General features: G+C 49.9%; 1 protein-coding gene and 3 pseudogenes across 2 annotated transcripts; 3 read left to right on the top strand and 1 right to left on the bottom strand.

Annotated features, from left to right (window-relative positions):
- Positions 1-47,687: 47,687 nt before the first annotated feature.
- On the bottom strand, positions 47,688-59,743 carry LOC144255941 (Fanconi anemia group A protein-like; annotated as a pseudogene). The gene is made up of 6 exons (XR_013344004.1): positions 59,665-59,743; positions 59,346-59,456; positions 59,054-59,147; positions 57,017-57,150; positions 56,802-56,897; positions 47,688-47,807 (listed from the first exon to the last, which is right to left on the bottom strand). The product of XR_013344004.1 is annotated as a Fanconi anemia group A protein-like (transcript).
- Positions 59,744-78,698: 18,955 nt separating this feature from the next.
- Positions 78,699-101,789, top strand: LOC144255959 (protein spire homolog 2-like; annotated as a pseudogene).
- Positions 101,790-114,817: 13,028 nt separating this feature from the next.
- LOC144256108 (ribosome quality control complex subunit TCF25-like) lies at positions 114,818-134,547 on the top strand (annotated as a pseudogene).
- A 5,060-nt stretch (positions 134,548-139,607) lies between these two features.
- On the top strand, positions 139,608-140,551 carry LOC144255981 (melanocyte-stimulating hormone receptor-like). The gene is given in 2 exon segments (XM_077801151.1): positions 139,608-140,358; positions 140,361-140,551. Coding segments are annotated over 2 exon segments (942 nt in total).
- The last annotated feature ends 2,857 nt before the right edge of the window (positions 140,552-143,408 follow it).

The raw sequence follows: 143,408 nt of genomic DNA, 5'->3' as shown, positions 1-143,408 counted from the left end.
CCTCTGGGCACAGATCAGCTCCCAGGAGCAGACCATGGCCACTCACAGAGTGGTCATCAGAATGTGCAGGTGTGGCTGAGTCTGTAGACAGGGCAGAGAGCTCCGTGGGTCTTTGCTTGTCTTGGATAGATGCTACAGCATAATCCCACAGGGCACAGCAGCTTCTTCTGCCACCAACTGTGGCACAAGCTAAATTGCTGCAAATCAGATTTGAAATTTATTTGAAAATGACTTCCACTATTTTCATGGTGAATCATCAACCAGCCACTCTATAACTTGTAAAACTTCATTTTTGGATGAATGTTTCATTACAATAATTTCCTTAAACTGTCCACTTGGTCAACAAGGGTGGGTGTTGACTCTTCTCTCAATCGACCTTTGCACAGGGGAATAAAACACTAGGTAGATATGAATAGATATGAAGAGCAAAAACCGAGTCTACACTGATGTTTGTGCAGTGACAACAGCAAAAGCACCGCTCTGGTGTGGGTGTTCTGCCCACAGAGCCCATTTCTAAATGACTCAAGTGAACCAGGAGGAAGCTCAAGCTGGTCACTGAGCCTGGCCTTGCCTCCTAAGGTCACTGGAGCTGTTAAGTGACCTAGGTGGAGTTCTACAGCACACCATGCAGTTCCTTCTCAACACAGCCCAGGAAGTGGACATGCTCCACCTGTTTTGGGCAACCATTGCTGAGCATGGGGAGGACTTTGTGTCACTTGCAGAAAACGTCACCTTGCCTCCCTGAGGGTGGGTGACCTCAGGCACAGGCAGGAAGCTAAGGAGCTGCTGAGCACTAGAGTTTGGGATGCAAGGCCCAGGATCAAACCCAAAGGTGGTGAGCAGGACCCTGACAGCAGGTGAACTGGGTCAGGGCAGTGGACACAGACCTCCTAAAGGATCAAAAGTAGGCATGGGAAATTCTTACTGCCCTCTGCTTCCCTCATATCCCATGAAAATGTGAACTGGCTGGAACTCTAACCCAGGAAAACACTGGGCTAGGAGAGGGCAGCCAGGGGTGTCTCAGAAGCTGTAGCCATCCCATCTCAGGTGCTTGTCACCGGGAACCTCATCTTGCATTCTCGGGTGGCAGGTCCTTCTGAGCATTCTTTTTTTTTTATTTATATGGACAACTTTGTAGGGTGCATCTGATCAGAATGCATTACAATTCTTATTGCACATATAGAGCACAATTTTTCATATCTCTGGTTGTATACAAAGTATGTTCACACCAATTCATGTCTTCATAACTGTACTTTGGATAATAATGTCCATCACATTCCACCATCATTTCTAACCCCATGCCCCCTCCCTTCCCCTCCCACCCCTCTGCCCTATCAAGAGTTCATCTATTCCTCCCAGGTTCCCCATCCCTATCCCACTATGAATCAGCCTCCTTATATCAAAGAAAACATTCAGCATTTGTTTTTTTTGGGGATTGGCCAACTGCACTTAGCATTATCTTCTCTAACTCCATCCATTTACCTGCAAATGCCATGATTTTATTCTCTTTTATTGCTGAGTAATATTCCATTGTGTATATATGCCACAATTTCTTTATCCGTTCATCCACTGAAGGGCATCTAGGTTGGCTCCACAGTTTAGCTGTTGTGAATTGTGCTGCTATAAACACTGATGTGGCTGTGTCCCTGTAGTATGCTGTTTTTAAGTCCTTTGGGTGTAGACCAAGGAGTGGGATAGCTGGGTCAAATGGTGGCTCCCTTCCCAGTTTTCCAAGGAATCTCCACACTGATTTACATATGGCTGCACCAATTTGTCCTTCTGTGCATTCTTTATCTTCCAGCCTGAGTTGCTCCCTTTCCTCTCTGTAGACCTGATTTCTTCCATCTGGATTCTCCTGGTTCATCCATTTGGGGAGCTTGGACAACTTTCTAGGGCGCATATAGATCATCAGGAAGAACTTGTTAAACATGAAAAGTCTGGGGGCCCCTCCCCCAGAGATGAGGCTGGAAGAGGGATGAAATGTGCAGGTAATGAGCACCCAGGATTCTAACCAAGTGCCCTGGGCTGCCTCCAAGCCCCCAAGACCCTCCTACTGCTGGACTCAGACAACTGCTGGCCTCTCTGACACTGAAGGGGGACTTGGCAGGACTTGTTGGAGGACACTGAGTGGCCCTCCTGCCCTCCCTCCCCTTCTTGCTCCTCCTCCAATGACTTCAATCTGACTGTCTGGAGCCACTGGACCACTGAGGCCAGAGACTTTCTCCTCCAACCTTCTCTTCCCCGGGTGGAGCCAAGACCCAGACCAGCGAGTGAGAGCCTGACCCCAAATCTCCATTTAAAGGAATGGAAGGTATGTGATTTGGTGGCCCAAGTGACTTCAGAGAGTTAACTGCTCTGACCCAAACAGGAACTGTGTGTTTTGTAATTAAAAAGAAAAAAAATGCCTTAAGTATTTGCTTCCTGCACGTAATTCAAGTGTGACATTGTTAGCACTGATATCCTGTACTCGAGAAGGAAAGGCAGATTAGAATAAGAAAGCCAGGGGCTGGGGATGTGGCTCAAGCGGTAGCGCGCTCGCCTGGCATGCGTGCGGCCCGGGTTCGATCCTCAGCACCACGTACCAACAAAGATGTTGTGTCCGCCGAGAACTAAAAAATAAATATTAAAAATTCTCTCTCTCTCTCTCTCTCTCTCTCTCTCTCTCTCTCTCTCTCTCTCTCCTCTCACTCTCTTAAAAAAAAAAAAAAAAAAAAAAAAGAAAGCCAGCACTGACCGTCCAGCACATGGGCAAGGAGATCAGAGAGGGACTCACAGGCATACACATGTGAAAGGGGGGTTAGAGAAACAGAGCACTTCACGTTCATAGGCCCGGGCGGCTGATATCGTTCAATTCCGATAAGTGTGGTGAGAAAGTACCTAGACCTACTGTTAAGTCAAAAGCAAAGTGCAGACCCAGACGGATGGATGATAGACAGATGTTAGATGACAGATGACAGATTCATGTGCACACAGAGTCAGCATTTGTGTAAAAAAGTACACCAACTCACAGGTGTCCATAGGTGATGACCTGTCCTCAGAAGGCAGAAATGATGATGCCCTGGGGTTCCTAACTCTGCCCCTGCCCTAGCACAGCACCTGGCCCACAGTGGTACTGAGCTTTGATGACCGTTCCCAGGCAGGAAGAGATGCTGCACTTAGAGCTGACCTGTCTCCCCACACCACCAATATCTGCAGAAAGGGCTTCAGCCTACACAGCCCTCGGTGCCAGTTAGGCAAGTGCTGGCCGCTGGGCAGAGGGGGCCACAGGGCAGCCCACAGCTTGGTGGCAGAACAGCCTCTGTGAGGCTGCGAGGTACCTCCCTGGGAAGCGGGATGCTCCCAGCAAGCCCTGCTCTCCCTGAATGGCGCCTCTGGACACCACACCCCTGGATGGCCACAGATGTCCTCCCCTCCTTTCTGTCTCCATCTCCTTCCCTGGTCATTTACTCCCACACACCTCCTCCCCAGGGCATGCCCCAGGGCCCCCGGGACCTCTCCTCCATCCCTCTTGCATTCCGCCCTGGTCTCCCCTGGAGAGTTCTTCCTTCCCGTTCCCCAGCCTCACCTACCGCAGTTCCCCAGGCTCCCGCTGTGCCATGCCTAGGAAGGGTTTGCTTGTGCCACTTATAGAAAATACACCGAGACTCGGCAAGCTTAGGTAACTTGACTGAGGTCACGCAGCTCTTAATGAGCAAAGCCAGTAATTTGATCCAAATTTAGGTGACTTCAAACATGAAATTCTGACTTGTGCTTCTGGCTGGGCTCGAGTGACAGCGACCTGGTTTTATCCATCTGCCTGAAACAACCACCACAAGGAAGAGACGAAGCAAGTGTGCAGGACCCTGGATGTCGGGTACCGCAGGAGAGCGCCCCTCTGCTAGCCCTGAGGGCATATGCAGGCCGGCTCAGGTGGGTGGCTGAGGACTCAGGTGGGAGTCTGGGGTCACAAGCATCCAGGTCAAAGGGCAGGCTATCAGGAAGGAGAAGGTGCACAGGAAGAGAATCCCAGGGATCCGCTGTGGTCAGAATGCTGATGGAAGGAACCATCTGAAGGGAACTATGCTGAGTTGTGCGGTATTTCCATCAATCTGACAAACTTATAATCCATGGAGCACTGGGCTGAGCTCTTGGGAAGTCTTTGCCTTGGTAGTGAGGAACACTTGGCCCTGCGCTGAATACTACCCTGGACCCACTTAACAAATCATAAAAGTGAGAGCCAGAAAGACTGAACTGCTTCCAAATAACCATGTCTGGGTGTAAAGCTCAAGGTTTATTATAGTGCAAAATTCTCTATCACCAACAAGATGTCACTCACCACGCCTGGCATCACATCAAAGACGGCTGGTCAGGCAAAGAGGCAAGAAGACATGACACAGGCTGGGGACTGCCAGGAGGAAGGGCCAGCGCAAAGCTGGAGCGACGCAGGCTGCAGCAGGTGGAGAGGCCTTGGAAACCCTCTAGGGGCTGGGGGAGGCGTGGCAGAGGCCAGCTGCCTCTGGTTCCGTCCAGGAGAGATTTACCTCCTGTGTTAGTCAGCATGTGACACTGTGACCAGTGACCGAAATACCTGACCAGGACAGCTGAGAGGAGGAAAGGGTTACTGTAGGGGCTCAGTCCATGGCTAGCCAGCTCCGTGGCTCTGCCCCAGGTGAGGTGGCCCACCATAGCAGAAGGCCGTAGCAGGGGAGAGCGGCCCAGCTCCTGGGGGTCAGGAGACAGAGAGAGGGAAGCCAGGGAGGGGCCCAGTGACAGCCTCCCCAGCCACAGCCCACCTGCCTTCAGTTACCACCAGTCAGTCCACTGACACTCCAACAGGCTGATCAGTGAAGGCTCGGGCAGGCCAGTCATTTCTCCTTCCGCATTAACGGGGGAGCTGCTGGGACACCTCCCTCCAAACACCCAGGGAGGGTCTCAGAGGGGGCGGGGCTCAGCCCCATTTCCCATGGGACACTCGGGAGGCCAGCGCCAGTTCCTTTGTTCACATTGCTGTGTGACCCAGAGGCTTTCGGGGGTCAGAGGATCTGACTAGCTAGCGCCCGGAAGCCCGGGAGAAACAGCCATCCAGAGCCCCCCCATGATCAGTCTAGAGGGGAAAACCGAGCAAAACCCAAACCAGAAATGCAAGGGAATATCTCACTAGAAATACAGGTGTGTATGACCTGTAGGGTAGAAGCAGAATCAATACCTAGCCCATCACCGTAAGCATTGTACATGTGGAAACATATAAAATGATTACTTGTAATTTATTTTGACCCCATGCTTGTTTGGAAGAGTCAGGTATCTTGGTGAAAATATTTGCCCAGTAGCCCCTTTTGGGCCACTGGAAATATACTGAACAAATTATATGCTGACCTTGGATGTATCACCCAATCTTATTACCTTGATTATCTTGAAGAAAAAAATGACCCTCTTCCAACTTGTAGCCCACTAGGGCCCTCAGGCCTTTCTTCTTCCCATGTCTGCTGGCCTAAAAGGGAGTGATTACCCCTTTGTTCAATAGACTATTTTCCTCCCCATTTCTAGAACACAATATTGCCTCCTATTCAAACTTTCACAAACAGCTCTATCCAATTATCCTCTGAAAAAGGTAATGAGCATACTGAAAGTTCATCTAAATTGTTGATGAAGATATTAGATGGCTAGAATTAAGTTTTGTGGGACAGTCCTCAACATTAAACCCCTTTGAAGATGACCTCAGATCACCTGGGTATGATCTGAGCTAGTCTACCCAATAATTCCAAACCAGTGAGTTGTGGACCTTCAAGAGGAGGGCCAGGAAGTTATTTCTAGTTTTCTGTGTATCTACCACTATTTGTAGATTTTTGTAAAAATGTCTCATTCACATGGGTTTTTCTACATTAAAAATTGGTCTCGAGGCTGCTAAAAGCAATAAATCACTACTCAACCTAAAATTGTTACTAAATTCATATTACATTTTGGTGATCATGAATTTTCTCAATCAATAGATAGCCTATAGAGTACATTTGTTATTTTGTAAAGATCCTTTAGCAACCATGTATAGGCCCAAAGTTGCTCCTTACTATAGTTCATAATGTCCGCAAACTTGGAACTACCTGAGTATAGGTTAGTTAAGTCATTGCTGCATATAATACAATGGTATACCCTGCAAGGGTTAAATTTTTTTTTTCTGAAGCTGGCTTTGAACTCCTCCTGCCTCAGCTTCCTGAGCCACTGGGATTATAGGTGTGTGCCACTGTATTCTGCTTGTATTTTGTTTTTACAAAAAATTTGAAAATATCTAGGTGGTGAACTGTTGTTTTGCTTTCTTCTTTAATTTTAGTTGATTTTTTCAATGTTAGAATATGATATTTTAAAGTTGGAGTTTCTACATATAAAAATATTGAGTAAAATCTTCCTAGATTGGCTATTATGAAAACTCAATGAAATTCCAACCTTCATTGCACATCTACTTTCTGTTCTTGATGACCTATCACCTGTCACAGAATCCTGCAAGGTCTCTCTTCCCTCTGGCCTGCTTCCTGGGGACTCCTACAGCGGATGGACCCCTACACACACTGCTCCTCTGTGGAATTCAGCCCTCCGTGGTTCCAAGGCTGGGGGAGTGCATCTGAGCTCTCAGGTGGTGGAGCTGGCCGGGCAGCGTGACCCTTTCAATGGCAGTATTTTCAGCTCTGTGTTGTTTTGGTCATGCTATTTGATTTTAAAAAAATTGTAGAAAATAGAACATTGGTGCTTTCTACTTATTGGATTATTATGATTATTATTATGATCATTCACATAAACTTTTCCATCTCTGTTTCTTCCAATAAAACCACAATAAAGAATTTAAAAGGTATAAAACAATAAAAGGGAAAGAAAATGGAAGCCAAGAGGACTCCAGTTGTTGACCCACTTTGGAAGAGGCACCGTGAATGGGTGCATGGTTTCTGACTTAGCGGGAAAGAATTCCTTAAAGGAACATCGCGTGGTTCATAAACAGAACTGAGATCAAGAGGAAAGGAGAGGTGGATCTGAAGTCTCGAATGCGGGAGGGTGGAGTATCCGGTGACAGGGGCAGCGAGACCGAGTCCTCCTTTGCCTGTGTGGCTCTGGGATGCCTCCTCGCCCCACCACGGAGGGCACTGCTGCCTGAGGTGGCAGCAGAGAACTCTGGGTTCAGAAACCTGCCATGCTAAATGTCGGGGAGGCTCGATACTGAGCCCCGGTTAACTGGAGGTCAGTGACAGAGGGTCAGGACCCCCTCCTCGAGATTCAGTTCCAGATGCTGCCAGGTAGGGGCGGGCCGGGCTGTCTGCACTCCCCGAGAGATGGGAAGAGTCCCCACTGGAGAAATCGGCCTCCGACATGTGGGGCTGCCCGATACACAGCAGCTTCCTATCATCAGTTCATCAACCCTGCCTGCCATGCACAGAAAACTTCCCCTGAGTTTCATGCCGCATTCAAATATGAACGACTGAAAGATATTGGAGAATATCCTCTGACTTTAAAAGCAAAAAGTAGAAATTTCAAGAAAAAGGATTTAGAAGAAAAATGATGCAAGAAGAAGTAAATCTCAAGAAGGTATCAGTCATATTTTTAAAGAGACAGAAAGATACTGCACCTGTCAAGTAAGAATACAATGTTATGGGAAACGAACGTGTAGAAAATGAGAAAGTGCTTAATAATAAAACAACTGACACGCAGCATCCAAAGCTGAAAGTCGAGCTGGAAAGTGGGAAGATCAGTTTGAGGAAATATCTCTCAAAGAGAATAAAATTACAAACAAATAAAAACTAGAAAAAACAAAGATAAAAAAATTAATCTCTAGGTACAAAAAATATCAGAAACAAAAAGAAGAAACAGTGGAGAGGAAATTCTCAGAGAAATAATAAAAGAGCACTTCCCAACTGCAGGGAGAAAGACCTGGAGGTCTAGGGCAGATTCAAGGGGTCACACATGGGCCTCTCAGGTCCAGGACTAGAAGCTCAAGGGCACCGACCGGGGCAAAGACTGCCAGATTCTGAGGGGTCTTGGTTTCCAAGCAGGTTCTGCAGACCCAGCAACCTGATTAGGTTAAAAAGCAGGATCCAGACTGATACGATCTCAAAATGAAAACAAGCAAACACAAAACCACTTCCTGTGCACTTTTCCTGTTGCTTGTGGTGCTGGAGGTTCAACTCAGGACCTCCTGCAGCCAGCCAAGAGCTGGACCACTGAGCTACAACTCCGCGCTAAGCTCACCTCTTTAACTAACAGAGTGCCATGCCTCAGTAAGCCACACCCAGCTGAGAGGAGAGGCTATATATCTATATCCTGAATCTGACCAAGAGGAAGTGTCTTCCCAGAGGTTTTTGAGGAGGAGGAAGAAGAAGAGACACATGGCTATCTGGGACTATGACAGAGATTATTGGTGGTTCCCACTATGTATTTACTCCTTCTTCCCGGAAGAGAACTCAGAATTTTAGCTAATACATGTTCTGAGGTGGAGGGAGGGTCAAAAAAGAAAAAAATATTTTAAGAACTTTATAATAAAGGCATATATCTAGGGCTGGGGTTCTGACTCAGTGGTAAAGCGCTTGCCTAGCATGTGTAAGGCACTGGGTTCGATTCTCAGCACCACATATAAATAAATAAAATAAAGGTTCATTGACAACTAAAAAATATTTTTTTTAAAAAAAGACATATATGGGCTGGGGTTGTGGCTCAAGCGGTAGCGCGCTCGCCTGGCATGCGTGCGGCCCGGGTTCGATCCTCAGCACCACATACCAACAAAGATGTTGTGTCCGCCGAGAACTAAATAAAATAAATATTAAAAATTCTCTCTCTCTCCTCTCTCCTCTCTCACTCTCTCTTTGAAAATAAATAAATAAATAAATAAATAAATAAATAAATAAATAAATAAAAAAAGACATATATCTAATTTCACTTCTCCAGCCTTTTGGGAAAAAAGCTATTCAACAGTCACAGAAGTGATACATGTACAGAAATAAGCACTGAAGGAACCCAGTCTACAGTTTTGAAAATTCTTCCCGCCATCTTCTTGACCCATGAAAATGTCCTGTATGATACAAAAAGCACCACCCATTTTTATAAACATTCAGAAGCAGTAATAATTCCACGTGCAGCAAATTCTGCTACCCAGCATTGTATCTATGCACTGCTGTGACAGTGGCCTTTGACTCTATCCAATGAACATGTCTGAGATCAGCCGACAGACGGGAGGCACATAAAAGCAAGTGTAGAAGCAACAGCTTCCGACACACTCCAGCCATGCGCTGTCGTCTCCTCTAGTGCGACTGAACACAGCACCAGTGTTGTCTTCTTGGCACAGGACTATTTCATTTATTTCTCTCATGGTCCTGTAGTGGACAATTCCAGGTCCTTTGGGTGCCCGGGGGACCTCCTCAGATAGTTGCTCCTAACACAGTTGCAGGCCCCCAGGAACCTCTTACCAGCTCACTGACTTCACAGGCGTCTGTGAGTAACTTTCCCTGGGGGCGTCAGGAAGGACCCCACATGGACAGTGGGTGAAGGACAGCTATAAGAGCTAAGGCCAGTAACAACTACTTAGCATCTGCCCTGCGGCAAGCAGAGGGACTAAAAGCTAAGAATCAAAGCCATTTCACTCTCCATACTCTGCAGAGACCAGACAAGAAGAAAAACAGATTCCCAAATGCCCTGGGCAAAGCTAAAGTACTTTCCTCTTTTGTAAAGATGAAAACTCATAGTCCCTCGGAAAGTTCCATTTTAGTACTGAAAAGCTCAACTATGCAGCTTCATGTCCATCACACACTCTTACAAACCCATGTTGTTGGGGCAGAATTTTTTTTATTGGTTCTTTTTAGTTATACATGACAGTAGGATCCATTTTGACATAATTATGCAATCATGGAACACATCTAATTCAGGCCCCGGGAAGGGGTACTGGGCAGAATGTTTTTTTAAAGTTCAATACCGAAAAGAACTTACTGAGAGCTGTATTCACGTGGCTGTGTTCACATCTTTTCCTAAAACACAGTGTGGACAGCAGGTAAAGAAGCTCGACCTCCATAGTTTTCTTTCTGAACTTCATCTCCCAAAATCTTTTGCTTAGCAATATGCATGCTTTTTTATTTAGAAACCTAATTGTCACGGGCGGCCCCCCTCTGGAGAGAATGGCCTTCACTGAGCAGCAGAGGATTCTCCCAGGGTGTGTTCATCCGAGGGAACACAGGGAACACGGTTCTTCCTTCTGCAGTGGGGAGTGGCATGTGGGCACAGAGGGGGACCAGGGACACGGAATACATAGTTCTATGATAACACAAATTAACTCAGCCAACAAGAACTTCACAGGGCTCACACCGCCCTGCCTGCTGCACCCACCCACCAATCCTCCTACATCCTTTCCACACAGAAAAAACGGCACTTCTGCTGGCATGCCATTACATTCCAGAAATCACTGTTCAGAACAAAGGTGAAAATATTTCCCTATGTTGATACATATCTGTCTAACCATGCAGGCCCCCGGTGAAGGCCCAGAAACTGTGAACCCAGTTGTTCTGGGAAACTTACAGTCCTTGAATTTTGGTCGTGCACTGGGGGAAGATATTTTTCTTATTCCCTCCCTACAGCCCAACTATTAAACTAAAATAGTGTTAATTAATACTGGCCAGTGGGGAGTTTTTTAAAAAGTCCTTTTAGCTGATTTCCATGTTTTAATCTTGAATCAAAGTCCACAGGACAGAAGAAATAAAAAGAAAACCTTGCAATAAAGTAAACTTCAAACATCCAAGTGGGATTACGGAGTGCTTGAAAAATGCACTGGATGAGAACAGACCAGAACCATTTTCAAAATACAAAGCTCCAATTTATTTCGATTTAACCCAGCTTAGGTGTCACTCAAATTTGCTATCCTAATGCTCCTGAAAAAATCCTAAATTAAATGTTCGACACTGATTATAACTGCACAGAAGTTAATGGTAACCTGAGTAATAACGCCACCTATTAAATGCTTTGTTTTTTAATAATGTTCTTTTCTCCAAGGACATTCTGAAAGTCTTGATTAAAGGAAGCAAGACACAAGGCACAGATCACAACCTCCCCCACCCTCCCCCTCCTCCATAAAACACAGAACTCTGATCCAGCAATTTTATTAAACTCCTATTCCTACATTTAGCTCTCCTCAGACAGGAACATCTACCTTGCTAACAGGTTTGTTCAAATGTCTCATGTGCAACCACACACCCCGCTCCTTTGCTGGGGTCACAGAAAACAATCAACACAAGAGGCTTCCCCGGAGCGGGTGCCAGGGCGCCCGGGCAGGACTTACCCATCCAGGAGATTCATGGTGGTGGGGGTCACTTCAGCAAACAGAATTATTTTTCCAAGCTGCTTGGTCTGCAGATTTTGTCGACAGATCCCTAAGTTAAAATGCTCTGATGAGAAGACCTCTGCCTCAGTGATCACAGGTAGTGAAGAGGGGGTGATTCCTATTTCATATGTGTAAGATGAAACAAATTTGAGGGACAGCTTGCTGTATTTTATTACTCCTTCAGAATCAACATGTCTCCCAAGCCACTGCATAATCAGATCCCGGATTTCCTGTGTCATTAAAAAAAAAAAAAGGAATGAAAATGTTGTAATTTTGTATTTCATAAGATGATGGAGTTTTTCCTAAAAATGCCATTTGGGTAATATAAGTACTTCCTGATTCATGACCAATAAGAACTAGGTTAACATATTCTGTACATCTAAACTACTATACCATATGATAAAAATATACATTAAGTGCTGTGTTTGAATTTTCATCCCCCAGAATTCATATATTGGAAATTTAATACCCAAATTCATATATTAATGGCATTTGGATGTGAGACCTTTGGGAGGTGACTGGGTCATGGGAGCTCTGCCCTCATGAATGGATTAATCCATTAATAGGTGAGTTATTGAGGGAGAGGGTTAGTTACCACAGGAGTGGGTTTGTTATAAAAGCAGTATAGCCACCTTTTGCAAGTCCCCTCACCATGTGAAGCCCTGCACTGCCTCTAACTGCAGAGTACTCCCACCAGTGCAAAGGCCCCTAGATGTGGCCCCTCAAAAAGACTTCCCAGCCTCCAGAACTGTAAGAAATTAATTTCTTTTCCTTATAAATTACTCAGTCTTGGGTATTCAGTTATAGCAACAGAAAATAGACTAAGATACTAAGTATGATTATATTATAAAAATAAATTTCAGAAACCAGGATCCAAGGAAATAAGGACAACATACTTCCCAACCTGTTACACTTCAGAAGTCACTTTCACACCTAGCATTCACAAGTAACTCGCTAGTCTTCTGTGCATCTATAAAATATGTGTATCTTTTGCCCCACAGGAAATTCATTATCCTGTTTGGAAGCAAACAAACAAACCCCTAGGTACAGGAAGTCACAGAATGCAAAGCACTAAGACATGAGACCACCAATCTCAGGCCCTGGAGGACCACTGCTTCCTCTTGTGAACCAGCGGAGCACTGGCCACCAACAGGTAAGAAACAAATTTCCACACAGAGAAAATAAGGGGACCAGGTGCAAATCCAAAGAGAGGGAGGAAGCCAGAACTCAGAAAAGACACCATCTAACCCAGACACAGGGCTCTCTATTCTATGTCCAAAATCATAATGGAGCTTGGAGGAGGCTCCCCCACTTTACTCCAAACCTCAGAGGTCATCAGGAACTGGGGCTTCAGGGGAGTCTTCATCCTTAGAGGCTTGCATGAAACAGATGCAGGCTTTTATGGCATCCTCTCGCAAATACCAGGTATTTTAAAAGGAAAAAAAAGCAACCTTCCCATTAACATCAAGAGTGTGCCCCAGGGCTGGGGATGTGGCTCAAGCGGTAGCACGCTCGTCTGAATTGCGTGCGGCCCGGGTTCGATCCTCAGCACCACATACAAACAACGATGTTGTGTCCGCCAATAACTAAAAAATAAATATTAAAAAATTCTCTCTCTCTCTCTCTCCCTCTATCACTCTCTCTTTAAAAAAAAAAAAAGAGTGTGCCCCAAATTCCACATGGTCATCGAGAAGCAGCTTCGAAGATAAAATTTAATTTAAACAAATTCAACTGATGTTCCCCCCTTCGGTGCTGGGATCAAATCCAGGATCACCAGCCCCCATTAATCAATGTTTAAAACTTATTTCCTATTTGCCAAAAATACAGAAGAGAGAGGGAACCGCAGAAATGATTTCAAAAGGAAGCAATCAGAAGAAACCCAGGAAGTGAGATAGTACAGGTCAGCTGGCTGGACTCCTCAACAATATCAGGAGGGAAAGGCCGTGTGGTGCAGAAGCACAGGGGGTGTCCCATCTAGATCAGAAGGGACAGGAAAGACAGGAGGAAATGCAAGGAGTGGTTCCTGATGGATTCTGGTTCCAATCAACTAGCTGGAAAAGGCTCCGTGAGACGATCTGGGGTCCTGAATATGGACAGAATTCACTCCTGTCCGTTTAACAGGTGTGATAAGGATACTACTGTGGCAAAAGAAGAAAACCCTTCATTTTTTTTTTAAATGTGTGTATGTCATAATATCAATGATTGACTGCCAAACAGAAGAAGCCAGTGAGGCCAGTGTGAGTCACTGCTGAGCACAGGTGAAGGGCACTTGGCGTACCTGTCTCACCATTTCTCCCTCTCTCCGTGTTTGAGGATGGGCATAACTAAAAGGAGCTCTCAGAGTGGTGACATGAACACGAGCTACTGGCTTAGTGAGCTTTTCATCACTGTGATCAAAATACCTGACCAGGACATCTTAGAGAGGAAAAATTTATTTTGGCTCCCAGTTTCCAAGGTTCCATCCAGGACTGGTCAGCTCCCTCACTCTGGGATGGAGGTGAAGCAGAAAATCAAGGCAGAAGGGCAGCGGAGGACAGCTGCTCCACTCATGGCTCCCAGAAAGCAGTGAAACAGGCAAAGCCCAAGGACAAAGAATAAACCCAAAGGCACGCCACGGGGGACCTTCTTCCAGCAGCCACACCCCACCTGCCTATGGTTCCTTCCACCCAGTACAGGAGTCCTTTCAGATTGTTAAGCCAGCAAGTGGGTTCATCAGGTTATAGCTTTCACAATCTGAGGACTTCACCTCTGTTCATTCCTGCATCAGCTCCCACATGGCTTTGGGGGGCACCTCATATCCAAACCATAACAGCTACTGGAAAAACAGTGGGTCCAGCTAAAACATATTAGCAACCTATTCATTCTCTCCATAGGAGGAAGCAATAGCATCAGCCAAGAGATAAGAAGAGGAAGTAGGGGTTGGGGGTCCGAGCAGGGAGAAAACAATGTAGTGGGGGTACATGGCAGCAGCTGGAAGCACAGGGCCATCAAAGGCCAGAGCAGCTGGAAACACAGGGCAATCGAAGGCCAGGGAGCCTCGCACCAGGGGCTTCTTTTTTTTTTTTTTTTAGAACTTTTTAGTATTTATTTTTTTAGTTTTCGGCAGACACAACATCTTTGTTTGTATGTGGTGCTGAGGATCGAACCCGGGCAGCACACATGCCAGGCGAGCAAGCTACTGCTTGAGCCACATCCCCAGCCCACACCGGGGGCTTCTGTCCCGCCTCACGCAGCCACACAGTCAGAGGGTGAGGCACAAAGGCAGAGCCAAGGGTGTAGGTGAAACAGCTACTGGAGACGGGGCTCTGCTACAAGGAGAATCCACAGCAGAAGCAGCACGAACCATAAAAGGGAAAAAATGATACTCTAGACCTCCAAGGAGAGTAAGATCAGTGATACTGTGCTCCCCAGAGATAGCGTCAAGGGGCTGGGGGCAGCTCCTCTGTACACTCCAACCCCAGCCCAGGCCTTGCCCAGCATGTGCAGGCCCTGGGTTCCGCTCTAGCACCATAGCAGAGAAAAAAAGAAGACATAAAATCAAGAAAAACAAAAAGACATGCAACTAACTAGGGAAAATTATTTGCAATATATATGTCAGGAAAAGGACTTGCAGTCAGAATATTAAAACGAACTCTCCACATTTATCAAGCAGTACACAGAAATGGTACGTTCTCTTAAATGTGAATCATATCTAAATAGAGGTTTTTTTAAAAAAGCAAACCGCAAAAAAGACTGTGCAACACCAAAAATAATAACCCCCATGAGATGACATTCACTGAGGTCCAGAACATGAACATGTACCTCCAGAGACAGTGCACAAAAGTACCTCCATGGGGGTGTAAACACTGTTCTGCCTGCGGCTAAGATGGGGCACACACGGCTCGCTGCCCCGTCACACTGCCCCGTCACACTGCCCCATCACTCCAGAGCTGTTCCAGCCATTGTGGTCTTATCCGCTCAGTTACTCACCTAAGTCACATTACATTCACAATATTTATTATAGAATCTGTTGTGTGTTGGAGCTCCTTTGCCAAGAAACAAAGAATAACCAACCTTAACCAATAAAGGCTTTCTATCTCAGACACATTTGGCCCCTTGTAAATAATTAGATTAATCCTGCTTCCGTCATAACATTGTAAGTTGCTAGGAAACCAGAAGCGATAAATCAGAAAATGAATCGTCATAGACACAGCACGTAAGCCTTTTATGGGTGTCTCATTCTTAAACACTTTCAAGGAAACAGGAGAAAATACATGTCTACTCTCATGGAATGTGAGTACGTGAAATGATCCAACTCTTTTTTTTTTAATCTATTCAAAAAACTGTCATTTTTAAGATTCATTAATTTATTTTTGCAGTGCTGGGGATCAAACGCAGGGCCTCACATACAGCGACACACATGCTGTACCACTGAGCCACACCTCCAGTCCCAACAAGGTTTACTGAGCACTCAGATACCAAGCGATGCAGTGTACGCTGATGATATTGACCCCTGCTGGGCAAGGCGGTGCACACCTGTAATCCAGCTATTCTGGAGGCTGAGCCAAGAGGGTCAAAAGTTTGAGGCCAGCCCGGGCAAGTCAGCCAAGCCCCATCTCCAAAAGAACTGGGTGTAGCTCAGAGGTAAAGTGCTTACTTAGCATGTGTAAGGCCCTGGGTTTGATCCCTGGTTCTACCAGAAGAAGGAAAAAAAAGGAGGTGACCCTGCCCTGAAAAAAATCCTAATCTAATGAAAAGGCAAACATGAAATGTCCAGGTCCTATAAAGTCCACTGATTGTTCAAGTGTTGCAGAATAACATCTTCCTGAGGAAGCTACATTTTAATAGCAGCCTCCTTAAACCAAGTGTCCTGAAGACATTGAGGAATGCAGCACTAATGGGGGACAGCTGACAAAGAGGGGCAGCAAGGGCCCAGACCAGACGCCCTTGATGTGCAAACCTTTGTCACCCAGTGTCTCAGTCAACCTCTCCTCTCTAAGGAACCTTCTCTCCCCTCTCACATTGCCAAAGCCAACATCATAACAAATGGAGAAAAACTAAAAGCACTTCCTGTAAAATCAGGAACAAGGCAAAGCCGTCCACCCTCCTCACTCCTATTAAATAAAGTCCTCAAAAAATTAGCCGGAATAACCAGGTGAGAAAAGGAAACCAAAGGAGAACAAACAGGAAAAGTCGAACTCTCTGTTCTATGATATGATCCTATACCCCGATACCAAATCCTCCCCAGAAGACTTCCAGAGTTTACAAGTGAGCTTAGCGAAGTAGCAGGATACAAGATCCGAACCCATAAGTAAACAGTGTCCTACATGCCAACAGTGATTCAGAGGAGGAGGGAATCAGGAAAGCCACCCCATTCACAATAGCCTCAGATCAATCACATACCTGGGAACTAACCTGACCAAGGAGGAAAAGAGCTCTGTAATGAAAATTATAGAACACTGAAGAAGGAAATTGAAGAAGACCAGACTTGGATGATGGAAAAACATCCCATTTTACGCTGATGATATTGACCCGCCTTGCCCAGCAGGGGTCAGTATCATCAGCATACACTGCATCGCTTGGTATCTGGTGCTCAGTAACCTTTGTTGGGACTGGAGGTGTCCCTCAGTGGTACAGCACATGTGTCGCTGTATGTGAGGCCCTGCGTTTGATCCCCAGCACTGCAAAAATAAATTAATAAATCAGAAGCAATATTGTCAAAATGGCCATACTAAAAAAAAGCAATGTACAGATTCATTGCAATCCCCTTCAAAATACCAATGCCATTCTTCACAAAATTAGGGGAAAAATTTTTTAATTTATCTGGAAGAATAAAAAGCAATACTAAGCAAGAAAAGCAAAGCAGTAATTCAGTAATTCAGCAATCCCAGTAATTCAGGAGGCTGAGGCAGGAGATGGCAAGTTCAAAGCCAGCCTCAGCAACTTAGCAAGGCCCTAAGCAACTTAGTGAGAACCTGTCTCAAAATAAAAAGTAAATAAATAAAAAGGGCTGGGGATGTGGCTCAGTGGTTAAACTCCCCTGGGTTCAATCCCTAGAAATAAAAAAATAAATAGCACAGAGGCAAATCCACATACCTACAGCCATTTGCTATTTGACAGGTGCCAAAAATATATCTTAAAGAAAAGGCAGCCTTTTTATGGTATTGGGAAAACTGGTTCGTTATATGTAAAAAAATGAAATTAGACCCCCCATCTCACCCTTCACAAAACTCAAATCAAAATAGACTTAGGAAATAGACCAGAAACCTCACAACTGCTAGAAGGAAAGGTGGGTCAACACTCCATCATAGTTGCTGGCACTGACTTCCTTAACAAGACCCTCAAAGTGTCAAAAAAAAAAGCAAGAATAAAAAAACAGGATGCCACCAAACTAAGAAGCTTCTGCAAAGCAAAGGAAACAAGAATGTGAAGAAAGCCTCCAATGGGAGATCTTGGCCAGCTACTCTTCCAGTAGGGGACTGGATATGTATCCAGAAGACACAAAGAAGTCAGAAACTAAATACCACAAAAATAAATAACCCAATCAATAAGTGAGCAAAGAAACTCAAAGAAACTTCTCAAAAGAAGAAACACAAATGGCCAACAAATACATTTTTAAAATGTTCAACATCTCTAGCAGTCAGGGAAATGCAAATTGAGACTATACTAAGGGGGCAGGAGCTGTGGCTCAGTAGTAGAGCACTTGCTTAGCATGTGTGAAGCACTGGGTTCGATTCTCAGCACTGCATAGGAATAAAATAAGGGTCAAAATATGAGGATAACTTTCAAAAAACTACACTAAGATTCCGTCTCACTCCAATGAGAATGGCAATGGTCAAGAATACAGAAAACAATAAATGCTGGAGAGGTTGCAGGGGAAAAGATACGCTGGCAGCTTATTGATGGGACTGCAGACTAGTACAGGCACTCTGGAAAGCAGAATGGAAAGTCCTCAAAAAACTAGGGATGGAACCATCATACGACCCAGCTGTCACACTCCTGGGTATTTTCTAAGAAATCTAAAATCAGCATACTACAGAGACACAGTCACATCAATGTTTATAGCAGCACAATTCACAGTAGCTAAATTATGGAATCAACCCAGTTGCCTGTCAGTAGATGAAAGGATTAAGAAATTGTGGTGTATATACATACAATGGAGTTCTACACAGCCATTAAAAAGGAATGAAATTACGGCATTTGATAGTAAACGAAGGAAATGGAAGCTATCGTGCTAAGTGAAAAAAGCCAACCTCAGAAACTCAAAGGCCATATGTTTTCTCTCCTATGTAGAAGCCAGAGTAAAATAACAGAAAAGGGGAGAGGATAGGATATCATAAAAAATCAATCAAATAAAAATTAATAGATAAGTGAAAGGAAGTCAAGTAGAGTAGAGGAAGGAGAACAGGAGAGGGGAGGGAGAGCAGGAAGAAGAGAGGAAAAGGGGAGGATCATGAACCAAAATTGATTCCAGGCATGTATGAGTTTGTTGGGAAGAAGCCAACTACTATGTAAAACTGTAAAGCTCTAATTTTAAAAATCAGGAAAAATAATGAGGGAAAACAACTAATTGAAAGTCAAGGAAAAGCCACACAGATAGAAACACTGGCATGAGATGACAGGGCCACTTGGATTCTGCCCCTTACATGTTCCCACTCATCTACACAGTGTACACATGTAATGTGACATTCATACATGCATTCTGCACGGCCTAATTGTTCAATGTTTCACTACGGAGGCCAGACACAGGGGGCACACTTGTCATCCCAGCAGCTCAAGAGGCTGAGGCAGGAGGATCACAAGTTCAAACCCAGCCTTGGCAACTTAGTAAGGCCCTAAGCAATTCAGCAAGACCCTGTCTCTAAATAAAAAGAAAATTTTAAAGGGCTGTCAGTCTGGTTAAATGGTTAAACGCCCCTGGCTTCAATCCTTGGTGCCCCAGAAAGAAAATATTTTAAATTACACTATTTGAAGAAATTAACAATTTGGTATAAAAATAAAATTGTTATAATTAAAAAAAAATGGATGGTACATGGGCTGGGGTTGTAACAGTAGTAGAGCACTTAACTCACATACGTGAGGCCCCAGGTTCCATCCTCAGTACCACAGTGCCGCAGTCTGGCTGGGCACAATTCAGGAGCCACTTGTCAAAAGAAATGAACTTTATTTTTAGAACACACACACCGTACCACACAGCTCTTCAGGAATTCCCTCAGAGCCCAACTGCCACCATCGGCTTCCCATAAGCCTCTCAACCTCCCCCACTCCTCCTACTCTTGAGGCCGATTGGCTGGGTGGTGTGGGCAGAGCCAAAAAAAGTCCCCGAATGAGCAGCTTCGTGGTCTGAAAGGGCAGGGAAACAGCCCAGTGAGCATCACCGCAGAGGAGCCAATCAGCTGGCAGCTGGAAGTTTGCTGGGGCCCCTTCGGCTGTGGCTCTCACCACCACAGAAAGATAAATTTAAAAAAATAAAGACATTGTGTCCATCTACAACTAAAAAATTTTTTTTTTTTTTAAAAGTGGATGGTACATGGGGCTGGGGTTTTGGCTCAGTGGTAGAGCGCTCACCTAGCATGTGCGATGGGTTCGATCCTCAGCACCACATAAAAATAAGTAAATAAAGGTATTGTGTCCAACAACAACTAAAAAAAATACATATTTAAATGAATAAACAAAAGTGGATGGTACAAGTAAGACACTGTACAACTCATTTTTTGGTAAAGGATGACAAAGTTTATGAATAGCAGAGATCCCAAAAGGTGGTATGTTAAAAACTGTTACTCAACTTATCTTTGAGGAAACACAAAACCTCAACATTTCCTCCCCAGCCACTTCCTTCTTTTAAAAGTGTTATAAAGCACTCATCCCATCTTCCTAACATGGTTCTTTTTTTTAAGAGAGAGTGAGAGAGGAGAGAGAGGAGAGAGAGAGAGAGAGAGAGAGAGAGAGAGAGAGAGAGAGAGAGAGAGAGAGAGAGAATTTTTAATATTTATTTTTTAGTTCTTGGCGGACACAACATCTTTGTTGGTATGTGGTGCTGAGGATCCAACCCGGGCCGCACGCATGCCAGGCGAGCGCGCTACCGCTTGAGCCACATCCCCAGCCCACCTAACATGGTTCTTAAAAAGAAGGTTTGATCTTAACGTGGATCTTTCTTCATCACATGCCTCAGATCTTCAAAAAAAGTTGACCTTTAAATTCAATTTCTTCTACTTTTACCCTGCAACTAGATCTATGCTTGTAAGAAGATAAACTGGGTTTTCCTTTATTCAACAAGACTTTAGTGAGACCCTGCCCTGAGGAACCCCTGACCTAACAGGAGGCAGGCAAGCTCATGCGTGGTCACAGGATCCCGATGTGTCCTCGTGCCACAGGAGCCTGGTGAACTGGGAGAAGGGAGAGGAAGAACTTCCCAGGAACAGGAAAGCAGGTTTTGTTTTGCCCCTTCCTAGAATCCAGCACATCCCAAATTCAGGAAACAAAAGGCGTTTCTATGGAAACCCCAGAAAAAGACAGAGAGGTAACCTGACCATGGTGAAGAGAGCGGGGCCCAGGAGGCAGGGCAGTGTGGGAAGTCCTACTGCCTGGCACTGTGCACCAAAGCTCCCTTCTGCCCTGCCCACCGCCCAATCAGGGAGCACGACAGAAATGAATGGAGAGGGAAGAGCAGAGGGTACAAGGAAAGGCGGTGTCAGGAGGGGTGCCACACCAGCAGCTCAGAGTGTAGGCTGCAGACTCCCTCCTGCTGACCTGCAGGGACTCCATGTAAACGGGCAGCTGGAGTCAACAGCAAGTTCTGTTGGTTTTCTAGACTAGTCAACGTGAAGAAACAACCCAGCTCTTACCAGTGTATCTTACACACAAAATATTCGCAGGCACTGTCACACTCAGGGATGAAGGCACACAGCACAGGTGACTTCATCATCAGAAGATGGCGCTGTGGATACAGCAGTCCTGCTCTGGGTCCTGGCCTCGCTGAAGGCAGGGGTGCTCACTGGGCAGCTCTCAGGTGGACTGTGATTCCCAGCACCAGGATCCAGCCAAACAGGTTTCAGGCAGGGCATGGGATAAAGGCCACAGGTGCACCTCCTGGCCTGACTGCCCCAAGCCAAGTGCTCCTGTCCCAGCCACACCAGCCCCTCTGTGGTCTGCTGCCCTTGCCTGGCTGGCCAGACTCCTGGTTGGATGGTGGCTTCCCAGCCTGGGTTCCCAAGGCTGGGCTCCTACTCCTCAAGTGCTCATCTGTTGACCCCAAGCACCATCATGCCACAGTGGATGGGCCCAGAGGGGTTTCTGACCTCAGTGACACTGTGCTGAAATCTGTCCCCTCACAGACTTCAGGGCAACCATCGACAAGAGACACCAGGAGCCAAGATGAACCTGGAGATGTGGTTTGTTTGGTCCACCCATTTTGAACCAGGGCTAACATTTAGAATGGGGCTATTTCACACCGCCTCTTCTGCCTCTTCTGAAGACACAGCAACTCTTCCCACATGGCAGTCACTGGCTGGGGCCAAGTGGGACACACTCTCCAACTGGACCTGCATGTCCCCCAACTGGCCAGCTGCACTGTCTGCCCTTCCTCCTTCCTCCACAGGTATCTGGTGGAGGCCACTCATCTGGCCCCGATCCAGCAAATTCTCCCCTGGGGCCCTTGATGACACTTTTCTAGTTAGGTACATGCTAGTTCATCAGAGTGAGTCTAGCAACACGAACCCTCGAAACAGAAAGGGCCTATAATTTTTTCTTAAAAACTTAAACAGAGAATTAACATATGACCCAGCAGTTATGCTCCACCCAGTCACCCAAAAGAGCTCAAGCAGGGACTCAGATACTGTATGCCACTGCTCAGAGAAGCAACGTCCACCAGCCAAGGAGGAAATGAACTGTGTCCATCAACAGATGACTGGATAAACAAGATGTAAAGGGGGCGGGGCAGGCATTAGATATAATATTTAATTTAATATTATCCAGCTTAAAAAAAGAATGAAGTTTTGATACATATTACAACATGGACGCACCCTGAAAATATTATGCTACGTAACATAAGTCAGTCACCAAAAGACAAATAACTGATTCCACTCCTATGAAATACCTAGAATAGACAAATTCATAGAGGCAGAAAGCAGAACAGAAGTTATCAAGAACTGGAAGTTGGAAGAGAAATAGGGAGTAATTGATTAATGGAGAGTTTCTATTTGGGGTGATAAAAAAAAGTTTGGGAAACAGTACAGGTGGCTGAACAACACTGTGAATGGGATTCTCACCACTGAATTGTACCCCTAGAGATGGCTGACGTGGCAGTTTTACTTTACAGATACTTGATCAGGAGAGAGAAAGGGGGAGGAGGCCTCGATTTCTTTATTCCCAAGAGGCTCCCTGATCTCTGTGAGGTCACCTGCCACTCCTGGGCCAGCCGGCACCTTAGCCACTCAGGGACTTCTCAGAACAAAAGTCTCTTCCAGAATGACTTTCCACCCGGACGGAGAAGCGACCAGCAGCCTCTCTTGCCAACAGTATGAATGCCACACCTGTTGCACACTCGCTCCCTGCCCAGCACTGTGCTGGGCGCCCTGGACCTGGGTCCCCACTCCTCCCGAAGCCACACCGCTGCATTACTGGCACCACCCACAGGTGACGAATGGAGCCTCAGGCAGCATTAACGTCATGCCCAAACCACACAGGCAGTTAAGTCATAGAGCTGGAATTTGAACCCGTGAAATAAAATCTGCCGGTCCCTAAATCCTTGGCCTAATTCTTCTCCCACAAGCCTCAGCCAGGAGACCCACGGGACCCAACACAAAGCAACATAGGAAATGCTTATCTACTGCCACCAAAATACTGATGGCATCACAAAGAAACATACACTCACATGGTCTGCAAGCATGAGGCAGTGATAAACATGGGCAGGGCTTGGAGCTGGGCAGTGGGGTGGAGGGAGCTGGGCAGTGGGGTGGAGGGAATTTGAAGCTTGGATCCACCACCCACTAACTGCAGCTACTTAGACAAAGATCCAAGAGGACATTTTCACATTTTACCATGTGAGTGAGTTATGGCTGACCTCCCCACAATCCGGTTTTGGCAGAAGAGATGGCACTTTGAGAAGAGTTCAACAAAGGACTGCCTGCAGAGAAGCAAAGCACGAGGGGCGGAGAGGCACCAGGGCCAGCAGCGGACAGAGCCACTAACAGGAGCTGCTATCCAGGAGGAGGAGAGGTAGGGACACGGCTCTGGACTCTGTCCATCAGTCCAGCCAGCACATCCCAGTGATGGAATCAACCAGAACTAAGAGGAAGGGCACCCAGAGAAGAGCCAACAGCACAGAGAGCAGGGTGGACTGTGTGGCCAACACCCTCCAAGAGGGAACACCACATTGTTCAGGGCTGGCCGTGTGGATCCCTGGTTAATCACTTAACCCTCCCACTGGCCGGCCCCGGGGTGCTGTATGAGCTTCCGCACATCCAGATCTTTCCCCGGTGCCTAGACCAAATCTACCATGGCAATTCTGCGGCTCTGAAGGATCTCCCACGGAGGGTCCCACTATCCGAATCCTAGGAGTTGCTCAACGGCTGAACCAGGCCTGGTCATTTCCAGATCCCACCAATGCCTGGTCCATGTAGGCATTCAATAAATGTCTGCTAAGCCATCTTCCTTTTATCACGTAAAGTGATAGCTCAGGCTCGGTGGCTGAAAGGCCCTGGATTTACTGCATTTTTCTGTTATGTGCCAACTAGTGAAGACCACAAAGGGCTTGAGGGGAACAGTAAAGGGGGGAATGAATAAGTCGTTTCTAACGAGGCCGTTTTACAGGCCTCACACCTCCTCTGGGCCAAGTGGGCTCATGTCAGAGGCGAGATCTCTTCTGCAACTGTGGAGACCAAAGAGGAAGCCACAGAGGGCACAGAGACAACGGGCTGCTTTTCGAGGCTCCACCGTGCTACTAGGACAGGAGGTGCACACTTCCACCCAGGGCTCGGTGGGGGCACCACATCCGCAGAAGTCTCCAGGGCCCTCATTAAGCCTGCCTACGCCAGCCATTTGTCTGAGTCCAACACAAACCAGCTTCTGACAGAGCAGGGAGAGTGGGGGTGCAGAGCCAAGAACACTGCACCCAGGGTGCTGGTGGGAAATGCCTGCCCACTGGCCGAGAGTGGACCAGCCTGGCAACATGTACTTGAAAGTGACTGTGAGCACTTCCTGCCACGGTCTGAGTGTGTCCCCTACAAGTTCACAGGCTGGGATCTCAATTCCTCTGTGCAGCAGTGCTGCCCGATGGGACCTCGTGGGAGACCTCGTGGGAGACCTCGTGGGAGACCTTTGTGCAGGGCTCAAAGCCTCTCTCCAGGGATGAGTCTCGATCACTCTGTGAGTCTGCATTAGCTACCATAAGGGCAGCTGTCATAAAGCAAGCCCACTCTTGTGCTCCAGCTCTTCTACCATCACCTGCTTGCTCTTCTGCTTTCCACCATGAGCTGAGGCAGCACGGCCCCCCCACTACCCTCACTGGTGATGCTACTGCCCAGTCCTGAACTTCCCAGCCTCCGGCTGAACTTCCTGGTTCTGACTTTAAGTCACATTTTCCTTTATAAATTGACTGTCTTCCAGGTGCAGTGGTCCAGTGGGTCTATAATCCCAGAGAGAGGGTGAGGCAGGAAAACCACAAGAAAATCACAAGTTCAAGGCCAGCCTCTGCAACCAAGCAAGGCCCTAAGCAACTTAGTGAGAACCTGTCTCAAAATAATAATATGGTGGGGATGTAGCACAATGGGGAAGTACCCCTGTGTTCAATCCCCAGTACCAAAAAAATTAAAAACAAACAAAAAAGTTATCCAGTCTACCAGGTGAAATGATGCACACCCGGAATCCCAGAGACGCTGAAGGCAAAGGCAGGAAGGTTGAAAGTTCAAGGCCAGCCTCAGCAACTTAGTGAGACCCTGTCTCAAAATAAAAAAATAAAAAGGGCTGAGGATGTATCTCAGTTGGTAAAGCCCCCCACCCCGCCATGTTCAACACCTAGTATGAAAACATGAAAATTTAAAAATAAATAAATTATCTGGTCTCAGGAATTTTGTTCGAGCAATAAAAAACTAAGACACCTCATCTCTTCTCAAACCTGACTGTGTCCCAGACCCTGCTACTACTGTCTGCTGTGTGCCTGTCACTGGTCGACTGGGCTGGATTCCTCTGGAGCACTGCTTGTGAGATAGGGCATGGGACCAGGCCAACAGCGCCACCACCAGCCAGCAGTGAGACCTGCAAGGCATTGCGGACCTCATCATCGTCATCTTTTTTTTTTTTTTTTTTCTGGGGAGGGGTGGGATACTGGGGATTGAACCCAGGGGTGTATAGCCTCTGAGCCAATCTCTAACCCTTTTTATATTTTATTCTGAGACATGTTCTCATTAAATTGCTTAGGACCTTGTTAAATTGCTGAGGCTGGCTTCTAAGTTGTAATCCTCCTGCCTCAGCCTCCCAAGTTACTGGGATTACAGACACGTGCTACCATACCCAAACAGTTTCTTCATTTTTAAAAAGAGAAAACTAGAACACCCCTTTCTATCAAAATTGAGCTTCAAGTCTTGTCTCCATTGTTTGATTCTCCACTAAAATGTTAATTTTGTTTCCAGGATTCCAGTATTAAAATATATGTCACCTAAAAGGAGAGAAGTAGCTAGGAAAGAGTGGCCAGGAGAAGGGCGAGCCCGTCCTCCTCCAGGCTGTCTTAGCAGAGGTTCGTTTCTTCAGCTGGCTGTCCCTGTCACACTCTGGAAAATTCAGAGAATCCAGGGAACAACCCATGCAGGGCCTGGAGGGGAGAGCAGGAGTCCAACATGAGCAAACAGCGGGCAGCTCTACACGCAAGAACCTCTTCAGTTTTAAGAGGACGTGGTCCGAGACACCAGGCACTCTGGACAGGAAGGGGCAGCTTGCTGACGGTCAGTACCGGACATAAAGATGACTGGACGCATCTTTAGTAACAGGTAACATGCTCCCAGCTTCTTCCTGGCTCCATCTTGCCGGTTTTCCCCAACACATCTGTAGCCAACTCTGGCGAACTCTCCCACACAGCTGCTGCAAACGCTCTGCTCCATCTGAATACAGGGTGACAGAGCGACTGGGCCAGGCAGCCATCCCAGGCAGGGCGGGCTTTCCCTCCAGGCCTGTCCAGAGGTGGGTCAGTTGTGGGCTTGGAAGCCAAGAGGGTGTCCCATAATACGTTAGCAGGACACCCCGAAGTGCTTTGTGAGTCTCACACACGCATTTGCTGAACACTCGCAATAAGCAACAACCTGGAAACGGCACACAAAGATCAACAGCACACGGTCCTAGTCTTCAAAGGTCTCGAATTACAGTTAGTGCAACAGATATCTGCAAATAATATAACAGCATTTGCACAGTATTTAAATAATTTTTGACCACAAGTCATAATATCTAGTTTACTAAATTTAAAGAAAAAATATATATGTTACATGGTCTTTGGAATTTTCCTAGACAGGGGACAGAATCCGTGTTGGGGGCATAAAAGAGCAAACCTTCATCCTCAGAGCATCTGGTCATAAGTATTTTTACTGTTCTATGATTTAAGACTTTTAAAATATCTACTGTTGTAAGAACTTCACACACATAGACTTTATCTGTGCTGATTCACCTGAGGATGGACATGCCCCTCCTGAGGTCGAGTCACAGGAAACCCTTACACACCAAGGGCCTCCGATTTCCTTCACAGCTTCAAAACAAACCCACCCAGGCAAAAGGAAGCTGCTGGTACCCTTCCCACTAGGCACCCAGGAAGAAAAACATCAAGGCGTCCAGCCCTCGTAAATAACTCCTGGTAAGTTCTGTGCTTTTACTTGAAAGCAGTAATGTATGCATCCATCTTTTAAAACAAAACATAAAAACCATCTCTATCAGAAAAATATGGCAAAATATTACCCAGTAGCAAATCCCAGTGAAGGCTATGGGGGGTTTGCATACTATCCCTTTACCTTTTTCTGTTTCTTAATTTTTTTTAATAAAAAACTGGAACAAAAATGAAGGGACTGACTTCAGAACCTGAAGACCTCAGCCAGCTCCAAAGTGGGTTGCTGACTCTGGAATCATCAAAGGAGCAGTCTTTGTGAAAAAACCAGGACAGCAAAGCAGGACACCTTGGGGAGGTTCACGTTCAAGCTGGACTCGAGGAGCCCTTGTGCTGTCTGTGCTGGGGCAGGGCTGCTGAGGCCACACGGGGACAAGATCCCTTCCCCAAAACCACAGAATTCCATCTGCACGGAGCCGTCCCTCTGGAGCCCGGGGCCTGAAATGGTCCAAACGTAAGACGTACTTTTCCAAGTACAAAAACCAGTGCGTCTCATGGAGCTTTTCGGTCTACGTGGGATCAGTGTGTTAATAACAGCTTACTGGCACTGAATGAGAAACACACAGGTCTTAATCTTCAGTCTTGAATTCTGGCCAGGTTCTACGTAATAGCTGGCTGCAAGGACTGGGCCCTAAGTGGGCTCGGTGACTGCAGGCTGTATAGTGAGACCTGAGTTCTGAAACCAGGGTTGGTAGCTTAACAAAATTTACTGGTTGTAGAGAAAGTAAACTTGCCTCCAGGGAGGTGAGCTCAGCCTCGCCACTCTGACAGCAGCCCCTGGTGGCCAGTTCCGTAAAAAGTGTTGGCTCTGATGCCAAAGACTTCGACCTTCCCTTCTTAATGAAGGTCGCTGGAGCAAGCAGGCCATTCTAGGAAACAGCTGGGGGTCAGGAGGGAATCACAAAACCCCAAACTAAGGTGTGCCTTTGGCCATGTAAGTTACCACGTCATTAGATGACCTGCCTCTTACACTCAAAGTAAAAATGATGTCCTCGCCTCCAGAAGTGGAAAAGGGGCAGTGGGCAGAGTGCTTGGCGTGTGTGTGAGACCCTGGGTTCCCACCCCAGCACCACCCCCACCACACACACACACACACACACACACACACACACACACACACACTCTCTCTCTAGGGAAGAAAGAGAAGAGGATCTATTATAAAGGCTCAAGCCACAGGCAGATATCACTTGGACTGTACTGTTATTCTTAATTGTGTAGAAAACCTTAAATATTTCAGGAGTGCAGAGTCCTGTATAAAATAAAGCAGCCTCTGATGCTTACCTACACAGCACCAAACAGTAGGCTAATTTCTACATGCTGAACGCTGGGAATTCTTACTGGAATATAAGGAAACGCTCCTTATGGCCGAAACTTCTAGAAAATATTGCTGCCATTTAGAGAATAAAAGAACACTCAGGATTGTGAGGCCTGATTTCTAGTGGCCCAGATTCACACCATCTCTCCCGATATAAATAGAAGAATGATCACAGGCTGACAGCTGGCTTCAAAGGCAGGCAGCACAAGAAGTGGAAGCCGTCAGCTTCATGCCTACTGACTTCTTGGTAAGGTGCACTCCGTCCTCAGCCACGAGAGAACAATCTGGAAACAATCTGCTGGGCAGCTGCTCTCATCAACAAACTGTTTATTGTAAGAAAGTGGCTGGGTCAAAGGCTAAACGTCAACCTGAACCGAAAGCATATGAGCAAAAATCAATACCGTCCCTCTAAGTAAACCCTGACTTAGCATGCAGAAAAGGAAGGGTGAGAACCTCCTGCCTAGCTCTGAAAGGCCTGAAACAAAGTCCACGCACTTTAGCCTGCAGGGCTGTTCTGCAGGTTACCACAACTGCTGCTGTTTTCAGAATGGCCTTATGAAAAGGGGCTAAATATTGCATTCAAAGAGATGTAGAAATCAGCTTCCCAGATCCCTTCCCCCTAAAAGTCACAATGGCTCATCTTAGTTTCTTCCTCCTCTGTGTGTTTTACAAAGGGCCCAACACGTACACGAGATGTGCAGGCAGTGCACCCCGTCTTCACATAGGCCACCTGGAAACAGAAAGTCCAACTAGATCTGATCATGGGAAGGAACTGCTTTACCTGAGGGGTGACAGGTCTTGTGATCAAGAAAGAAGATAAAATATTAATAAGTTTTTACCTTTTAGAGACACATACTTAAATTTTCACAGATGAGAAATACAATATCTGGGATTTGGTTCAAAACAGTTCAGCAGAAGGAGCGGCAGGAATGAAGGCAATAAGACTGGCCAAATGTCGGTAATGGCGGAGGGGACTGAGGGGGACACGGGAGCTCACCGGGATCCTCCACTAACTTCTGTATATCTGAAATTTTCTGCAAAATGTTTTCTTTTGCTTATCTTCACAGTTCAACAACTACTTCAAAAGAAAAAAAAAGCTTTCCGTAAATATGAGAATTAACCAACCAACACAAATGTACTAACTGGCCACAAGTACACATGCAGACACACAATGCAGTTGTCACCAGGCATGACCGCGTTCTGAGCCATGTCTGAGACAGGGCTGGTATATTCTAACAAAAAACTGGAGAAGCAGAAAGGGACGGTCCATGGCTTCCTGCTGGGCCTGCGGTCCATCCTGCCAGACTCCGACACAGACACGGTGCCCTAAGGTTCCCCAGGACAGCAACCAGCAAGGGCTGGAATGGAGAGAGGGGCAGAGCACTCACCTGGCAGGACGAGGCAGGTGGATCCCGCTCCACACACATTACATAAAGCAACATTTAAATTACTTTGTGGCAAATATAAAGTTGCATCAAAGACAGTATCTTATGGTTTAACTGCACTATGGAGCAAGAGAATATGTGAGCTGACAGGGAAACCCAAGGGCCACATGGAGAGCGAGATTTTAAACAGACAATACAGCACACACACACTTGGAAAATGCAGCTTCTGTAAATGTGTGGCTCCTACACGCTGCAATCATGATTCTCAAACTGAAAGTAAAGTTAATCCGAGAAAGAGCCTGAAGTAAATAAAAGCAAGCAGAAAGCGAAATACTCTTTCATTGTACTCAACTGTGAAGCTGCACCTATCGACAATTCTAAGTTGTTCCAGTATAAAAATGAATATGGCAATCATCACAAATTCTTAGTAAAGGATACACTGATGTGAACCTTGTAAAAAGTCTTTTTAAAGTTTTTTTTAGTCTAATTGCTTTATCAAATTGTTTTGTAGTCTGACAGCTTTGCCAAGACCAGCGCGAACACCTCGAAGCCTGGAAAGGATCAGAAAGGCTGTCTTGTCCTCCTGCCTCCTGACAAAACTGTTTTGCAATGAGAATTTGGTGACCGGCCTTTAAAAGGCCATGTCCTCTGACGAGCTCATTTAGCCAATCTGAGATACCACACCCAACCCAACATCACGGAAGGAAAATACACCCAAATGGGAGAATTTGAAATTACAGACTTTTGACTTCCATTGCATTTTTATGGACCAAAAAGCTGCAGAAAAACAAACCGTCAGTGTATCAGGGACACCAGTGGAAAGTGATACTGCCGGGTAATAACCTGGGCATTCCAAAGAGCCAGGGTCTGGATGGGCCCGACTCTCCAAAAATGCTTGATGATTCTTTTAAAAGATAAACATCTTTATTAACAGAGATTTAAAATAAGAAGGGGTAATGGATTTAAACACTACACCATGTACATGTTTATCAAAGCATCATATTGTACCCCACAAATGTGTTTGATTTTTATATTTTTATGTTTCAGCTTTTAAAAATGGGAAGGGAAACTAATGAATGCCATCACTCAACTGCTCTCCAATAACAGCTGTGTGTAGGATTCACTTTTGTTCAAAGAGAAGAAAATCACTTGCCAGATGCTTTTCTAAGGCTCAGAAAAGCATATCCTTGCATGCAGAAGGCAAATTGGCTTTAAAGCACAAGTTTCTGCAGCTCAGTCCTCGGGAAAGACTGTGGTCTGTGACCCCAACAGTCAGAGGACGCAGGTGTCCTTGCGGACTGCTAACGGATAATGCCTTCCCACCTCCGCTCGGTCAGAATCTGAATTTCAGTCTTGAAGCAAAACCGTCCAGGGCTAAAGCAAGCCCTCTCTTCACCCTTAGCCTGAATCATGTAGCCACACACCTTCCACTGTGAATCTCCCCTCAGCAGAAATGTCCAGACGTTCCAGCCCATGCCTTGGCATCCCCAGGATCAACAGGGAAAAGACTGCAACCACAAGGTCAGGTTCTAGTTCAGTAATCTTATTTTCTCCTGCAGCTTTAATTAAAGTGGACATATGGGGCTAAATACATATTTATTTACATAAATGTGAGTTTAAATAAATGTACATATGTGTGTATTTCTACACATCCATCCACTAACATACATGCTTAAAATTGAGAAAGATGAAACACCATTAAGAAGAATCAAATAAAACAAATATTCTAAAGGCTAAGTTGTACTTATTTAAAATCATGTTCCTCAGTTGATGAAACGGAATTTAGGGCTGGGGTTATGGCTCAGGGGTAGAGCACTTGCCTAGCATGTGAGGGAGGAATTGGGTTCGATCCTTAGCACCACATAAAAAAATAGAATAAACTTAAAAAAAAAAACAAGATTTGGAGTTTAAACTGTACAACTTTTTATGAGGAATACTGTATCCCACTAAGAACTGAAATTATGATCAACTCCAACATTTCTCCTTTCTAAAATAAATCTATTTTAATTTGCAAAAATTGTATCTATTCATTGTGTGCAACATGTTTTGATAAATGTATTTGCTGACTCCAGCATTTCTTCCACAGATATTTTTACAACAAAGACCAAAAACATTTTAAGAAACAAAAATGCTCATGCCCCAAGTAACAGGAGTTCATGGACTGGTGCTAAAACTGGTGCTAGACACTGCGTGCAGCCCAGCTCAGCCCTATAGTGCCTGGAAAGACACGCGCACCTGCTCACAGGTGGCCGTGGGGCCAAGGCAGCAAACTGACCATGGAGAAGACAGCTGAGAAGAAATGAGCACTCTTCTATCTGCAGGAGAAAGAGCCCAATGGACAGATGGACAGATAGACAAACTAACCTTGGCTGTGTGTCCTGCTTTCCTAAAGAAGCCAGAGAAATGTACTTGCATGCCCTAGTGTCCCCGCTGAGCTGCGCCCAGGACAGAGGTGCTCCAGCACCCTGAGATGGAGAGGCTGCCTCCACCATCCCACTCAGGCAGGAGAAAGGCCGGATTCAACACCGTTCCACCCACAAATTGCCTGTCAGGTCTGAACCCCTCAAAAACCTGCCAGCGCTTTCCCAGACGGTCAGCACCATACTTAGAGGAACATTCTCAAACTATTAGCATGACTGAAAACTCCAATTCACATCCCAAGAGCTGAAGGAGAACATTTATCAAACAGCACTCAGGTCTCAGACCCCAGCATTCCTGAACTGACACGCAGGCTCTGCAGTTGGGGACAGCCTCCTCCAAGGGCCGTTCCGATGCCACGCATGGGACACTGCGCACCCTCCCCCTCTAACCCAACCTTGCTTCTGCACCTGATCACAGGACCTTTGACCGTGCCCTCTAACCTGGTGCCAGTGTGGGCTTGTTCCCTGGGATGTGTTTTTTAGACCTGGGAGACAAAAATCTGCTGTTAAGAATGTTCCAAGATTTCCTAAAGACAGCTTCAATCGACTTCCTGGGTGGTAGGGCCATAATCCATACCCTCTCACACATGGCAGCTATTGGGAGCTGGTGGAGAAGACAAAAAGCATTTGGTCTTGGAGAATTTTTTATTCCGAAAGAGCCTGTTTCCCATCCACGAATTTGTGACTGTATAAATGGTGGATATAAATAGTCTGAGGAAAGAAAGCCCCCCTTCCTAGACACGGTGCCACCCCGAGAAGGTAACGACTAGGCAGCATGTCCCTCCAGCCCAGAGCCCACCTTCCCTTCCCAGACCCCACAGCAAAATCACAACCCAGAGAAAGCCAAACCACCCCAGAATTCAGGAAAAGTGGAAAACAACCAAGTGTGTTTCTCTGTCGCCCCAATTTGCGCTCTCGATTTTACCCTGGAGTAAGGACTCCGCAGGAGGCTAGAGACATGCCAGTGGAAACTAGATCCCAGCAAAGAGGTCACACAGGAGCTGGAAAGCCTTCTCACAAAAGCAGACTTCTGAGAATGAACTAAGGGGAACATGCCACCTACGATTTCTTCTGCCTTTTGACAGCAAGTGGCATCAGGCCTTTTGCCCCAGGCACTACGTGTGACAACAGGAAGCCTGTCAAAAGGAACAGAAAATGTCCAGTTTCAGTGAAGAGCAAAGGAAGAAAGGAGAGAGGTACATGAAAGACCCTTAAAAACACTCCTGGCTATAAAAGCTCTAGAATGTTTGCCTTAATCCTCCAGCCGCCTCGGGTGCAGTACAGTAAAACAGCTGGCCACCCCCGGCCACCCCGAAGCCACGGCTGCAGCGATTCAGGCTGCACCTGGGATTCTGGCTTTTCTCTCCTATTTATGTCTCCAAAAAAGGAGCATATCAGCTGCACTGCAGAGCAGTGCTGGCCGCCTCTGTGCCGGCCAGGTTCAGAACGAGGGCTAAAGGCAGCAGAGGCAGGATTCCAGGCCAAATGCTACAAGTCAAAGTTGCAGGAAAAGTTTTTGGTTCTTCATTTGAAAGGGGAATTCTAATTAATTCATTAGAAAACTACACCACGCTCTTCTGTGTTGAAACCCAGTCTCTGGGCTGAGGGTGAAGCTCAGTGGCAGAGCTTTTGCCTGACATAGGCAAGGACCTGGGCTCGATCCCCAGCACGGCCAAATATTAAACAAATAAACAAAACCTCGACTCCTAAGGCTGAGGAGCTCTGCTCAGCCTCACCCACCCATCAGGGTTACTGATACTGAGCCCGGGTGCCTGTGTAGCTCCAGAGCGTGCTGCGAAGATCAGAAATATGCTCTCACAGAAGCCCCCACGGCAAGGGGCTTACACTCGATAGGCACTCAAATGTTTGCTGAATAAAGTGGTCTATTAGAAGGGGAGGGGTGAGGACTGCGTGATGTGACTTAGTCTGAGCTTCTTCCCAAAGACACCATTAGCAAAGTCATTGCCACTTCACTACAGATGAGTAGATCAAAACACATGTTGGACACCTAAGCCCTGACAATAAAAGATAATTTTTTTAAAGGAACTCTTTGGGTAGAAGGGGCTATAGTAGGAGTTTTTCAAGTTTTTTTATATTGATAAATATCAAAATATTCTTGTCAACAATACCTGTTTTTTAAAGGGAGTGAGTTTCAGAGTAAATAATTTGGGGTTGAGTTAAAATGAAACTCATTTTTGTTCCTAAGCATGTGTTATCCCTTCCACAATCCCACATCACCAAAACAACACACATACACACCACGGTGATTTTGCCCAGTTACTTCAATAACAAACTCAGCTGTCACTTCTTGTTACGGTTACATCTTGATCCCAAGGGTGAAGTAACAGGACACCTTCACAGGACCCCTGCCGGCTTCCATTTCTCAGGTCACCTATGTTCCTAGCCACCATGAATGCCCAAAAGAAATTCCAAGAGTTTCCATTTTAGGGGGAAAAAATCTGTGCTCCCCAGTTGCTGAGCAGGAAGCTCAGGGAGCTCTGCAAACGGCCCCGAGCCACAGTCGCCGCTGCCCACATTCTCCCCACCCTCTGCTGCATCCTCCAGCCTCAATGGGAGAGGGAAAGGGACTGGCCAGTGATGCTGCTGGAGTGGAGGGGGGGGTCTGGCTCTGTCCCCATGCAAGGGTTCAGGGTCCCACAGGTCCCCGTCACTTGGCCTTGCCACAGGAACCCCTCTGGCTGGGTAGAACGACCTCTTCCCCTTTGTCCTGACTCCGGCAGAGATTAACTGGAAATGGAACCAGAGACCAGAAACAAGACAGCTAGATTCTAAAATGGGGAAGAATTGTATTATCTATAAAATCAAATTTTATACAAAATAAATCTATTAAAATCATCCTATGACACATCAAAGAATTGTGGGTTTTTTCTACAAAATCAGTGTTTCCCATAAACACGACCACGCTTCCTCACAGCAAAGTCCCCACCCGCATGGAGGCCGCCACGCAAGGTCACTTCACAACACCCACATCAACAACACAGCCTCAGTCTCCCAATCCTGCAGAAAGAAAGCCGCGGGCAGCATGTCACGTCCCGAGAGCCCTCCCAAGAAACGGGACAGCCAAGCAGGGCTAGCACTGAAACTGGGAGCTAACACCAGAAGCACCTTCCCTGAGGCACCGCACGCCAACTAGAGAGCTCCTGATCAGTCACACCACTTACCAGAGTTGAGTGATTTACTAGCAAAACTGAGCTTTTAAATAACTAAACAGATGCCAAATATCCACTAAGTATCAATATCTACGCAAGACACTTGACCTTTTAACATTCAAGTTTTATCCATATATGGGGCATCTCCCAGGTTCAATGACATACACTAATTTGTTTTTTTAGTTTTTAATAACTGGTTTGCTCATTATAAAAAGTAACATCCACCCATTGTACTAATTTGGAAAACAGAAAGTTTTAAAAGACTATTAAAATCACTCACAAGCCCACCATCAGAATTTACTCCACACATATATACATGGACACACACACACACACACACACACACACACACATACACACACACACATAGACAGGGAAATACAGAGACAGACAGATAGACATGAGTGTACTACATTTCCTTCCAGTCTTGATTCTGTGGACAGAGGTGTGGGCTTCATGGTTTAACATACTAGAACTCTGCTGAAGCCCAGATTTTGACCCTGTCCCTGGGAGGCTGAATTACAAATTACAAGAGGGGTTCTGGTCAGAGGGAAAGCCCAGCTGGCCACCCAGAGGCGCACCCGGCAAAGCCTTGCCTGCGCTACATGGTGGGATGTTCCAGTAGGAGTCTCACACTTGCTGTAGGGTCTGGGTGTCGTAGAGCCTCAGAACACACCCCTATCACGTGGGTCAATGTCCGCCAGGTGGGCTTCTCCTGTGTGGAACTCTCCCATTCTTCTCCATTGAATCACAGTAACATAGAAGCACACAGGGGCTTCATAGATCTTCTGTGCCACTCACTATCAAGAGCAGGGTTAGGGCACCAAACTGTATCAACTCGCTGGGGATCAGTAAAACTATTCAAGTAACTCATGCATGCATTTTGTTTTCATATTCTTTACTATAATAGGACCTAGTATACGGTAAATGCTAACTCAGAGTCATTATGAGCTATGACACTAAAATAATTTCTACAGGCCTAAAAGAAAGTGCCACTAAAATAATGCAAAACTTCTAAATTATACTAGGTGACATTGATAAAGAGAAAAAAAAAAACAAATTTCTCAAGAACTACTTTGTGGTTCTAGGGGCCCATATGCAGGCAGCCTAGCTCAGCAGCGACACCTTGTGGTGGAAGCTTGGCTTACAGCATCAGAGTATTTTCCAGAAAGCAGGAAATAAAACCCTGAGACATCCAAGTTCTAGGACAGGTGATTCCAGCAGTTGGCAGTGCCAAGGTCCTTTTATGTAACGTAATCCCACAGGCGTCAATGTGATCTATTAAGGCCACAGGAAAGAAAGCTAAAGAACAACCCACTTGTATTCCCAACTCTTGGGTCTGTGTCTGTAAATATGAATCCAGCAGCACCATGACTAGGTACTCAGATGTGTCTGTCTCAGCCTCAGTGACATCAGGACAACCACAGCAAGAGCAACCATCTGGCCACCTCCAGAAAGGCCATCTCAGTTTATCTATTTTCAAATTCATTGGAAAATAATAATATTAAACTTCTGACAATGTCCTTCTTAGTAGATTCAAGGTCTTTTAAGAGGAGTTGATAAATATTAAGGAATGGATATAGTCTCGGGGCTTAGTTCAAGGGAAGAGCACTTGCCTAGCATGCATGAGGCCCTGGGTTCAATCCCAGTACAGCAAAAATAAAAATATGTACAAGTGTGTGCAGACATGCGTACACACACACACACACACACACACACACACACACACACACACAAGGAGTATAGCCAGAAATGAGCAAATAGAAAAAAAGCAGTCCAACTGCTACATCGATTGCAGCACAATTCACAATAGCAAGACTGTGGAACCAACCTAGATGCCCTTCAATAGATGAATGGATCAAAAATATGTGGCATTTATACACAATGGAGTATTACTCTGCATTAAAAAATGACAAAAATCATAGAATTTGGAGGGAAATGGATGGCATTAGAGCAGATTATGCTAAGTGAAGCCAGCCAATCCCTAAAAAACAAATGCCAAATATCTTCTTTGATATAAGGAGAGTAACTAAGAACAGAGTAGGGACGAAGAGCATGAGAAGAAGATTAACATTAAACAGGGATGAGAGGTGGGAGGGAAAGTGAGAGAGAAGGGAAATTGCATGGAAATGGAAGGAGACCCTCAGGGTTATACAAAATTACATACAAGAGGAAGTGAGGGGAAAGGGGAAAATAATACAAGGGGGAGAAATGAATTACAGTAGAGGGGGTAGGGAGAGAAGAGGGGAGGGGAGGGGAGGGGGGATAGTAGAGGATAGGAAAGGCAGCAGAATACAACAGACACTAGTATGGCAATATGTAAATCAATGGAAATGTAACTGATGTGATTCTGCAATCTGTATACGGGGTAAAAATGGGAGTTTATAACCCATTTGAATCAAAGTGTGAAATATGATATGTCAAGAACTATGTAATGTTTTGAACAACCAACAATAAAAAAAAATTTTAAAAAAGCAGTCCACAGCAGAGACACCCAAGAAGACCAAACAGGACCCAACATTTCTGAGGCTGGTATGTAAGGTGGGGCTGGTAGGGAGCATTTGTGTGTCCACAGAGCAAACGCTTGCTTTAACCAGCCTCGCCTAGTTTATGAAGGGTGAATCAATATTCCCCCAATTGATCAATAATAGGGGAAAATTTTCTCCCACACCTGCTGCCCCAGACAGTTTAAATAACTGGAAGGACAAAAATATGTTTTAAGGTAAGTAGACGCATAACACAAAGTTTTAGCTTGGGTATTTCCGTTATGCCCACCCTAAAGAATATACCAGAATGGGCTGAGGTTGTGGCTCAAAGATAGAGCACTCGCCTAGCATGCGTGGGGCACTGGGTTTAATCCTCAGCACCACATAAAAATAAAATAAAGGTATTGTGTCCACCTACAACTTAAAAAAAAAAAAAAAGAATATACCAAAAAAGATCAGTGTTCCAAAAGTCTGCTCACAGGCCACTCTTTCCTCTCTGTTCTCAGTCCAAGAGTGCCAAGGTCCCAGTCCCGAGTCCACCATGGTCAGAGATCCCAGGAAAGGTGAGGGAGCACTACCAAGGGCCAGTCTGGTCCACATGGGGGGAGCCCCATAGCAGACAGGCACTCCCTCCCAGTCCAGTCCAGCTCAGGAAAGGAGAGAGAAGCTCCAGACCATGACGTCACACTCCCCCAGGACCCACAGTCCTCACCCACAGGGCCCCGCCCCTCCTACAAGGGGCTTGTCTACAGGACCTGAAATGCTGCAGATGGCTTTATTGTGGTGTTTCTGTACCACAGAGTGGTGCTTTTCCTTCTAGTATCTGAATGCATGAAACAGATGAAAGACGGGGAATTCTGAGTTCCTGAGATGAAGGTACAAACAAAAGCCCCATCATAACTCCCCAGGCATGCATCAGGAGCAGGGCAAGCTGTCAAGAGCTGGGTGAGGAAAACACAGCAAGAGCATGTTTCTTAAAAAAGAAACAATCCCTTGCTGCATTTTAAAAAATATTATTTTAGTTGTCAATGGACCCTTATTTATTTATATGCAGTACTGAGAACTGAACCCAGGGCCTCACATATACAGACAAGCGCTCCTCACTGAGCCACAACCCCAGCCCTCATTGCTGTACTATTAATTTTTAAAATTAAACACATTACCTTTGGTTTTTCTAGACTAGGTGCCAGGCACTGGTCAAGCACATTCTAAACTTTAACTCATTCAACCTCCCAAAAACCTATAATAATCATTGTTACACTGTTATTTAAATAATAATTCTTTGTATCATAATGTATATTATATATAATCATATAGTACATAATTATATTTTATTAAAATAAATTGTTATTATTATATTTTATTATTAGCTTATTTAATAAGCTGTTATTTAATAATAATTCACACAGAACTTCCACAGATATTATTTCACTCTGTCCTCAGGGAATCCTGCGAGGCAGCTCTCGGGTTTGACATCTGTCTTCTCCAAGGAGCAGATGGCATCCCTCTGTAAATTCAGCTTGCCAAGGACCTGAGCGGTCAGGAAGACAGTGCCCTCTCTAGCCCCTCTGTTGGGGCGAAGGATATGTTTTGTTCTTCTCAAGGGAGGGCAGGTAAACCCGGTGTGTACGTCACCTGGGCAGCAAGGTATTTTCTGAAGCTACATGGTCACATCACTAAACTCAGATCCCCCTGTTAAGGGGAGACAATGGAGAGACACCCCCAAGATAATCAGATTGTCACTAGGAATAAGAAACTGACAGGCAGGGCCACGTGAGGGGATTAGCAGGAACACACACCTATAGAATTTGGCGGCCTACCCGAAACCCGGTTTCAACAACAGGGAGCAAATGCAGACCCGAGGCCAGAGAATCCCCAAACACATCCCCAGCTCAGGGCATTTTCCTTCTAGACACAAGTGACAGGGATGGAGATCCAGAGCACTTCTGCCACAAGATGGCAGACGTCTGCACAACACAGGGAAGCTGGGACTTCCTCATCTAAAGATACGCTGAGGAAGGCCCAGAACAAAATAACTCGTTTTGATCCCAAACAATTATGGTTCCCAAATGTAGCCATCCCTTGGGATCCATGGGGGACTGGGTCCAGCACTGCCTTCCAATGCACACTGAGGTCCACAGGTGCCCAGGTCCCTCATAGCAAAGGACAGAGTATTTGCATTTAACCTACGCACATCCTCTGAATCCCCTAAATGAACTCCAGATGACCTGCACACCTCCCACAAGGTGAGTGCTGTGTGAGTAGTATCACACTGTGTTGTCTAGGGAGTGAGGACAGGAGAGAAGCCTGCACGTGCTCAGTAGAGACAATTAATTTCTCCACTGTTTTTTGAAGTTGGCTGGCTACACCCTCGGATGTAGAGCCCACAGACGTGGAAGGGCACTGTTCACTCTCAACACACACAACAGGGATCCTCCCCCTAAAAAGGGTCATAACTTGCAGACCTGACACCTCCTGAATTCCAGTCTTCTCCACCTCCCTTACCTACGCACACCAAAACAAGTCAGAGACACCCGCACATCAGTAAGAGGGTTTCTAAACTCAAAGTCAACACAGAAATGGAAAATCATGATAAAAATCAACACCAAAGCCAATGGGAACAGCCACACAGCGGAGTATGAGGTGCTCACCTCCAAAGCCAACAGCAGGTACAGGGGCGTTAAGGCAGGAGCTTCTCCCAGGTCACAGCTGACACCCAGGGCTGAGAGGATCTCCTGGAGGATTTCGTATCTTCTCATGTTGCTGGATTTCAGCGGGTCGAAGTCTTCTTGGGTCTGCACCATGAAGGAGCTGGGAGGTAGTTCTAAGTGCACCTGGACAAAAAGACAACACTTGTTAAATCAAGGCACTTACAGTCTCAGAGAGCTTCTTCAACGGGTTTTCTAAAAGTGTGAATCCCTCTCCTCACCAACAGCAATATAAACTTTGGACCTGAATATCTGAAAAGTAATGGCAATAAAAACAAAAATATTCAAAAGGACCCTTTCATTGTTGTTGTTGGTGGTGGTGGTGTTACTAGGGACTGAACCCAGGGGTGCTCCACCACTGAGCTACTTCCCCAGGCATCTTCAATTTTTATTTTGGTGGCCATCCTGGGGGTTAACATCCTGAGTTGCCCAGGCTGGCCATGAACTTGTGATCCTCCTGCCTCAGCCTCCTGAGTTGCTGAGATCACAGGTGTGTGCTACCACACCGGGCCCTGGAGGGCCTCCTGCACTTGTTGCTACCAGGCTGAGACGTTGGGTAGAGTCAACCCTAAGGGGTCATCAAACTCTTTACAGGTTGATTTTTATCACCAGCTGTGTGACCTTGGGCAAGTCACTTTAAGTTGGTTGTAAGCCTAAGTCACCTGCAGTATCCTTGTGCTGAGAGCCTAAATGAGGTGCTACTGAGCTCACACAGGGAGGCAGAGGACCAAGCTGAGAACGTCCACCCTGTCCGTCAGTCCAAACTGGGAAGCAACTCCTGGAGGACAGCATGGGGAGCATCTGCAGGAACTGAAACACAGGGGACCTCCCCCACTGCCCTCCTCGACCTGGTGCAATTCTAAGACTCAGAGCCTCACGTGCTTACCAAGACCTGCTGCTCAAAGAAAATCAAATCAGCTCTACCACCAGCCACCGTCTCGCACACTGGAACTTCCAGCTCCCCTGAGATCAGATTTTAGTTGTGTTTTAAAGCCTAGAGCTTCCAGGATACCAGCAAAGTGACCAGAACTAGTTTGCTTTACTTGGTTTTTGTCCACTGTATGGAGACCTTCTGACCTGAAGATTAGGAAAATAAAAAGCAAGGTGCCAGCCTTTGGGTACCTGCACAACTCTCGATTCCCACCTAAGCTCTGACCAAGCCAAAGACTCTGTCCCAATATATTGTCTACAATGGTCCAGATGCTAACATCGAGGCCACACCTAAAAGGTTTGGGAACACTGTCCAACATGGTCCCCACGCTCCAGTTAGGCATCAGTGGCTGGGGCTTCCCCACAGACTGAGCAGGCCTGTCAGTGGGCAGCAGGGTCCCACCTGTCCTCCAGACAGCCCCGGGCAGGGAGGAGGCAGAAAGCGGGAGCATGGGTGGGATCTGTGTACTGCTATCTCCTTGCCCCAAGATGGGCCTCTGCTCTCAAATGGACACAGCCAGGCTGGTGGACAAGCCACACCACAGTGGACACACTTCCTTCAAGTGAGCAGGTGGCCATCCTGGGGGTTAACATGCCAGGAGTTAAAATGAAGGAGAAATAAAACAAGCACAGTTCTGTTCCCGCCAGAGCTCAAAACAAAACACAAAAAAAAGGAACTGAAAACCAAGGGAAGAAATTGGGACCAGAAAAGACTAAGAGATATTAACAAGCCCAACCAACCCATCAACCAGTAAATATTTACCATGGGCCAGCTCCTGTGCAAGGATTTGAAGGATAAAGAGAAACAAGTAAAGAGAATTAAGATCCAATATGACAAGCAGAGTGTTGTAGATTCACAACTGAGGGACTGTGAGTCAAATCTCAGCCCACAGGTGATCAGGGAAGGCTTCCAAGAAGAACCTAACAACTAGTGTAAGAATTGGAGGACAAAACCATTAATTTAATCAGGTGCAGAAGAGGAAATTTATCACATTTACAGGTTTAAAGCTATTCCAGACACACAGCAACATGTATAGAGGCACGGGAAATAGAAATCAGAATTTGTTTCCTGAACTGGGAAGAACTCAGACAGAAGCTGTGGGAATACATAAAAGATGGGCTTGGACACTGAGATTGGTAACTGCTTAGATGAAAGAGGAAAAGTAGATCAAGGAATCAGCAATTCCTTGAGGCATGATAATGCATTTCCCAGATACAGGATGTAAAGGAGAAGGAAAATGAGTTTGATAGTGAAGATAAGTAGGCAAGATATCAATATAGCTGGAAGGGGGAAACTGTTCTGGAGTAACAGCAGTAGCTATTGTCAGCCTTAGGGAGACCTGGGTGTAACCTGACTGATTAGCAGAATGGAATTGCACTCTTGAATTGGCATCTTCCCAAAATTAAGCCTAACTTCCATTGTGTATATATATATTTATCTGATCACTATCAGAAGCTGGAGTGACTCGTAATGATATCACTGACCATGTGAAATGCCCAAATATGCCTGAGAATGTCAGCCCCAAATGTACTTAGGAGTTTACTCAAAACTGAATTGGGAAATGGTCTTCCCCAAGAACACTGCTTCTAGTCATAGCAAATCCTACTTCATAGGAGAGATTGGCAGGAAAACATTGACAAAGTCCTAAAACTAAAAGTCAGTCTCCAGGACCCAATTAAAATATAGATTTTTATATAGACCTTCAGCAGTAGGAAAAAATGAATAAGAGCTACCAGTACTTTTAATCAGAACTTAAAATTACAAATATGTTTTTATTAATTGAAACTCACATGTAAAATTGCCTACCAAAGCAAACACAGGATAAAATAACTAACTCATTTGTTCTCATCTGTCCTCTCAGATCCAACAGTCTATAAAAACCCTCAGGGGTAGAAACTCTGGCTTATTTGCTAATCTTGCCCCAGTTTGTAGCATGTAGTATACAGAAGTGCTCAATAAATGTTAAATAAGAAATATATGTTTCTATATAAATTGGGAAGAAATAAAAATCTAAAAGAATATTTAGGAGTCTTGGAGAATCCCAGGCTGAGTCAGTTAAATGCTGTTAATATTGAAGTCAAGATCCTAGGGTAGGTATTAAGTATAAGTTTAGTTACCTCACATATCTGACTACATAACCTAGGAATCCAAAAAATGTGTGGTGAGATGTTTGTGGAAGAAGGGATTAAAAGTGAAGATTTCTTTCTTTTAATAATGTCTTGCTATGTAGAAAAATGAGAAATTATACCCCAATGATTCAAATGTTTGAATTGCCAAGATCATTGTAATGTCATGTGTAGCTAATTAAAAAAAAATAAATTGAAAAAAAAAGGGCTGGGGCTGGGGCTCAGCGGTAGTGCACTTGGCTAGCAAGTCTGAGGCACTAGGTTCGATCCTCAGTACCACATATAAATAAATAAACAAAGGTCTATCAACAACTTAAATTATATATATAAACTAAAGTAGAGAGCTGGGGTTGTGGCTCAGAGGTAAAACGCTCGTGTAGCATGCATGAGGCGGCACTGGGTTCGATCCTCAGCTCCACATAAAGTAAAATAAAGACCTTGTGTCCACCTATAAGTAAAAAATAAATTAAAAAAAAATGAAAGTCGAGTACTACAATGCTCAAGTGTGAGCTCAGAATTTTATATCTACCTAAATTATCATTCCAGTACAAAGGACACAGTTTTAAAAATGCAAACAAACAAAAACCAAAAAGTCTAATGAACCATACAAACCCCAAGCCCCAAGACTATAAACATCCCTCTCCAGAAATTTGCTGGATAGTGAAGTACAACTATGGAGAAATGACCGGAAAAACAATGTCAAATAACCAATTTGAGGATTAACTCCATTTAATTGTAAGAATAATTGTTCACAGTAGAGGATTAATATATAATGGCTAATACAGAGTGAAATTACACATAAACAACAACAACAAAAGGGTCTACCATCCAAATCCAAGACAGGATGCAGGCAAACTTCAGGCACAGAGGGTGAGAGGAGAGTCCAGCACAAATGAAGGGGACAGCCTGGGTGACCAGACATGGGTAGCAAGGGCTCAGCTGGAAGGCACCTTGGGCAGATCACCTGTACCACAGCAGCATCCAACAGGCTTGGGCTTCAGGCTCATCCGGAGGAGGACCCCATAGCGGGAGGCCAGGAGTGTTTAATGTTGGGGAGTCCTCCTGGGGTAGTAGCCGGAGAAGCAGAGAATGTTACTTTTCATTTGTTACTTCTTGGTATTACTTGAATTTTCTTAGCAATACATTGTATTCTTCCTTCTCTTTCTTCTTCAGTACTGGGATGAAACTTGGGGTCTCCTGCATGCTAGCTTTACCACCAAGCCACACCCCAGCCCTTATTTTTTTATTTACAAAACTACTTTAAAAATTTTTGAGAGATGTGAAACATGGTCAGACTAACCTTTTTTAATGTACCTTTTTTAAAAGAACAAAATTTTCACATTTCCCTGTTTATTATTAAAGAAGGGAATTTCTGCCCTTTTACCCCTTACTTCAAGTGATGGGGCTTCTGCTCCTTTCCCGAAGATGATAATTTGGGTTCTAGGGTAACTGTCTGGAACAATACTTTGTGATGAAACAAAAAAAGGGCCCTTTTTTTTTGGCTGACATCATTCCTGGCATGTGAGTCAAACTGTTAAGTGTGAATAAGAACATCATCAAGGGGAGGAGAGGGGAGGTGGCATCGGAGGCATCAGAGGGTGCGGTGGACACAGCAGACTTGCCAGAGCACAGCTGGTGTGGCCTTGAAGTTATGTAGAGGCAAATTCCACCTGCACATCAATAACCAGGGTCAGGACAGTTTGATGAAGTACAGATTCTAATTAAGAGCCAGAGGACCACAGCCTCACCACCTTCTCAGCCCAAGTTCAAACTTGAGTAAGGATTGCAGCGAAGGTGGCTGGAGACTGCTCCCTCACACTGTGCACAGGCATGGACTCCAGTCAGGCAGTTACCAAGGAGAAAACTGGTAGAGACTACCCAAGGATGTCAATCAACTGGTGGTTTACATCCTCCAGTAAATAAAGTAAAAAGTCTTGTTCTGTGCTCTGTATTATTGCCTTGAATCTGGAAATTAATCCAACCTATAAATTCTGACGTGAAGCCAAATAAAATGGGTTGGAATGAAAAAAAAAAAAAACTTTAACAGTTCTAGTTGGTTCTGGCTGGTCATTATATCCTAGAACCAGAGCTTTTTTTTTTTTTTTTTTTTTTGGTAGCACAAATGGAACCCAGGACACTCTACTGCTGAGCTAAACCCCAGTCCTTTTTTGAGATAGGGTCTCAATAAATTGTGAGGGTCTCACCAAGCTGTGGAGGCTGGCCTTGAAACTTCCAATCCTCTTGCCTCAGCCTGCCAGTCACTGGGATTAGAGGTGGACACCACCAGGTCATACTGAACCTGTACTTTTCAAAGTGACCACTAGGCCAGAGGCCTAAGCAGGCATCTATTTGAATAGTCACTTTGGGATCTTGGAGTGCAGCAAGGGACTGGCTATCCTCACTTCAAACAGACCAGCTCTGGTTCATCAGTATGAGCTGTTTTGATGTGCATTATGTTCATAAAAATTGACATTAGAATTATTTGTAAGATTTCATTTTATGTTTCATTATTTCAATTTTTTTCTGCTCAACCTTTACCCTAAATAATATTCATTTTCTTGAGCTATTTAGGGAGAAACATTCATTTGTAATTTATAGGATGAAAATATATTTTCAATGGCCTTGAGAAAGAAGCCATTTCTCTTGAACCTGGAATTTTTTTCTGCATATAAGAGAATAAACAGTCTCCTCACTGCAGACAATAAGAAAGCAAGGCAGTCTCCCCAGAGTTGCTCACCATGAAAATGTGTCCAGAAAACCTTATGTGCATGGGAACCAGATGGCACCTGGAATGAGGACTCTTCCTTCCACACAAGTGTTTACAACAAACCATTGTTAACATCTTTGTATGAAAACATGACAGGACATACTAATGAGAAGCTTTTACTTGATGTTTTATTTGTAGAAAAGTTTCAGTTTTGCCATATTTATATTTTAAAATGCAAATATGAGAAGAAATGAGATTCTCCAAAATGTGGCCTGGGAACAGCTGATCTAGAAAGCTCTGGAGAGAAGGATCTGCATCCACAGGCCTGGCAGGCACTGCACTCTGTGTAGTGAAGGCTCTGAGCATTCTGCTACAACTGAAAGGACCCCAGGTATACCCCCACCAGAGAGAAGAGGGCCAGGCACAGTCATCCACCACCACCAGCAGCAGAATCCCGACCTGGTCTGTGGCAGGTCCAGGCACTGACTGACCTCCCTAAGCCCTGGAAACCCAAACAGGGCAAAGTTGATTTGAGCTTGGCCTGCTGCTGTCAGCTGCTGATTTGTTGATGTTCCTCTCAAACAGCCTTGCCTCATGCACTCACTGGGAAGGGAAGCAGGTGACCCCATAGCTGCTGGCTACCATGGCAGTCTGCTTTCTGAACAGAGGCTGATGCCTACAAAAGTAACTAAGGGAAATGGGGGCTACAGCATGTCTAGGAAAAGAGGTGCATGCAGATAAAACAACTACCCGAGGAAAAGCAGGAAGAGGTGAAGAGCTACAAACCCTTCAGGTGTAGCTGAAATGAAAATGGAGAGGAAATGGAAACCCAGCTTCTCTGTCCAACTTTTGGGAACCTTCCTTGCTAAGAGGTCAGCCATTGAGTTTGGGGAGAAAACTTCAGAGACGGGAGCTGAGGTGTGACATTGAGTGATGGGTGTCAGAGGGACTACCTCAGCCTAGTAGGATTCATAATGGGAAGGGAGAAGGCAGCATTTTTTGGTGGGGGAAGGAGGGCAGCGGGAAAGTACAACAGCTATGAACTTGCTCAAATAGGCTGGTCACTGGGGCCACCTACAAGGAAAATCAGTGTTCACTGGAGTGGAAGATGAACATGGGCAGACCAACTGGGCCACCAAGTGGGGAAGGAGCTTGTGAGGGGGGAGAACAGGACAAAAGAGGTGCCATCTCCCCAAACCTGCTGAACTGAGTGTCCAGCCTGTGAGTGGCCCAGTAGGGCCATCAGCACTGGAGAGAGACAGCGTGGGGTGGAAGATGAGGACAGAAGGATTCAGGCCACAGGGAGGGCCCGACTGGTGACACAGCAGAATCCAGGAGGACAGGGCAGAAAGAGAGCAGCCCACCAGGTCAGGAGCTTGTGGCATGCTGAGACTTGTCCAGCCGCTGTGCCTGGAAGCAGAAACACCCTGTTGTGGTGGAGCCGGCTCAGGCCAGCATGAGATCTGCTGCAATTAATGGAGAACTACAGGGACAGTTTTATTGCATCCCAGTTTCCAAGCAGGCTAGGATAATTCTGCAAATCCCCCTCATGCATTATATAAGGGTTAGATTATGATTTAGGAGACAAGCCTTTTCAGGAATATTAGTTTATCAGTGAAAAGAGACCCACTTATAATTCATTTACTGAGAACTCAGTAGGACAAATAAAATAATTAGGCTTTTTTTAAAAATAGCACTTCAGCTTTGCAATTGTTCTTCATAATAATGAGCTGTTATGTACAGAGTTTCCACTCTTTATTTTTTTAAATAAGAAATTACATGCAAGCCAAGTAAGACAAAATGCAGATCTAGAGGTTTCTGTGGTTATAGTAATCGGCCCACAGTACATAAATCCCCTGTCACTGGAACCTGGCTGCACTAGGAATAAATCTCTTATTTATGCATTTCACAACCATAATATTTAACAGTGTCATTTTCATGAGTACATGTGCCAGATTTAAGAATGTAAAACATTCTGAATTTATAAAAACAAATGAATTATATTTACATTACAGAAAGATTTACTGCAGGGTTCTTGTAACCAATAAGCTCCTCTAGTGCACTGAAGATGTAATTTCTAATGCATCTTAGTCAAACTTTTTGATCAAGAACATATTACTATACCATGCAAAGTATATAGAAACACTGAAATCACACTCAGCTTTGGGGGTGAAAAATGCTACAATATTTGTGTTCACTGACCCTCCTTCCTCCAAGTCCACAGTGGACGAGTCTCTGACAATATGCAAATTGTCTAACAAGTACTTACTATGCCATCTGTGGGGTACACGAATGTGATTAAGGCATGGCACCCAAGAACAGTTCTTGTAGGTCGAACTGTCTCTGTGAGGCATGAGAAATGGAATAATATAACCACCCACCAACTGAGCCACCATTATGAGTCAGAATCCATGACTCTTGAAACATTAATTGAATCTTTCAACCTTTGAGTAGGTGCCATTTCCATCCCATAGATAAGAATGAAGATCCAGAGAAGGCACATGAGTCCTGGACTTGGAAATAAGAAGACACAGTTCAAATGTCTGCTCTTACCAGGGCCCAGGGCATGTCACTGAACACTCCTGGCTTCTATCTTCCCAACACATAGTAGGGCATCAGCACCTCCACAGAGCAATGGGAAGGATTAAAGCACTCAATGCAAGGTCTCATAAGACAGTATTAGTTCAGTAACTTTTGCTAGAGATATGAAATTAGGGAATTTTTATCATATTCCTGACTGTCTCATCCCAAACATGGTGCTTTGGAAAGAGGTTAAGTTTTAGACTCAGTGGGAAGGACCTGAAGCAAAAAGGTGGCATGACAATAATGTTGGAAGTCTGAGGAAGGGTCTGTGTTCACCTTGGGCCCAAAGAGCTGGGAGGAAGACCCTGGGGAATCCAACTTTGGGAAACTATTATTTTCTATTCCTGAATGAGAAAACAAATTTATAAGATTTCTGAAATCTCTCCTCCCATGTTTATTTTAATCATTCCCTTAAAAATGACTATTCTAGAGCAAATACAAGTAATGTGGGGCTCAATAGTTGCTTTGGGGCTAAGTCAAAATAGGAATAAGTCTTACCAACATCTGTGGAGAACTGACACCTAGAATATTATTTATAATTACAAAGCAAACCCATAATGCACCTATAAGAAGAGTTCCCCCTCTCTGATTAATGCATTGGAAAAAAATATTAGTCTTAGAAATTTTGTTCAAATGTTTTAACTTCAAATCATCATTTAACAGTTTTTCAGCACTGAGACTGCCAGGCCTAGTAATACAAATATTAAAATATATATGTATTTTAATTGGGTAGACTCCGAACAGACAGCAGAAGGCAATCAGTGCAATCGTGAAGGTATACACCATGGATGTTTGTAACTACTGGTTACAGTGAATTATGGTAAACAGTCCCATATTACTGTCTTTCCCTGGCCATTAGACTTGACATTCCTATTCTCCATCAAAATCTCATTTTCTTATTAGACCTACAGTTTCCATAATTCTCTCATAAGACTTTCTCAGGGCTGGGGTTGTGGCTCAGGGTTAGGGTTTAGGGTTTAGGGTTTAGGGTTAGGATTAGGGTTACTCAGAGCATTAAGCTGCACCCTCAGGTCTCAGGGCCCAAGTTCCTGTAGAGGACAGAGCCATGAATCCATCAGGGCCCAGGGAGCTGCCCCAGAGTGCACAGGGGCCAAGGTGCTGGGCCCACCTTTCAGTACAGGGCTGTGAGTGAGAACCTGGGTCAGGGTGTGGCTGAGGAACCTCTTCAGCGCATCCGCAGAAACCCCACCACACGGGAGAGCCTGGAACACACCAAGCCTGAGCACAGCAGAGGGAGACTCTCAGGAGGGAAGGCTGCCCCTTCAGGCCCAGTCCTCGCACCGTGGGTCTCGCAGGCATTCCTTTCTTTATCCTTAAAAGCGCTTTCTTGGTCAGGCCATGAAGCTGCAGGGGTTTTTGTTTTTTCTTTCTTCTTTTGATACAAGGAATAGAAACCAGGGGTGCTCTACCACTGACTACACCCCCCCAGTCCTTTTTATTTTTCATTTTATGACAGGATCTAAGTTGCCCAGGTTGGTCTTGAACTTGCATCCTCCTGCCTCAACCTCCCGAGTCCCTACAATCACAGGTATGGCCACTGCACCTGGCCAGCTCTAGGCTTTGAGTGGGATCCAAGGAAAATGGTCTTATCAAGACAGAAATGAAGCAGTGAGGAGCTGAGAGTGCAGAGGCAGGCTGGAGGCGAGAAGCAGATAAGGAGGATGGGCCATAACTGAGCAGAAATGGGCAGCCAGGAGGCCTCAGCCACCAGGAGCAGACCAGGGCATAGCACCCGGCATGTGCAGTGGCTGTGGCAGCTGTGCTCTTGTTAGAGCCAATGACTCCAAGAGAGCAGGGAAGGAGCATGGGGCAGATGTCCCTAGGCTGGGGTCCGCCTGCCACTGTACAAGACTCCCCAACATGGGTAAGGCACCCACAGCCATGGCAACGAGGGGGCAAGAACCAAGGGGCCAGCAGTTAAGTCCCACCCCTGCCAGCCTTCTCCACAGAGCACACTGCAGCCGGGCCAGCGGGAGCCTGGCCATTCCCATGAGAGAATGTCTGAACTTAAAGTACTACAGCCAAACACAGACATGAGGAGAAACAGCACAGCAAGCCACCCGACTCAGGAAGCTTGTCTCAGAGATCTGGCCCAACAGGCCGTCTGGGCCTGACCTGCCAGCCTAGCTCAGTGGGGAGCCTACCTGAGGTGCACAGACAGGGCCTCATTACAGGGTCACAGAGAGTGTCCTCACAAGAAGCCAGACCTGCTGGCCCTCAAACTCCAGCTTAGACCCAGAACTGTGAGAAAATGTCTGCTAAGCCACACAGTCCACTATATTTTGCTCTGGTAACTTGGGCAGACTAACACACACACATACGCACACACACATATACACACACACAAATAACGTGGTGCACTCCTAATTTTGTACCCAAAAGGACTTAACATCAGCATATTATAGCAACATGGCCTCATCAATGTTCATAGCAACTCAATTCACAATGGCTAAGCTATGTCATCAACCTAGGTGCCCTTTATGAATGCATAAAGAAAATGTGGCACATATACACAATAGAATTACTCAGCCATAAAGAATGAGATTATGGCATTTGCCAGGAAATGGATGGAATGTATCATGTTAAGTGAAATAAGCCAAACCCAAAAATTAAAGGCAGAATGTTCTCTCTGATATGCAAATGCTGACTCACAATGGGGGTGGTGGAGGGGGTGGAGGTTCACTGGATTGGACAGGAGAGTGAGGGGAAGGGAAGGGGATGGGAAAGACAGTAGGATGAATTGAACATAACCTCCCAGTGTTCTTATGTGAGTACACATAGTATGTCAAAGTACACTCTACCATCACATGTAACTCAATAACAAAATGGTGTTTTAACCACTGCAACAGAAACACTGAGTCATTCAGCACATCAAGCCCCTTGTAAGAGATAAAAATCAAGAGGAAAACAATTAAAAGACTGAGAAGAGGGCTAGGGATGTGGCTCAAGCGGTAGCATGCTCGCCTGGCATGCGTGTGGCCCGGGGTTCGATCCTCAGCACCACATACAAACAAAGATGTTGTGTCCACCAAAAACTAAACAATAAATATTTAAAAATTCTCTCTCTCTCTCTCTCTCTCTCTCTCTCTCTCTCTACCTATCTCTCTCTCTCTCTCTCTCTCTCTAAAAAAAAAAAAGACTGAGAAGACCTGGAAATATGGGGCCTCTACCTGGCCTCTTGGGATTCCACCCTCAAGGCCCTGACCCACTGTGCACTGAAGCACATCCTGACCCCCACCTCCCATGCTCAACTCTGTGAGTCTACGGAGCCCTGAAAAGAGAAGGCCACCCTGACCAAGCCTGACAACGGCAGATCTGAGCAGGACCCAGAGAGCAGTGCGGGGCTGGCCACACGGGAGGACCAACAGCAGCAGCATGTTCTGGGAAGCTCTGTGGTAGGGTCTGAGGGCAAAGAGAGGAGGAAGCCATGGGGCTCAGCTCACATCAGGAGGCCCCATTTCCTGAGGGACTCCAGAAGCAGGTGGGTTTCCTACTGGCTCTCAGAAGATGAAGGAGAGAGTCGTGCCCTGGACCAGGGGTTGCTACCCTAGAAGGGTTTCAATACCATGGGAAGGCCTCCACTCAAAGGCTTCTGCCCCTGGCCTCCCTATGAGCATGGACCCTTCCCCAAATTGCCCACATACCAGCAGCTCACCACCCTATGATCGGAGGACTCCTCCTGAAGGCCGGCAGCCAAAGTGTCAAGTGCCACGGACAACACAGGACAGAAGCAGCACTCAGCAGGCACTAACAGTCTGTCAGCACCCACCCTCAAGTGCTCTGGGACAAGGGGTCAATTTCTGACTCTCAGGCCTCTGCAGGCCCTTAAATCCCATGGCACTAGGTCCAGCCAGCCAGTTACCTACCCTCAGGACACCGTGGCCTGCCAGCTTTTTGTTTTCTTTTGTGGTTCTGGGGATGGAATCCAGGGCCTGGCACAAGCTAGAAGTGCTCTGCCACTGAACTGGGTCCCCAGCTCCTCACAACAAGCAGGCTGCTGATGCTGCAGTGAGCTGCACCACTGTGCAGCCCTGGAGCTGACTGTGCAGCCACACTGAACGGGGCTCTGCAGCACCACGCCGGCCAGCTACTGCCAGGACAAGGCCGGAAAGCTGGGACGGCTCCTGAGCAGCCACGTGTTCCCAGCTGCAGGGGCCACTGACTTACATGAGAGCATGCTCTGCAGCACCTCAGCAGCCACCTGTCAGAACAGAGCACAGGGCTGTCACTCGGCAGTGTCTGGGCAGTCATGCACTCGCACTAGACACACCTGTCACCTCTACAAAGAAGAGCACCTAAAAAATTCCTTCACAAACCTAGAAATCCCCCAATGCTGCCCACCATGACACCCAGGCATGTCCCCGCAAGGTCTAGGCCGGGACCCACAGCCCCCGCTCTGGCTGCACCCCCTCCCTTCCTGTGCTGCCAGGATAGACCTGTGCTGCTGTGAAGACCCCTGCCCTGGAGACCTCTGGAAACTCAGGACACCCTCAGTGGTCACTTCGCAGAAAATGATTTCCTTACGCAAAACTTATAAGTGTGGACACAGAACAAATGGCAGCCACTAGCCCAGGAGTTCCAAAAGGAGCCAAGACCTGGTGGGGCCTGCTCCTCAGGCCCCAGCCCACTGCTGCTAGGAGGCTGAGTCGGGCAGCTCCCTGCTCTGCTGTCCCTCCTACCTGGGACATTGTTCCAGTCTCCTCCACTCTTCTCAGATCCGAGTTTTCCTGAAATCCCTGTGAAACCCACAGCTCCACAAAATCTGGAAAACCACAAACCAAAGTATTTACACACATATGGTCTCCAAGCAGCTGTGACTCACACAGATCCCTAGGGCCACCCAGCCCCATTCCTATCAACATACACGCACTTGCCAAGCCAGACTTACCCTCACTCTATTTTGGAAGTACTTAGCATACATCAAATTTATATTAAGGGCTTTTTCTCTTAATGCAAAGAAGTAGATCTCAAGGGATGGCTCATGGATGGTCCCCCCACAGCAAATACAGGACATGCAGCTCATCCCACCAGGAAGGAGCTTTTTGCAAGGGAGGATTCCAGGCAATGCAGGCAACCAAGGCTCACAGAGCAGACAGAGCTGGCCACTAATGGAAAATGCAGCCTCTGCCAACCCCCTCCAACTGCTGAGGCTAAAAGCAAATTCAGGACACCACAAACTTGCTGGGCCCCATGCTCACAGGCATGGCGAATGCTCAGCTTCCCACTGGCCGAGGGAACTTTTTTTTAATATTTACTTTTTACTTTCAGATGGACATTATATCTTTATTTTATTTTTATGTGGTGCTGAGGATCAAACCCACGGCCTCATGCATGTCAGGCACTCTACCACTGAGCCACAACCCCAGCGCCCCCAAGGTACTTTTCTCAGGAACTATGAACATACCAGAGAGCACAGCCCTAGCGATGTCCAGGTATGGGCAGGAGGTGTCTATCTGCTGGCACAGGAGGCACAGGTTCCTGAGGAGCCACGCCACCACGGCCCGCATGTCAGGATGGCTGGGGATACAGCGCACAGTGGATCTGGGTCTGCCTGACCCCATGGCTGCCTCCCCTTACTTGGCAATTTTCTGCAACCCTCACTCCACTGTGAAGCCTAGTCTTTCTGCTCCAAAAGTCCAGGGACCAGCTACAGGGTTCTGCCTGGCTGCAAATGACCCAGAATCAATTTCAAATGGTTCACTTATCTGCACTGAACACTGTAGGCATCAGGGATGGGACACATACGGGATATGTGCAGCTCCTTTGCACATACTCTCTGTATGTCTTTGTTTCCTACTTCACTGGTTTCTGCTATAACCCTTATTACTTTCTCCCTCCATCTGGCTTAACTTGCTCTTCTCTTTCTAGTCTCTGAGGTTAAGCCTAGATTGATAACATTCTTTTTTGAAATATAGGTTTTTATAAATATGGATTGCCCTCTAAACATTTCCTTAGCTGTGTTCCACAGATTCTGGAAGACTATTTTCATTTCCACTCATCTCAAGGTATATTAGGTGCACACTAAACTTCATGTAGTGAAGTTTACTACCCTTGTATAGCTTCTGGCTCTGTCACGTTTAGGCTTCCCACTTCAAAATCACGAAAGTCCTCCCAGGGCTGGCTTTTATGTATTGACATTTTCCTCTTTAATTCATCTAGAGGTTTTGTTTAGTTTTGCATACAGAACCCAGGAACTCACAGGTTCCAGGCAGCTCGAGGACACTGAGCCACCCCATAGCCCGGGCTTTTTTTGAAATAAGAAAAAGATATGACCTTTTTTAATCAGTGTGAGCCACTGTCACACCACCATTTGGTTTCAGGTGGTGTGGAAAAAAATCACACATGATTTCAATAACAACTAATGTTCTCGTTAAACAATGAGGCAATTGCTTCTCCAGGTGCTTTTGGAAGTAAATAATTCATACTAAACAGCAATGTCAAAGCAACACAGATTCACTAGTGCACTACCTTTCCAGCGGCTCTTGTAGGCTCATGACACTTTGCACATGAAGACACCATACAGCTTCAAGCAAGAGAGAGTTCTGAGGAAAATGAGTGCTATGAGTCTGTGCCTGTGTCCCAGCCTAGGCCGACTTCATGCCCACTGAAACATGGCCAGAGGCCTCACTTTGGGCTCACGTTCCTACCCCCCTTCAGGCTCTTCTGCTGTCCTGGGGCTTCTCTCCATTCCCACAGTCTAACCTGCTGCCTGTCAGGCTCTCGCAAGCCACCCCAACCTGGCTCCATGCAGCCAACACAGCAACCCAGTGGTTAAATGCCCCTGGGTTCTAATCCCTAGTACTCCAACTCTTCTGTAGATGCCTTTACTGGCTCCTCATCGCTTTGGGGACAAAGTCAAACTCTTATGCATGGAATAGGCCTTTCCTCATGAGCCTCCCCCAGGGAAGCCCCCCTGGACTGGCCAGGCATTCACACCATTCCACTGGACCCTGCTCAGACCATGCTGATCTTGTCCCCCACCACCTGCTATCCCCTCCCCTCCCCCAAACTCCAGGCAACTTTCAGCTGCCAAGAAGCCTTTCCTCACACCTTCTCTGCACAATTGTGAAGATGACACAATGCAATTTTCATGTGCATGTCATTGCCTTGTCCTAAATTAGATGCAATGAGCACAGGGATCATAAGCAGGATAAAAGGATGGAAGTTACCACTTTGGCCGTTTCTTTCCTTTTATACACTTGCTCAGGCAGTTAGCACAAAATGGTAACTGAGCACTTTCAAATCTTCAAAAAAAAATCTGTAAACTGCCAGGTGCAGTGGTACACACCTGTAATCCTAGCGGTTAGGGAGGCTGAGGCAGCAGGGTCTGAAGCTTGAGGCCAGGCTCAGCAACTTAGCAAGACCCTGTCTCAAGATAAAAAATAAAAAGGACCATGGATGTGACTCAGTAGTTAAATGTTCCTAGGTTCTAATCCCTGGTACCAAAAACCAAAACGAAAAATATCTGTAAACCTACAGAGTTTGAATTATTCAAAAAAATACTTTTAGTATATTTAAATACTCTACTACTACACTGAAAAAGACTTCATGATAATATACCCAAGAAGGCAGACCACCCTGTTTCTGGGATGCACTCTATTCTAATAAAGATTGCCAACAATGGGCAGACACTGGCAAAAGGACTGAGGCTCTTCCTTCCCAGCACAGGAGCATCTGATGAACTTTTATTTCATTATCATTAAACAACATATTCAACTGAATCCCCAAGAAAACCCAGGGTTCTGGCTCCAACCAAATCAACAGAGCACTGCTGGACAAGACCAGAGTTGAGGTTGTTACCTGTGCTTTCCATACTTCTTGGCAGAAGGAGAGGCGGGAGAACATGCTGTGTGCCAGAAGATACTGAGCAATCTCAAGCAAGGAAGACAGTTTCTTCTGAAAGGACAATAGATCTTTTTTGAAGACAGGCAGACAACCTAAACTACAGCAGTGTGCTATTTCCACACAAACTCATGAGCAACAACATGTGACATTTAGGGGAACTGGCATCTCACTCTTTGCTCGGTGCTGAGCAGCACGGGATGGCTAGGCTCCTCACAAACCATCTTCATACTGCAGGCAACTTTCCTTGCTGACAGTTTCCCCACAGGAACCCCCACCTTCAAGGCCTGATCCTGAAAAGCAGAGCCTTAAAGACAAAACAAAAAACAAAACTTTTCCTGAAAACATCAGCAATTTGAGTTAAAATATCTTTTTAAGCCACAGCACACAGAAAACTGTCTTCAAAAGGGGGGAAAATGAAAAGGGAAAAACATGATACACAAAATAAGACACTTTCATGGACCAAGCAGCTCTACTACAATGAGAGGTAATTTCTGAACCCAGAGCTGTGCACACGCACAGGCAAGCAGGATGAGCAGATATGCTGACAGCTACACAAAGAGCTCTATCTCCACCGTTCAGCCAGCACCACCGAATGAGAACCCCAGCAGGCTCTTTCAACTACTCTTCTCCTTTCTCTTCTTTTATTCCCCGTGCTGGGGATGGAACCCATGGCCGCCCATGCTAGGTAAGTGCCCAGCCACTAAGCGTTCATGGGTGCGGCAGTTTGTCTTCCTGATTACTTCAGCATCCAGATGACCTGTAGGATGGAAGCATCCCACCGCCTTTATAGGTAGGGGCTTCCCAATGCTCTGCCACACACACCTGGTGGAAGAAAGGGCCACAGGTGGAGTCAGTCTGCAGGGCTAACAGAAGGAACCCCAATGCTGACTCTCAGGCAGCCACCAGGCTACTCCTGAGCAACCAGTCTCTAGTCTACCTTCCTTGAAGTGAGAAACTCTGTGCACCCTGGAAATAGGTAACACCTACAAGCAGTCACTTCCTTAGCTTCAAAAACTAATTTATGAGAAGAAATAGAAAGTTCTAGTACATGATCATTATCTTCAAGATTCTGAAAGCACATATATATGAAGTGAGCAAATGCGATGGTTTTAGAAGCTTCAGTAGAGTATTAGAAATCAACTATTTGTTGCCAGGGAAAATTTATTTTTATTTAAAATGCATTTATCTTATTTACTTATTTAATTTTTAAAGCATGGTAGCCATCTCTTCAGCAAAAAAACAAATTTAGGGGCTGGGGTTGTGGCTCAGCGGTAGACCACTTGCCTAGCACGTGCGAGGCCCAGGGTTCGATCCTCAGCACCACATAAAAATAAATAAATAAAATAAAGATACTGTGTACACTAAAAAATAAATATTAAAAAAAAAAAGAAAAGAAAAAGAAATTTAAAAACTAATGGATGGGAGCTGGGGTTATGGCTCAACGGTAGAGTGCTCGCCTCGCACGTGCAAGGCCCTGGATTTGATCCTCAGCACCAGATAAATAAATAAATACATAAATAAATAAATAAAAATAAAGTTATAAAAAACAACAACTACTACTACTAATGGGTGGAGGGTCCATACTTCTGTGATTAAGGATAAACAGCACAAGATCTCATGCCTCATCCAAAGTCCTTACAAGAATGTACAACCATGCCTGGCCTCTGGACTTGTGACTCATCATCTGTGAGATTCAAAACCAGTTATGGCAGTGAAAATCAGGATCATTTCCCAATGGCACACAGCATCAGAGATTCTGCCAGACCTATTATCTACGGTTACCTTTATACTTCTTAAAAACAAATTAGTGATTCAGTTAATTCCACTATTTGCAAAAATAGCTGTCACGTAAAAAACTATGAAGGACAAGAAGAAATCTAACACATTTTTTATTATCTCCTCCAGAGCCTTCCCTATCTCACTATCCCAAATTGGGAGGAAAGTGGCCACCTAGAAACACACTTACCTTCCTCCTTCCTCCCTGACACACACCTAGAAACACACTGCCTTCCTGCCTGCTCCCGGCACAGCAACCTCTGCTTGTGCACCTCTGTGGATGAGCAGCACACACTGCGGTCTTTCATAAATCAGCTTGGTTCCTACCCAAGTCAGTCAGTTTCTAAACACAGCAGCAAAACAAGCCCACACCAAATCATAAAATAACAAATCCTCTAACTCCATGAATTAAGAATCCAAGTGTAACTCACCTATGAAGGAACAAGAACCATCCGTGGAGGCCTTGTCACTGTCACAATCAATCAATCTGTCGAGGCACAATTTTTCACAGAGTGGATCTTCCACCTAGAATCAAAGCAGGGCGTGCACCACTGTCAAAACCCAGAGGCTCCTACCGGGCCGGCCTGAAACTTTTAAAGTGGAACTGACTGACCGCAGCCTGGGGAGAGTCGTTAACCCACTCCTCAACTGCGCTCTCCACCGAGACGCCCTGCTCTCCTCCCCAGGCAGCCGGGAGCCAAGGCCACACCGACTTCCTCTCACCTCAAGCAGAAGGTCACTCAGGCTCTGGTGGCGTCTCAGGAGTTGCACCGCCGAGTTCTTCAGTTTCTGTCCCCTTTCCGGATTATATTTTTTGCCTCTTGACTCTTCCCACTAAGGAAAAGGAGAAAATCAGTTGCCAGAAGTCGACCCAGCGAGCTCCTGCCCCGGGCCCAGGGGACGCGAGGCATACCGCCCGCGGGGTGGCCGGTGGCCCAGCGGGCGGAGGGCCGGGCCGCCGGGACCCTTCAGGCCTGAGCCGCCCCGCAGTGGGGAAGCGCCCAGGGAAGGGGCGCGGGCCGGCGGAGGTCCGCCCACCTACCCAGCAGCTCCGCCCAGGACCTCCGGCGGCGCAGCGGATCGGAACCCGCGGCTGCTCCCGGAGGCGGCGAGCCCGCCATGGTGAGCGCCAGGACGTCGAGGCGCTTGCTCTCCGAGCCCGCGCGGCCTTCTCATTGGCTGCGGCCGGTTCGCGTGTTTCGGGGCTGAAGTCCCCAGGCCACACCCCACGAAGGCGGAAACCTGGGGCCGCGGCCATCTTGGCAGTGGTATCAGAAAAAAGGCGCTGGCGGCCATCTAGGTGGTGGCAGGAGCGTCCAGCGCTCACGCCACGAAAGAAAAGTTACCCGGGGTTGGAAGCTGGAAGGGGCAATGGGCGGTGCGGATTGACAGTGGCATCCTGCCAGGAAACAGCGATGTCCCTAATGCGTCTTTCCTGACGAAAAGGACCCAGAGCTGATCTGGAAAGGACGGGCGCTACAAACCCAGAGCAAGAGATGCTGAAAACCTCCGGGCCCTCCACTGCAGGGCGGGCCAGCTCCTGCAACACCAGGTTCTGCATTTCTCTTACCCGGGGTTGCTGTGCCGAGTTCTCATTTCTGGAAAAACTGGCCCAAGGGGCTTTTGTGCCATGGCGTGACTCTCCTAACTCGAACTTTAGGGGAGCAGAATAGAGCTCATAATGTCACCTAGGGAAAAAGGGCCCCATCGCTTATGCCAAAACTAACAATCATAGTCTTTTCCTATAATAGTGGCCCAGGCAACCTGAAGTGTGTATCCATCCTTTGTCTGTAAGGGAGAGTTACAGAATACACCAACTGCGCTTTCTGCATGCTAGAAAAAGATTAGCCAACTATCTCCATAGTGTGGTGGGGACAGATGAGACAAGACCTGAAGACAGCAGGAAAAAGCTTTATTTGGCTGTAGGCAAGTTAAGAGGGCAAAGCTTTTGCTGTAATCCATCTGAAAGAACACTTGCAGTCTTCCACAGTCCAAAGAGCACACAACACACCTGAATCTTGTGCAAGAGATTCACCGTTGGTGACCTGGGGCAAACTGGCAAACCTGTCCCTTGGTGGAGAGCAGCCGTTGGCCAAAGAGATGGGGAACTATCTCTAAATCCTTGGGGTGGGACAGTCCAAGTTAACTGGGTAGAGGTGTGAGTGTCTGGGTCTGTCCAGGTGAAGAGGAAAATGTCCTGGGATTGGCATCTTTTAAGTCCAAAATGGAAAGCTGCTTAGGAGTTGGGCCAGAAGCGGGTAGGGTTGGGCCAGAAGCGGGGTAGGGTTGGTCACAAGCTGTTTAGGAGCTTAAGCTGGGGTGGGGTTGATTGTTTAGCAGACACATGTTCTTATGGGAAGTTAAGTATCGTTGCTTCATAATCGAAACTTTGAAGCCTTTAGATAAAAATGCTCCCAACCTAAAATGGTGAATCTGATGCCAATATTGATATGATGCCAATATTCCTCCCTTTTTGTTTTTTAGATACCAGGGGTGGGGCTGATGGTCTTTCTTCTGTAGTTTCTTCCTGCTGCTTAGGGGTGAAGACATTCATTCCTGTAAAGGGAATCAGGGAGGGTTTTAGGTGGGGGCAGAGTCTCTGGGAGAGAGGAGTTGATCAGGACTCATAGGTCTCCGTCTTGGGCATCAGGGGCTGTTAGTCCTTGTAGTAGCCTCCTCTCTCCAAGAAGAGTCTTCTTTAGGAATCAGTGGGGAGCTTTGGAGGGTTGAAAGTTGAGGTTTTGGAGATGCACAAAGTCAGAGGTCCTCTGGGGGTTGCCTTATAGTGAGACTGATCTGTAAAGAGGGGCTGCAAAGGAGGAGGTCATCTACATGTTGAATAAGTTTACATTGGGGGAGTGAGAGGGAAGACAGATCCCTAGAAAGAGCTTGGCCAAATAGATGGGAACTATCTCTAAATCCTTGGGGTGGGACAGTCCAAGTTAATTGGGTAGAGGTGTGAGTGTCTGAGTCTGTCCAGGTGAAAAGGAAAATGTTCTGGAATTGGGGTGTAAGGGAATGGAGAAGAAGGCATCCAAAACCGAAAAATGAGTGATGTGTGAGGGAATAGTGGAGAGGCGGGATGTGGGCTGGGAACTCCTGGGTGAATTGGGTGAAAAACCAGCCTCTACCTCAGAGAAAAGCCTGTCCAAGGAAAGGGACATGACCTTTGTCCTTGGAAAGACCCACAAAGCACTCCTAGGCACATTCCCACCCTGCTGAGTGGTTTATCTACAAATGAGATCTGCTGCGCCAGGTGTCCCTGACTCAGTCAGGCTAGGTGGGGACCCATAGCAACCCCCTAGCAGCCACCCATCAGCATGAGACATGGAAATACATGGGATGCCAGATGACCCTCCCAGTAGTTTATGGTGTTGGGAAACCATGTGTAATTCAGCATGAACACCCCTCTTGGAATAAACCAATCAGTTCAAATGAATACCCCTTTTGTAGTAACCAATCACCCCTACCCAATCTGTTCCTACCAGTGAATGTGCTAATCATGTTTTAGAGTTGTGATTTGATTTTCCCCATGGTGTGTGATGATTTGCTAAGAGATGCTATGACGTATGTGGGGATCCCTGCCTTCTCCAAAGAATGTATAAAACTGCTGCAAACCCTGGGCTCGGGGCCTCTCAGCATCACCAGTTGCTGTGTGTGCACGCGGAGGACGGAGCTAGCTCACCATCAACACCTCTTTGCTGGTGTTGATTGGTGGTCTTTTGGGAGTCCCGAATATGAGCATAACAGGGGATTACGGCTGTATTGTGAAGCAAGATCCTGTATGAGTCTGCAGTGTCTGGTTTCCTGACTGCTAGGTTGGGTGTGTTGAACTTAGGGTCTGTGGCACAGAGGCCTTTCTGGAGAAGATCAAAGGTTTGAGACCCCTGAGGCTCTGGAGAGAAAGTGAGTATTGGGGTCCTACTGCGAAATAGGTGGGGTCCTTGAGATGTATTATCAAGGGAGAGTGGCAGATGGCTGTGGAGGGCTTTTGGAAGTCCCAGATAGAGGGATGAATCTCTAATGCAGACACGGGGTAAGAGGGATCCATGGAATTTGTCTGGACTACTAGCAGGGGGCGTACTGGAGGCGAGCTGAGACTCAGGAGTGAAGGTAATGGAAGCCCAAACTTTGGCTAGGAGATCCCTGCCTAAGAGGAACTGGGCAGTGGGAATCAGGAAGGAGTGGGAGAGGGCAATGCCCTGGAGCATGCAGAGAAGCCAAGGTCTTTGTAGGGGGTGGTCAACCGTCCTCTGTCGAGTTCCTCATGACAAAAACACTCAGGGTCATTCCAGGTGAACTGGGCTGCACAAAATAACCACACAAGAGACAGAGATGCCTTTTTTTTGGGGGGGGGGGGTCTTTGACAACTCCTCTGACCTTAAGAGTCTGCAGAAAAGAGAGAGGAGCACATGCTGACCCTTTTATTGAGGAGAAGCCATTCAAATGAGGCCAGGGATCAGATTTCAGGGGGCTGAGTCTAGCTTGTAATGTCTGCTGCCAGCAGGTTGATTGACATCTAGGAAGGCCACTCCCAAAGGCAGAGCAAGAGAAGTGGGCACACAGCACACAAAAGGCATTTCCATGAAACCTTCCATCCCAAACAGGGCAAAGGGGTAATAGCACAACAGAACAGGTGAGCATAGTTGATCCATGGGGCTGTAGGAAGGCACACCTAGCATGAAGACACATTCTGCTACTTCGAGGATTGGGGCAGCATCTAGGGCCACTATGAAAATGACCAGATCACTACAAAAGTGACCGACAGAGCCTCTACCAATCACGGGAAGAAAATGCTAGTCATTCAGCGTGACAATAGAAGAACAAGAAAGAGAAGTATGTCACACTGCATGACTAAACACTCAGGATCACTCCAAGTGAACTGGGTGGCCGAAATAATCACACAGAGACAGAGAAATATCTTTTTATTTGGGTCTTGTGATGGTTCCTCTGAACTTAGGGTCTGTGGAAAAAGAGTGAGGAGGAGGACATGCTGAATACTTTTATTGGGAAGAAGCCATTTAAATGAGGCAAGGGATAGGATTACAAAGGATTAGGAGAGTATAGCTCCACACCTCTGGGTGCTGCCTACTCCTAGGGCCATGCCTTGTTATCCGACCAAGGGAAGAGTCACAAGTCAGGGCTCTACCGTGCCAGACTACAGGGTTTTTTCAGATCCCCATGGTGCATCAGGACTTAAAGGGGTGTGCATTTGGAGTGGCTCCCCACATAAGTAGGTCCCCAAAACTCCTTTAGGACTTATGTGGCTCCAGTGTCCAAAAGGAAAGAGACGGGACTACCTGCCCCCACCATGGTTACCCTGGGCTCCTGAGAAGTGGTGGTTGGATGAGGGGACCTGGGCCTCCTCAGTCATCCATTGCCAGACCTAGAAGATCCACTGGAAAGATATCAGAGCCGGGTGGCCTTGCACCTCTTGGTGCAAGTGGCCTTCCTGATGGCATTTGGAACATGCCCCAGGAGGCTTTCGGAGATCCGGACATACTCTGACCCCATGACCCATTTGACCACATTTGAAGGAGGGGTCAGGGGGTCCCCCTGGCTGCCTTTTAGGGAGTGGAGATGCCAAAGTGCCAGTGGTTGGGGCAGGTTGAAAGGCCTTGGCCAGCATCTGGTATTTCTTCTCATCTCTCCCATTATAGACCTTAAAAGCCACTTCCAGAAGCTCTGCTTGAGGAGTTAGGGGTGCCCTCTCTAGGTGTTTGAGTTTAGCCTTCATGTCGGGAAAGCTCTGGGAGAAGAAATGGGTCATTAGTAGTTGTCTCCTGTCTGGGGTTTCAGGGTTGGGTAGGTGAACTGTAAAAGGGCCTTTGTAATGCAGACCAAGAATACTGAGGGGTATTCATTTTTGTCCTGAATAACCTCTTGGAGTTCCTCATAGCTTTATGGGCTGATTTTCTTAGTCCTGCCATGAGGCAGGTAATGAATTGGTTCCTACCAGTGATCCCTCCAGCCAAATCATAGTCCCAGTTGGAGTCACGATCAGGGACTACCTCAGTGCCAATTGGGTGAGACGGGGAGGTTTGGTGGACTTTCCCGGCATAGTTTCTGGCCTGCTCCCTAATGTGCCTGTGTTCTTCAGGGAGGACAATGTCGGATGGGATCCTGGGAACATCCTGGAAAGGAAAGCATGTGACTGGGTTAGGTCTTGGAATTCCTAAATGTACCCTGAAGGCTGAGAGGTGAAGGACCCTAGCCTTCTTTTGACTTGGGAGAGTTCACTAAGGGAGAATGGACGGGTACCTGAACAACTCCCTGTGACCCTGCTACTTCACAGAGGGGAAGCAGAGGAGTGAGCTGGGTAGAGGGGTCCGTGCCAGAGCCAGGGCAAGTAAAGGGTGACTGAAAGTAGGTGAGGGAGGCCGGGAGGGGTCGGAGAAGGTGGAGGGTGGTAGGGAGGGGCTCGTCAGCGGGGTCAAAGTCTGGGGTTTCGGAAGGGTCCTGAGGTTGGGGGGGGGTATCCAGAGTCAGCCGAACCTGGGCTGGAGAACAAGAGGAGCAGAGGGGGATTTCTTTTCATCTCCCAAGCCCTCACAAAAGATAAAAGATCCCTCAAAATGTTGGGCTCTAGAGTGCCTTAAGTGACCATTTGGAACCATTGTCTAAGGTCTAGAGGCCCAATCTGGTTGCAGAGTGAATTAGTTTTCACACCTTTAAGTCAGGGGTAAAGCGGAGTGAGTTTAAATTTGCTAAAAGGCAACCCAAGAGGTGTCCAAGGGGATGGCAGAGGAGGCTGCGCCCATGGCAAGAGAGAGTTGGTAGGGAGCAGTGCAGGCATCCCTCTGTGTCTTCTCACACTGAATGAGGAAGAGCTGACCACTCTTGGAGTCCTCACTGCCTCAGGGATGCAGCTGGGGCTAAGGCCCACGAGGTTCTCAGCACCAGGTCTTTGAGCCAAAGGAGGAACTTGTTGGTAAAGATGGCGCCCAGAGTGCTTCTCTTCCGGGAGCTCAGGTCCATGACGCACTGAAGGCGCGTGAACCATCACTTCCAATCCCTATGAATGGCGCTGCGAAGTTTGAATGGTGCACCTCCAATCCCTGAAGTGGTGTGAACTCTCAGCCAATGAAGAAGTAACAGCCCACTCGCCCTGCTCCTCCTCATCCTGCATTAAGCCCATAAATATCAACACCCTGTTCGTGTTCGCTCTCTTACTCTTACAGTCTTACTCTCCCTCTCTCTCTTACTCTCCCCTCTCTCTCCCCCCTCCCCTCTCCTACCTCTCCCCTCTCTTCCCTCTCCCCTCTCCTCCCCCTCCCTTTCTCTCTCTCTCTCTCTCTCTCTCTCTCTCTCTCTCTCTCTCTCTCTCTCTCCTCCCTCTCTCTCTCCTTCCTCCTCTTCGGAGACTGACTGCTATGGTCCTGCTAATAAAATCTCAGACAGGTAAATGGTTGTTTTGGCTTGTTGAGCTTTTCCATCATCCTTTACAGAGCTGAGACCCAGAGAGAGATCTTTTGCTGGGCGTGGGGGGGGGGCCTTCTCGGCCCATAGACTCAATCAATGGTTGGGGGTGCCTGTGAATGGGAACCCTAGGAGTGCTGGACGTTCAACGGTCACTTCCTGAACTGGCAGGTCATTTGAGTTGATCAAAGGCAGGGGAACTTATCTGAATTAGCCGGTACTTAGTGAGATGGAAGGTGAGTTCAAGGTGAGGATGGTCTAGGATGGAGTATAGGATCCCAGAGCAGCTCAGATCCCCAAAGAGAGATCAAGGTCAATGGAAGAGCCTAATCTGAGTCACTGGCATCAGTGAAAGGACACTTGCAGAGTCCACGCAAAGTCCAAAAACCACGCCACGCCCCGAATCTCATGCAAGAGACTTATTGTCAGTAACATGAGGTAACTGACCAGGCTGTCCCCCCGTGGAGAGCAGCAGCTGTCCACACTCACAGAGCAGCTTTCTAGTGCCCCTGAACCCCACGTTCCGGCAGTTCCAGAACTTGATACCCAGCGTGTCAGGGGAGGGGCTCAGAAGCTCTCACTCTGAAGAAGTTCACACAAAAGCAGCTTCCTTTTTTTCCTTTCACTGTTCTGGGCAGGTTAGCCCTTAAGGACAGCACCTGAGAAGTGGAGAGCTGCTTCTCCCCTTTGCTCTCGGCCAGCTGTTACCAGGGAGCCCAGTTGGTAACCTCTTCTCTTTGAAATGTAAACACCTCTGTGGAGCTCAGCGCAGGGGAGGTCTTATGAAAGGATCTGTCTTTCCTCTCAGACTTTGCATTTACAATCACACTTCTACAAAGTATTATCTACATCGTTACTACACTAGAGAGTCCATAATGTTGATGAAAAACTAGCAAAGGGGTGTTCAGCACTGGAGTGCAAATCTCTTTCAGGTCTAAGACCAAACAAGTCAGAGCAACAGGAAACAGGAGGCTTAACCACTCTGAACTCCTTCGTAGAGGTTCTTTTGCTGATAGTCCGAAGATCGATTATGGCGAAGATTTCTGGAGAAGCTTAATTGTGGGGAGCCACATTGAGGTACCACGCCTTCCAGTCCTGATGCAACACGGGGATCTGAAAGACCACTGTAGTCTGACACGGAGTGCCAGGACTTGTGACTCAGTCCCCCACCCCACCCCACCCAGATAGCAAAGCCAGTCTTCTGATAGGCACACCCTGGGGTAGAGCTACGCTCACCTGTTCCTTTGTAATCCCACCCCTTTGCTCTGTTTGGGATAGAATGTTCCATGGAAGCTCCCTTTGTGTGTCCCCTTCTCTTACTCTGCCTTTGGGTGTGGCCTTCCTAGATGTCAGTCAACCTGACAGCAGACATCACATGCTAGACTCAGCCCCTGAAACCTGACCCCTGGCCTCATTTGATGGCTTCTCTCCGGTAAAAAATGTTCAGCATCTGCTCCTTTCTTCTTTCCCATGGACCACGAAGGTCAGAGGAGCCATCACCGGACCCAAAGAAAAAGGTATCTCTGTCTCTGGTTATTTCATGCAGCCCAGTCCCCCTTCAGTGACCCTGGGTGTTTTAGTCATGAGGAACGTGACAATCAAGATTTTCTGTGGAGGCGGGGATGCCACTACAATAGCACAGAAAAAGCTGGACCTGGCCAGCTTCAGCAGCAAGAGCAGCCATGTTTGAAAGCAATGAAAGAGAATACAAAAAGAAATGGTGGCCACACCTGTAATCACAGCCTCTTGGGAGTCTGAGGCAGGAGGAGCACAAGTTCAAAGTCAACCTCAGCAAAAAGCAAGGCACGAAGCAACTTATCGAGACCCCATCTGTCTCTAAATAAAATACAAATCAGGGCTGGGATGTGGCTTAGTTTCAGGTGATCCTGAGTTCAATCTCCAGCACCAAATAAAAGAAATGAAGACAGACTCGGCAGATCAGCAGTGCTTTATTAACAACTGAGGGGCCCATTTTCAAGGGGAAAATGGCAGCGGGCTTCATCAAGGTTTTATAGGTTTAGCACGGTGAGGTCATGGGAGGAAATTTGGAGGTGGCCTCATTTGGGGGGGCAGGAGGGTGGGTAGGGAACAGCTGTAGATAAGGGAAGCTCCTTGGGGCCACTGGACAGCGGGGAGGGGTTGCATGTGCCGTGGGTGGGGCCAGGTTCCTTCCGTGCTCTCCCCATTTTCCCTTCCTGCCTTCCCTCTGGGCTGCAATAACAAATCTCCACCTGCACTGGGGACATCGTGGGTACCACCACATATGTCTCCACGCTCAGCACCGGGTGGGCCTGGACAGTGATGGGTGGGGAGCGGGAGATGGGTGGAGACAGTCGTGGATAAGGGAAGTTCCCTGAGGCCTACTGTCCAGGTCCTTCATTCCAGGCTCTGAAAGGGGTATAAAGAGCATTGACCTGCACTCACTTTTAGGCTGATTACAGCCTCCTGTCCTCTCCTGCTGTGACAGTTAACGTCACCAGGATGACCAAAAGAGACCATTAAAGGAGCTAAAAGAGCAGCCCACAAATTCTTAGAAACTTCACCTCTCCCTGGAAACCACGTGACCCTTCGCCCCTCCCTCAGCTGCCCTCCACTACTCTGCTGACCTGTGTGTGCCCTTCTCAGCCTTGATGGAGAATGGAGAATCCAAGGAGCGGATCTGAGGGTCATGCGTCCCATGTCGCCTATTCTTTGGCCTAGAATAAAACCTCTTGGTTGCTTGACCAATGCTTGGTTTTGTTAATTGGTCCTGAGATTCTAAGAGGGAAAAAGGACAGCAGGTGGTGAGGGAAGTGGAGGCAGGTAAGAGAAGGCAGGGGTGGGGAGAGTCTGTGGGGAAACCTGTTGTAGCTGCCACTCACCCCCACTGGGGCACACAGTGCCCCCCCCACAAACACACCATGGGCACACTTCAGACATGCACACACACCCCATGTGAATGGGCAGACATGGTGCATGTGTGCACACACAGCATTTCAGCTAAATTCTATAACTTTCTTCCTTCTCAGCAACACTATTCATTAATAGTAGGAAAGAGGATGCGGTGGGGGGGGGGGAAGGGGACTGTCAGCCACCCAGTAACATGAAATCGATAGGTGGGTTCCCAGAATTGAGCCATCTGAGAGGCAGAGGTGTGGACAGTGTCTACAAGAGCAAGCCCTCAGGACAGGCTTGAGCCATCGCTGCCTTGCTCTGCTAAAGCTCGCCCAGGAGGAAGCCAGCACACAGAGCCACAGCTCAGAGTGCAGCAGCCGGGAGGAGGAGCCAGAGCCGGACAGGACCTGCCAGGAGGCGGCACTGCCAGGCAGAGGGCTGAAGCACAGCTTGCACCTCAAAAAGAACACTGGAAAGCCTGACCCCGAAGAGTCCCAGGGCAACAGAAGAGAACATTCAATAAAACCCAGCACTGTGGCCAGGCACCGTGTGTTGTGGGTTCAGTGGGGATGAAGGTCTCTGCTGCCCATCATCTCAAGTGCCACAGGAAACCCAGGTGACAGGAAAGTCTGGCCTCAGACACTGCCTGGTTAGGACACTACCCACTCAACACAAGTCCACACCTCTATAACCTTTTTCTGCTTTGTGTTCATCATCTCAGAATGAGAAGTGAAAACTTTTCCATTTTTTTAAATAACTTTATTTTATTTACTTATTTATTTATATGTGGTGCTGAGGATTGAACCCAGTGCCTACCTCCTGTTAGGCGAGTGCTCTACCGCTGAGCCACAACCCTCTTTTCTTCCATTTTGAAAATGACTTTTCCTCCATTATGGAAGAGTTGTTGTATATTGTATCTACAATCCCAGAGAATCCAGAGGCTAAGGCAGGAAGGCGCAGGTTCCAGCCCAGACTGGGCAACTTAGCAAAATAAAAAATAAAAAGGGCTGGGATACAGCTTAGTAGTAAAGTGTCAATATGTGTTTATTGACAAATTAATCTAAAGGTACACAAAATATTAATCCACTCAAAATCACAAAAGAAGCTAGGCACAGTGGCACATGTCTATGATCCCAGTGACTCTGGAGGCTGAGGCAGGAGATCACAAGCTTGGGGCCAGCCTCATCAACGTAGTGAGACCCTGTCTCTGAATAAAACAAATAAAACTAAAAAGGTCTGGGGATGTGGCCCAGTGGTAAAGCACCTCTGAGTTCAATCCCTAATGTAGGAACGGTGGAGGAAAAGCTCCATAAACTCAAGGAGCCAAAACAACTGTTTACCTGTCGGAGATTTTATTGGTGGGACTGTAGCAGGCAGTCACAGAAGAGAATAGGGGGAGGGGGAGGGGAGGGGGAGGGAGGGAGGAGAGCAAGAGAGTAAGAGAGTGAACAGGGTGTTGATATTTATGGGCTCAACATAGGATGAGGAGGAGCAGGGCCAGTGGGCTGTTACTTCTTCATTGGCTGAGAGATGGAGCCACTTCAGGGATTGGAGGTGCGCCATTCAAAGTTTGCACCATTTACAGGGATTGGAGGAGATGGTTCTTCCCGCCATTCAGTGCATCATGGACCTCAGCTCCCAGAAGAGAAGTGCCATCTTTACCAGCATTAATAACAAAAAATAAAATAAAATAAAATCACAATAGAGACTAATGTTTCATTGTGTGTCTCTCTTTCAGACTTTCTTTCTTTTTTCTTTCTTTCTTTCTTTCTTTCTTTCTTTCTTTCTTTCTTTCTTTCTTTCTTTCTTTCTTCTACTGGGAATTGAACTGAGGCACTTTGCCACTGAGCCACATCCCCAGACCTTTTTTATTTTTTGAGACAGGGTCTTGCTAAGTTGATTAGGGCCTCATTAAGTTGCTGAGGCTGGCCTTGAACTTTTGATCCTCCTGCCTCAGCTTCCTGAGCTGTTGGGATTACAGAAAGCACTCAGCCCAGGCTTTCTTTTTTACAAATACTTTTTTCTTTTCCTTCCTTCCTTCCTTCCTTCCTTCCTTCCTTCCTTCCTTCCTTCCTTCCTTCCTTCTTTCTTTCTACAGTCTTGCTAGGTTGCCCAGCCAGGGTCCAGCTTGCAGTCCTCCTGATTTAGCCTCTGAGTCTCTGGGATTACAGGGGTGCACCACCATCCCTAGCACAATTAGTTTTAATTGCAGCTTTATAATCTGCACTTTCACCAGGCCATGGACCCAGCTCCTCAGGAGGCTGAGGCAGGAGAATTACTTGAGTCCAGGAGTTTGAGATCCTGCCTCAAATAAATAACCTGTGTGTTCTCCCCACAAGCACTCATGCATGTAGATGCAGCCTTTCCTTCAGTTCACTCTGATGGCTCCTGGCCTATGCAGCATCCCCAGTTGTCTAGCAACCCTACTGCTGAGCGTCATTCCCTCATCTTCTTTTAGCAAGACAACCTTAGAGTGCACGCATTCCTGGAGGTCTGAAGGCTCTTCTCAGCAGGGGATGTGTTCCAAGTATCACATGCCTGGGTCAAGACCATGCACACCCTCCTGGCCTTGACTGCTTGGCCATGCGCCTCTACCTCTGTGGAAGTTCAGGGGCCTACCCTCCGGTGCTTGCAGCAGGATCCTGTCTCCTGCCAGGAGTGGTGGTGGCCATGACCGTCATCCCAGCTACTCATGAGGGAGAGGCAGGAGGACCACTAGTCTGAGGCCAGCCTGGACAGTTTGAGACCCTGCCTCTAAGGTTTTTTTAAAGAGGCTTAGAGCTTGTGCAGGAGGGCTCAGTCCCCAGTCCCAAAAAAAACCCTAAAACAACAACAACAACAACCAGCCAAGTCTAGTGACAATGTCCAAATAAGGGCCAGAATAAAAGGTGACACAGAGAAGAAGCAGTGAGAGGTGAAGACAGTCCCAGGCACAGAGCACCCCAGATCCCCCGAGGAGCTGGCTCTGCAGACACTGGCCTCGGCCCCCAGAACTGCAGAAAGATGCGACACTGCTGCTTGTCTGTGCTGGGAGCCCCAGGAACCCACATAACCCCCACTGTTTCTGCACACTTGTTGTGTTAGCGTGGTATGAAGGGGAGAATGCACCCGGTGTCACGATAGGAACCTTGACAGTGGGCACCTAGGACCTCTGAGCAACTGAGCAGCACTTTGGAGGTCCACTGCCGCCCGTACAGTCTGTGTACTCCCGTGCAAAGGGCAGAGAGTGTGAGTACTTCAGCTCCGAGGCTCACAGTCTCCATCACAGCCTCTCAGCTCCAGCACAGCAGCATGACAGCAACCACAGATGACAGGTCACAGCTGGAGAGGCCTTTGTGACCATCACACTTTATTTACCAAAACAGAGTGGGCCGGTGTGGCCTGTGGGCATGGCCTCCAGAGAGATCCCTGTATTGAGAATGAGGAAAGCTGGCCTCGCCTGTGAACTCACAGGTAGCCAAAAGGTCAATCTACACCTCATTTCTCATCTGAGAAGAAAGATCATGGTGCCTGTTCTACCTCCCTGGTGGGATTCTGTGAGGATGAATGAAGTGAGAGCAGCAGAGTGCTCACCAGGCGGTCAAGGGCTGCGCACACGCACCCGGGCAGGAGAGGCACTCCCTCGGCTCCAGTAGGCACGCCCCTCCCTGGCATCCCATCCACACATCCCCTGGGCCCTTCCCAGCACCAGCATGTTCCAGGCCTGAGGATGCTGCCGCAATAAAAGCAAAACAGGCCACAGCTCTGCCCTCCTGAAGTGACCAGGCCCCTGGGAGCAGACACACAAGTAGGAAGTGGTTGCTGAGGACAGGCGGCCAGTGCCATGGGGGACTGAGAACTGCAGGTGCTGAGAGCTGTGGTGGAGGGCAGGGGCCACCTGGGCTCCCAGGCGCCCTGCATTGCTCTAGGCTCGCATGTCAACCACAGGCTGAGGGCGACCAGCAGGAGCAGGGGACAACCAGGGTCTGCCAATTCTCAGAAGCTGTTTGTTTTGGAGGTTGATCTTACTAGATGAGTCTGGGAGTTTTTTCTTTTGCCATTTTTATTTTATTTTACATTGGGACAGGGTCTCACTAAGTTTTCCAGGCTGGCCTTGAACTTGAGATCCACCTGCCTCAACCCCCAGAGTTGCCAGGATCCCAAGCTGAAAGTTTTGATCCTGAGCTGCAGGGAGGGTGGAGATGGCAGGAATGGAGGGAGAAGACCCTCCACCCCCATCCGAAGTGTGTCCACTGTTCCACCTTCATCTTGGCTCTTCCCTGGACCCTCGAAGTGGCAACAGTTCGTCTTCTTCTCTGGCTCTTCCCTCTGCTCAGCCCAGAAACCCTGCAGCCCTGGCTCCCACAGCCCTTCCTCCCAGCTGTCCTGGGTTTCCTTCCAGAAACCAAGCACAGCCTGGCTCTACCTGGCCTCCCTTGGGATTCACAGCTTTTATCATTATCCCAAAATAAACCTACAGCACAAAACCCCAGCTTCTCACATTTCAGCTTTTCTTCTCAGACCCCTGAACTCTGGCCCAGCCTGGCTTCAGGGAGCATGACAATGAATGCATTCAGGGCCTCTGAGTCCTGGCAAAAGCTCGGCTGCTCACTGCATGGTGTGCACAGAATCCCTGGGCTGGTGCACAACGTCTTTGCTCTGGAATTGTCTCTGCCTGGCTCACTCTGACATTTGTGCCCAGGCACTTCGGGTGTTCTTGCTACACCAGGAGTCTTACACTCCTGAATTCAGTGCCCCAGAACTGTCTCTACTTGTAGCCACAGAACACCTGGGGACCCAGTCCCCACATCACCTTTTGGCCTCCAGCCTCTACATCTGCGAAGATGCTCACAGGAAAATCCCCAGAGCTTTCCAACCTGTGCCGGCACAGTGGTCAGCTAATAGCCCTCCCCTGGCAATGCCCCACAGGGGCCGAGATTGACAGTTTCCTTGGAGAAGACGTGTAGTATCTTCTCGAAGCTCTGCGTAGAGCATGCAAAAAGGCAACCAACGGGGCGCTCGAAGCTCGTGTCCAGCACTGGGCCTGCTTCCCCACGGTGGCCCCCCCAGGAACAGAGGTAGGCCTTTCACAGGTCTTTCTCCAGGCTTTCCGGGGTACCTGGTGCTGTGAACAGTGTGAGCAGAACAGCTCACACCAAAGGTGACTATTTTGGGAGTGTATTTGCAAATAAGAAACTCAGCAAAGTGATGATCCAGTTCCAAGCACTAAGGGATTCTAGTGTGTCCCCAGGCAGAGTCATGGATACCATCCTATTTTCTAATTTACTGGAAATGAAATAAGCTATAACTGACCCTATAAATACAGGAATAGATTTCCAAGTTGGGTCAATGATTGACCTACACCAATTTTTATTATGCTCTCAGTTAACCTTTTTTTTTTTTTGTACTGGGGCTTGAGCAGGGAGCTTTACTACTGAGCTACATACCAACTCTTTAACTCTTTCTATTTTTATTTTTTAAATTTTTTTCCCTTAGTTGCCGATAGATCTTTATTTTATTTATTTATATGTGGTGCTGAGAATTGAACCCAGTGGCTCACACATGCCAGGCAAGTGGGTTACCACTGAGCCACAGTCCCAGCCCCACACACCAACTCTTTTTAGTTTTGATTTTGAGACAAAGTCTCACAAGTTGCCCAGGCTGGCCTTGCTTGCAACCCTCTTGCTTCAGTCACTGGGGGTGCTAGGATTCCATCTATGTGCCAGTGCACCCAGCTCAGTCCTGTCTTTTTTTAAAATATATTTTTAGTTGTAGAAAGACACAACGTGGGCTGGGGATGTGGCTCAAGCGTTAGCGCGCTCACTTGGCATGCGTGCAGCCCGGGTTCGATCCTCAGCACCACATACAAAACAAAGATGCTGCATCCGCCGATAACTAAAAAATAAATATTAAAATTCTCTCTTTCGGAAAAAAAAGGCACAACGCTTCATTTTACTTATTTATTTATTTTTATGTGGTGCTGAGGATCGAACCCAGTGCCTAGGCAAGCACTCTCCCACTGAGCCCCAGCCCCAGTCTCTCTCTCTCTCTCTCTCTCTCTCTCTCTCTCTCTCTCTCTCTCTCTCTCTCTCTGTCTCTCTCAGTACTGGGGAGTGAATTCAGGGGCACTTAGGGCCTTGCTAATTTGTTGAGGCTGGCTTTGAACTCGCGATCCTCCTGCTTCAGCCTCCTGAGCTGCCGGGATTACAGGCATGTGCCATGTGCCCATCCCCAATCTCTATTTAATAGCTGGAAATAAACTGATTTATTTCTAAAATCCAGATGGCAAGTAAAAGTTATGGAAGACTGATATTTCTTTGATTCTGAGATCCTGTGTTTCTTTCTTGATGGGCAAAAATGAATATTTTAGGTCTAGTGCTTCTCCCAGCTGGAGAAAATGGCTAACTTTGGCTTCAGAGACTAACTGTGGAACTCATCAAGGTATCGAGAGCTCACCACAGGACATAACAGTTGCATCTAGTTGTTGGAGCCATGGGCCAATTACTCTGGTTTTGAGTAGATTTACTCTTCAGTTCTGATCATCGGCTTAAAAGTCACTCTCAGAGCTGAGCATGGTGGCCACTCAGGAGGCTAAGGAAGGAGGATCACAAGTTTAAGACAAACCTGGGCACTTTATCAAGACCCCATCTCAAAATAAAAAAACAAAAATAGGGATGTAGCTCAGGGGTAGAGCCCTTGCCTAGCATGCACAAGAACTTGGGTTCAATCCTCAGTACCACAAAGAAAAAAAGTCACTCTCAGCCTCCCACTCTACAAGATTGAAATATTTCTTGTTGCAAACCCACAATTAAGAAGTCAGAAGACAGGCAGGATGTGGTAGCACACGTCTGTAATCCCAGCAGCTCAGGAGGCAGAGGCAGGAGGATCACTAGTTGAAAGCCAGCCTCAGCAATTTAGCCAGGCACTAAGCAACTCAGGGAGACTCTGTCTCAAATAAAATACAAAACAGGGATGGGGATGCGGTCAGTGGTTGAGTGCCCCTGAGTTCAATCCCCCGTGAAAGAAAGAAAGGAAGGAAGGAAGGAAGGAAGGAAGGAAGGAAGGAAGGAAAGAAGGAAGGGAAAGAAAGAAAGAAAGAGAAAGGAAGGAAGGAAGGAAGGAACGAACGAACGAACTTGTTCATCTATAACAACAAGACAAAAAAAAAGAGGAAGAAGTCAGAAGATGTGCTGGGCTGTGGCTCAGTGGTGGAGTGCTTGCCTAACATGTGTGATGCATTGAGTTCAAACTTCAGCACCACATATAAATAAATAAAGGTAGCGGGCTCGGTGGCACACACCTGTAATTACAGTGGCTCGCGAGGCTGAGGCAGGAGGATCATGTGTTCAAAGCCAGCCTCAGCAAAAGCCAGGTGCTAAACAAGTCAGTGAGACTCTGTCTCTAAATACAAAATGGGGCTGGGGGTATGGCTCAGTGGTCAAGTGCTCCTGAGTTCAATTCCTGGAGAAAGAAAGAAAAAAGAAAAGAAAAAAGAGGAGAGAGAGAGAGACAGAGAGAGAGAGAGAGAGAGAGAGAGAGAGAGAGAGAGAGAGAGAGACACGGAGGGGAAGGAAGAAAAAAAGGTGCTCTGTTTATTTACAACTAAAAAAAAAGTCAGAAGACTTCTCACCTTGGGCCAATTTCTGGGTCTCATCTGGTCCTTTTGGGGGATGTGTCAGTAGCGTCTCCAGCACTGGCCAACACTTCTGCTACCTCATTTGGTCATGCACAGGGGGATAAACTTTTAGATAAGTAACAAATTCTCAGGACATAAGTAAGAAGAACCCAAGTCACACTTTTTTCCTTAGTTCTGAATCTTGTTGGCTGATATCTGAGGAAGCGCACAGGCGTCCCTGAAGCCGTGATGGAAGCTGAGTGAGAAAGGGTCACAGGACTCTTAAAAGTAGGTGGCCTCCAGGCCCCTGAGGAAGCCAGGCGTGAGTCTTACCAGGCCCTGGCCAAGTGAGGAAGCTGATGGAGGCTCCTGCTCATCCAACGAAACCCTGAAGTCTGTGGTCAGCTAGGGACATTCAAACCTCCAAGAACAAGGGCAGGTGTCCCTCTTTCCCACTAGGGAAATTACCATCTCCATCCTCTCCCATGACTGTGGCTGCACCTCCAGGGATGTTCCTGCCACCAGGAAGATGGGGAGCAGCACAGCCACAGTGCAGCCACATCCAGCTTCCACTGAGGTGGGGTAAGAGGTGAGGCCATCCCCAGTCTTGATTCCCGTGGAGCCACCTGACATGGTGTGGGCATTCTCTTCTACACAAGACGCTTCACAGAAGCTAGGTGGCCTACCCTTCAGAAGCAACCCTTGAAATTCCTTCCTTTCATGGGTGCAGGATTGGGGAAGCTGAGCCTGAGCCCCAGGCTGGGCCATCTTTCTCTCCATTCTCTCATCTCCACTTTCCTTCTACAAAGTACCTGTGCTCCTGCATCTCATGTCTCATAAGCTTGGGGAACAGGGAAAGATGTGAAAGTCACCCCACAATTGATTATAAAAACTCTAGTCATACTTACATGTGGCAGGCTGGGGAGGTGGCTCAGTGGTAAAGCACTTGCCTAGCCTGCATGAAGCCCTGGGTTCAATCCCCAGAACTACATAAAAAATAAATAAAACAGGGCTGGGGCTCAGTGGTAGCGCACTTGCCAGGCATGTGTGAGGTATTGGGTTCAATTCTCAGAACAGCGTGTAAATAAACAAAATAAATATCTATCAACAACTAAAAATAAATAAATAAATAAACCAAACAAAAGGATTTTAAAAATATGACTCACATGTAACAAAATCCTTTCTGCTTTGAGATTAAAAGAACAGAAGGGATGATCCGACAGTGGGACCCCAGGTGAAAACCTACCTCCATAAGTTCCCTTCAAACTAGGTGAGATGGCCTCGTCGCTGAGGTTTTTAAACCCAGCGGCCCAGGATTCACCCCAGCCCTGGTCAGATCTCCAGTCCCGGGAACCTGGGTTTTGTGCTTCCTGGTGATTTCCCACTTGCATTTCCTGGCCGACTACCACTGAGAGGTTTCTGGATCAACCCCAACAAAGCAAGTCCCTGGCTGGCACACCACCTGACTTGTGGGTAGGGGACCTGAAACAGAGTGAGTGGGTGCTGTTATCTCTGGCCAACCCCGTGTCTTCATGTGTCTACTGTCTCAGGGACCGTGGAGAGATGGAAGCAGACACACCTTCCCTCCTAGAAAGGATCATCTATTAAGTGTTTCATGCAGGAAGCCTGGGTCACCTTCACCCTGACCCACCCCAGCAGTCTCCTGGGGTCACCTTGCTTCAGGCCCTCCAAAGAGTTCACAGCGGTATGACTCACTTCTCAGTGTGGGAGCCCCGCCCCCCATCACTGCAGTGTGTCCACAGCGGAGGCCAGTCTAGAGGAGCCCAGCCTACAGTGAGCCCAGAGCGGGCTGGGGCGTGGACCCGTTGAGCACGGGGTTGGGGAGAGTGGGGTGTCTTCCAAAACGTCTCCATTAGGAATGAGTCTCTTGGCCTGGGCCTGGGTCGCCTGGGTCAGCGCCCCACCCTCAGTCCTGCCCTGGCCCCAGTTCCCTGAGCCCCTCCCTCTCCCACACGGCCCGCTGGGCTCAAGTTCCCCTTCTGGTCCCCCACTCTGGCCTCCCTCCCACAGTTGTGCAGCGCCCGCGGTCCTCCCTCCCCAGCGCGCGGGTCCACCTGCGGCGGCCGGTGGGGGCGGGGCCGCCGGAATGACGCGGCACGCGGACGGCGCGGACCCTCCCCGCGCTCGGCGGTGCCGGGCGGCGGTGATGGAAACCCGGCGCTCGCGCGGGCGGCGATGATGGGCTGCTATGGCCCAGGCTGGAGGCTGCGGCGGCGCGGCGGCCCGGAGCCCGCGGGGGGCGGCGGCGCGGCGGGCGCCCTGGGAGCTGTCCCTTGAGGAGGTGCTGAAGGTATATGAGCAGCCCATCAACGAGGAGCAGGCTTGGGCGGTGTGCTTCCAGGCCTGCCGCGGGCCACGGGGCGCGCCCGGCGGCCGGCGCTGCATCCGCGACACCACGGACATCCTGCCGCACCCGGACGGCTCGGTTGGCGCGCGGCAGGAGCCGGGTGAGCGCGGCGGGCGGCCGGGGTGTGGCCCGCGGTGGCTCACGGGGTGGGTCCCTGGTGAAAGGGACCGCGACCTCCTTGGCGCCCACGGCGCTGTCCTGCTGCTGGACCCGAGTCCTCCTTCCTGACTGGCTGCTGGACCTGGAGGCCCACTGCCCTCTGGATCCGGAACCTTCGCTGGGCCCGGCACTGCCCTCCTGGCCTTTCCAGACCTGGGGACCCCTCATCGTCCCCTTCTAGTCCTCCTGTCTCTCCTGACATCAAGGCCAGCTGCTCTGCGGTGGGGCATGCTTTCCTCGGCTGAGAAGGGGCTTTGGCCAGATTGCTAGTACCTGGGGTGAAGTCGGGAAGCAGGCATTATGCCATTCTTGTTCCCTGCTCTCCCCTGGGCCACTCCTCCTGGCTTTGGGTTCTGCAGCCCTCAGTATATGGCTCATGCAGGGCTTTGTGGGTACAAAGAGTCCTTGCTGCTCTCTAGTGACACGGAGAGGACACAGAATGTCCCCAGGCTAGCTATTTCATGGAGGGTGGTGGAGGGGCTTGCCTCCTGGGAATCTGTGCAGAATACACACCAGTTTCCTGGGTTTAATTGAGAGGGAGCAAGGAGAGTGTAAAATCTGCTTTTTTTTTTTTTTTTTATCCAAAAGACCCAACAACTTAGCCCCTGAAATATGTTTGAGGTCTATTGAAAGTGGTGCGTTTACCTGGTTATGTACTTTCCCCTTTAAATTGTTTTCCTCCCTGGAGAATGGAAGGTTTGTATATGGCGCATAGGATATTACCCCAAAGCTGAAACCCTTTTGTGAGCACAAAGGCAGGCTGTGTGCACTGGTTGAAGCCTGGCCTCCCTCCAGTCCTCAGCTATGGCCTTGCACTTGCTCTGGAGCAGGCTTCTGTGGAAGACGGGGCAGGAGCAGGGCAAAACCCAGCAGAAGCAGCAGACAGTGGCTGCCTTTTACAGTGGGGAGGGGCCTGCTGTGTCTCCCCAGGAGCCTGCAGCTTTCTCCCTCAGCTTCCTCTTCCTTCCAACCCCTGCCTGTGACGTTTGCAAGTTGAATTTTGCACAAAAAGCATTGATACATTGATTTGATGGGTGGAAATAGTAAGCACCGACATCATGGTATTATTCCCACTTTACTCTCAGGTAAGCTGAGGCCCAGGCCTCAGAAGTCCAAAATCACTCAGAAAGTGGCAGAATTTGGACTCTGCACTCATGCTCTGAACCACTGTGCTGCCATGTCTTTCAAAGACTGTGCAGAGGGGCAGGTGCACAGTGACCTGCTCTCCCCTCGAGTCTGCATACTCACAGAGCTTTTCTCCTGAGGCTCTGTCCTCCTGATAAGATGCTCCCTGGGCCTACCCCAGCCCTGGAGATAAGTGATACCCTAGGGTCTGGCTCCCAGCTCTGCAGAGCAGGACAGGACTGCAGGGAGTGTATAGTCTGGCTCTGATTTTTAAGGATGGGAAAACCCAAGCAGAGTGGGAGTGGTGAGTTGTTGCCCACAACCATAGCAGCTATCCCTGGGGTTTCCTGGTGTCTCCCTGAACTGTGGGCAAGCCAAGCTGGGCTTCCTATTGGTTCTGTCCCAAATATCAGAGGGCCATGCTTGGGATGTGGGTCATCTGTTTCTCTCTCTCCCCCAGGATTCTATGTGCTGCTGATTCCCAGCCATTGCCCATGTGGCAGTCATCACAGATCTAGTGGCACTTCCTGGCTGAGGAGTCAAAGCTCAGTACAGGCCTGTGCATTGAAGAGCCTTATCTCTGTTTGAACAGGGTCTCTGGTCTGGTTTCTGTTCATAAACATTCCTCACAATGGTGATGGCTTATGACTTCTGTCTGCCTTTATTTTATTTTTGGTACTGGGGATTGAATCCACGGACACTTAGCCACTGATCCACATCCCCAGCCCTTTTTTGTATTCTATTTTGAGGCAGAATCTCACTGAGTTGTATAGCGCCTTGCTAAGTTGCTGAAGCTGGCTTTGAACTCGAAATTCTACTGCCTCAGCCTCCTGAGCCACTGGCCTGGACTGTTCCCATTACTGCAGTGGGTGGCAGTCTCCTTTATCTTGGGCAATCCTCCTGGCTCTTGATGGCATTTTGAAAGTGTTTGTGGCATTAGCAGGTTCGTGCGGAGACCGTCCTGAGGTCTGTCTTCCCACGTCTCGCCTCTTTCTAGTAGGAGTGAAGGCAGTGAAGCTCCCATGCCCACTCTAGTGCCCCTGCATGTCGTATGTGTGGGTAGATTTCTGCATCTCATTCCGTGGCATCCTTGGAACCTGGGGGGCGGGGGGCTTGGGCAGCAACTGGTGGTCCAGATTCTGGGGTTCCCTGCCTTGCTCTGGCACTATCTCCCCGCCACTAGCTGTGATACCTTGGAGCACAGGAGGTCATCTCTGAGCCTCTGTCTCTTCATCTGTGAATGGGTGCCTGAGCTTCCCACTTCCTGGGTTGGATTCTGCATACATGGATGAGCACCTGCAAAATGCCACTCACTACCTGCCGCCACTCAGCATCACACTGAGCTTGTATGTGGGCCTCAGATCCAGGAGTCGCAGTCCGAGGTGGACATTCCCAGCTAGGCAAAGCCTGTCAGCTCCTCTGAGCCCAAGTCCCTTCCGACCGTGTACCTTGGAGGCAGGCCGCCTCAGTTCCCCATGTCACAGCTTCTCACTTCAGACCGCGGCTTCTTGCCTGCAGCCACCACCTACCTGAGCTGCTCCCTCCTTTCCCTCTGTCTCCAAGCAGGCCTGGACCCCAGCCCCTGGACCCACTCACCAGCACTGCTGACCACTCTTCAGAGCAGGCACTGGGGAGCACTGGGGTCTGCCTTCTCTAATGCAGAAAGGGACAGTCACTCTTGGCACCCAGGTGTCCTGCCCAGAGCTGGCTCCTGAAGGGCCTTGCAAGTGACCTGGTGGCTCAGCTGGGGTTCCTTGGGAGAGTGGGGGGATTACTGTATTTTTCTATAGGGAAATGGGTGGGGGGGCGGGTCGTCCCACCTTCCCGTGGCCTCAGGTGGCCATTGCAGCTGCAAGGGTGCTGGGGAGCTGCCTGTCTGTGGGCTCCTGGGGTCATGGTGAGCTGAGGCGGGGGCAGCAGCCTGTCCTTGGGTCCTGGGGTGGCGGGGGGAACCTGACTCGCTGTCTTTTCTTGCAGAGCCCACGACCACGATGGTGTCCCCAGCCAGCTCAGAAGCTCAGGTACTGAAAACAGTTTTAAAGACGACTTGATCCTGTGAGAGTGAACCTGCGTTGTGTAATGGACACTCTGACCGTATTAAGTCCTGTAGCTATTCGTCGAGGCAGGACAGCGCAGCACCCAGAGGGCCTCACGGGGCCTGGGAGGAAGCTGTGCACAGAGGACAGGCAGTGAGGGCCCAGCAGGGTGTCAAAGGCTCTGGGGCAGGAGCAAGGGAGGAGTTGCTACTGATCCAGAGGGAAGTAGGTGATGACCTCTGCCTGGTTGGCCTCACAGGCACAATGCTGGGGGCTGGGTGTGAGTTTCAGGAGCAAACAGGAAAACCAGCCAAGGACACAAGCCAAGGAATTCCCACCCAGCCCACATCTCCAACCCCTTCCTCCTCCTCCCACCTGCCCCGAGATCACGTCCTGGATTTGGTTCTTCTCTGTGTCTTTAGACCACTGCTCTAATATAACACCTGTTCTACAGTAAACACAGTGGCACACTCAGGGGGAGGTGGGCACAGACCAGAAGAGGATATACCATCTGTTGTTGAGAACCCAGAAACTAGCAGTGTGTCTCACCTCCCATAGTCCCTCACCTTGGAATACTTCCATTCAAGTAGCACATCGCCGAGTTTATTTACCAGCTCTGTTCTTGTCCTACATAGAGATTCCTCAAACAATTGTGTGTTTCCAAGACTCCTCTGCATTGCCCTGTGGTAGTTAGTCATCCCTTCTCATGGCTGCATAATATTTTGGATAGTTTCTTTTTCCCAAGTGCAGTGCTCCTGGGTGGCAGCTGGCCCCTGCTGTGCAGAGTCCCCAAGTAGTCTATTACTTGAAAACTTTCCAAAGTTTTAAGAAGATTTATAAAGAGGAGCTAGGGCCATAGCTCAGTGGTGGAGCGCTTGCCTAGCATGTGTAAGGCACTGGGTTTGATCCTCAGCACCACATTAAAATAAAGATATTGGGTCCATCTACAACTAAAAATTTATAAATATTCACAACAACGGTGTATGGGAATAGTCCAGTCAGGACTGTTGTTCTCAGAGGCCCCAGGTGCACTTGAGAGCGAGTAGCCTCAGCAGGGGAGTTGCCTGCACCTCGTCTGGACTGGGGCTACTCGGGCTGCACAAGGTGCCCACAGGACCCCTGCAGCTTCTGACCACCCCCAGGCTGCTGAGCCTGTCCAGTGCTGGAATGCCGGCAGGGCTAGAGGTTCTGAGCCTGGCCAACTGCCTATACTTTTCCTTATGGGGAACGAGCATTCTTGACTTCCAGAGAGTTCCGATGACTGGAGGCACAGAAGACCTTTCATTGACGCAGCTGTCAGATAAGACTGGACTGCAGTTGGCACTTTCCCCAGTGTGGCACTAGCTGGGGCCAGGAGGAAGAGGGGGCTCTCCTCCTGTGCCTTCAGTCTGTCCTCCTGTCCAGAGATGGGCGGTCTGCATGAGAAAGACCGTCAGAGCCAGCCTGGAGCTCGAGGCAGACCTCCTTCCGACCTCCTCGCTCATTCTTGGCCCCTACCCAGAGGCCAAAAGGATCACCGGGAATTCGAGGGGACTGTAACTCCTGACTGCCCCCGTCACCGTGGTACCCAGGAGGGGCCCTGAGGCCCTGCTGGAGCCCCCCTGACCCCGGGCTTCGCCTGCCTGGGCCGGGTTCAGGCTGGCACCTGTCAGGTGTGACCCTCTGCTAGAGTTTTGTGGCTGTGGCTGTTGCTCTAGAGTCTAGGGTGTGGCTTGGAGCTGTGTCCCTGATGCTCATCTGCAGAAGGCACAGACATGCTGAGGTGGCCTCCAGGGGCCACCCTCAACCCCACTGCCGCCCTGCACTCCTGCTGGCCCTCCGCCTGGCACTGGGTTGGCCACCTGTTCTTGCTCGGCATGGCGCAGGCCCTGCCTCCCCAGGCTCCCAGAGGTGGACACACAGGAAGCTAGAGGCCCTGAAGCAGGTGACCCAGAAGGTTCCCGGAGAAGGCAGTGGCCTCCTTGTGGGGGACAAGGCTGGGGACTCTACACAGCAGACCCAGGCCTGGCCAAGCAAAGGCCCTGCTCTTTGCAAGCTGTGCCCAGGCAACCTGACCTCTATGTGCCTCTCTCCCCAAACTGCAAGATGAGAGATGGTGTCGGTGGGTTGTCCACAGCCAAGCAGAAGAGTGACACCAGGCTCAGCCCAGGCTCTGACTAGGAGAGTGTCTTTGGGTAAATGCATCCTTTTGATCCATGTCATAAAAGAAAAGCATGAAAGTCCGTTAGCACTAAGAGCAATGCCCAGCAGATCACAGGGAGGTCGTATGCTGGGGATGAGCCCGGACCTGCGCAAGCTAGGGAGTTCGAGCCACCGAGCTGTACCCCGCCCTTTTCATTTCATTGTGAGACAGGGGTCTAACTAAGTTGCCCAGGCTGGCCTTGAACTTGTGAGCCTCCTGCTTCGCCTCCTGTTTGGGATTATCAGTGTGGCCACCACACCTGGCAGGAGTGTCATTATTTATTTGTATTTTTGCATGATTTTCTAAATAAACAGAGGTTTATTCAGGAAGTAGATACCCATTCAGGGAAGAATGTGGGCTCTCTAGATGAGAAGTCCCGCCTTGGGCCGGGGCAATGCTATAGAGGGCTGTAGCTGGGGCTGGACTGCAGGTGGCCCAGGGTGTAGCTCTGAGCTTCCTCCTTCCACAGGGCATGCTCCAAGGGTGTGTGGCTCAAGACTTAAAAGCTCTGATCCCTGATTCTCCTGGCTCCTGGGTGGTTCCTTTGAGACTTAGGAGATATCTTTTTTTAATCCTAAATTTTTATCTTATTCCCCCAGAAACTTTGCACCCTTTGTCTTAAGGGCTGTGAGAGGTGATGATCTTTCTTCCTCTCTATTGGCACTGGAGATCTGACCTAAGGGCACTTCACCACTGGCTACACCCCCAGCCCATTTTGTTTTTTTCATTTTGAGACAGGGTCTCACTACATTGCTGAGGCTGGCCTTGAACTTGTGATCCTCCTGCCTCAGTCTCCTAGCTGCTGGGATTCAAACATGTGCACTGAGCCTGGCTAAACATCGGTCTTCTGTGGCTGCTTCAGGCTGGCAAGGGGTGATGGCCATGCCTAGTCAGGGATCAGAAGTCTCCTCCTTCACTCTTCTGAAGGAGGCAGCAGCTGGCCTCAATTATGGGACTCTTGCCTCTTCTGAACATGGAACTCGGATGATTTGCCAGTCCTCCCCACCCACCCAGATATCTGCAAAGTCAGTACATCTGAAGATCCCGTGCAGGTCACCAGGAGATGTCACAGAGAAGATTGTCTTTGTAGCAAGGTCTGAGGAGTCGCCAGAGGGAAGTGGGAGCTAGACTTGGGACCATGGGTTTCTTCACTTACCTGATGGAAGCGAGTTTCATCAGGAGTCAGACAGGGGCTCCCTGGGGACGTGATGCATCCAGGGGAGAAGGTGGGCCACCTTGAGGCTGAGGCTGGGGTGGCCCTGGTGTCCACTGCATTCAGCAGAGCTGTGGCCTGTCACAGTGCTGGGAGCACACCCAGCCCTCCAAGGGAGCCCGTGGGCCAGGGAGAGGGGAGGAGAGAGTGTAAGCCAGGGATAAAAGTCGGAGCCAGGCCGGGAGACACGAGAGTTCACTTCTTAGAGCTGACAAATAATGGCCATCTCAATGGGGGAGGGCAAACGGGCTGGGGTCCTGGGACTTTCAGGGGGAAGGCTCCGGAACCAGAGCCGGGTGGGCCTGATGAGGGTGGGCATGAGGGTTGGTGTGAGGAGTGGTGAGCTTTTCTCAGGAAGGTCCTGGGGCAGGAAAGCAAAACTTTTCTCTTAAAATGGCGGCCGTCACTGAGGATGGCCTTCCAGATGCTGAGCAAGGACCTTGTGCATGGCAGGGCAGTCCCCGTGCAGCGGTGTCAGGACCCGCTCCCCCTCCACAGACCTCTGGTCCCCAGGCCCCTAAAGGCAGACTGTGGAAACAGGGTTCCCTGCCGAGAGGCACTGAGCCCAGAGGCCTCCACCACGAGACCTCTCAGATTTTAAAAATGAGCTTAAAAAACAAGCAAACAACAAACACTTCCTGTGGGCAGGGGTGTAGCCGAGGTGGAGTGCTGGCCTAGCATGCTGGAGGCCTGGGTTCAGACCCAGTGCCATAAACCAAACCGAACCAACAGGTGAAGAACTCGGAGAGCCTCAAGCTTATCCAAAGCAGGCAGAACAGCCCGGGGTGCCTGGTTCACTGGGCGCCACGGCACTGGGTCCCACCCACCCTGCCTGGTGATCCCCTCGTCTCACCCACCACCCACTCCAGTGTGATGACTTTTTAGGTCAGACTTCACCATGTCTGGCTTGGGGTCAGCCAGCTTTCCGCCTCTGAGACTCAAGTACCTGGAAAGGTTCATCTTGTCTCACAGTGTCCGAGTTTCTGTCCATGGCAGTTGGCCCTGTGGCTTTGGGCTGGTGTGGCTCAGGACTTCATGGTGGGAGCACAGGGCAGAGGAGGGAAGGGCTGGGCTGCACTCTCCCTCTGAGGGCACACTCCAGCAGAAGACCTTGCAGTGGAACCTCTGGAAGGTCCACCCCTCTCAGTGGCACCCCAGTGAGGATGCCTGTGGGGAGCCCCTGACCCTCTGCATCTGATCAGGCTCAGCTCCCCGAGGCTCCTGGAAGGGACGGTGTGTCCTGAAGGCTCTCTGCCGATCCTGTCCCTTGGATCAGCACGTGGGACTGCGTGTTGGTTCCTCTTTGCTGTGTGGTAGCATTCCCTGTGAGTGTCCGGAGTGCGGTCTCACTCTCAGCTGGAGAACGTTCCAGTGGCTGCGCTAGGGACCGTCAGTTCAGCACCTAGAAAGAGCTGCTGAGGCACTGGTCCCACGTCTGTTGGATTGCGAGGCGCCAAGCTATTCTGCAAAGTGGTGTGGCGTGGGCAGTCCCTTCAGTCACGCACCTCACCGTGTTGTACCTGGTGTATCCCCTCAGTGGGCCGTTGGCTCCTCCCTCCTGGCCTCTCACTGGGCCTGGCCACTCCCCGCCTGTGAAGGGGCTGGCAGCCTGCCCAGCTCTGGGGCGCCCTGCACTGTTCCCTGACACCTGCCGCCAACCCCTCTTTGTCCTGCAGATGGTGCAGTCGCTGGGCATTGCCATCTACCGCGCACTGGACTGGGGCCTGGACGAGAGCGAGGAGCGGGAGCTCAGCCCACAGCTGGAGCGGCTCATCGACCTCATGGCCAACAGCGACTGCGAGGACAGCGGCTGTGGGGCAGCGGACGAGGGCTACGGGGATCCAGAGGAGGAGGAGGAGGTTGCAGACGGTGGCCCCTGGGCCCCGCGCACCTTCTCCCAGGCCATGCGACTGTGCGCGGCGCGGCTGACCGACCCTCGGGGCGCGCAGGCCCACTACCAGACTGTGTGCCGCGCACTCTTTGTGGAGCCGCTGGAGCTCCAGGCCTTCCTAGCCAGGGTGCGGGAGGCCAAGGAGGTGAGCTTGGGAACACAGTGCTGAAGGTGGGGCCCGCGGATGGCCAGACCCGAAGGGATCTGGGGGGTTACTAGTGGGTACCTTGCCCCTCGGGTGGGAGTGCCCCAGCTGCTCTGGGCTGTGTGCTGAAGCCTCATATGTTTTGGCCAGGTTTTTGGAGAAGGGAACCAAGGCCTAGGGAGGCAGCAACTGGCTCCTAGCCTCTGCCCGAGCCTCCTTCCTGCTGCCTTAAGTCATGATTCTGTGAGGGAGTCCTGCTTGCTGCCCCCACCTGCTCCCCAGGTCCCAGTTTCTTCTGAAGACAATGCCAATGGCAGCCCTTTCCCACCTCTCAGAACCACACAGATCCTTCAAGTGGAGTGGGTGGGCAGTTCCGTGGGGGTACCTGTGGGTATGTGCTGTGCCTGGCCTTGCTCTCCAGGTACCCATCTAAGGTTGGGCCCATTTTGCAGGTGGGCAGATAGGCTCTGGGAGGCTGGATCCTTGCCGGGAGCTGCAGAGCCAGTATAGGGCAGGGCTGGTCTCCCTGGGCTCCCAAGCCACAGTTCTCCTCTGGGGCTGTCCTGATCCCCCTGGACCTCAGGGATGGTGTGCAGTCTGCTCTCCCAGCTCTCAGCCCCTCCTGGAGGAGTTGGTGCTGTTCAAAGGGAGCTGATGGGTTTGTTTGGCAGGGACCCTGGGCCCATCAGCTTTCCACAGAGGAGAGAGGGGTACCTGGAGAGGTCAGAGAGATTGGCTGCACTCCTTTGCTTAGGTGTTGGAAGGTATTTTGGGAGTTACCTGGTATGGTCCCTGACTCCACCTTCACCTTTTTGGGTGCTCTTTCCTTCTAATACAGAGGGGTTCTGGGCAGCTTCACTGACCCTTGGGTCCTAAGAAAAGGCTGGAGCTGCCAGCCTCCCCTGCAGCTCTCACATGCCGAGATGGGGAGGTTACCAGCCCGTGCCCAGTTCCTGTGGTCATCCCACCTTCTCTCCAGCTCTTCCTTGACATCCTAGGGGTGTTCTCCCATGACTCCACAGACAGTTGGTGGTCCTGATGCTTTCCTACTTCCTTGAACTTAGCCTGTGTCTTGTTGCTCAGTTTCTCACCCAGACAGCAAGGCTCCTGTTTCAGCAGGAACACACAGCTCTGGACATCGAGCCATTGGCCTGAAGTTCAGGGAACTGGTTGTAGGGGGCACAGAGACAGGTCCCTCGGTGGGGTGCAGCTGTGCTAGTCTAGGCGGGCATTTTGGAGAGAAGCAGCTTGCTCAGGATGGGAGAGCCACCCTCCTGCCCTGTGCCACTGGGCTGGCCAGGTCCCACCTGGGGACTGCTATTAGAATGTCATGCCTTGTGCTTCTCTGAGCTGGCAGTACTTCCTAGAGTGTCTCAGAGCCATTTGGCAAGTAGTTTGGGGTGCAGCCAGGGTAACCGGTTCTGTCTTGGTCAAGAGTGGCTGTGGGCTGAAGGGCAGATGCTTCTCCAGGACAGGGGAGTCAGAGCAGTCAGGCTGCCACTGAGATGAAGGGCAACTGAGGCAGCTAGTCCAGCAGCCGTCCCCAAATTCTCAGCCCAGAACAGTCACCTGACAGTCCGTAATGCCAGGATGTTTCCTGGCCCTCACCATGATGTTGGCATTTTTCCTAGTTTGGGAATGATCCCCCTCCCCGTACCTGCTGGCAACCACACTGGCCTGCACCCACCACCATCTGCTCAAACAGTTTGAGGACCTAGCCTGTGCCATGTTGCGGAAGGTCCAGCTGCAGGTTCTGAGGTGCTGGGTTCCATGTGTCCTCCTGTGGGGATTGTGGTGGAGGAACAGCTGTGAATGTCTCAGGAGAATGCATGGGCCATAGCTGGCCAAGGTGCCCCTGAGGAGGTGTTGTGTGCACTGAGATCCGGGCTCCCACCCCTGCCATACCTCCCTGGGGTATGTGGATGAGATGGGAGGAGGTGCCACATGGGTACTAGATTCTCACCAGCCCCTGCCCAGAAGGAGCCACCTAGAGCTGATGGACAAGTACCTGTCTGGTTCCGAGGTGGAGAGCGTGGTTCTCCCAGACATCTTCCCGAGCCCCACAGCCTGGGTCAGGACTCCACAGGTCCCCTTTCAGCTGGTTAGCAGTAGCCGTGTGGTGAGGAAGCCCATGTCCCATGTCTGCCACCTCCCACCTTCTCTGGACTAACCAGATGTGTAGTCTCAGATGCTGCAGAAGCTGGGGGAGGATGAGCCTCAGGTGGAGAAGCCGCTGGCGGAACTGGACAACCTGGGACACACAGACTGGGTAAAACAGGAGAGTCACCCCAGGGCTGTGCTGGGAGGCTGCACAGGCTGAGGGCCCTGTCTGTCTCTGGGGCAGGCCCGGCTGTGGGTCCAGCTCATGCGGGAGCCGCGCCATGGGGTGAAGCTCAAGAAGGTGCAGGAGCAAGAGTTCAACCCCCTGCCCACCAAGTTCCAGCTCACCCCCTTGAGATGCTGATGCAGGACATCCGCGCCAGGAACTACCACCTGCGCAAGGTCATGGTGAGCGCCAAGCTCCTGCCCGCCTCTGCTGGAGGCCCTGGCTCCTTAGGCTGAACACTGAGCCCCTTACTGCACACAGATCATGAATAAGGCAGGTGTGGCCCTCGGGCCCCACAGCTCAATGTTGTGTTGGGGACACAGTTTGACAAAGAAGATGGGGAATACGGAGATGGCCCTGGAGGCCTGGAACTGAGGCTGCAGGGCTATTCCACCTAAGGAGCACCCAGCAGCCCTGGCGTGGGCTGATGCCACTCTTGGAATTTTATGATTATCATTAATTTTACTGCTGAGCCACATCCCCAGCACCATTTATTTATTTATTTATTTATTCATTCATTCATTCATTCATTTATTTTGAGAGTCCCGCTAAGTTGCTTAGGGCCTCACTAAGTTGCAGGGATGGCTTTGAACTTGTGATCCTCCTGCTTCAGCCTCCCTAGCTGCTGGAATTACAGGCATGTACCACAGCACCCAGCTACTCTTAGAATTTTAAATGAACAGGTTCATTCATTCCCGTGACAACCCTTTGAGGTGGGTACTAGCAAGCTCCTTTCTAGAAGAATCCCAGGTAGAGAGAGATCAAATGGCTGGGCTTAGAGGTGTGAGTACTGGAGGTGGTAGCTGACTACCTGCCGTGTACCTGTCCTAGAGACAGCTTGGTCCCAGGGAGCTGATGCCATCAGAGGCAGGTCAGAAATGAAGGCCAGGCTGTGTCAGGGGCTGAGTGAGCCCTCCCAGTCACCAGCAGACAACCCCTACGAACTCAGGTCAGCCCCGGTCTGAGCTGGGGCTTCTTTGCGGCAGGTCGATGGGGACATCCCCCCACGAGTGAAGAAGGATGCACATGAGCTTATCCTGGACTTCATCTGCTCCCGGCCTCCACTGAAGCAGGTGTCCATGCTGTGCCTCCTGCAGGGCGTTCCAGCCCTGGTGCTGTCCTGTGTCTCACCTGCAAGGGGGGCCTGAGCATACCTCTGCCGAACCATGGGGTGGGCTCTGCTCCCTGTCTCCTGGCTGGAAGGTTGGGCATGGGCCCCGGGCCTCCGTCCTTCTAGAAGGATGGTGCTGGTCGCCTCCCCCATGCCTGTGGCAGGCAGAGCTCTTTTGGGTAGCACTCCTTCCTGGAGAGCCAAGAGTTAGTGCCATGTGTCCTGTGAACCTTGAGTATCTCCCCAGTCCTGAGCGTCCCCTGTCACTGTCTAAGTCCCTCCTACCTAGTGCTTCATCCTCTTTGCAGGTCTCGGAGAGAAGGCTGCGCCCCTTGCCACAGAAGCAGAGGACCCTGTATGAGAAGATCCTGGAAGAGATCAAGCAGGAGCAGAGGCTGCACCCTGTGGGGGACCAGTGCTTGGGCACCCGTGGTGAGCAAGAGGAGGGGTGATGGGAGAAGAGACCCCAGGCGGCCCTGGATGAAGTCCCCCACTTCCCCTGGTTACGCCACAAATCAGGAGTTGGTGTCGGCTCCACGAGATCCTGGGCAGAGGAGATCCCAGTTTGTAGTCTGGCCTTGTGAAGTTCAAGGTGCCCTGACTTTACTCTGGGTTTTGACCTGACTTTGTACTTTTTGCTATGATAAATTTCAACAATTAGGCAGAAAACAAAATAAAACCGAAGTTTTGGGGTCTGGGAAAATCAGGCATTTATTCAGATGTCTGAGACCTGATCTTCCTGGTCAGAGTGGACACCATCTGCAGTCCTTGTACTCTGTCTCTCAGAGGCTAGCCTGTACTGCCCCTCGGGTTGGGTGTCCAATTTGTTAGTGACTGACGAGCCCTCAGGCTCCCATTCTGTAAAGTAGGGAACTAAGCCAAACCCTGTCTACCAGGCTGGCTGCACGGGTCCTGTGCACCTCCTCCCCACTCACGTCCCATCTGCCTGGCCTCCTGCCTCCCAGGGTTCGGCTCTCTGCCCTGTATCCTCAGTGCCTGTTCTGGTGATGTCAAGTCCACTTCTTGCATCAACCTGTCCGTTCCGATGCTGGGAGCAGTGTGCAGTGCTCGCGACCCCGAGTCCTGCTCAAGGCACCCACCTTGGCTGAGATGGAGGAGATGACCACATCTGAGGTCAGAGCCCATAGAGACTCCTGAGGAGCAGAGAGGGCCACAGTGCTCACCTGGGTGGGGCATCCACTGCCAGGGCTACTGGCCAGTGGTGGCAGGGGGGCTTAGGGCCCTTATCCCATCTTGGCAGCTCAGAAGTAGCTTTGGGATGCTGGGACAGTGGCCTGGGACCACTTCTTCCCACAGCAAAAAAAAGCTGAGAATAGATGTGACCCATCATCTGGGGCCAGAAGGCTAATCAGTCCCTGGTTGATAAGAAAAGCTGTCACTCTTGCTGCCCTCTGACCACAGCCCTCCCCTTCCCAAGAGGACAGGAGATGACTCCTGTGGTGGTCCTCTTGGTGGGCTCAGCTTTCTCCTGTACATCTCTCCGGGACTTTCCAAAGACCTCAGGGGAGGGTTGGGATTTTAAGGCACTTGCTATGAACTTTCTAGTAGATGGGAAGCCCAGCAGTGGGCAGAGGGCAGCCTAGGGTGTCTGTGGACCTCGTAGCACCCCTAGGTCCGGTGCCTCGGTCAGGGATGGGCAGGGCACTGGGAGCATCGTGGCCAGGGCAGGGCTCTATCTGACGTGTCTGCAGGAAGAAGACTCGCCCTGTGGGGAGGTGGCACTGAAACGGGACCGCTCTTTTTCGGAGCATGACCTGGCCCAGCTCCGGAGTGAAATGGCCTCTGGCCTGCAGCCAGCCACACAGCCCCCAGGAGGGACAGAGCCACCCCGGCCCCGAGCAGGCAGCGGGCACACCTGGAAACCCAGCACCCGAGACCAGGGCAAGTGCTGCTCCCACCTCCTGCCTGACCTTCCCCTCAGATCTGCCCAGGGCAGCTCAGGCCCAGGCCCTCCTGAGCAGGCAGCTCCTGAGGGTACAGGAGCTGCTGCTTGCAATAAGACCTTCAGTCTCCCACTGATGGCCCCTTTCTCACTTGAGGACATTTTCATTTACTATGAAACATTTCCTCAAGAACTTGATTCTCCAGCCTCACTGTATCTCAAGGCAGCTGACGCACAGCAGGGAAGCTGCCTGGCCAGACACCAGCCAGCTCAGTCCTCTCTGTGGACAGAAGCAGGAGTCCCCCGTAGGCATGTGGGCTATTCCACAGGTTCCTGCTGGAGTACACAGAACATCGGCTGGTGCTTGCGGCCAGGCAGGGTTGGTTCTTCTGAGAGCTGTCAGGTAGTGGGTTGTCAGCCCCCAGGGATGGCTGGCCTCTTGGTGGCCTGCATGGTCCCCTGAGCAGCCCTGCAGCCTTCTGGCCACTCTCGGGACAACCCATTGGTCCTGATGATTCCCTTTCCAGGTCGGAGGCTGGGCCAGACCTTTCTACACCGTGTGCTGCCCAGGTCTCTCCCTGGGCCAGCTGTCCCTTTTCCCCTGCCCTGGAGCCTCCAGCATACATGTGGGCAGGGGACCCTCCTGGTGTGTGCCTGCCAGTGCTCAGACTGCCTACCGCTCCGCGGGGGCTTAATGCTGGCTTGTCATGGGGCTCAGTAGAAGGACCCTTCAGGGTCCCATGTGGCCTCTGAAGAGCATGGACCCTGGTACAGGTCCCCACACCGGGGACATGCTTTCTACTTGACTCAACTTGATCATCCTAGCCCATGGAGGCACACACCACCCCCTTCACCCACAGCCCTCCAACCATCACTCTGCCAGGTGACCTTCACAGGCCTATGTTCTTTCAGGTTCCTGTCCTGTGAGTGTCCAATCCCAGCCGGATCCCAGCTCCCCGCAGCTCAGCAGCCTGAGCTCAGCAGACAGACTTGAGGCTTCTGCACCAGATGCCAGGCACCTGTGGTTGGTGAGTGATGGTCCTGTGGGGACCTCTTGAGTGAATCTTTATGATTTCTGAACACCAGCTGGTGCTAGGGAGACCCAGGCTCCATTCCTGGGGTCTGGATGGGTCTGGCCTTGTCCCCAAAGCCTCAGGTTGTGCTGCTGGTGCTGTCTGGGACACTGGTCTTTGCTGCCCCCTGCTGGGGCACATTGGCACTGTGACCCCAAGGGTGGAGTGTGTGAGTTGAGGCAGCTGTGAGCCCTGAAGGCTGCATCCTGGGCCTTCTGTGTAACCTACATGCTGAGAGATGAGACCCTAACCTGGCCAAGATTTCCCTGGTTCTCAGTCTATCAGCAGAGACCAAGTCTGATGCAGGGTGGTGCAGAGATTCTGCCTACCCCTGTTCTGAGGCCCCCGCCCCAGACCTGTCAACATATGATTCTATCAAGCGAGGTGACAGGAATGAACGGAGCTTCAGAGGCACTCAGGCAGGTGAAGGGGTGCTGGGTGTGGTCGGCAGCAAGACACCCCTCTGAGAATAGGTGTGGAAATGCTTTGAAAAGTGTTCTGTGTGAAAGGAAGGCAGTGCTGTTGATTTTAACTGGAAGGTGATCCTTGCCCCTTCAGGGTTAGTTACTGTTCCTGCATTAACATTCCTTCTCAAGCTGCACAGGCCCGTAACCCCAGCCATGGGAGGCTGAGGCAGGAGGATTGCAAGTCAAAGCCAGTCTTAGCAACTTAGTGAGACCCTGTCTCAAAATAAAAAGTAAAAAGGGCTGGGGATGTGATTCCCTCAACTAGGGAGGCTAAGAGCGTTGGGTTCAATTCCTGGTACCAAAATTTTTTAAAATAAACAAATAAATCAATAAATGGGTAGGCGTGACTTAGCATGTGCAAGGCCCTGGGTTCGATCTCTAGTACCCTACTCCCCAAACAGTTATCCCAATTTGGCTTTTTAAAAATTAACATTTAGTGGCTGGGGTTGTGGCTCAGTGGTAGAGTACTTGTCTAGCACACATAAGGCACTGGGTTTGATCCTCAGTACCACAGAAAAATGAAATAAAGATTGTTTGTCTACCTACAACTAAAAAATGAATATATAAAAAAAATTATGGGCTGGGTTGTGGCTCAGCGATACAGAGCTTGTCTAGAACATGTGAGGCCCTGGGTTCAATCCTCAGCACCACATAAAAACAAATAAACAAAATAAATGTATAAAAAATTAACATTTATTGTCAAGTGTGAGGGCTACACCTATAATCCCAGGTGAGGCAGGAGGACCACAGTTAAAGGCCAGCCTAGATGAAGTGCACATACCTGTAATCCCATCAACTCAGAAGGCTGAGACAAGAGGGTTACAATTTCAAGGCCAGCCTCAGCAATTTAGTGAGGCCATAAGCATCTTAGCAAGACCTTGTCTCAAAGTAAAGCATAAAAAGAGCTGGGGATGTGATCAGTGGTTAAGCATATCTGGTTTCAATTCCATATACATATATAATATAAATATAAATAAATATATATATAATATAATTAAAAAAGGCACAGTAGTGCATACCTGTAATCCCAGCAACTAGGGAGGCTGAGACAGGAGGATTGTGAGCTCAAAGCCATCCTCAGCAATGGTGAGGCACTAAGCAACTCAGTGAGACCCTGTCTCTAAATAAAATACAAAATAGGGCTGGGGATGTGGCTCAGTGGTCCAGTGCCCCTGAATTCAATCCCTGGTATCCCCACAAAAAGTAAAAATAAAAATTAAAAAAAGGGCTAGGATGTAGTTCAGTGGTAGAGCATTCCTGGGTTCACTCCCTAGTACGCAGCCCCTCCAAAAAAAAAAAAAAATCAATATTTGTTATTCCTTAAAGCTTCTGAATGTCAGATCCTGAAGCAGCCTAGCAGGGCCCTGGCTGTGTCTTCCAAGCTTGCAGTTGGGTTATCAGCAGGGGCTGCAGTGTCATTTGAAGGCTGTCTGGGGGCTGCAGGAGCTGCTGCCCAGACAGCTTCTCTCACACTAGGGGTATGCCACTCAGAGCCTTGGGGACCACTGAACATCCTCACCACATGGTGGCTTCGTCCCCCAAGCAAGTGGACCAGGAGAGGGCCAGGTGAAAGCTTGCAGTGTATTTGACAATCAGGTCTCAGCCATGCTTCCACTATTCATTGCACGTGAGTCACCAAATCCAGCCTGTTCCCAAGGGGAGAAGAATTGAGAACCACTTCTGGGTCCAGGAATCAGAGACATGTTTTAAAATTCAGCTTTAACATTCTGGAAGTGCTTCTGAAAAGTTTGACTATCAAAATCAGAGCTGGTGGCTGCCAGGCTTGCTCTGGCACACACGGTGCCTCCCCTGCCTGCAGGCCATGGTTGACCTGACAGCAGAACTCCTGGCCATGGCAATAGGCACAGAGCCTGGACCCAAAGCCAGAGGCTCTAGGCCAAGTGGAGAGGAAAGCAGGGTCCAGATCCCCTCCCCTGCCATGAAGCCCCATACGGACAGCCTGCTGAAGACCCAGACAGGACGCCCTCCCAGCTCTGTCTCTGGCACTCACAGGCTGGGCCCTGGGAACACAGCTGGCCTTTTGAGCTCTGTGTGCCCAGCACCGGGCTATGGGCTTTATATGTTACCTCAAAGGAGCTGAAATCCACCCCATGGACAGAGGAGTGAAGCTCAGTGAGGTCCACAATGAGTTCCATGCTGAGCACTGGGAGGTAGCACCAGGCTGACTCCGTGCGATGCTGAATGGACAGGGCACCTACTGCGTGGTCAGTGGAGAGGAAAGAAAGCTCAGTTTGGAGACTTCCAAGGGGAGGAAGATTTGAAATGGACTCTGGCAGTCTTTTGGGGGAAGGGGGGTACCTGGGCTTGAATTCAGGGGCACTGGACCACTGAGTCACATTCTCAGCCCTATTTTGTATTTTTTTTAGAGATAGGGCTGAGTTGCTTAGCACCTCTCTCTGCCTGAGGCTGGCTTTGAACTTGCAATCCTCCTGCCTCAGCCTCCCAAGTCTCTGGGATGATAGGCGTGCACCACAGCCTGTCCTCTGGTGGTGTGGATCAGCCCAGGGTGTGTGTTTTCAGGCAGCTGGGGAGCTGGGGAGCACGGGCAACCAAGGGTGGGGACCGGGAGCTGGAGAGCCAGCAGGGGAGTCTTGCTGCAGCAAAGCCTCTTCAGAGAAGGTGGGAGCTGTCTGACTTCAGAAAGCCACAGAGTGCTTGGCCCCAGGAAGGGATGCAGCTGGTGGGGCCCTGCTCTTGGGCTGCGTGAGCAGGACCCTCTGTGCAGGAGTTCCACCACCCCTTGGAGAGCCTGGCCCTGACTGTGGAGGAGGTGGTGGGTGTGCGTCGCGTGCTAGTGAAGGCCGAGATGGAGAAGTTCGCCCAGGACTAGGAGCTCTTCAGCAGCCTGAAGAGGGGGAAGGTAGGGCCTGGGGACAGCTAAAGGTGTATCTCTCCTGATGGGAGGTCAGGGGCAGGCCAGTGTGGGCAGGACCTTGGTGGGCCGTGAACACAGCTGAGCCCCAGCATGCTTTCCCTCACAGATCTGCTGCTGCTGCTGAGCCAAGTTCCCACTCTTCTCCTGGCCGCCCACCTGTCTCTTCTGCAAGAGGTGAGCCTTCAGTGCACCTGGCTACCAATTAAAAGCAGGAAGAGGAGTGGGCCTGCGGTGGGCAACCCATGTGATGGTGGGATGTTCTGTCACCTGCCGTGGCTGTGGAATCCTTGGGATTGGTCAGTGCCACTGAGGAGGTATTTTTCCTTTGCATCTGTTAGGTGTGGATTTGTGGGACTCAGCCTCCCCCCATGGATTCCCACAGTGAGCTTCCTGGGCAGAGCAGGCAGGGGCTTCAGTGGAAATAGGGACTTGTCTCTTGGGCATCGATTTCCTTCATGTGTTGTGGGAAGCTGCCTGGGCTCTTAGCCAGACACACAGGGGCCCTCTGGGCAGGAGTCTGCCCTTGACCTGCTTGTGGTGGCTCTGTGGGCAGGTGGGTTAGCCCTGGACCCTCCTGGTGGCCTAGGAACTCTGTGGGCCTTTCTTCTCAGTAGCAACGCCAGCCTTCCTGTAGACCTGCACGTATGTGCTGAAGCAGCATCTCCTTGGCTTCTCGAGGCCAGGAGGACACATGTGAGGGTCTCTGTCCTCCCTCCATGCTCCTCCCTGTGACTAAAGACCAGAAGATGGGAGTCTTGGGGAAAAGTAGGCTGAGGAATGGAATTTTGAGTTCTATTTAAATTAAACATAAATAGCCAAGAGGCTCTGACCTTCAACCCAGATGGGGTCACAGGCACCTTCCAGCTGGAACAAGATGGCGGAATGGGAAATGGTGGTTTCCAGGGTACTGGCAACACACAGGAAGCATCTAGGTCTGGGGTCTGAGCCAGGATCTCCTCAGGGCAGGAGGCAAGGCTGAGTGTGGAGGGAGGACTGGCAACGGAGTTCTCAGGGCACAGCCGCATAGAAAGCCCCCAGAGAGGTCTCCTTGAGCCGCTGGAGGAGAGGTGCGAGGAGATGGCTGAAGCTAGGGACAAATCCATCCTAAGACAGGCCCTGGCAGGCCGCCCCTGGGCCCATCTGCTCACCACTAGCTCTGTAAATAAAGCTAGTCGGAGCACACCCACAGCCACGCACTTACGCATTTCTCATTTAGCCACATCTGAGATGTTCACTGTCCTGCCCTTTACAGAAGTGTCCGCTTACCTGTGTCCTAAAGATTCAGTGGAACAACCAGGCAGGGTGGCACATACTGTGATCCTAGTGAATGAAAAGGGCTGGAGATGTCTCTCCATGGTAGAGCCCTGCTAGGCTCAATTCCCAGTACCACGTGGCAGGGGCACATGCAGACTTAAAGGAAAGTGATAGGTACTCAGGGCCAAGTGTCATGTCGGTGTCCACTAGCTACTGCTGGAGTGCCATGATTTTGGAGCATGGGGCAGAAAGGCAGGCGGATCTTGCCACACAGGTGTAGAGTAAGTCACTGGAGTCGGCATTTCTCCAGGCCTGACAGGTCATTATGGAAAGACCTGAAAGGACCAAACTGCTTCCAAGTATCTTCATTGTTTCCCAGAACACAGCTGAAGAATGGGAATAGCCGAGTGCGGTGGTGCACACCTCTGATCCCAGCAACTGAGGCTGAGGCAGGAGGATCGCAAGTACCAGGACCATAAAATAAATAAATAAATAAAAAGGAACAAAACATACGCAAGAAAAAAAAATGACTTGGTATCCAATCAGAGATTGCCAGGCAAACAAAAAATAAAAAAAATAAAACAAAATTAATGACAACTGGGCTGGGGCTGTGGCTCAGCGGTAGCATACTTGCCTGGCATGTGTGAGGCACTGGGTTCGATTCTCAGTACCACATATAAAAAAGAAATAAAATGAAGATCTATCAACAACTAAAAAATTTTTTTTAAATTAATGATAATGTATTGTTGAGTTTTTGGTACTAGGGATTGCACCCAGGGGCCCTTTACCTCTAAACCGCATCCCCAGCCCTTTTTATTTTTGATTTTGAGACAGAGTCTTGCTAAGTTGCTTAGAGACTCACTAAGCTGATGAGGCTGGCCTCAAACTTGTGATGCTCCTACCTCAGCCTCCCGAGTTGCTGGAATTATAGGTGTACATCACTGTGTCTGGCTGTTGTTATTATTTTTTTAAATACTTTTTTAGTTGTTGATGGACCTTTATTTATTTATATATATCAAACCCAGTGCCTCACACATGCTAGGCATGTGCTCTGCCACTGAGCTACAATCCCAGCCCCTGTTATTATTTTTTAATGTGGTGCTAGGGATGGAACCCAAGGGCTTGCACATGCTAGGCAAATGCTCCAATACTGAGCCAAGTCTGCAGCCCCAACCCAGGGGTTTGTTGATGGAAAAATCAATGTAGGACATTCATTCCAGAGGACATAGCCCATTATTCTAAAAAATGAGTCTGGATGATTTCTCTCACTATGGAGAAGAGATGTTGGTGTATCTTTATAGAATAGCTTACACAGTACCTCACTTCCATTTGTAAATAATTTTGTTATTTGTCTAGAAGAGTTTGGAGGATGAAGGCTGTATTGCTAACAGAGATCACCTCTGTGGGTGGGTAAATTGTAACACTGATGTTTGAATCTTCTATAAGAAAACCTTTCCATATAATATTGGGCATTGGACTACAAGTATGTTCAATGATGCTGGAAACTGAGCATCTCAGCAAGAGGCCTGTGCTTAGATGGTGCTTCTCAGTGAGGCGGGTCTGGCACACCCCAGTATGGATGCATGAAGACTACAGCACCAGGAGCAAACTGAGGGGCTGAGGGGCACTGGGTGGGAGACCAGGAGGAGGAGAAAAACAGCCAGGAGTGAACCGTGAAAGCCCAGAGCCACCTGGCATCAGGCAGACTGCACAGGTAGTTGCAAGGTCTGGGGTGGGACCCAGGGGCCTGGAGGCAGTTGTGCCTTCCTGGGCCTCTTCACTGCCTCTTCTGTTCTCTTCCAGAGCCGTCTGCACTTCCTGTAGCATGAAGGTGAGGATCTCCTAGGATCTGCAGGGTCTCTCCTAGCTGGAATGGGCATGGACAAGCGCTCCAGCCCCACAGGCAACTTGCCATCACTTCCTCCAGGCAGACCCTGCCCTACACTTTCCAGGCCTGCTAGGTTTTTTAGGAAGCAGTGAGCACTCCATGTGAGGAGGTCGCCCCTCTTGAAGCCTCCTTCCTGGGAGTGCCTTCCCCCAGATCTGTCGTTGCATTTGTGGCCCGGTGACATGCAGCATGCACCCAGGTGAACAGACAGTGTCGCTCAGAATCGTGTCCGTTGGCCTCAGCTTGGAAACAAGCCCACTGAGGAGGGCCTCTGCCCACCTGTTTTCACACCCTCCTCACGATCCACCCTTGATAGTGCCAACTTCCTCCTCCCCGGTGTTGAACACCGATTGTGTCTAGGGCTCACATTGCACCCTTCCTGATATAAAGGGGTACAGTTCCCACTCCTAAGAAGTCCTCTCTCATTGAGCAGAAGACACTGTTGGGGTGTGACAGGAAGAAGGTCCTGTTGGGTATCGAGCCAAAGTGCCTGTGGGGCCTGCCACGCCTCCCTCTGTTGCAGATGAAGATGCCTTCTAACAAGTGTGCACACATCCCTGTCTACACACTGGGTTTTGAGAGTCCTCAGAGAGCACCCGCTTCCAAAACCGCGACGGCGCCAAGGCGAGACGTCTTCCAGTGTGTTCCCTGGCCTGGGTGCTGGTGTCTGTGGTGGTCAGGCTTCTGCAGGGACTTGGGAGCAGGAGCAGGGGTTGGCCTCACCTGTGTGAGGACGCCCCCTGGAGGTGTAGTTCAGATGGCTTTGGAGGGGTGGGGAGGCAGAGTGGTGAGATGGAAACTGAGCTGGGGTGGTCAGGACCCAGAACTCCATTTCCTGTCCAGAGCCCTTCTGGGATGCTTTTTGCTAGGCATGTTGCTTCCCCAGGACTCTGTGGGTTTGTGATGGTGAAGGGGAGGGGCAGGCAGCAGGAGAGCCTAGGGGACTGCAGGGCCCCTAGGATGTGTGAGCCCTGCTGGCTCCCCAGCCTGACAGTCCTCTCTGGGTCCCCACCTGCCCCAGATCCCTGCAGGGGCCTCAGTGGCGAAGTGTGGAGGAGGAGTTCCCCCACATCTACGCCCATGGCTGCACCCTGAAGGACGTCTGCAGCGACTGCACCAGCTTTGTGTCCCACGTAGTGCGCTCCAGCCGCAAAACTGTGGAGTTCTCAACGCCACGCCGTGCCGTAGCCGCCAGACTCAGTCCCTCTACGTCCCCAGCAACAGGACTCTTGACTTCCAGTGATGGCCCAAGGTGGCCAGGCCTCCGGGAAAGGACCTGGCTCCAGCCTGCTCCAGGCTGAGGCTCTTCTCCCAGTGCTGGGCCCAGCTGCCCCCCGTGCTCCTGAGCTGTGCATGGACATATACATACAAGATGCCTTTATATAATAAACACACAGCCTATATATTTATACACATGGTTTCCTGGCCCCATCGTTCATTTGGGGCCAGGCTCCCTCCAAGACCCTGGCCTGGTGCTTCCTTTTAGGACTCCTTGGAGGAGCAGGGAGGGGAAGGGATAGATTTTCTCACTGAGAAGGGAGGGCAGAAGACTCTAGGTGGTAGGGCTCCAGGCCTCTGTTCCAGTTCTTGTCTCCACCTCAAGAGTGAGAACTGGCAGTTTTCCCTCCCCGGGAAGATGTCCAGGCTGAGATACGGCACCTGGGTTCCCAGGTGGAGCAGAGCACCCTGCCTGTCTCTGCTCTCCTTAGGGGGTGTGTTAGCCAGCTTTCCACAACTGTGACAAATATCTGAGACAAACAACTTAAAAGCAGGAACAATTCATTCTGGGTCCTGGTTTCAATCAATGGTGGCTTGGCCCCATCACTCTGGGCCTGTGGTGAAGCAGCAGCATGGTGCGCAGCATGTGGCCGAGCAGAGCTGCTTACCTCATGGTGGCCAGGGAGCAGAGTGAGAGGAGACGAGTCCCAACAGGTCCCCCAGTGAAGCCCCACTTCCTGAAGTTCCTACCATCTATTAATAGCAGCATTGGCCTGGAACCAAAGCTTCAACACCTTGCCTCTGGGGGGCGCCTGAGATCCAGACTCCCCACCCACCTCCACCCCAGGTCTCCAGAGGCAGGTGCCCGTCCCACCATGCAAAATGCATTCAGTTGGTCTCCAAGAATCACCTGGTCTCTACAGTCTGAGCATTCCTCACAAGTCCAAGATGCTGCAGGTATGGCACACATGCCTATGATCCCTGCTATTTGGGAGGATAAGACTGGACGATTGCAAGTTCAAGGCCAACCTAGGCAACTAAGCGAGGCCATGTCTCAAAATAAAATAGCTTAGTGACAGAACACTTGCCTAGTGCTTAGGATCCCATGGGTTCAATCCTAGCAACACAGGTACACATCCAAAATTATTCTGAGACTCGGGCCAACATTTACTGTGAGCACCTATTTAAAAAAACAACAGACCTGGTTACATATGTCCAGTATACCAATGGTACAGGGTGAACATTCCATTCTGAAGAGGAGGAGTAGGAGAAAACCACAGAAGGATCAGACCAAAGAAAGACCAAAACCCAGCAAGGCAAACACTGAGTACTGTAGCTCCACGTCTGGCACCTGGCACATGTTGTGGGCGTGGGTGAGGCCCTAAAGGGTTTGGGCTTTGCCATCGGTAGTCCAGAGGGCCACTCTCTTGGGCTGGCTCTGCTTGCTGCCTGCAGTTTTCATTGGTAGATGAGCCATGCTCCTGGCATCTCTTAACTTCTCTCGCAGCTTCACACACTACCTTTCTGGGGCTTCATGCTCAGGTCCCAACCCTGCTACACACTGTCCGGCCCCATCACTCTGGGCCTGTGGTGAAGCAGCAGCATAGTGCGCAGCATGTGGCAGAGCAGAGCTGCTTATCTCCTGGTGGCCAGGGAGCCATGACCCCAAAACTCTTGTATTCTGCATTCCTGCAAAACCAGCATCACAAAGATGATGCCAAGATCTGCCACCAGCTCAAACAGTAGCAGGGCCCACCTGGACCGTGTGGCCCTGTGTAAGCCATGCACGCTCTCCTATGAGTTTATTCTTTTACACCCTTGAGCCTGAGATAGGTGGGGTCTGGCCGATTCCTGAGGTGCTCTCAAATATCTTTCCTGTTGTTCAGATGCAAATGCAAAGTCCTTATTTGTTTGTTTTGGTGCTGGGAATTAATTTAGGACCCTCCTACATGCTACCACTGAAATACAAGCCCAACCATTTCTTATTTTTAAATTTTGAGACAGGGTCTCACTGAGTTGCTGAGCTGGTCTTGAACTTGCAAACTTTCTGCCTCAGCCTCTTCCCAGGTATCTGGGATTACAATTGTGCTTCTTTAACTTTTTTCCCCCCTAGTACTTGGAATTGAACCCAGAGGTGCTCTACCACTGAGCTACATCGCTAGCCCTTTTTTTGTTTGTTTTGTGTTTTGAGACAGGGTATTGCTAATTTGCCCAGGCTGGCTTTGAACCTATAATATTCCTGGCTCAGCCTCTCAGGTTGCTGGGATTATAGGTGTGTACCACTGTGCCCAGCCTGGAATTTATTTATGTTAATGAATGAATTTTTGTGATACATGGGATTTAACCCAGGAGTGCTCTACCACTAAGCTACATCTCCAGCCTCCTTTTTAATTTTATCTTTTTGGGGATTTTTTTCAGGGTAGGGGTACTGGGGATCGAACACATGTGTGCTTTACCACTGAGCCATATCATCAAACCTTTTCATTTATTTATTTTTTTAAATTTTGAGACAGGATCTTAACGAAATTGTTGAGGGCCTCACTAAGTCTCCTGAGTCATGGGAATTACAGGCGTGTATCACCGTTCCTAGCTTATTCTATCTTGAAACAGGGTCTTGCTAAGTTGCCCAGACTCTCCTCCAACTTGCAATCCTCCTGCCTCAGCCATCCAAGTCAATTGGATCACATGTCTACGCCACTGTGACTGGTTTGGCTTTGTTTTAACTTAAGTCTTCAGCAATCACAACTTCAGTGGCCCAAATTACACTTGGTTCTTTTCTGGCCAAACTGCAAGTTTTTCAAATCTTTCTGCTATGTTTTTTTTTTTGCACACAATTCTCATGACAACCCTGGCTAAAATCAGCCAACAATGCCCATGCTGTAGCTTGAATGCTGTGCTGCCTTGAAATTTCCCCCACCAAAAAAAAAAAAGTAAAAATAAAAAATAACACTAGTCCATCACCTTTAAATGCAGCCTCACACAGTTTCAGGGCATGGACAAAATGTAGACAAGTTCTTTGCCAGAGTGTCACCCGTGTGGCCTCTGGTCCAATTCCCAACAGTCCTTGTTCACCTGAAACCTCATCAGTGTAACTGGGAAGGAAGGTTCCACTCCTTGTCACGCTCCACAAAAGCTCAGGAGACAGACTGCTGAAAGGAAACAGCCTCGAAGCCGGCTTTGTCTCAAATCTCCATCTCTGGGGGCTTATGAGAGCAGTTTTTAGAGGGGAGAATAAGGGCACAGTGGTTCAAAAGGCAGAAAATCCCTTTTCTAAGAGCATGCTCACCTCTGTTGCCTCCTTATCACATTAAAGGGAATCTTGACCTCCTGGGGTCAGTGTCTGCATTTTCTTTTTGGATTGACAATTACCTTTTGAGCTGAGGTGAGGAAAGACTTAGCAGAGGGCTTTCTTTAGAATTTACAATACCATGAGAAAGAGATGGGGTAGTGTAGGGATGAGGTTGACAGAGGAGGAGTCTTTAATGTCTACATTCCTATCAGCATTCTAGCTAATGTGCTCCAACCAGAATTGCCCATTATTCTCAGATTATGGCACTCTAAGCTTTTCCTAGAATGCTTCTCTTAATTTTTAAGTTCCTCCTGGAAACCAGCTCCAGAGGCTCTGACCCCACTGTCCCACACCAACTCTGTGTGCTAGTCAGCTTTCCACCACTGTGATAGACTGCCTGAGACAAACAACTTAGAGCAGGAAGTATTTACTTTGGTCCACAGCTGTCTCTGCTGCTCATACCTCTTGTTACTTTTGGATCTGCAATGTCCCCCAAAGTCTCAAAGCTTGGTCCCTAGGTGGTGGCACTTTATCCAAGATGGCTTGGCCCCGACACTTTGGATCTGTGGTGAGGCAGTACATCATAATGGCGAGCACACGGCAGAGCAGAGCTTCTCACCTCATGGTGGCTAAGAAGCAGAGAGGGAAAGAAGGAGCTAAGGTCCCAGTACCCTCAAGGACATGCCCCCAGTGAGCCACTTCTTCTGAACAGGCCCCACCTCCTAAAGTCTCCACCTCTTCTCAATAGTGCCACCACCTAGGGACCAAGCTTCGAGACTTTGGGGGACATTCAGATCCAAAAGTGACAAGAGGTGTGGGCAGCAGAGACAGCTGGGAAGGCTCTGAGGGGTGGGATTACCCTGGGAGGCACTCAGGCACCCTGGGTCTCCATCTGGGAGGCCAGAGGCCAAGCCTGTTCTCTGACTCTGCCCCAGTCATTCTTCCCTCCAGGCCCTACCACACCTGGTTCCATCCTGACCACTCATTCCTCGATGGCCCCAAGGGCCCAGTGACACTGGGTGGTCCTAGTACAGGGAGAAGCAGCTCTGTAAACAGGTGCACATGGCCACTCTTGGCCTCACAGCCTGGGATATGTACAAAGACTGAGTTATGGCAGTTAGTATATTTTCTCAAGGTGGGAGCTTGGCTCTGAAGGACTACCTGTCTTTCAGGACAGAGAAAGTCCTCCCTGGCTCCACTATAAGGGTGCTCATCACAGAATGAGGTTCCAGGGCCCACTTCTGTCCATAAAACCTGGTCATCTTAGAGTTGCACGCAGAAGAGCTGCTGAGGTCACTGGCTGCACCTGCTGGTCCAGAGGACCCTTTAGTCTCATTTCTCAGCCTGTTGCCCTCATTCTCCAAGGAGATGATGTGCCTGGGGCTCATGGGAGCTGGTGGCTCCAGGCAGGCTCTGTGCTGAGCACCTTCCTCCTCACACACACCCTGAGGTGGTATGGTCCTCACTGCACCTTTCAGATGAGGAAAGTGAAGTACCTGGACGCTCACTCAGGAATATGCTAAGACCTTAGCCGAATCCTGTTGACTCCAAGTTGTAACATCTGCCCAGGGTTGGAGGAGACCCAGAAGGAATATGACTGGTAAAAGATGGGCTTGTGGGAAAGAATATTCCTATCATTTGGGTTCATGAAATTCAAACACATAAAATTAGAGCAGCCAATAAAAATCACCAACTCCCACTACTTTGAGCCCCCTCACAGACTGCGTATACTCACATTTTTTTTAAATTTATTTTTTAGTCGTAGTTGGACACAATACCTTTATTTTATTGTTTCATGTGGTGCTGAGAACCGCTGAGCCACTATCCCAGCTCCTTGTCCCCATATTTTTATTCCTGTTTAAAATTAAGAAAACAGGCAGACAGGGTTAGGAATTTTCCTGTCAGAGCTGGTAATAAAAAGATTATGTTTAAAAATTAATAAAAATTACAAAGCTCATGTTTGTGCAGCACTCTCAAGGGTAGATGTTCCTGGGAGCTAAATACTATTGCCATTACTTCCTGATTCTACAGATGCAGAAATTGCACCGGGCAACACATCTGTTCACATTGCCAACCATGGGTAGACCCAGGTTCTGATCCATACAAGCAATGAAATCCCTTGTACAAATAGTGGAAACATATCTTGGGCTGAGCTCAGGGGAGCTGCCTACAGCACCCACACAAAGCTCTTCCTGAGACTACTCAGGCAGTGAGTTCAAAGTCAAGGAGAGCAACCACTACTTCGGTCTTCAAAGCCAGCCTTAGCAATGGCGAGGCACTAAGCAACTCAGTGAGACTCTGTCCCTAAATAAAATACAAAATAGGGCTAGGGATGTGGCTCAGTGGTCGAGTGCCCTGAGTTCAATCTCTAGCACCAAAAAAAAAAAAAAAAAAAAAAAAAAAGATTTGAAGGAACATAACTGACAGCTTCTATAACTCCTATTCCAGACTCCTTCAGACTGGTCTCTAGAAGTCTTCAGTCATTGCCCAACACTTCGCTTGTCCCTCCACACAGAGTAACTCAAGATCTCCCTTCGCGCTTTGTGGAGTGGAAGGGTGTCTGGGAATCGAACTCTGGGAAGCTTCTCGGTTTAGATGTGCTCACTCCTATTCAGTAGAGAACTATCTCTTTGCAGCGTAGAGGTGTGTGATGATAGAAGTGAGGCTGGGGTGAGCAGGGGCAGCGTCAGAAAGGAGGGGGTCCCCTCACTGCAGAGGGGAGGGTGGGGCAGCGGCGTTCAGAGGCAGAGTGCCAGGGCAGAGTGCGGCTGTTGACTGCGCTGCAGTGAAGGGGTGGGGCAGGGCTTCCTGATTCGGGTCTTCCTAGATTTCATAGTCTAGCATCTCCAAGACCTTTCAGTTTATTCATAACACCTCTGCCTAACCGGGGATGTTGCATCTTGCTCCTTCCCGTCTCCCTCACCTAGGTGTCCGCTACAGGGAGGTAAAGGAAAGTGAAATGCCGGCTGGTCCCACGATGTTTTCCCCTTAGCACGGGCCTCATCTGTAGTTTCTCGTTTGTATGGGTTACCTGATAGTGGCTTCTCTGAGCTGTCAGGTAGCATGACTGTTTTGCTCACCTTGTTATCAGTCTCAGTTGCCCCTGAGTTATTATCGAGTTGGCAAGTTAAAAGGCTATAATGTTAAAAGACATTGTGGAGTATGGAAATTGTCCTTAGATAGTTTGGGGATTTGCTTTAAAAGTTGTTGACCTTGCCACTTAAGAGCTGGTCTAACCCCATAGTCTGGTGGAGGTGGGACTGAAGTCCCTTCTTTGAATTCTCTGTCTGTACCCGATCTCTTCTGTTTCTCAGCCTGAAAGTAACTCTCCCCAGCTTTCTATTTCTTTCTATCTTTTTTATTATGGAAAATTTCAAACACAGAGATATGGTAGTACATACAGGTACTTCATGTGTCCATCCCCGGGTTCCCTAATTATGGACACTTGGCAACTACTATCTGCCTTGGACTTTCACTCTTCTCTCCAGGGATGACTTAAAAACATCCCAGACAGCACACTACTTGCCCTTAAACTTGCCAGTCCTGTTTCTGACAACTCTCAGGATGCACCACTCTTCATCCTGTCCCATTATTACCAGCTCAGGATCAGTTGTGAAGTCTGCCACTTCACAAACCTTTTGTCCTTATTCAAATGCCCTCCAGATTGTCTTTAAGAATAACTCCCAGGCAGAGGGCATTTACATGTTCTGGGTACCACTCATTTCTTCCTCACAGTCTGGGAAGGGGGGTGATGTTGACAGCAGCGGTGACATCTTCAATTTATACTGGGCTGTGGCTCAGTGCTGGATCCCTTGCCTCAGGCATTGGAGGCAAGGGCTCCATCCCTAGCACTTCAAAAGAAGAAAACAGAAAAAAAAAAACCACATACACATAATTAAATTTAGGCTTTTTTATTTGAACCTTGTGCTCTCTAAACCACACAATGATATTGTCCCTGCTGGTGAAAATTGGTGGGTGAATAGAGAAATAGAGGTGTTCAGAGTTATGAAAAAAAAAAAAAAAAGAAGAGATGATTGTATGTCTGAATGGGAAAAAATGATGCTTATGTGAATCCCTCCTTGAAATCACTCTGGTCCAGAGATTGGCTTGGGGCTTTGTGATTGTGTAAGCCTTCTGCTTGTTGTGTGGGGTGTTTTGTTGTGTTGTTGTTGTTGTTTAGTTTTGACTTTTGTACTGGGGATTGAATCAGGGGCATTTTATTACTGAAGCAGGGTCTTGCTAAATTGCTGCATGTCTCACTGAATTGCTGAGGCTGGCTTCAAACTGGTGGTCCTCCTGTCTCAGCCTCTCCAGTTGCTGGGAGCTTGCATTGTGGTGCTGGGGATTGAGCCCAGGGCCTCATGCATGCTAAGTATCCTCTTCCACCAAACTGCACCCCCGGCCCCTGCTTTCTAAGGGTATTAGTATCACTGGCTTAGGTCTCCTTCCCAGTATCTGGATTTGTGCATGAGCTCTATATCTGTATCCATGTGTCCAAATGCACCTGACCTTACAGACTAGGGCTTACCTGCTCCTCAGGCTTCCCTGTCTCTGTTGAAAACCACATGCTAAGATCAGCCACCTGGAAGATGTCCCTGGTCTCTTGACATTTGTGCAAACCATTGAAAAGTCCTGCGTGGCTCTAAGTGCACAGGATCGTGACCCATTCTTCCCAGTCTCCACCTCTGCTTGTCCAGGCTGCCTAGACAGCTCTCCTCACTCGCTTTTCTAGCCTGCTCTGCTCAGCCACACTGCCCTTCCTTTGCTGCCCTCTATGCCTATAGTTCCCCACGTTCAAGTACCAACACATGGCTGGATCTTTCCTCCCTCAGAGGCAGAGTCTCTTCCCCGTCACACCGCCATACAGTCTGATTATGGTCACAGTTGCCCTACAGTTCCATTCCCTCTATTCTGGCCCTTTTCCATCTCCTGGCAGTTACCTGCGAACATACTGTATACATTACTTGTTTGTTCTTTGTGTTTTGCATGGGTTGCTTCCTGGTTCTGAAGTGTCTGCTTCCTGAAAGGACTTTGTTGCTAGCTGTGTGTCCCCACCACCCAGCAGGCATGCACAGAGCTCCTCCTGGAAGACCGAAGGCATGTCTTCCTCAGGGTGCAGGCTCCTGGGCTGTAGAGTCAGTGACTTCCATTCCAATGTGGGATCCACCTCTTCTGGATGTAGGAGCATTGATGAGATACCTGATGAAAGCTTTGGGGATGCTTTCCTTGGCCTTGTGGGACTGTGGTGAAGACATGCTGGGCCCTCAGTGGGCACTCAGCAAGCACGGAAATGATGTGATGTTGAAATGGAGGAAGCAAGAGAGCTTTTCTAGAAGAAAAGCCTCCCGGGGAAATGGACGCAGACACCTATAGGCCTGGTCCCCACCTGCCGCCTAGAGTGTGGACCTTGGTGTCATGCATGGCTCATGGGTGTTCCTTTGGCTTTGGTTAGAAATCACCTTTACTGTCTCAGTCAGGGAGTCCTAAAGACAGCTTACTGAAGTTAAGTCAGATGAAGTGCAGTCAGATGCACCCCAAGGATATGTAGTGAGTCTTCACAGAGGCATGCACAGCATGAGTGCCACACCACATTCTGAGAGCTTGCCACCCTGCAGCCTGTGCCCCCTTTCCCTGCATGTGTGTGAGTCCTGCCTGTGTATGCATTTCCCACCAGCAGAGTCTTCCAGAATGTGCTCTTTCCTTCTGTCCTTGCTTGCTTAGCCTGTGCTTTTGAGTTTCATGCAGGCTGTGGGTTTTCGCGGTCAGCTCCTTCTTGCTGAGTAGCAGTGTATTGCAGGGTGTTCATCCATGGTGTTTCAGGGGTCTGACTCAGTTCTGGTTTGGGGCTGCTCTGCCTGGAGTTGCTGAGCTCTAAGGACAGGGGTTTTGTGGGTTTGGGTTTCATTTTGGCTGATGGGGCATCTACAGGGAGAACTGCTGCATCGGGAGTGGATGCGTATACCTGGACCAGCAGGTGCTGAGCGCTCCTCCAGCATTTTATCCCACCTGCCTATGGGCTGTGCGAGGCTGAAGGTGCTCCAGCCTCCAGGGAATTGGTGTTGGCAGCCTATGCCCCCAGCCCTCAGAAGGGACAGTGCTCCTCACTGGCTTTTGATTTACATTTCAATAAAGATGTTGTTGGGTGTCTTTCCATGTGCCTATTGTCCATTTGTTTGTCTTCTTTTTATTAATTTTTTTAGTTGTAGATGGACACAATATCCTTATTTTATTTTTATGTGGTGCTGAGGATCGAACCCAGGGCCTCGCATGTGCTAGGTGTTCGCTCTACCGCTGAGTCACAACCCCAGCCCCTGTTTGTCTTCTTGTGTGAACCGTCTCTTCACATTTTGCTACCCGTGGTGGATTCCCAGGCTGCTCTGTGAGCATGGAGCACTGACACCTGGGCAGACATGTGGCTGCTCATCTCGCTGCTGCCTATGGATTCCAAAGAGGTTCTATTCAGTCAATTCAAGTGTTCTATAGGTTTTTGCCCTTATAACTCATAGGTGGAAATAATAGGAGTGTTTTCACATGCACAGGCCCTGGTTTGATCCCCAGCACCATGCATATGTGCCTGTACACACAGCATTTGTTAGTGTTCTGTATGAGGAAGCAGAGGTGTGCATGACATGGAGCTGCTTCATGACTGCACAGCCGGAACGTGAATGCATTGGCCTGACCTCATAACTGACCTACGTTCTGTGGTGGGCGGGCTTGCTTACAGGGGGCATGTAACCTGATGCAGTTGGCCCTCCATACCTGCAGCTCCCACCAACCACAGGTCGAAATATGTCTCAAACTCACATCTGTGCTGCTTGTGTTTAGATGTGTTTATTGTCATCGCTCCCTGAACAGCACAGTGTGCAGGCTACTGAGACAGGATTTGAGTTAGGTTAGGTATGTGGTGATGCAGAGGAGAGGCAGAACACACAGGTGTGCACAGGCTCTGTGCAAACACGACACATTCCATAGAGGGGACTGGAAACATTCCCCCACCCCCCTGTGCACGCACAAATGCTAAGGGGTGACAGTGCAGTGCAGCCATTGTGAAATGATGTTATGAAGCAGGACGTCTTAGTATTTGGGACAAGTGGCTACTTTGACATGCTGGTGGAAACCAGATACCTAAAAATCATGAGTTTACTTTATTGCATTGAAAAATTTTCCCTCAGTCCCTTTCAAAGAATTGTGTGTGTATGTCTGTCTTGTTTTCGTGTACAGTATAGTTGCTGTTCCCTGATGGTAATTGAAATACGTTTAAATTGTGCTATTAAATAAAAAATTTTTTTTTAAAAATAAATTTCAGTGTTCAGGCTGCTGCTGTTAGGCTGGAATAAAGACTTGAAATGCTGTGGTGGTTTTAAACTTGCCAACACTGTGTCATCTTTATTTTTGATAGTCATTTGATTTTTTTTTCCTTTGGTACTGGGAATTGAACCCAAGGGTGCTTAACTACTAAGCCACATCCCCAGCCCTTTTTAATTTTTTTTATTTTTTTAATATTTTTTTTTTTAGGGCTGGGGATGTGGCTCAAGCGGTAGCGCGCTCGCCTGGCGTGCGTGCGGCCCAGGTTCGATCCTCAGCACCACATACCAACAAAGATGTTGTGTCTGCCGAGAACTAAAAAATAAAATATTAAAAACTCTCTCTCTCTCTCTCCTCTCTCACTCTCTCTTAAAAAAAAAAAAAAAAAATATTTTTTTTTTTAGTTATAGGTGGGCACAATATATTTATTTTATTATTTTATTTTTATATGGTGATGAGGATTGAACCCAGTGTCTCATGCATGTTAGGTGAACGCTCCACCACTGAGCCACAACTGCAGCCCCAATTTTTTTTTTTCTTTTGAGACAAGTTCTCACTAGGATGCTTACAGCTTTGATAAGTTGCTGAGGCTGGCTTTGAACCTGCGATCAGCCTCAGCCACTAGGATTATAGGCATGTACCACCACACCTGTGATAGTCATTTTATTTAAAAAAAAATATTTGTCCTGAACTTCTCAGAAGATGATATACAGTCAGTCAAAAAATATATGAAAAAGTGTTCATCATCACTAGCAATTAGAGAAATGCAAATCAAAACTACTCTAAGATTTCATCTCACTCCAGTGAGAATGGCATCTATTATGAATACAAACAACAAGTGTTGGTGAGGATATGGGGAAAAGGGAACACTCATAAACTGCTGGTGGGACTGCAAATTGGTGCAGCCAATAAGGAAAGCAAGTATGGAGATTCCTTAGAAAATTGGGAATGGAACCACCATTTGACCCAGCTATCCCTCTCCTCGTTCTATACCCAGAGGACTTAAAAACAGCACAATACAGGAATGTGGCCACTCAATGTTTATAGCAGCACAATTCACAATAGCTAAACTGTGGAAACCACCTAGATGCCCTTCAACAGATGAATGGATTAAAAAATGTGGCATATATACACAATGGAATGTTACTCAGCAATAAAAGAGAATAAAATCATGACATTGCAGGTAGCAAATTTTGAATGTTTTCTCTGACATAAAGAGGCTGATTCATAGGTAGGGAAGGAGAGCGTGAGAGGAATAGACAAACTCTAGATAGGGCAGTGGGGTGGGAAGGGAAGGGAGGGGAGGGGGCATGGGGTTAGAAATGATGGTGGAATGTTATGGACATTATTATCCAAAGTACACGTATGAAGACATGAATTGGTATGAATATACTTTTTATATAACCAGAGATACAAAAAATTGTGCTCTGTATATGTAATAAGAATTGTAATGCATTTCACTGTCATATATAAATAATTTTTTAAAAAAATTATTCTAATTAGTTACACATGACAGTAGAATGCATTTTGACAGGGGCTGGGGCTGTGGCTCAGTGGTAGAGCGCTTACCTAGCATGCATGAGGCACTGGTTTCCATCAGCACCACAAAAAAATGAAATATTGTGTCCATCTAAAAACTAAAAAGTAATTTTTTTAAAAAAAGAATGTATTTTGACACATCATACATAAACGGAGTATAACTTCTTGTTTTCTGGTTGTACATGATGTACAGTTTCACCGTTCATGTAGTCATATGTGCACATAGGGTTATAATGTCCGATTCATTTTACTGTTCTTCCTACCTCCATCCCCCCTCCCTTCCTTTTACTCCCCTCTATCTAATCCAGAGAGCTTCTAGTCTTCCTAGCCACCCCACTCCCACTTGCTATGAATTAGCATTCACATATCAGAGAAAATATTCCACTTTGGTTTTTTGAGATTGGCTTATTTTGCTTAGCATCATATTCTCCAGCTCTGTCCAGTTATCAGTAATGCCATAATTTTATTCTTTTTTAAAGCTGATTAATATTTCATTGTGTGTGTGTATATACAATGAAATATAAATGTATATATTTTTATATATGTATATAAATATATATATACTCATACACATATGTGTGTGTGTGTGTATATATATATATATATATATATATATATATATATATATATATATATATACCAATCACATTTTCTTTGTCCTTTCATCTGTTGAAGGGCACCAAGGTTGGTTCCATAGTTTAGCTATTGTGAATTGAGTTGCTATCAACATTGATGTGGCTGTATCATTATAGAACTTAGTCCTTTGGGTATAAACTGAGGAGTGGGATAACTGTGTAAAATGGTGGTATCACTCCAGATTTTCTGAGGAATCTCCATGCTGTTTTCCAGAGTGGTGACAACAATTAGTCATTTGATGTTGATTGCATCAAGAACAAAACTCCCTGCTGGGCATAGTGGTTATGCCTGTAACCCCAGTAACTCTAGAGGCTGGGACAGGAGAATTGCCTCATCAGACTTGAGGACAAAATTATTTTAACATGAACAAGAACAATATTAGAAAATTATAATCCTTATAATACGCCCCCCCCCTTTTTTTTTTAGTTTGAAGTATTGGAATTGAACTCAGGGGTGATCTACCACTAAACTATACCCCCAGCCCTCTATTTTTCACTTTGTCACTGAGGTTGCTCAGGCTGGCCTCAAATTTGCCTTCCTCCTGACTCAGCCTCCCAAATAGAGTCTCTGGGGTGACAGGCATGGCAAGTCGTCTTCACATCTGGCTCAGCTCTACTTCACCACATACACTGCGACCCCTGTGCAGAAATGCCCTCGGCTTGTTTCTCCAGATAAATGTTGAGGATCTTGGGGACGACCCGGTGGTGAACGGAGAGAAGTCTGATTGTGTGTTAACAGATGCTGCAGTGTCAGGGAACAAAGGAAGAATTCAGCGTGGAAACCCAGAGAAGGAAATGTGGCCAAGGCTGCACCCCCAGAGCAGGTATGGGGACCCCATGGTAACAAGGAGGCTGGCATGTCAGGGAAGGGCTGTGGCATCCTGCCACGTGCCACCTGTGTTGGCTTTTTCTTGGAGGTATAATTTTCTGAATTTGCTTTGGCTGATTCCGTGGGAACCCTGATGAAGTTTTTGCTAAAGTCCTTGAGATCAGCGGCAGCCCCAGGGGTACTGCATGCAGGTCCCTGCCCTGCCTGCTGCCCACTGTGCTCCAGGCAGCTCTGTGCCTTCTGGGAGCAACCACTTCTGGTGAAGCGTCCCTGAGGAGCTTCTTGCTACCCAGAGGAGCTGGCCCAGTCAGGGGCAGGTGGGTGCCCCAGGCAGCCTGGACCAGCTCTGCAGCAGGGCAGGGTGGGAGAGAGAGGCCACACTGACAGCAGGGGGTACGGGCAGCATCCTGCTGCAGAAGGATGTGAGGGGCCGCAGGTGCTCCAAGTGGTACTGGCTTGCTGCTTTGGTTCTGAGTTTTTAAGATTTTGCTTCTCTCTCCATTGATTAAAACATCTTATTTTTATTAGTCTAATGCAAGTGGAAAACTCCGGAAGAAGAAAAAGAAGCAGAAAAATAAGAAAAACAGTACAGGAGAAGCCTCGGTATGCGACCAGACTTGACTGGCCCCTGCCCAATCCCTCTGTGCCCCTTGGGCCATGTCCTTTATGGTGGTGCTGGGAGAAGACCATTTTATTTGATGTCTTCATTTTTTCCTGTCAGGAGTATAACTATCTAAGAGGTCAAGGACAAAGAAGAGTCACCTACAATTTTGCTTGTGATTTTCCCCTTTGTTCCTTGGTTGTCATGGCCTACTCCTAGTCTCCGTGTCCCAGCTGCCCTCTGCAGGGAGAGTCCCTTCCCAGCCCTGCTCCCTGTTGCTGTTCACCCAGCCTTCATCCCACCAGTGCATGAGGGGTGCTGGGGGTGGAAGCCCACAGACCAGTTCCCCCTCAGTCAGCACGTTTCCGTTCTTGCCTTGATCCTCCTTGTCTCATTGTTCATCCTGAAGAGAGGTGGTAGCTTTGTTGCTGTTCAGTTGGAGTCACAGGTCCCAGTTCCATTCACCTGCGGATGTGGGCTCACCTGTGAAACATGAAGTGTGGCTCTCTGGCCCAATGGTTCCCAGGGCCTTCTGGATTAGTGATGGTTCTGAGCTTCCTCCTATAATACATCTCCTCCTTCTGAGTTAGATCATCTTTTAGAAAGTACATACCAAATAACTTTTCAAAGTAACTCCTTGTTATTGGTTGTCACAGCACTTGGAGTGAAGCCAGTGTGGCGATTAACAGTTCCTTCTGGGCTTTTAGGAAAGTGGGATGGAGGATATCGACCACATCTTGGAGAGGATTGAGGATGGCAGTGGGCTCAGCCGCCCGAGTCCCCCACCACTGAGCTCCAGGAAGCATGTCCTGTATGTGGAGCACAGGTATGGCCTCGGCCTCTGATTTTGACGGGGAGGAGTGATTTAGAAAGAGGACAGTTTGCTGTCTTTATTTATTTAGAAGTGTTAAGAGTTCATTATTAAACATTTAGGAAGTAGAAAAAAGGAGAAAGAAGTAAGGAAAAGACATCTGTGTTTCAAAGGACTTTTTTTTGGTACTGAGGATTGAATCCAGGGGTGCTTTACCATTCCCCAGCCCTTTTTATTTTTTTGAGGCAGGATCTCACCAAGTTGCTTAGGGCCTCACTAATTTGCTGAGGTGGTCCTCAAATTTTCGATCTTCCTGGATGCTAGGATTATACCCAAGCATCACTGCACCTGGCTCCTTTTTATTTTTGATTTTGAGACTGGGTATTGTTAGCTTGCTTAAGGCTTGCTAAGTAGCTGAGACCAGCCTCTAACAAGGAGTCCTCCTGCCTTGGCCTCTGAGTAGACACGGGTGTGGCACCATCATGCCCAGCTCAGGACTTCCAAACAGCTTGCCTTTGTATGTCTCATGAGGTGTTTTGAGCTGTACCAGTGTAGTGTCACCCTTGGACGATCACCCATCTGTTGGTCTGGTGGGTGCTTAATGAAACCTGATCTTTGCCAGCTTTGACAAGCAAGCTTCCTGTATCGTTGAGGCCCTCCACTCCACGTCAGGGTGCATGCTCCCTGTACGAAGCCTGGCAGATGAACACTGGACCCGCAGGGGAGACCTACCCCAGGTTCTCTCCTAGCAGTGACCCATTGCATCCCTTGGGTGCCCCATGGGGCCAGTAGTGGTCAGGTCCTATTGCAGGTGGCAAATTTAAAGAAAGCAGGCCTAGAAATCACCTTTCAAGCCCCAAATCATTGTTCTTTGGCTGGACTCTTCTTAGCTTTCTGCAATTTCGAGTCATTGTAGGAAAGCCTGACTTAATTTTTCTTCCTCACATTTCCCACATTCTAGACACTTGAATCCAGACACAGAACTGAAACGGTATTTTGGTGCTTGAGCGGTCCTGGGGGAGCAAAGGTAAGGCCCACAGTAGCTGCATTCTCAAGCTGTTTTTACCTGCTTTCATTTCTTATGGGTGGGGGAGCCATTGAAAACCCTGGGGGAGAGTACTGAAAGCTACACTGGACAGATGGAGCCCTTCCAGGGCCTGGGCAGGTGGCTGAGATGCCAGGAGGCCAGGCTGTTTCACACCTTCTCAACTGTGCACCCCATATTTTTATTTATTTTTTTTATTTATTTTTTTATTTATTTTTTTTTCAGAGTAGAAAATTAGAAGTTTATTATTAAAGGACAGCAGAAAAGACTTCTCCGGGAGGAAGAAGGGGACCCAAGAGGTGGAATCCCTACCCCATATTTTTAAAAAGGTCCTACAAGCTGTTAAACTTTGAATCCTGAAATTTTAGCCAGATCCATTTTGTTTCTCCACCAGCAGGAAAAATGACAAAAAGTTGGAGTTCTGAGATCAGTTTTATGTCACCTAACTCGTTCCTGGCTAGTCAGCTTCTGCAGTGTCAGCAGATGGTGAGCAGGCAGTGGAGTGTCCCTTGGCTTTTCCAGGGGAAGTCAGGGCCCATCCTGGGACTTTCTGTAGGAGGTGGGAGTTCCACTCTCCATCTCCGTACCAAAACATCCGGAAGCTTGTGTCTTTCTAAGTATGTGTTTTCTGATTATAGAGCTGAATGCTTTTTGTTAAAGCTCTGAAGCAGTGTAGAAATGTTCCCTCTTATTCCCATCACCTGTGGCCATGTCCCCAGGTCTTTCTGCACGCCTCTTGAGGTAGCTGTGCTGGCTTTGGCATGTCGGAGTCCCAGGTGTCTTCTGTGCCTGATGCACAGGGTTCTTTGTTAGGCCAAGGATAGGCGTGTCCACACCTTGGCTGCAGGCCCCCTGCATCCATGCAGCCCTCCGAGAAGTGGCCCACTGTGGGTTTCCTCGAGTACCTGCGCCTTGCCCAGCTGCCCTCCCAGGAACGATGCCGCTGAGGCCCACCTGCACTCGGTCGTCCTCAGCTACATCTGCGACCACACAGTGCCTTGAAACTGCGTGAGGTGTGCATGTGGCGCCCTTGTCTGACTGGTGTCTGTTGAGTCATGAGTGGGCCAAGGATTATTTTCAGACTTCGTTTGTTCCCACCTTCCTTGTGTTTAACAGTTTTTGCCTTGGATTTTTGTTTTTAAGTGTTTGAGGACTCATGGGTTTCTGACTTCTGTGTGTTTTGGGTTATTTGTGAAAAGCACTTACATGAGCCACTACCTGCGCTGCTCAGGCCGAGTTCTGCCGCTCAGCCCAGCTCTGTCTGCCTGCCCCTGTGTTACATTTTTGCATCATCTTATTTTTGTAAATTATAGTTATTATCAGTCATTAGTTAATAATTACATTTGTTTTTTAGTTTTTGTGGTGCTAGGGAGTGAACCCACAGCCACACACCTCTGAGCTGCCCCCTGCACATATATCAGTTTTATGTATCTATTTTGAGGTGAGGCCCTCCGTGCTTCCCAGGCTGGTCACACACTCCTGAGTCTGCATGGGCCTCCCCCTCAGCCTCCCAGGCAGCCAGGACCACAGGTCTGTAATCAGGTCAGCTCACTTACTACCTTTATAGTAGCACACTTTTTTGTTGTTTGTTTCTTCAAAAATTTAAGTCCTACTGAAGTATGTCCAGTGAAAAGCTGTGGTTCCCTCCTTCTTGGTCCCCCACCCTTGTCCTGTTGTTCAGAGACCAAACCTTAGCTCCTTTCTGTTCATCCCTCCTGGTGACCATTCAGGGTTTCCATATAGCTGTGCACTGATCTTTGGGGGGAATCTGACTTCCTCCTGAGACAGATGGGGTCTGCTCCCTTCCCCCTGTCTGTGGTGTCTCCACACCCCCAGTGTCGCGACCCTTAAGGTGCTCCTCCTGACCCTCCCTCCAGCATCCGTCAGGGCTGCCTCCTCCCCTAGACTTCTGGCTGGCAGCTCATCTCAGACAGACCTGGTGGTGCCCAGGATGCTGTAGACTTCCAGGCACCGGTGGTTTCCTTTCCACTGCTTGCTGCATGTGCAGAGTTGTGCCAGGTTGTGCCTCTCAGCCTCTGGCCATGCTTTTCTTTTTGTGTATTTGTTCTTCTCACACAGTTTTCATGTCTCTTTTTGAGAAAAGAAAGATGCTGTTTTGTCCTGTTCCGGGTAGTCCAGCTCCTTATTCCTTGTTTTGTTTTAGTGAAATAGGGAACTGCTAAAAAGCCTAGAGATTGGTCTACACACATCCACATCCCATCACTCAGCACAGGGTGCAGCCCTTCCAGGCCTGGCTAAGATGCCACCTGGCAAGGGAGCCAGACCCCTTAACAGCAGCTAAGAACTCTTGCCCAAAGGGGGCCTGGTACCCTCAACTTGTCGCTCACACAAAAGTCGCAGGGAGCTGGGTGCCTGAGGACCCTCAACACTCTGCTCTCGGTCTTCTTCCTTGCAGAAATATGCCAATTTCCTCCTCAGTTTTCCTCATTGTTTCCATGTTTTCCTTTTCAAAGATTGGAGTCATATTGCTGGGCTCTGGGTCAGAGGTCCACTTCCCTAATTTGCCTCTGGCCAAGGCCAGGCATTCCTCCTGTGCAGCCTGTCCCACAGGAAGCAGCTTTTTTGCTCAGGGAATTTCAGTGGCCCTGAGTTCCTGCTCTGCACCATGTTCTAGGGTTTCACTTTTGTTTCCTTTTTGTCCCTCTTGCCTTCGTGCTGGACTGTTGGCCTCCCTGTTCCCCTGGACCTGATGGTAGCTGCTTGCACAGGTCACAGCTGGGGTCCCCTCTTCACGCAGCAGTGCTTTGCTCTCCCTCCCTGTGTGCCCCCTGCCCACTGCTCTGCCTCCAGGGAGAGCTGGAGGGATTGGGTGGCCAGCCTGGCCCCTGGCCCATGGAGGTAAAGCTGTGCCTGTCTCCTCCTCCCCAGACCGCGACAGAGGCAGCGTGTATACCCCAAGTGCACGTGGCTGACGACCCCCAAGAGCACCTGGCCGCGGTACAGCAAGCCAGGTGAGTCTGTCACTCCTGCAGCAGGGGGCTGGCACGCTGGCCTCAGTGCCTTCCGGGTGGGCCTTGCAGCACCATGTGCAGCTGCATGTGAGGTATGGTGTTCCTGAGGGTGCAGCAGCCTGTATGTCCCCAGCTGGCCTGATCTGTGCAGAAGCTCTCAACTTCCTTGCAGTCTGCCTCATCCTCTGGGTGCCATGCTACAGGAAGCAGCTGAACAGAGGCTTGCATTTTTAAGTGTTTTTTTGTGTGTGTGCTGGCACTGAGCCCGAGCCCTCCAAGCCACACATGCCAGGCTGGGCTCTGCTGCTGAGCTGCATCCTCAGCCCTTGAGTTTGTTTTCACATTATGATAATTTGGGGGCTGGGGTTGTAGCTCAGTGGTAGAGCGCTTGCCTAGCATGTATGAGGCCTTGGGTTCAATTCCTAACACCACATAAAACTAAATAAGCAATATAAAGGTATTGTGTCCATCTACAACTAAAAATATTTTTAAAAATCAATAATGTATGATAGTTTTATGTTTAAAGAAAACAGCCATGCAGAAGGTGCAGGGTAGGAAGTGAATGCCCTCTCTGGGCATCGGCTGCACAGTGTAGAGAAGCATCCAGACAGCCCTCTGCAGGTTGATGGGGCACATTCTGTAGAAGAGGTCATGGGTGTGTGGAAGACATGTGTGGAGGGTGGTAACCAACGCACCTCACCTGCTGTGCCTGTGGGGTTGGGGATTCTAGAAGAATCCCCTTGGACTCCCAGTGAGGATCGCCTGGGAGTTCGAGGCCTGTGCTTTTAGGATCAACCCTGATGCCTCTCATGTATCTTCTGTTCCCACCAGGCCTCTTGCCCTTCTAACAAAGGAACCCGAACATGGTAGAGATAGGGGCTCATTGTCTCAATCTGCAGGACTTGGACCTTGGGCCAGGCTCTCAGGAGGGAGTAGCTCAGGGGAAGCCCATGAGAACCACTGGCCATTTAGCGGTTGTCTTAGCAGACTGAGTTTTTCAGGTTAACCAGAGGAAATGGTCCCTCCACACAGTCACACAAAAGGAGCAGAACCGTATTTGGTCAGGGGTTACACATGGCCAAGGCCTCTGGCCTGGCCCTGTGCCCACTGCACGCCTCCTGCCCCAGCCCCTCACAGCCACCCTGGCTGCTAGTCCCAACCAGACGTGATCGGGCACCCAGATGGACCTCCATGCTCCCATCCCTGAGGTTTGTTGTCCTGGGCCACTTCGGCTCCATCCTTTCCTGGAGCTCATCTTATTCTATAGAGAAGTGAGTCTTTGTGGAAAGCAGACGGAGGCCAGCTCCCGGGACAGCCCAAGCAAGCAGTGGGAAGCAGCCCCAGGTGTTCTGAGAGAGTCCCCACGTCAGCCTCTGGCCCAGAGGCAGCCCAGCCCCAGGCCTGGGTGACCTGTGAGACCTCTCAGATCAAATGGGTTGGTATCACAGAGTCCTTTCTGAGAACAATACAAGGGAGACAGTTGGGGCTACTGTGCTCTGTAGAGGCGCCATGTCCTGGCCTCCAGCACACCCTCTCTGTGCACTCTCATCTGCCAGGTCTGTCTATGCGGCTGTTGGAATCAAAAAAAGGCCTTTCCTTCTTTGCGTTTGAACACAGTGAGGAGTACCAGCAGGCACAGCACAAGTTCCTGGTGGCCGTGGAGTCCATGGAGCCAAATAACATTGTGGTGCGTGGGCCCCGCAGCTGCCAGTGGGTGGAGGGCGAGTGCCCCGGCAGCTGCTCCCCTGGCAGTGGGGCCCCCGGACCCAAGGGGCACTGTGGAGACTTGGCACTCAGGTGCTCTCCTGCTGGGAGCTGCGTGTAGTGGCACTATGGTCCTTCCCAGGTGCTGCCTCTGTCTTGGGCCTCACTGGGGAGGTAGGGGGAGCATATAGATCCTGCTGGCCCCATGTCCCCCACATAGGGGGGGGCAGGAACCTGCTTGCTTTCAGTCCTCTGTCCTGAGACCTGGGAGCCAATACAGCCCCACTGGGCAGGCAGTGTCCCCAGTTCCCACCTGGAGCCAGGTCCAGGCCTTGGCTGGGTAATAGCAGTGCACACCTGGAGTCCAAAGGGAATTTCGTCTGTCACCTGGTGATCATGTCTTCTGGTGTGCACAGGTCCTGGTGGACTGCAGGGGTGTCCTGTGGGTCCCTGCCTGTGACCTTCCTCCAGAGCTGCCCTTCTTTTCTCGTAGGTTCTGCTCCAGACAAGCCCCTACCATGTGGACTCACTCCTGCAGCTCAGTGATGCCTGCCACTTTCAAGAGGATCAGGAGATGGCACGAGACCTCATAGGTGAGACCCAGTAGGCAGTGCAGCCTGCCTGTTCTCGCCACTAGAGCAGATGCAGGTGGCAGGACATTGTCATGTAGCACTTTGTGGAAGGTGTGTCATGCCTGGTTTAGTGTGTCCCAGAACTGGGCAGCCATCACTGCAGTCCATTCCAGGAAAACAGCCTGCCATCTTCTATCTTCCCCCAGGCCCCAGAACCCCTGACTTCTGGTCAGACTCTCCGTGGCCCTACCTGTGTGGGGAGCCATTCAGTGGAAGGACTGTGCGTGGTTTCTGCCCATGGTTGTGTGCCCCATGTGTGGTGTGACCCAGGTTTGCATGTGCTCTTGTCTGAATAGTACTCCCCCTTTGGACAGACGTGGTTGGCGAATCTGTCATCAGTTGGTGGTTCTGGTTGCTCTTCTGTGTGTGCGCGCACGCTGCTGTGGGTGTCTGGGCCGTGTTTGTATCACCTGGGGACTGGGCATGAACAGGACATGTGGCAGTTGCACCCCATGGTGTCGAGGGCGTTTTTCATTCAGGCTCACAAGTCTGTGGCTGCAATTAATGCCGTGGCACCAGGGAAACCTAGGAGGTCCCAGTGCAGGGTCCCAATTCTGTGACCCCTTCTTTCCAGTACTTCGCTTGTTTGGGGTCTTGGGAGTTGCAGGCGCCTACTGTGGCTGACTCCTGCCTCTGTATTGCTGCCCACAGAGCGAGCGCTGTACAGCATGGAGTGTGCCTTCCACCCCCTGTTCAGTCTCACCAGTGGGACACACCAGCTGGACTACCGCAGACCCAAGAACAGGTGAGCTGCCTCTCCTGAGGGCAGCCCTCCCTGTGGGCCTGGGATACTTCTGCAGGCCTCACAGGCCTGTGTCTTGATTCTTAAATCAGTGATGCTTAAGTCAGATTCAGCCTGACAGAGCAGACCTGGGTCTATGCTCTGCTTTATGACATTTCTGTGCTGACCACCTCTGGCATCAGCCCCGAGGCAAGCCTGTATGACCGCAGCAGTCTCCCTGCTGTCCTGTGTGAATTCTTTCTGCTCTGGGCAGCGCTGCTTGGCTGTGGCATGGCCCCCACCTTATGGCCACCATGCCCTGTCTCAGTGCAGCAACTTGGCTGCACCGGGCACTCTGTCTAGACTTTCTCCACTGGTTTCTTTTTCTAGTAAACTCTAAGTTCTAAAAATAAGTCCACAGGATGACTAAAGTCACACAGCTTTATGTACCCAACAGTAACGCCATTGAAATTTGAGGGTAAATTAAGATCATAATTATAACCGTTTTTAGCTCATTTCCCTTGAATAACAAGTAGCAAACCAAAAGCAAGATAATGATTTCAAAAAGCTTGGTTTTCAGGGAGCTGAGGCTGTAGCTCAGTAGCAGAGCTCTTGCCTAGCACATGAGAAGCACTGGTTTGATCTTCAGCAGCACCACATAAAAATAAATAAAATAAAAAATATTCTGTCCATCTACAAAAACAACAAAATTGTTTTAAACCCTTTTTTTAAATATTTATTTTTTAGGTGTAGATGGACACAACACAGTGCCTTTTTTTTTTTATGTGGTGCTGAGGATCGAACCCGGGTCCCGCCTGTGCTAGGCGAGCGCTCTACAGCTGAGCCACAATCTCAGCCCCAACAACAAACATTTTTAAAAAACTTTCAGTACATTGGTGTGTGTTCAGCTCTTCAGGCACACACAAAGCTTCTCCCCAGACACAAAAGGCATTCGCAGACTCGTATGAGGACCTGGACACTGGCATGGAGCCAGGTGGCCCTCAGAGGCTGCTCTGCTGTTTGCTGCCACTTGAACTCACATGGACCTTTTTGGATGTAGGAGCTTCTACCTGGCCCTCTACAAGCAGATGAGCTTCCTGGAGAAGCGTGGCTACCCACGCACCGCACTGGAGATCTGCAAGCTCATCCTGAGGTGAGTGTCCACCAGGGATCCACTCCTGCCAGTCCTCACCAGCAGGGGCTTCTGGGCTGCAGAGACCCTGGGCCCTGACATTTTCCTTGCTCTCTTTGCTCTTCCCTCACTGTGCTGCCTGCGAAGCCTTGAGCCAGGCTAGGACTCGCTGTGCATGCTGCTGCTTGTCGACCACCTGGCCTTGCGGGCCCGGAACTATGAGTACTTGATCCGACTCTTCCAGGAGTGGGAAGTAGGTGTGCGCTTGCAGTGTGACTAGTAGCCATAGTGAGGCCATGAAGCAGAGCCAGGGTGGGTTCCAGGGACATCCTGCCCTTTAGTCTCCCTCATCTCTGCTGTTGAGCAGAATCAGGTCTTCCCAGAGGGAAGCAGCCTTGCATCAGAACCCCAAGATGAGCACACAACTGCATCAAGTGTGCGTGTAGAGATGGTGCTTAGTAATGGACAGTCAGGCGGACCACAGAGCTGGGCATGCTAGGCACAGAAAGGGACAGCCACTCAGTGAGGGAGGTTGTGATGCAGGGCTGACAGGGACCCTAGGTCCTGAGTGTGGGGACGACAGTCTGGGTAGTCACGATTGGGTACGTGTTCCAGGTCAGAGTCGCACATAAATGCCACCTGCCATCCTGGGGCCCCAGACCCAGGAGAGTGGGGTTTGTCTTGGGCTCCACTGAGTGCTAGAGAGCACGCACTGTCTTGCTACAGGTGGGGTGTGCACACAAGTCGAAGCAGCAGTGTAGGTGTGTGGGGTCAGGCTCCATGTGTGAAGATCAGTCTCACCTCTCGCTTTAGTGTAGCCGCTGCAAACTGAGTGGGACAAACAGCTGAACAGAGCTTGTCTAGAGGGGGCTCAGGCCTAGGAGGGGCGGAGGGGGAGGCGCCTCTACTTGTTCTACTTTTCGGCTTGAACCTTTCACAGTACATATTTTTTTGTGAATAAAGAAAAACATTTTTCATAAAAAATAAGTAATGGAAAACAGGTAAATCATTTAAAATCACATAACTCTTTATACAGTTGGCCAAGAAGTCTCACTTCCAGGGATCTAGTTTACAGAGATTCCAGGAGCTCACGAGAATGGCTATAAAAAACCCACGGGGTCCCCAGAACCAGCCACAGAGGAATGTTTGTGGCGGTTTATAAGATTACAGAACTCTGTGGAGACGAGCATTCCCTGTTAATGGAAAAGCATGGAGTAGATCATGTCTGTTACATCGCACACAGAGAAAGGCGGGGAAATGTTTGAAGAGGGTAGTGGCCCCTCTAGGTGGGGGCAGTCATAGCTTGGCTGCCTTCACTCTGGACCCTGCTGTGTGGGGAGAGGGAGTCGCTCCTGTCCCCCACAGTGCTGAGCCTGAGGGGCTCAACAGAGCTCTTTTCCCACTGACGTTGCCCTTCTGCACATTGAAGACCCCCAGGTGGAGCAAGTCCTCCATCCAGGTGTGGGGGTGGCCCTCTTTGTCAGCTCACTGTGGTGCACCTGGTCCTCACAGAGGGCAGGCCCCTCACCTGGCCTCTCGCTCCCTTGTAGGCTCATCGGAACCTGTCGCAGCTCCCAAATTTTGCCTTCTCAGTTCCATTGGCATACTTCCTGTTGAGTCAGCAGACAGACCTCCCCCAGCATGAGCTCAGAGAGAAGGCCTCCCTCTTGATCCAGCAGGCACTCACCATGTTCCCTGGAGGTAGGTACCACGCTGGCCTGTGCAGTGGTTCTTCCTGAGGGTGGAGACCTGGTCCAAGCCCTGCCTTGTGCTTAAAGAAAGATGTGTTCTCCAGCCGGCCTAAAAACTGCTGATGTTGCAGTTAGCTGATTATCCACCTCAGCGGGCCAACTGCATGCTAGCCAGGTGGGAGGGGGCCTTGGGTGAGGGACAAACTGTGTGTCCACTAACTTTGCTGTTAGTTACAGGGCAGGAGAGAGATACAGGGTATGCACATTGGTGTTTAGTGTTAGGGAGAGAAACAGCAGCAGAGGGTTGAGCGGGGCCTGGACCTGATCCAGAGGCACTGTGTGGTACGGCCCTGCATTTCCAGGGTGCCCCCCCCACACACTAGGCCTCTATCTGCACCCAGGGCAGGCTCAGGGGGCTGCTGCCTACTCAGGCGGAGGGTGGCGAACCTTGTCCACAAGCACGCAGGAAGTGACCCTCTAGAGGAGGCCGTCCTTACGCTTGAGGGTAGGAGTGTTTGTGACAGAGGTGTGCACACACTCTGTGACTGCCCCTCTGAGGGGAAGTCCCAGAGTCAGAACTGCTTTGTTGGCTCTGACGAAGCCATGGAGAGGCCCCAGCACTGGGTGGATGCGAGCACAGGCAGACCCACCTGCAGTGTCCAGAGCTCCCTGTCAGGAGCAGAGCCAACTCACCAACTCAGGGCTCAGCCCATCATCCCAGCAGCCACCTCTGTCCCCCTCGGGTTCGATGCAACTGGGAGCCCTCGATAGGCCAGCCGAGGTGGAGGACACAGGGCCACAGGGCCCATGTTGAATAATAGAGCTGCCATGGCTATCCCTCAGGAGAGACCCTACTGCGGCTTGTCCCTGGGAGGCAGTTGGTAGGCCAGCTTTCCCAGCAGCTGCCTCTGGCAGGGTCTCGGCATGTGGGCAGTGTAGGGAAGCCCTGCCTACTCAGCCGGAGAGTACTGCATGGGGACAGTACTAGAGCTGGAGAGGCCCTGACCCAGAGGACTGGACACCCAGAGCCCGTGACCATGTATTGGCCACTGTCCTTACCATGGGACCCTGTGGGGTCACCTCCTCCAGGGCACTGGCCGACCCCACTCCCACCAGTCTGTCCTAGGGTCTGTTGCTCATGCTTGAAGGGTGATGGCAAGTCTCCCTGAGATGTGGAAGGGCACTTGGAGTACAAGGGTCTGCCTCCAGGATGCAGAGGTACCTGCTCATCCTTTGTGGACCCCCATCCTCAGCCACTCCCCCTGCAGCAGCTCGGAACGCTGGTCAGACTCAAGGACCCCGTGGCCTTGCAGCCTCTGTGACGTCACGACTCCAGTAATTCTGTGATCAGGGCCCACAGGGCCCCAGGTCCTTGTCCTGGCCACTGAGCACCTGAGCCTCTGCTTCCTCCTGCAGTCCTCATGCCCTTGCTCGAGTACTGCAGTGTGCGGCCCGATGCCACCATCTCCAATCACCGCTTCTTTGGACCAGATGCTGAGATAAGGTAGAGCCTTGGTGCCCTGCTGGGATAACTCCTGGTGGGCATCCTCGTTGCCTCCTGGGGGACCTCGCTTATCCTCAGGGCAGTGGAGGGGTGGCAGGTGCGCTCTGCACCACAGGGTCAGAGTGTGTCTGTGTGGCTCTGTCTCCTGGAAACCTGCTTCAGCCTGGTGGCAATCTCGGAGACAGGAAACCCCTGGGGATGTTGGTTACTGTCCCCTAAGGAAGGCCTGGAGTCTGTGTCCACATATGGGTCACCTTACGTCTGAAGAGAAACACTGGTGGGTCAAGTAAATGGCCTCTGGCCTAAGACATGAGGTTCACGAGATGCCTTTTGACAGGAGTGGGCAGCAGGGCTTAAGGTCAGACAGCATGACCCACAGGCACTGGCTGTGGGCAGAGGGGCTCTCGTTGCTGGTATGTTCCACGTTCTGCATTGGCACATATCACCTTTTTCATGTTTCTCATAAAAAATACAGAGGAGACAGCCAGGTGTAGTAGCACAGCCTATGATCCCAGCAACTCTGGAGGCTGAGGAGGGGGATCCAGCCTCAACAACTCAGCGAGACCCTGTCTCAAAGTAAAAAATAAAGGGGGCTGGAGTTGTGGTTCAGTGGTGGAGCACTTGCCTTTAACTTGTGAGGCACTGGGTTTGATCCTCAGTACCACATAATAATAATAATAAAATAAAGATATTGTGTCCATTTAGAACTAAAAATATATAAGATATGAAAAATAAAAAGGCTGGGGATGTGGCTTAGTGATAGAGTACCCCTGGGCTCAATCCCCAGTACCAGAAATAAAAAGAAAACATAAATGAAAGAAAAACATGTTATGGGGGTCCACCCCAGAATCTCCGTCCCCTAGCCAGCCTTCGTCCTCTGCACTTGCTCTCTGCAGACACACATGTACACTGAGCAACTCAGTCAGCTGAGGAGCACAGACAGCACCAATTCGAAGTCGCAGACCTGTATGCCCTCCCTTCAGGAGGTGAACTGTCTATCAGTAGCTGAGAGACAGCCTCTTTTTGCTAAAGAAGGTCCTGCTAGGGGATCTGCTCACAGGCTTTGCTCACACAGTCAGGCCCCACCCTGACCCAGGCTTTGCTCCCAAAGCCAGCCCCCATCCTACAAGCTGACCTTGCTCCCACAGCCAGCTCCCTATCCCTGACCTTGGCCTTGCTCCTACAGCCAGCCCTCTGCCCAGACACTGGCCTTGCTCTACCCAGCTCCCCATCCCTGACCCTGGCTGTACTCCACCAAACTCCCCATCTCTGACCTTGGCCTTGCTCCCACAGCCAGTCCCCCATCCCTGACCCTGGCCTTATTCCCACAGCCAACTTCCCATCCCTGACCCTGGCCTTGCTCCACACAGCTCCGCATCCCTGACCTTGGCCTTGCTCCACCTAGCTCGCCATCCCTGACCCAGGCCTTGTTCCCACAGCCAGTCCCCCATCCCTGACCCAGGCCTTGCTCCACACAGCTCTCCATCCCTGACCCTGGCCTTGCTCCCACAGCCAGTCCCCCATCCCTGACCCAGGCCTGGATCCACCCAGCTCCCCATCCCTGACCCTGGCCTTGCTCCACCCAGCTCCCCATCCCTGATCCTGGCCTTATTCCCACAGCCAGCCCACCATCCCTGACCCAAGCCTTTCTCCCACAGCAAGCTCCCATCCCTGACTCAGGCCTTGCTCCACAGCCAGCCCCCCATGCCTGACCCAGGCCTTGCTCCACAGCCAGCCCCCCATGCCTGACCCAGGCCTTGCTCCACAGCCAGCCCCCCATCCCTGACCCAGGCTTGCTCCCACAGCCAGCTCCCCATCCCTGACCCTGGCCTTGCTCCACCCAGCTCCCCATCCCTGATCCAGGTCTTGATCCACCCAACTCCCCATCCCTGACCTTGGCGTTGCTCCACCCAGCTCCTCATCCCTGACCCAGGCCTTGTTCCCACAGCCAGGCCCCTGCCCTGACCCTGGCCATATTCCCACAGCCAGCTCCCTATCCCTGACCCTGGCCTTGCTCCACCCAGCCCCCCATCTCTGACCCAGGCCTTGTACCCCAGCCAGTCCCCAATCACTGACCCAGGCCTTGCTCCACCCAGCTCCCATCCCTGACCCAGGTCTTGCTCCCACAGCCACTCCCCTGCCCTGACCTTGGCCTTGCTCCACCCAGCTCTCCATCCCTGACCCTGGCCTTGCTCCCAAAACCAGTCACCCATCCCTGACCCAGGCCTTGCTCCCCCAGCCCCCATTCCTGACCCTGGCCTTGCTCCACCCAGCTCCTCATCCCTGACCTAGGTCTTGCTCCCAGAGCCAGTCCCCCATCCCTGACCCAGGCCTTGCTCTACCGAGCTCCCCATCCCTAACACAAGCTTGCTCCCAAAGCCAGCCCCCCATCTCTGACCTTGGCCTTGCTCCACCCAGCTCCCCATCCCTGACCCAGGTCTTGCTCCCACAGTCAGTCCCCTTCCCTGACCATGGCCTTGTTCCCACACCCAGTTCCCCATCCCTGACCTTGGCCTTGCTCCACCCAGCCCCCCATCCCTGACCCTGGCCTTGCTCCCACAGCCAGCCCCCCATCCCTGACCCAGGTCTTGCTCCCACAGCCAGCCCCCTGCCCTGACCCAGCTGGTGTGTCTGTACCTCGGGAGGTCGCACTTCCTCTGGAAAAAGCCTGCCACCATGAGCTGGCTGGAGGAAAATGTCCGTGAGGTTCTTCAGGCAGTGGACGCTGGGGACCCCGCTGTGGAGGCTTGTGTGAACAGGTGAGATGCTGGGTATTCGTGCAGGTCAGCCCCTCCTGCCCTCTCTGGGCACCCTCTGATGTTAGATGCTGTGGGCCAGAGTGGTTTCATGTCTGCTGCCGCTGGCATAGTCCTGCTCTCCTGTGGGTGAGCTAGTAGACCCCAAGGCTGCTGCCACTGTCCAGGTGGGATTGTAGGTGTGGCATGGGTCTGCCCATATTCTGTCCTGCCTATTGCTATGCGCCTGGTTCTCACATCTGCTATAGCAGGTGCCAGGCTCACACCTGCTGGCAGAGATAGCAGCAAGCAGCAGCCCTGGCCCACTCCCACCCATGGTCTGGCCTTTGGCCCTGTTAGCATTGTGGTCTGGGACTGCTGTGGCCAGGCTGGCTGGTACAGTGAGGACTTTGTGATCTGTGCTGGCCAGGAGTCTCCCCTAACTGCCCAGAGGTAGCCCTTTGCTGTGGAAGTAAAATTGAAGAAATGATGGGAGAGTGGGGGCCCTGGCACTCTAGCCCTCACAGCCAGTATTCACTGTGCACTCATCTGTTCTCCACACTAGAGGGGATGTTTCAATGGGCAGGAGCACGTTCTGCTCCCTGTGCAACTTCTCCGCCCCACTGTGTCCAGCAGGGGCAGGCCCTATGCTGCAGCTGTAGTGACACTCGGGTTCTTCAGAGACTCACTCAGCACACCATGGCCTGACTGCCTGGCCGTCTGGGGGTGAAGCTGGAGATCCTTGGGAGATGGAGACCTGCCAGGGAGGAAGGGCTTAGCAGTTTTCAGAGTGGGCACTGGTTAATCTGCTGCTGTTTGCCCTGGCCTCAGGCCTCAGATGCTCTACCAGCGTGCACCCAGAAACATCCATCGCCATGTGATCCTCTCGGAGATCAGGGAGGCTGTTGCTGCCCTTCCCCCGGTAAGGAGGAGGGCGTGATGGTGGGCTGTGTGACCGTTCCCCTCCTGCTCCTGGTAGCCCACAGGCAGGAGGGCGGGTGAGGCCAAAGGGGGCATGAGTACCTTCCCTCAGCCTACTGGGGTGCTGGTCAATCCCTACACCCATGGTATTGGCCCCATGTGCCTTGCTGGTGGCCAGGCCTGCATGCAACACTGCTGAGAGCAGGCTGCTGCTGTGGGAAAACCTCAAGGGCACCACAGGTGCATAGGAAGAGGCAGGTCAGGGCGGCCAGGACAGGGGGTCCCTTGGGGCCCTCGACACCACTAATTTACCTAAGCTGCTCTGCTGATCCTCAGGATAGCACTTCCAACCTCTTCTGGCCAGGAAGGCTTGTTCTGATGAGTAGTGACAGCGTGGTGCTGGCGGGAGAGGGTAGAGAGGCCGGACAGGGCTGTGCCGGCTTTGTGTGACACGTGGTTCAGCCCATGCTGTGTGGCTTGGGCACCACAGTGAGTTTGATCATGGCATGCGTGGGCACTTTCTGTGTGCTTGACCTTTCCCACCATGCCCCTGCCCAGGGTCAGAAAGCCAAGCCCATTCCCCTTCTCTGTTGAGTGACCTGCCCCAGAAGGCTCTAGCATCACCGTTTCTCCCCTTTCTAAAGGATGTGACCACACAGTCTGTGATGGGGTTTGACCCTCTGCCTCCCCTGGACAACATCTACTCCTACGTCAGACCAGAGAGGTAATGCCCTCACCCCCACTGTGCTTGTGCAGACGCAGGTCAGTGCCTCGGGGCTCCCCGGGGCTCGATGCCCACCGAAGGCAGCCCAGAAGGCCAGCGGTCAGGCACAGGGAAGAGGGAGCAGCAGTGACACTCAGGACACAGCTGCCTTTGCACATATCCACCCAACTCTGAGCGTTTCTTTCCAGATTTTGTAGCAGATACTAGAAACGCAGTGAGAAGCAGAATAAGAAGCCACTCTGCCTGTGGTCAGCTGCCGTGGTAGGAACAGATGAGAATTGTAGAACCTAGAGATAAGGGTAAGGTCCAAAGTGCACTGAGAGATACCCAGAGCAGCAGGAAGGGAGCAAGAAGGCCCATGAGGCTGGGCAAGGAGAGTGGGTTGGTGGGACAGAAAGTGACAAAGAAACACATCAGAGCCCGCCTACAGGCTGCTCCTGGAGTGTGGGCAGCTTTCAGAGCCAACAAGAGCCCTTTCACCTTTACTTCTGGTGTTAGAGCCACACCTATAATCTCAGCTACTCAGGGCTGAGACCAGGAGGATCACAAGTTCAAGGCCAACAGCTTAGCAAGACCCTTTCTCAAAATCAAAAGGGCCAGGGTTTAGCTCAGTGGCAGGGCACTTGCCTAGTATGTGTGACCTGGGTTCCATCCTGGCAGGGGAAAAATGTGCTGAGGAGCTGCTTGTCTGGGGTAAGCCCCAGAGCTGCTGGCGGCCCTCCCTTTTAAGGCAGGCTGCCTTCCAGCCCCACCTTTCCCCACCAACTTTGTAGAAGTTATAATGAGACTGTGTGTTCACAGTGAAGCCCATTGTGTCAAGCTCCCCAGTAGCTCAGGAGGAGGTCGTTGGTCAGCGGTAGAGAGGCACCTTGCTCTGCTCTCTGCCCACATGGGCTTTCTCCTCCTCAGAGCATGGGTGTGGCCCTGGCATCCAGCAGACAGTGGCCATGGCGTCCCCTGCCTGTGGCTGTGTTCTCTGCTGGCCTGGTGCTGAAGGAGGTGTGCACCTGCTGCCCTTTTCTGTTTTGTGGTGCTGGAGATTGAACCTGGGTGCTCTACCCCTGAGCTACAGCCCCAGCACTTTTTTAAATGTTGGGGCCATCTTGCTGATTTGCCCAGGTTGGCTTTGAACTCATGATCCGCCTACCTCAGCTTCCCAAGTTGCTGGCACAGGCATGGCCACCATGCCCAGTGAGACTGCAGTTCTTCTTGGAAACAAGGCCTGTGCCATGGCAGAGGACAGCCTGGCTGTGGTCATTTCACAGACTAGGCTCCTTGAAGAGCCACCTCCGGGCCCCTTCCTTTCCTTCCCAGTTGTCCTTGGGTGTCCATGGCCCCACCCCAAGCCGGACCCTGACCTGCTTTGGGAGGAGTCAAGGGGAGTCTAGCTTTGTTTTATGACTTCTCTTGACTTCCTGTTTCAGGTTAAGTCCTGTCAGCTATGGAAACACAGTTGACCTCTTCTTCCTGTCACTGTTGCCAAATTACACTGTGGAGGTAGGTTGGGCATGTCTCAGCTTCTGTGCTGAGTGGTTCAAGCCAGTCGTCTGCATGCAGATGTCCAGCGTCAGCACCATGCTGGGCAGTGCAGGAGTGGGGCCGACAGCTCCTGGGAGCCGCAGGGCTGCTCGGCCCCCTACCTCGCACTGGCCTGGGTAGACATGTGCCTTTGGTTTTTCAGAGCTTCATGTCCTCGACAGGCACCTGAGGAGGGTCCAGGTCCCGTGCTGGGGTGTAGGCCGCCCCGGGCTTGATGACGCATCTCCCTGCTTGGGCCCCAGGTCCCCAGTCCCAGTACAGAGAGGCCCTGCTCAGACATGTCTCACTGCTGCAGGGGGAGAGGCCAGAGGAAGGAGTGCCTGGGGGTCTGAACCATAACCAAGGCTTGAACCGGTTGATGCTGGCCATGAGAGAGATGATGGCCAACTTCCACTTCAACGACCTGGAGGCGCCGCGTGAGGACAACCCCGAGTGGGAGGGGGACTGGGACTGAGCCACTTAGGCTGCTGCACCCAGCGCTGTGCAATTATGTTCCTGATTCTGTTCTGGTCTGGATTGACCAGTCCCCTGAAGTAGAAGTGCTGAATGTACCGTCTGCCGTGTCTTCTGTTCCCTGCAAACATGGATGGGTTTCTTCCCTGCTGCGGGGGATTCTCCTCCAACACTCAACTCCACCTCAGCACTCAGGAGTCCAGAGCCAGCCCTGGCCCATGTGCAGCCCACACCAGAATCTGGAACACAGGGCTCCAGGGTGATCCCTGGTGGTGTGGGATCTCCAGGCTTGTATTGAGAAGAGATGTCTACATGGCTGGCCTTCAGGCCACAGCCCAGTTCTTTTCGAGCAGTTGGGGATAATGTGTGTGTGGGGGTCCCTCAGCTGGACACTGCAGCCTCTCCAAACTTGCGAGTTTTGAACTTTCTGAGCACACATTCTACCTTGGAGCTACAGCCCCAGCCCGGTACTATATTAGGAAACTGGAGGGCTGAGACGCAGCTGAGGGGTAGAGCACTGGGCTGGCATGTACAAGGCTCCAGACCCTATCCCCAGCACAGGAGGGAAGGAAGGCAGGAAGGAGGGGAGGAGACAGGGAGAGAAGGAAGGAAGCTTGGAAGCTTCAGGAGCAGTGTCCGGAGGTGAAGGAGAAGCCCAAAAAGCAAGTTTAGGAAGAAAGTTGTTGAGGGCAGATTGGTGGGTATAGGACAGGTTAATGGACATTTGTTCTGGGGATAACTGGGAGCTCCAATAAGACCCCCAGGTTGGCTCACAGCTGGCCACACAGCCAGGGCACACCAGAGCCTCAGCGCCATTGTGCCTAACCACTGGAGGGACAGATCATGTGACCCAAGCCAGGCATGTTGGCCACACCTGTAATCCTGTAATCCCAGCAACTCTGGAGGCTGAGGTCAGGGCTAGGGATGTAGCTCAGGGATAGCAAGCTTTTCAGTCCCTAGTAACCAACAGAGGAATATCCTGTCTAGTTCTGGAAGGGTCAGGAAATTGAGGGGTTGTGTGCTGTGCCAGTTCTCTCCTGGGCCCCCTTCACAGTGCTGATCTTCTGCCCCAAGAGGGGCCAGGAAGAGGCGCAGTCCCAAATTTCAATGTTGGCCTAACGGGGTTTGGTAGGGGATTGCACCCATCTCCAGGTTGGGCAGCACCCGAGCTCCCACAGCTGGGGTGGTCTGTGGGGGCAATCTACTGAGAAAGGGTTTGTTCTCTGAAAATGACAGGCAAGCAGTGTACCCTTCCTCTTCCTGCCTTCAATCCAGATATGTGATATCTGGAGCCACAGCAGTGATCCTGCATCCAGGAGCCATGGAACTCTGAAATGGATGGCCAGCACTCTAGCACTAAAGCAGAGAGAAGGGCCCTGGGCTCGAGAGACCGGCTCAGCTGCAGGCCTGCTTCCTGAGGCCCTGAGCCCACAGCACCTCATGGTGCACTTGGGCTTAAGCAGTGTTACAGCTGAGCACTCTTCTAGAGTTGCTCACATCTCTGAACAGCCACGAAGGCCTAGCTGCCAAGCAGGCCTGGCTCCTCTTTGTACCACTTGGTCTCAGCAGGAGGACCTGTGTGATGGGCAGGGTGGCTGACCAGCTGTGGCCTTTCTCACCAAGCTAGACAAGGTGGGCACCCAGGAGCAAACCTCCCTGTCACCTTCCAGACAGGGACTTCAGAGGAGGCTGACATTGCCAAGATGTGGCCAACGCCCTTCTTGAGAAGCTGTGCTTGGGCATGAGGGTCAGGTAGTGGACCCACTTTCCCCGTGTGGGGCAGGCCTGCTGTGCACTGCCCTCCTGTGGGCACCAGGATACTCCGTGAGGGCCAAGTATGTCCATCTGGGGCAAGACTGGGAGCTGCACTGGGCGCCAGGACATCCAGGTCAGGGTACACTCAGCCTTAGCACCATCTGGCTTCATCAGGGCACAGACAGCCCGAGGCCGCTCTCTCCACTTTCCCTGCTGTCACAAGCCAAAAGGTGACTGTCTCCAGCTCAGCTGTACTGGGCTCCTTCCCACGAAGCCTGCAGCAGGAGTGTCCAGTGAGGTCCAAGACAGGGAGTCCTGAGGCAGGGTTGTCTGGTTTCTTAAGCCCGCCAGCTGGGTCTCGTGAGAGGAAGGATGTGGTAACCTCTGCCAAAGGCTACCCCAGTCTCATGCCTTTGAAGTCTTAGGCTTGGCAGAGGAGGGATGGGGAGAAACACATTCCTCTCAAAGGCCTTGTTAATGGAAGTGGAAATCCACATCCCTGTTAAGGGGCCCTGAAGCAGGGGGCGGGGTGGGCTGCCTGCCTCTGCCCCGAGGTACACAGTGGTCTGCAGCTGCTGCTGCTTGGGCTGCATGTGGCTTTGGGCCAGTGCTGCAGCACAGTCCTCGTGCTGGGACCCACTCCCCTGGGCCATTCTCCATGAGGGGCAAAGGTCATGGAGGCAAAGAGCTGAGCTCAGGGTGTGGCAGTATGTGGGCCCCGTCCTCCATGCAGGCTCTCCGTGAAGGCTTGTGGGACTGGTGAGCTGCCAGAAAGAAGCAGTCCACCAACATGGAAAATGGCCAGATCCACTAAGGATGGACACTTTGTGGCACCAACATTGCTCCTTGTTCCCCAGGGGATGTGCGCCAAGCCTCCAACGCCACCTTGGTCCGCCCTGTAGCTGGAAGCTGTCCAAATGCAAGCATGATCTGCTCACATAATGGACACCACACGGTCTAAGTGGGAGGATTTTAATTACCTGCAATAAAAAGGATGAATCTCAGAGTGATTCAAAATACCAACCAGAAGGTTCCATTTATATGACATTCCAAGAAAGGCAAAATTCACCTGTGGTGTTGAGGTCAGGACAGTGGCTTGCAAGAGCAGGCAGGAAGGGACCTGAGGCTACTCTGGCGCGGGCTACTCTTCAATCTGTGGGTCTGGGTGCTGCTTCCTGGCTGTCCTCAGGCTGGGGAAGCCGTCATTCTGATGTTTGTCATCTGTGGGTTCCATCTGTGTTGTACTTAGTGCTCCACAGTGAACACGAGGAGTTGGTGAGTTGCAGGGTGGGGATGTAAGGAGTGTCCAACCAGAGTTAGTGGGCGCTATCCTGTGCTTTCACACAGCAGTGTACGGGCATGGTGTGGCCCGAGGTGTCTGGCAGTGGGATAGATGAAGGAGTGAGAGAATGGATTCTCACACGTACTGCAGAAACCAATGCTTTCAAAACACCTCAGGGTTGCTAGGTGCAGTGGTCACACCTATCATCTCAGTGAGTCCATGAGGCTGAGGCCAAGGCAGGAGGATCACAGCTTCAAGGCCAGCCAAGACCCTGCTTTAAAATAAAATTAAAAGGGCTGGGGGTATGGTCCAGTGGTAGAGGGCCTCTGGGTTCATTTCCTAGTACTGCCAATAAGTAAACACACAATAAATTTTTTTAAAAAAGGTGTAGGGATATAGTTCAGTGTCAGAGCACTCCTGGATTCAATCCCTAGTACCACAAAATAGAGTCTAAATAATTTTTTTTAATGGGCTGGGGATATGGCTTATTGGTAGAGGGCTTACCTAGCATGTGCGAGACCCTGGGTACAGTCTCCAGTAATGCAAGACATAAACACATCTTGCCCGAGAAAGTGCAGGGGCACTAGCAGATACCCAAATGGGAGCTGGACTGCCTTCCCCACCCAGGCAAGGGCTGTAAATGGTTCTCAAGATGCCCTCGCTGGCTGTGGCCCACTAAGGCCAGAGACAAGAGTGCCCTGATGTGGTCCCCAGCTCCAGGTCCTGTAGGCCCACAGCAGAAATGGGGGTGCCACCAGGGAGGGGTAGGCAGCTGCAGCTGGTGCCCCAGTGAGTGAGCAAGTCTGCATGGTGACAGGCTGCTGGTAGACCTCAGCCGGATGCATCTGGCCAGCTGCCAGGAAAACAGCCCCCCCACAGCCCCAGCAGTGCTACAGTTAGGGGCTGTGGCCGCTCTGGCATGGCAAGGTGCTCCTGTGGTGTATGTCTAGCGCTGAGCCTCTGCTGAGGCTGTGGCTCCTGCCTTGCCAACTGTTTCTTGAGATTTTAATCATTTTACAAGTTCTCAGGATGGCAGGTGTGGCTCTGGTAGACCACTAGCCTTGGGCTCCACTCTCAGCAAAAATTCAAAAAGAAAGATGGGGCTGGGGTGGTGGCTCAGTGGTAGAGTGGCTGCATAGCATGTGTGAGACCCTGGGTTCCACCCTCAGCACCACATAAAAATAAATACATAAAATAAAAGAATAAAAAATTTAAAAATGCCCCAGAGTCGACGCGCCTCCTGCCTGGCAGGGTGGGCTGGCAGCTGCTCCCACCATGAAGCAGAGCCCAGTAGCACCGGGGAACACAGGGAAGCCGCGATGAGGCTGCAGGAGAATCAGAAGTTTCTCAGAAGGGGGCGCAGTGGCAGGTCCTCAGAGGCAGGACTTATGATGCAGGGGCAGGAGCACGGGTTAGGTCAGCATGGCTTTGACCCCGCGCTGTGCCCAGGGGTCCTTGGGCTCTGGCGCCTGCTGGGTGCCGCTGACACCCCTGGCGGCCGGTCCCGGGGTGCTCACGCAGCTCAGTCGCACGTCCATCATGTGCCACCCTCTGGAGGAGGGGCTCCGCGGACAACTTTAAAGAAAGGCTCCATTCTTCCTGGGACCTCAGCCTACCCCTGGCCCAGGGAGGCAGGAGGCCAGGCAGAGTTATCAGAGGTAGGTGACCTAGAGGTTCCCGGAGCAGATGAGGTCCCCACCAGAGCAGCCTCCAGAGAAGAGGTTGGCAGTGCAGTGGATGACCAGCTTCATTGGCACTGTGAACTGAGATTCCGATTCCCTGAGCAGAAGGTCCACACCACAGAACTGAGGGTCCCAGCCAGGAAGTCTCTGGACTCTACTGGGGCCATGCCGAGGCCAAACTGTGTCCAGCCAGGGAGAGGGTGAGTGCAAATGTGAGAGCGGGATGGAACAGGACAGGTGTGAGTGACACCCGATGCACCATGAGCTGAGCTGGTGCCTGGAGCCTGACACAGCTGGAGTCTGGGACCCTCCATCCACCCCTCTTGCTCTGAAGACAGGACTATGCCTGTACAGAGGAGGCTCCTGGGCTTTCTCAACTCCACCCCTATGGCCACCCCTCAGCTCCGGCTGGCCACCAACCAGATGGGCCCCCAGTGCCTGCTGGTGTCCATTCCTGACGGGCTCTTCCTTGGCCTGGGGCTGGTGAGCTTGGTGGAGAACATGCTGGTGGTGGTGGCCATCGCCAAGAACCACAACCTGCACTCTCCCATGTACTGCTTCATCTGCTGCCTGGCCCTGTCTGACCTGCTGGTGAGCACCAGCAATGTGCTGGAGACTGCCATCTTCCTGCTGCTGGAGGTGGGCGCCCTGGCAACGCCAGCCGCTGTGGTGCAGCAGCTGGACAATGTCATGGACGTGCTCACCTGTGGCTCCATGGTGTCCAGCGTCTGCATTCTGGGTGCCATTGCTGTGGACCGCTACATTTCCATCTTCTACGCACTATGTTATCACAGCATTGTGACACTGCCCCGCGCACGAGGGGCCATCGTGGCAATCTGGGAGGCCAGCATCCTCTCCAGCATCCTCTTCATCACCTACTACAACCACGCAGCTGTCCTGCTTTGTCTCGTCACCTTCTTTCTGGCTATGCTGGCACTCATGGCAGCTCTCTACATCCACATGCTTGCCCGGGCATGCCAGCATGCCCAGGGCATTGCCCAGCTCCACAAGATGCAGCAACCAGTGCACCAGGGCTTCTGCCTGAAGGGCGCTGTGACCCTCACTACCCTCCTGGGTGTTTTCTTCCTGTGCTGGGGCCCTTTTTCCTGCACCTCACCCTCATCGTTCTCTGCCCCCAGCACCCTGCCTGCAGCTGTGTCTTCAAGAACTTCAACCTGTTCCTGGCCCTCATTATATGCAACTCCATTGTGGACCCTCTCATCTATGCCTTCCGCAGCTGGGAGCTCCACCTGACACTCAAGGAGGTGCTGCTGTGCTTCTGGTGAGCAGGGAGAGTGGCTGCTGGAATCAAGGCCAGGATGCTGGGCAGAGTAAGACAAAGGTATCCAGTGGCCCGAGTCCTGTGTGGCCTTGGTTAGGCCCTTCCCTTCTTGGTCCCATTTTCCAAAGGACAGACTAGATGATCTCTAAAGGTGTGGAAGCACAGACCCGGGGACAGAGAGAGGGGTAAGTGTGACCTCCAGAAACCAACCCTCAAAAGAAGTTGTGGGAAATGGAGTAAGTTAGGGAGGGGAGGGGCTTGGTTACTGGGCAGCAGGGGCAGATCCTAGGATCCTAAAGAGACATTCTCTGTCTTAGGGAGTTCTGCTTCTGCCTGTGACTAGGCCATGCCCACCATCACTTGGTTTTTACTGCCAGCTCTTGGGGCTTGTGCCCTCAGCAGCTGGGACAGGAAGATCAATAGGAGCCATGGAAAAGGGACCCTGCTCCTGTTCAGGGCCTCAGGAGAAAGGACTTTGTGACCAGAAAGATCCAGCCACAGCTGTGCGGCAGGCTGCTTTCAGAAGTGAGCTAGGGGACTGGATTTGCAGAATGGGCCTATTGCACAGGGGTGTCCACCAGAGTGGGGCTGAGCATCCATTCCAGTTTGCAGGCTCAGTGGAAACCTGAGAGTTGGGAATCCAGCACCACACTCACCCCAGGCATGGGGATCCAGCAAAGGCACGCTCTGGCTGTAGGAGAGGCTACCCGTCTGAATCAGTGGCCAGTGCCTGGGAGTGCAGGGCCAGGAAACAGTTGGTAATAATGCTGTGCCCAGGTGCAGCCTCACCACCATCTCCTGGATTCTTCCAGAAGCTGCTTGAAATCTGGGTGGAGGGAATGCAGGGACAGTAGTTATGATGGGGAGAAAGGAATCCCAGAAATCATGACTGTCTACCCAGGGGAGGCGACCACAGTTCCAGAGGCCTCCAGTGTCCATGGGAAGAGTGTATCGACTTCAGGCCTCAGCTCCTTCTTGGCCATCTCTCTCTCTGTGGCTACAAACCGCAGTACAGAGCCAAGGACATATGTTCAGCAGCCCCTTCCCCCAGTCACCTCCATGGTGACAAGACTCATACTGCCCAAAATGCCTCTGGCCCAACTCTACACTGGCAGTAGCAGCACTACCCAGTCCCAGCCCCTGAGGTGCAGACGCTTGACCCCAGCCAGAGAATGCCCCTTTCCTGGCCTCATCCCTGCAACCCCACAGCTATGGCACACAGTGAATGGGACCATCCTCATCTACTATGGGATGCCCAGAGGGGCCTGTGGCCCGGGGCGGAACAGGGATTGGGGTCTATTCTCTGCTAGTCACTGACCCCCTGGGAGCTGGGTCAGTGCTCTGCCAGCCTGAGGAAATTTTTAGACACGGCCTCTGAGAATGGGGTGAGGTTGTCTGGGGACTCAGGATGTCCAAAACCGAGTCCAAGGCAGTGGGCATCTTGGGGTGAACTATACTGCTTGGTTTTAGAGAGTTGTGGACCCTTGTGTCCCTCTTCTGAAGCAACCTGGGCTTCTCACTAAGCCCACCTAATTTTCCTGCACAGACACTGGACATCAGCAGACCTCCTCCCTGGGGTAGGCTTGGTGGGAGCTATCATGTCCTGTTAACCTTCTCCCAGACAGGTCTAGTAAGCATTCCCCACCTTGCTGTCAGCTGGTGGGGAATGCTTACTAGACTGCTGGTTCCAGGCAAGGCCAGTCTCTGCTGGGAGACAGAACAGTGAGTCAGCCTTCAGCCTGGCACCAGAGCCCTCTGGGGACAGAGGGGGAGCTGGCTTGGTCTGATGCCATCTGGCAGAGAAGGAGTCCAGGCCTATGGATGGTTCCAAGCTTCTTCCCTTGCACAGACAAGGAGGCACAGCCAAATACTCACCAGAACTCCTTGAATGGGGACAGCTGGAAACCAACCACGGAAAGCCACATCACGGACAAACTGTGGGGGAGGGGCATCTCTTGAGAACAAAAGACCCATTTCTATGCTTGCCAAACCAGGGAGCTTCTCCCGAGAGAGGAGAGAGACGCAACTACAACACACAGCACTCCTGCACAGAATGGAGGGCACAGGCGCCTGCAGCTTGTTCTCAGCTGCTGGCTTTGAAGTGAATGATGCTTGATGGTCTACACACTGTGGTGCTGCCTGAGACGCTTCTTAAGGGATTTCTGTCATCAAAATTCCATGAGGACCTCATTATAAGGTGTCATTGGAATATCTAACCCTAGATGAATATTAAACAATGCAGTATGTATGAATAGAATGATGCAGGGCAGATACATCCTCTCCTTCCTCTTCTGACAGTCTCCTTAAGTAGGTGGTTCCAGATGGCTCCAGGTCCCCTCCTTACCCTCACTTATACCAAGAGTTCAAGGATACAGGTGACATCAGGAAATGAGTCAGAAACTGCTGTCCTCTGTCTTTTGCCCTGGTAGGTCCAGTGCCTGGCTTATGTACTTTTAGGACAATTCCTGAGGCGGATATTCATGGAGCAAGGGCTGCCTGCCAGGCCCTGGGAATGCCCAGGAGTGCAATGCCTCCTCATGGCAACCCTCGGGGAGGAAGGGCAGGTGGCACCTTCCATTGCCAGGTCAGGGACTCTTTGAGCTGCATACATAACCTGCTGCCCTTCTGTTCCCATAGTCTCCTAACTCGGATGTTTCTGGGTCCTGTCTGAAGCTCGCTTTCTTGCAGGTGGCCTGCTTAGTGGGTTCCTGCCTCGCCCACCCCTACGAACCTGGCAGAGACCAGAATACCTTGTCTGCCACAAGATAGGGATCCAGGAAGATGGGGGTTTGTTCCTAAGCAGATGAGAAGAAAGACCCTACTCACAAAGCCTCAGGGTGGGGCTGCAGCAGTGGTGGAAC

The sequence above is a fragment of the Urocitellus parryii genome, chromosome 7 (assembly GCF_045843805.1).
Source record: "Urocitellus parryii isolate mUroPar1 chromosome 7, mUroPar1.hap1, whole genome shotgun sequence".
NCBI classification, from domain to species: Eukaryota; Metazoa; Chordata; class Mammalia; order Rodentia; family Sciuridae; genus Urocitellus; species Urocitellus parryii.
This window is presented reverse-complemented; position numbering and strand designations above follow the sequence as displayed.